Here is a 136076-nt window from a genome sequence, read left to right on the forward strand (position 1 = left end):
TTCAATCAAAGGCCTGTGTTGATGGTAGTGATGTCTGGCATAAGTCAAACTGCCTCCAGCAGACAGTGACATAAGTAAAACCGGCCATGCAAAGCAAGTCCTAAAAGTGAAAAAAAAAAAAGCGCCTCAATTTGAAAGAGTCTACAAATGTGATTGTGTTAAATGTTGAAATTAGTGAGCCTGAATATGTCCAGGTGAAAACTACATTTGCACATTTACCGCCAAACTGCGCATTACACCTAAAGTATTTTCTTCATGCAGTGGATTCCAAGACAGTAAGTGACCATATTAGATAGACAAATCTGTGTAAAAATTCCACTCTTTTTAGGAGTCCAATACAAATATTTTCCGTGGTGGTTGTGAGTGGGACCACTGGGTGTGGTGGAGGGGCGTACAGGGGTGTAGGGTGGGGAGGTGTACAGGGGGGCTCCTTAAGTAGGAGCCGATTTTATCACTCTCCTCCTTTCCAGTAGTGGTCCTTTCTCCCACCTCTCTCTTCCCAGACCAGATGCATCAAGTCCAGTGAGCTATCCCTATCAGATGGAGGAAGAAACTCAAAGACAGAGATAAAGCCGAAAACAAATTGATTACTCTGGTAAGTTCAGGGTTGTTTTTTTTCTGGATTGTATTTATAAAATTATCATGATAACACAAATCATTTAAAAGAATTTAATTTGTATTTCACTTCAATGGCTGCTCTTCTTTCGGTTTTCAATGCCTGTATAGAAATGGGGATTTTCTGGGTTTTAAATAACAGAAGAAAGTTGCAATGTGAATTTTATTGAATTAGATCATACACAAGCGGACACATTTAGTTCTGAGTCCATGTGTAGTTGTGCCACGTTTAATTTCACTTAATGTGACACATTTTTCATTTCATCGAGATGAGATGTGGTTGTGTGATTTATACTTCATAAATAATAACTACCCATTAGGTCAGTCAAGCATTGATCAAATAATCAATGCACACTAATGCAAGATCATAAAATAGTCTCTTAATGTTGCAAAGTATCATAAGATGTTTATCTGTAGCATGGTTTTCATGTTTTTCTCCAGATTTGAAGACACTGCAGGACTTTACTTCTTTTAGTTGTTTTATGAGCTGTGGGTCCAGCAGATTATGTAACCGTCTGTATAGTGAAAGACATACAGTGTCCCCGAGATCCGTACAGTGAAGCTCTGTTAGCTCGCTGCTCGTCTCACTTGCAGACTCTTTGGATTATCCCGCTCACCTCCTTCTTCCTTCATCAGCAGGATCAGCTTTTTGTTTTTCTGCTGATTATTCTGTGCAGTTCTGAATTAATTTTATTACTTTCACCTGTAGCAAGGACTATATATATAAAATGTGTTTTTTGTGATACACTACCTGTTTTATTCTGCTTAAAAAGTGGAATATCTTAACAAGCAGTGACAAATATCAATCAGTGATATACTGTATCTCTGATCACAGGACATAATGAAATAAAACTATACCTCATAAAATTATTTTGTGTAAAATTAATGAATTCGCTTCAGAAGCTTTCACAAATCTTATAACTTTTATCTTGAAAGGTAAGCTAGATGAAGGCACGGGCATCCACGGTGAATGGGACCTCTGTGAATGTGATGTTAGAAAAAAATAAAGTATGCTCATTTAAACCCTTCATCGGGAAAATAGGGAAACTGTTCTCAAAGCGACTGCACATATTTCCTGCATTTAAACTGGGTCATAATTCACATCTTTCTCTTTTTCTATTTCCAGGAGAGACCTGGCAAAATCCTCTCAACAAACTGGTCTCAGAAATATAGAGGGAGGAGTTCATAGCTTTACAGTAACATACATACAGACCCTCCAACGGCTAAAGCATTTCTGGTCCCAGCTGCTGGATCAAAATGTTGTTTTTTCTAGGACTTCTCCTCCTTCTTTCCCCATTTCCCTCCTTTCAAACCACGACCAACGAGAAGAGAGACACCACAGGAAGCGACGTTACCAAACCCAATGCCGTTTTCACCCTTTCAAACCCAAAAACCACTGCTGCCCTTGCCAAACAGACCATTAACCCCGCCCCCAAGCCAAACACAGGCAATCAGACAGTTTTAGCCACTCCAGCTCACAACCAAAGACCTTCAACGGTAGATAACACATCAAATGCTAAAAGCAAGTCCAGTTCACTAGCTTCAAATGTTCAGTCAAATTCCACAAGGTCTACCCTGGCCACTACTGCCACAACCTCCAAAGATAAACCCCAACACTCTGTCAATCAGACTGTTTCAATAAAATCTCATTCGGGGAGTGTAGCAAAGACGGTCAAAGACAAGGCTGCCCCCTCCATAGTTCAAAATGTTCAGTCAACAGCCCCGAGATCAGTGCCTACCAGCGGCACAAAAACCATCAAAACCAAGCAAGCAGGATCCGTGAATCAAACTGTTGTTGCTAAAGCTCCCCACACCAGTGATGTAACACCAAAAGACAAGCCCACTGCAACCAAAGTGCTGCCAGGAAAGGTTTCCACAGCCACTGAGAAAGCTTCTACCAACCAGACCAACCCGATCAAAGCTCCTACCACCACCACCACCACTAAAGAAAAACCGGCCCCTTCACAGCCAATCAAGGTGGTCATCAGTGACGGCTGTGAGTCGAGTAATACCAAGGAGCAGGAGCTGAAGCTGAAGCCCGGTGCCCCTCTGGTGATGACGCATAAGATCAGCTTGATGCCTGGTGGTTGCACGGGTGGATGTGAAGCTGAGATGGCTGCGCTGAAAGGACGTGTGGCCCGCCTGGAAGAGGAGATGTCCAGTCTAAAAAACAAATGTACAATGTCCTTTTTCTCACCATATTTATTATGACTGATTATAGATTTGGTTAAATAATTGAAACTCTTTTTTGTTACTTCACAGGTCCATGTTCAGCAAACTGTTCAAATGATTGCAGTGGCAATGGAGAATGTGAGAAGGGCAAATGTGTTTGCCACCAGGGATTCATGGGTTCAGACTGCAGCAAGTGTGTACAAGGAGTTGAATGTCATAAAAGTAAGTCAGATGCTATTGCTATTGTGTGTGTGTGTGTGTGTGTGTGGGGGGGGGGGGGGGGGGGGGGGGGGTTGTTCTTTGACTGATTCCACACTCTACTCTGCAATTTCAGAGGTTTCCAAAGGAAAGGCCAAGGTAACAGTGGAGACAGTGACCCTGCACAAAAACAAGGAAAACCTGCAGGAGAAAACCACCAGAGTAGAGCAGACAGTCTTCCAGAAGAAGAAAGTTTCTGAAGCTAAAGGGACAGATGCTAAAGCCACTATTACCAAAGCAGGTGTTGCGAAAACACAAGCAAAGCAGGACACAATAGTAAAGAAAACAACTACCAAGAGTTCATCAAGCACTACAAAGTCCATTCGCCCAACAGTTGGTCAAGTTCTCCTGAAACATGATGGAAGAAAGCAAGTGGAGGCTCGTAAAGGAACGACAACGATCCTGTCTACAAGAAAAGTTGTGCAAAAAGCTGATCCCAAGCTTGTGAAGGAGGGGGAAGGCAGTAAGACAGCCTCTAAAGCTGACCAGCTGAGAGATGAACCTCAGAATAACGTAACGCAGAGCAATGTAAAGAAGATCAATGGCACATCTAAAATTGTCACCATTCTCACTAAAGTCACCGGGGCAAACAAAACGACAACAGCCAAAGGGTCCCTGGAGCAGTCCACTCTGGCAGAGAAGAACACCACTCAGTCATCTGGACAAAAACAAATTAAGATAACTAAAGTAGACACAGTAAATGTTGACAACAGAAAAACTGAGACTGGCAAGACTGGCAAAGGGAAAAATGCACAGAAGAGTCAGTACATAGTGAATACAACATATACAGCGACATCAGATGAGACTAAAGCTGTTCAGGACAAAACATCGATCCATGGCTCCGGGGTGAGCACTAGGAAGACTGGAGGGTCGGGATTAGGGTCTATTAGAGCTGTGAATATCTCTTCCTACAGCTTTACTATCACATGGTCTGCACCTCAAGGAATGTTCAAAAACTTTACCGTGATCAGAAGAGAGCCGAGGGCAGATGGTGAAGACGACGAACATGAGGTGTTCGAAGAGGAAGTTCTCGATGGAGAGAAGCTCTACACAACTAAGAATTCAACTGACGTCCTGGTACAGATCGAGAGCGCCAACACAACGGCTTTCTCTGGTAAAACTGCCGGATCAAGAGGCAAAGCTGAAACCAAGAGGATCTCTATGGTGGTGCCCGGCAGCGTGCGCAATGTGGAGTTCAGCAATCTCCGTGCAAACACACGCTATGTGCTCCATGTGTACGGCACAACAGCAGAAAGAAGATCAAAGATTCATAGAGTGATCGCAACCACAGGTAATTTATACAAAAGTCTGCCAACAGAGCCACAGTTGATTCTGGAAACAATTAATAAAATCATTTTTAAAAATCCACTTTTCTCTTGTTAGGCCCTGAGCCAGCGACAGAGATGGTTTTCAGCAATGTGACAGAGTCTTCTCTCACGGTTTCCTGGACCAAACCAAAGGCAACATTCACAAGCTTCAGGGTCACATATACCAACATTGTCACTGGTCAGTCAAATACTGCTTCTGAACGACATCTTAAGGTTGAATGTTCCCAAACAGCAAACCTCCTGCTAACTACAGTCTGTAATCATGGAATCTTTTTAACGTCATGTGGATTAAGTGTCTGATTGTGAGGCTTGTGATCATGTTGTCAGGTGAGAGCCGCTTTGTGATGGTGTCCTCTCAGCAGTCCAGTGTGACTCTCTCCAAACTGTCGGCTGGATCTTCTTACATCATCACAGTCAGTGCAACACAAGGCCGTGCTCAGAGCGACATGCTTACAGCCCTCATGACCACAGGTAAACTCCAAGACACGCTATGTATGAAGTTTTGGTTGCTTTTGTTTTGGCACGTAAACATGGAAATTGATATTTGTTATGATTTAATGTCTTTGCTGCAGTGCCTGCTCCTCCAACACATCTTCAAGTTGTCAACGTGACAGACACCAGGGCTTTGCTGCAGTGGACTCCCAGTCTGGGAAAAGTCGACCGCTTCATCATCAGCTATGAGTCCTCCAAGAGTGAGTGTGGCTGGGTTCAGCTAATCATTAGTGGCAAAGCGCTAATGACTGTGCTAAGTGTTTTCAATTTCTCACTCCGCCACAGCCCCGAATGTGACCGTGACAGTGATGCTGTCAGGAAATTCGGTGGAGCACCAGCTTAGAGGCTTGCAGAGAGGCACCCTGTACACTGTTAAAGTGCTGAGCCAAAAAGACAGTCTTCAGAGTATGGCCATCGCGACGACATTCACTACTGCAAATGGTGAGCAGAGGGAGAGGAACATTTTTCATGAAATAAAAATGTCGTTACATGCATTTGGTTCTCCAAATGCGGGAAGGGCCTTCGGAGCTGCTTAAAGTTCTGGTGGGGATCTGGTCCTCCTACACTTTGAAAACTGCTGCGTGCATGTAAGTCAAAGTGAATGAATTTCTTGTGTCTCCTAGTGGTCAAAGCCAGTGAGGTCAACGCTCGCTCTGCGGTGCTAACCTGGAGAACCACCGTAGTTTATCACAGCTACAGAGTGATCTATCAGGTAGTAGGAGAAGAGCCAAAGGTGAGTGCCAGTCTTTCCTTTGCGGCATGTCTTTACAAAACAACAACAAAAGAAAAGAGCCACTACTTGAAGAAGGTGACAAACGTTCAATTCCATGTGTTTGTTTTTTGGGTTCATTTCAGGAGTTGTTCCTGGAGCCCAGCATCACAGAGTATAAGCTCACAGGCCTATTGCCCATGTCGCGCTACATTGTTCTGGTGCAAGGCGAGATTGATGGACACTACACGTCTGTTGTTACCACAGAATTCATCACAGGTATTTTACCTGAAATTACCCAATTTTTTCAAATATTAAGATATCTCATTTTCATCTTTAAACTAAACATTTTCCTTTAATTTCCATACAGGAAAACTCCGGTTCTCGTACCCAACTGAATGCTCTCAGGAGCTTCTGAATGGAGCCTTACAGTCCGGAGAAGTTGACATCTACCCACAAGGAAAAGAGGGTGGAGCAGTGAGAGTCTACTGTGACATGGAGACTGACGGAGGCGGCTGGACGGTGAGTTACACTGCATTTACTTGAGTCAAACCTGGATGAATGAATATAACAGGTTTCGACTGATGTCTGTCTGCTCTGTAGGTCTTCCAGAGGAGGATGAATGGCAAAACGGACTTCTACAGAACCTGGAGTGAATACAGGGCGGGCTTTGGGAACCTGAGTGAAGAGTTCTGGCTGGGTACAGTTATAGCGAACGCTGATTAATATTGCATCTGGGTCAAAGTAGTTTTTGGTAAATCTGCCTAAAACCACACGCTCTCTCCCTAATCCATACAGGAAATGAGCTCCTGCATGACCTGACGAGTGTCGGCCCTGTGAGTTTGAGAGTGGACATGCAGTCAGGAAATCATACCGCTTACGCTCACTACTCCGATTTCGCCATTGATTCAGAAGAGAGGCAATATGCTCTTACAGTGTCTGGCTACACGGGGACAGCAGGTAACCTTCTGTGAAAGGTGGATATTCTTAAACATTTGACAATGTCAATCTAAATGGTAATGCATTCCTCTGCCAGGTGACTCTATGAGGTACCACAATGGACGTCCATTTTCAACCCGAGACAAGGACCCTGATCCTCTGGGGATCCACTGTGCCAGGGCCTACATGGGAGGCTGGTGGTACAAGAACTGCTACAAGACCAACCTCAATGGTTTATATGGCACCAACAGTGATAATCAGGTATTATTAATCGTTCCTGAACTTTAGATCTTATCTGAGACACCTCACGCTGGCTAAATTAAATTGATCTTCCAATTCCTCTTCTGATACAGGGTGTCGTCTGGATAGACTGGAAAGGAAAAGACTCCTCCATCCCCTTCACTGAGATGAAGTTCAGACCGTCCAGGTTCTCCCCCGCAACTCATGGCTAAGCGAGAAAACCTGATGTCTGACAGATTATGAATCCAGAAATCCAACTGACAGCAGATCTGCATGTTGGCCCTCAACTGAAATTGCATGTTTTTTGGATTTGATAGCTATAGCAACAGCTATCAGTACGTTTGATGGGATTTCTGAGCTGATCTCATGGGAAATAGAACAAAAATAAGTGGAGAAATATTTTATTGTGACCTTTTGTATAGTGTTCTGCTGTTCTGCCTGACCCATCCATCCAACCCATTTTTATTTTAATATCTTCTTGTGCACCACCACGGTATGCCACCCCACTACTACTGTAATTGAATATGCACTGTCTCACATCATTGGAATAAATGTGGCAAAAAATGGGTCTGAAGAGTCTTGTTTTCTTGTTTTTGTTCTTTGAAAGAGTCAAATAAAAATGCCCAAAACTTTTACATCAACGGGTTCTTACTTTGCTTTGAGTAGAAAAAACAGGCAAACAGACCGTCATGTCCACAGTGCCGTGTTATCATGCCCTTCGGTACGACGTCACCTCATTTATCAGCCTGCCTCTTGTTGAGTTTTACATTCATCTCATCAGATAGGTTGACCCAAATTAGATTTACACGTCCTTGAGTGGAGTTTAAAAAAAAAGAAAAAAAGCACCACAAAATTCAACTGACAAGCAACAAGCCCATGACATGACTATAAAGAGGAAGTGCAGTGTGGTGACTGATCTTCTGATGTGAACACCGGCAAGCAGACACAAAATGGTAGCTGAGGTATCAATGGTGACTGTGGGAGCTGTATTATTCCTGGTTTTGCTCTTAATGGTGCTAATCCAGAGATCTGGAAAGAAAGATGTGCTGCAAAACTCCAAGGAAAGCCAATCTAAAGGTAAATATCTGCTTAATCTTCTTAAATGTATCATATTTGACATGTACGTTATATGCAAATTGTTAAACTGGACAAATTTGAAACAGATGATTTTTTTTCTAACTGTCCTGAAGCTGAATCGAGACTCTTGCAGTATTTCTACCAGTTCCTTCCCCGCTCCTCATGTCCCTCTACAATCCCCGGCCCCACCGGCTCCTTCCTCATCGGCAACATGATGGAGCTGACACAAAACCATCTGCCGATCCACCTGACCAATCTGGCACGGCGTTACGGAAACATTTACCGCCTCAAATGTGGAAACACAAGTGATTATTTTTCCGAATGGATTTCACTCAGCTTCATTACAGCAAGTTCCGATGTGAGGTGATGCATTTTTCACTGCCTTGTCTGTTTTCTTTAAAGCCATGGTGGTGCTTAATAGCAGCGAAATCATAAAAGAAGCGCTGGTGAAGAAATGGTCTGACTTTGCTGGGAGGCCAGTTTCCTACACAGGTGAAGTTCTCAGATTTTGTTATTTTCTCCACAACGATTATTGCTTGTTGTCCTAATGACGTGTCCCTGATACACATCAGGTGATATTGTGTCTGGGGGAGGAAGCAACATCTCCCTGGGGGACTACACCCAGAGGTGGAGGGCACATCGCAGTCTGGTACACGGCGCCCTGCGGCGCTGCTGCCAGCAGTCCCTGCACGATGTGATCGAGAGACAGGCACTCAAACTCCGAAAGGTACGGAAAATCGTTGCTTCAATTTGTGAAGACCGACAGCTAAATGTTTGAGTATTTCTAAAGTAACGCCACAGGTGGATGTGACAGTTGGGCTTGTTTACCCTTTAGGTTTTGATAGACTATCAAGACAAAGCTGTAGATCTGGCAGATGACTTCACGGTGGCAGCCAGTAACGTCATCACTACTTTGGCTTTCGGGAAAGAAGTATGAATGTCTGACTTGAAATAGTGTAGAAATTGTTGAATTGTTTATTTTGTTAGTATGGCTTCCTGTATGTTTTGGGTTTTTTTTTCTAGTATGATAAGACGTCTCCAGAGCTGCAGCAGCTGCACAGCTGTCTGAATGAAATAGTTGGTCTTTGGGGCTCCGCCTGGATTTCAGCTCTGGACACTTTCCCACTGCTAAGGGTAAACATGCACCACCTACAGACTTCAAATTATATCCAAGAGCAGAAACAGGATTTGAATGCATTTTGTCATTTACTCTCTCCTAGAAATTACCCAATCCCGTGTTTGCCCGTCTGCTCAAGGAGGTGGCCAGAAGAGATGAAATCATAAGATCACACATCAACAACTACAAGGTTGGAAAAGAAAAACAATACAAACATTTGAAATAATATCTGATTTTTGGGTTTTATATATATATATAAATAGACTGAAGTAAAAACCAACATTGAAGGCTCAGATATTACATATATCTAATTATATATATCAAATATATTACAATCTAAGAGGCCAAATCTGTAATCACAGAAGTGAGTTTTTATAAAAGATGACGTAGGGTTGCAACATTCCAATCCTCACATCTCCCCACCCCTAACTCCATGGACACTTGCTTTGTTTCAAGTCATTTTTGATTGAATTTCTGACTTCAAAATTGAAAAATTTGATATGAATAGTTGTTGGGATCCATAGGCAATAAAAAAAATTAAAAATCAAGCTCAACTTTTGCCCTACATATCTTCAGATAGTATCCTTCAATGTTTTTACATGGCACTACATTTTACGCAATTTTAAATTGTCTCCGTCATACTAAAGATAAATTAAGTTCCTAAAATGCTTTTAGTGCTTAAAAGAAAGTATAATAGTTGAGGATTCCAACTTTTTTTTCCCATTTTATTGTGATTTCTGTATAAAAGTTTAAAGGAAAACTCAAACTACTACCTACTAACACCTCTGCTCTAATATAAAGCATATTGTCTTTGTGTGTGTGTGTGTTTTTAATGCACGTTTTGCAGTTAGAAGACGATAAAAATGAGGAAGTCATTACTGCATCCCTCCTTCAGGGCCTCGGCAAACATCACAGCGCAGAACAAGAGGAGGTACGGGCATTTAATGATTACGAGTATTTATTTATGAATCCTATGATCATTTCTCGGTACAATGGTGAAAGAACTGGAGTTTCAAGTTTAACCTGATGCCTGCTTGTGTCCAGGTCCTGACCGATGTTCATGTTCACATGGCCACAGTGGACCTGCTCATCGGAGGAACAGAAACCACTGCCGCCTGGCTCAACTGGACTGTGGCCTTTCTATTGCACAGACCAGAGGCACCGCATTTATAAAAAAAAAAAATTCATTAAACAAAATACGTACAAACCTTGAACTTTTATCTCACTGCCTCTCTCTCTCTCTGAGCTTCAGGTGCAGACCAGGGTGTATGAGGAGCTTTGTACGGTGCTGGAGGAACGATACCCCAAATACAGCGACAGACACAGGCTTCCCGTCCTGGACGCTCTGATCAGCGAGGTGCTCAGACTCAGGCCCGTCGCCCCTCTGGCAGTGCCACACAGAGCCATCCGAGACAGCAGGTCAGCTGAGCTACAGGGACCAAATGAAGAGTGGGAAAGAACACTTGAAGTCTTATTGCCATGACTTTTGACTTGCTTCCATAACTTTATGAGAGCCGTCTGCATTTCTTCATCTGGGCTGTTTAATTGCAGCTTCTTCTTTTGTAATTACCTCTTAAATAGTTTCTATATTTTGTCCAGAATGTAGTGAAATCTCAATCAAATATGCAAATGCAAATATTAGGAACGTTCTGACTCAAAGAGACATTTAAACAACATAGTCATGTGTAGTTTAAAAATAGAAAAGAATGTCAGTGGTTTTACAGATTGGCTTTTAACGTGTTCACAATTGACATGGAGACATTTCTTTGTGTTTACAGCTTGATAAGAATAATTGAGCATGATAACTGGAAAAACATGACACATTTGATACTGCTTTGGAATGTATTATAACATTAAACATGGCTATGAAGTAAGATTTGCTTCGAACCAATAATGTGAACCAACTATTGGAAAAAAAAGTAGTTCACAATGGATTCATGTTGATATGTTGTTACAGAAGCATGATATGAGTTGGGGCTCTCTATAGGGATGCCGGACAGTTTAAAGCTGACGCAGTGGCACAGGAAAATAAACGAGAGTAAGGGGTATGCAATTCCTAGTCATTTCTAATCATTTTTCCCATCATTTTTCTAAAAGATTTCATCATTAAAATGAATTAGAGATGGGTGGGACTAATAACTTATCAAATTAAATTCCTGTACATTCAGCCCTCCATCTTCCACAGTGTAGTACTTTACACCGCTCAGGGCACTGGAGCGGATCACAGCAGACCATCAGTGAAACGATGGACACGTCAGTAGTATTAACACACATTTTAAGAACTGAATTCATTGTGAGCGTAATACAAAACAATACCATTCAGTAAAAAAAGTGTTGACATGACCTCATGACCCATTCTGGCTTATGTAGAACTCATACTTGTGTTCAGTATCGCAGGTCACTTCATCCCTAAGGACACGGTCATCATTCCTAACCTGTTCGGCGCTCACCATGACCCTGAAGTTTGGGACGAACCATACAGCTTCAAACCAGGTCGCTGCTTGAAATATTGAAGTGAAGAGCATCTTTGTAACTTCACCTGTCTGACCTGAAATAATCATCTTTATTATAGAGCGCTTCTTGGAAGGAGGAGGAGGCTCCCCCCGTGCTCTGATCCCTTTTGGAGGGGGCGCCCGGCTGTGCTTGGGGGAGTCTGTCGCTAAAATGGAGCTGTTCCTGTTCACTGCTTACCTGCTGAGGGATTTCCAGTTCATCCCTGCTGCGGACGAGGCCGCTCTGCCTGACCTGACAGGAGTCGCCAGCGTCGTGCTCAAAGTCAAGTCCTTCAAAGTTAAAGCACGTCCCAGACCTGCCACTTACATCTGAGACTCTGAAATGTAATATATGTCTTATTTCTGTGTGCAGAGATGTTTTTTAAAGCTTTCCCGAGAAAAAAAACCAACACATTTTATATATATACACACACACACACACACACTCACACACAACTTTTTCTTCATGTATAACTTTGGGGGTTTTTTTTCAATTCTTTTTTCAATTCTTGACATTGAATTTGTCTTGGTCGTTCATTTGTATATCATACACAATTTTAAACCACCACAAAGTGTTTGTGTGAAGTTACAAATCTATATCTGGATCCACACAGACGTTACCGACACGAACTATAAATTCAAATAGATCTGACAGCGCCCCTTAGTGGACATACACGAAACAACATGCGACGCACAATGAAGCAATAGTGTCACACAGCTTAATGCCTAAGGTTATTCACTTTTACTATAAATGTTGGAACATGATTTTACAAATGAGTACATGATTGTACAAAGATGTGCACACAAAGGTTCACTTTTTGAGTTACAGCTTCATAAAAACCAGTCACAGAACACAAGACTGTAGCTTCCTGTTTGGACGATTCTTGGTGTCATTTCCTGAAGAAAGTTTCCTCAGAGGTTTGTGTTATCTGAGGATTTTGCAATAAGCAGCAAAGAGCCTTTTTGGTGGAGGATGAAACTTTTATTTTTGTTAGGACTTTGTGTTCTTTGTGGTTCACGGGCAGCAGCAGGACCTCATCCTAATGGTGATATGGAAAAATCTTTTCTATGCACACTTACTGAAATCCCCTCAGAAAATAGTTGAGTCGTCTCTTATGAGTGGTCTCACTTTTGTTTGTTTTTTGCTGATAAAAACTACTTATCTTTAACAATAATATAGATGACACCAAAATATGTGACATGTAATTGAGGTTAAACAAGTGAATTTCCATGTGTTGTTTTTTTTTTTTGCCATTTGGAGAAATGAATGCATGCGTTTGTTTTTCTTAGCAGATCCTTTGCTGGTGGTTGCCTTAGAAGGAGAAACTGTTACTCTGCCATGCGGCTCATCTCCTATTCAATCCTGCTCCTCTGTTAAGTGGAACATGGAAGAAAGGCTTGAACCTGGGGTGACGGCTGGAGATATGATGAGGGACTGCTCTTTGCAGATTAATAACCTGCGGCTGATCGACGCACAGATTTACACTTGTGACAGTGGAACGCTCAATTCAAGTGTTTCCCTTAAGATTCTTCAAGGTAGGTTTTGTTAGGGATGTATTTATAACGCATATCAAACACACAGTTGTGGGCCTTTTAAATGGTTCCTCGGATGACTTTTTACGACGTGAGAAGAAATAGGCGGATGGATTGAGTTAGAAAAAACAGAATAGGAGATGGATGGAAGTTGTATCTCGTCCAGCTGTCGTAACATTAGACTATTCCCTCAGAACTTGAATGTATGACAGCGATGTCCATAGTAAGGAAATTTCACTTTGTTCACATTAGGTTCTGTAAAAAAAGAAATCTTCAATAAATGTTGATGTTTTGAGAAAGTACTTGCAGTTTTTTTGGCACTAAGAAAATGTGGGAGTTGTCAGTACTTACAGATTATTATATATGTATTATGTATTTCAATTTAATTATGTATTTCATTTTAATGCTGTGTCCAAGTAGGATGCATATGGGTCCTTAATTAAAAAGTTTAATATGTGTTTAATATTTTCGGAAGAGGACGGAAACAGTTACTGATGGGGTTTTTTTTTTTTTTTTTTTACACAGTCACTGATAAGTCTGATCCTGAAGAGGGAACAATAGAGCTTCAGTGTGTCCTCAACAGGTATAGAGGATATGAGCCCTGCAACAACACGACAGGAGTACACATGAGGTGGAGCTCTGAGGATGGTTCACCACTAAAAGGGGACCGGTTCCAGTTTAGGAATCCTTCTGATTGCTTCTCTATTCTGAAATTCACTACAAAACCAACTGACCATCACAGGAAATGGAAATGCCATCTCACCCATAATGATGTGCTCAAAGTCACCAGCTACACGACAACATTAAAAAGTACCCTGATGTTTTCTTGCTCCAAATGAAAGTGGTGGTTTACGCTGTGTGAAGTGTAACACAAGCTCACTTTCCCTAGATGGCCTGGAGGAAGCGGTCGCTTCAGTTGGCATGTCTCTTTCGCTGCCTTGTCGCACTTCCTCTCTCGATGTGGAAAGCACCGTGAAGTGGACTTTGTGTGAAAAGCCTCTGACAGATCATGACCCTTCTGCTTGTGACCAAATAAGGTCGTCTGACATAATGAAGGACTCGTCATTGGTCATAAGTAAAGTCAAAGGTTGCCATGCTGGACACTACCAATGCTCAGAGTCCAGTGGTCAGGGACGGGTGTTCAATGAAATCGTGCTGCACACTCTTGATGGTGAGAGGAGAAAACTCTGTAAATAGCACCTAGAACTCACAGAATGTCTGATCTCTAAGACGATGCAATGCTTTCTCCAGTTACTGCAGCGTCTGGACCGGGGGGAGACAATCTCACCCTGATTTGTGTGCTCACATGTGCTGCACAATGTGGGAAAGATTTCAACTTAACTTGGTCTGAAAGGAACCACGGGGGTCGGCAGAGTGAATTGATGACTGTCAACAAGACGATTGTGAGGATGTTGTTTCTCTCTGTTGGATCAGTGAGCGACGAGACGACCTGCTCTGCTCAAAGAGAGGGGGAAGTGATGGCGTCAAAGCAGTGGAAGGGCGTTCACTGTAAGTATGTTTAATGATCAGGGAAGATTCACGGGAGGACAGCAAACATTTAAATCAACCCTTTACTTTTCTCAGCTCTTCAGACTCCTGCATGGTTATTACTTCCATTGGGCCTTTTGCTATGTGCTGCAGCCGGAGGAATCTACATATACATGAAGAAGAAGGATGCAGGTACTGAATCTGGGTAAAACTGACGCCCTTAAACCGTCACTATATCGTAATACTGATTTGAAAACCTTGATGAAAATGGTAATATTGTCCCTCATTTCTGTTTGCAGCAAAGGAGCCGTCAAGTATTGGAATGGTAAAATGAAATGCTTTGGCTTGCAAAAATCTTGGAATATTTATTTGTTTAGATCAACGTGTTAGATTTCTCATTGACGTGGCTCCGATCAAAGAACATCGTCAGATTTGCACAACACATATACGACATATGCCGGGACCATGATTCAGCGGCTGGAAGCTCAAGTTGTGCATTAAACATTTGAAACATTTCTCTTGTGAAGAAATCAAAGGCAGCAAGAGGAATTAATGGCAAACATGATGCACTAACGCCTCTATTCTTCTTTTCAAGACGCACGTTTACGATGTGGTTCAGGACACAAACCACGAGGAACAACAGCAGCCAAGACCAAGAAGAGAAGTGGCTCAAGCCACAGACGATTTCTATGATGTATTACAGCCTGTGAACTAAATGGAAACAATTATTGGCTCTTGAAATGGTCTGAAACGGCACACGCTCTCGTCACAGGAAGAAATATATGCTGATTGACATTTTCAACTTCCTTACTTGTGATCACCATCATTTCATTCAGAAAATAACACAATAAACATTTCATACTTACAACACAGACGATTACATGAAATAATACGAGACTCATGAGAGGCAGGTTACAGATCCTACAAATGTTCTCAGTCCAACGATGATCCAGATTAAACACCAAGTTGTGGAAATTCAGTAAAAAAAAAATCTTCCTTTTCCTGACTTGACCTAATAGTTGACTGTGATAAAGGAGAGAAAATGAATTTAGTCACATTTTTTCAGTCGAATATGATTTAACAGACGCGTGGTTATGACATTAGATTAACACTCACAGGTATGCAGCCTTTCATCCCCAGAGTAATAAACACTGTTGATGCGATGGTATTCAGTATCTGAGATATTAAAAAAAAAAAAGTTGTCAGTCAAGATTTAAACTAGCAAGAGTTCTGATAAGGAAGGAAAGAAGGAAAAAAAAACTGGGTTCTTTTGTGAATAATTTGAAACACGTGTAAACTCTGGTACATCTTTTCTGAGGCGGAACCCGAGTCACAGGAAAACTTAAGTTATTAATACATTCAGTAGTGTAGTTACAGTACGGTAGTATTTCTAATTTTCCCTCAATTGGAAAAGTGTGTATCTGCACAACTCGAAGACATGAGTTTAAATAAAGTGTGTGTCCTGTGATAAACTTATCCTCCATTTCGGCGATGACATTATGGCTTTCATGGGCGGTCTTTTGTTTCTGTTCCCCAAATACTGTCCTTGAGTACATTTGTACTGACCTCCTTAAAAGACTACATGAACGCGTCTTTCTATTAAGACACAAACAAGGCTGTCGTCTTCCTCACACTCAATTTAGCATCTGTAAGTTTTATTTTTGTGTTTGAGAGTCATGTGTATTTAAATGTTCAATAAGTAAAAATTAACATTTACCTATTATACATCATAGGCAAAGTCTATTACAATTTATTAAAGTCACCATTAAACCCCAGGATTAATTTCAGTTTTAATTTACTCTCATCGGGTTTTCAAACTTAAACCCACACTGACTGTCTTTCATCAGCAAAGTTACACTTTGAAAACCTCAGAAATTATTTGTTGTGCAGAAAAAACCCACGCCCTTCCATGTCGAGTTGGTGTTTTTGAGAACTGATACTATAAATGAAGTGGAAGCGTGGTTGTTGAACAATAATTCTGTGTAGAGAGTGCGTTTGCTGTGACTCTGACTATTAATGTATTTGTTTGGTAGCTGACGATGCTTGACTTTTAGATCTTACTTGTAAAATGTTCACTTACCCTCTGAATCCGATGGATTCAAATTTACATAATTGTTCACCATCATTGTAGGTGCACCTGGAAATAAACAAAAATGCTAAATTACAATATCATTTCAGTAAATTGATATGGCTGAAAGAGATACGAGTCTGATCAAACCTGCAGTCTGAAGCTGCGCTGTAACTTTCCTCCTCTGTTGTCTGCAGTAAAAGAATAATCCCAACAAGGCAGCAGCCATCAACCCAAAACTGACTGAAACTACCACTGTGATCAAAATTGCACTGCTCTCAGCTTGCTGGAGTGATCCTAGAAGAAGTGCACGTCATCTGTTACAACACAGTGCTTGAGATAATATCTGTGTAGTTTTAATAATTGTATAACAATAATAAAGCAAACTGACCTTGCAGAGTCTGTGTCGGGGTATTTGGGGCTTGTGTCGGGGTATTTGGGGCTGTTGTGGCTTCAGATGTGTCTTCTGCATCTTCAGGAAATAGAGAGATGTTATGTTTTCTGTCGGTGACAAAACCAAACGTAACATTTGATAATGGTACAAATTACCTTGGACATTCAGACGGACGTCGGCGCAGTACTTAGTTTGTCCAAGAACATAACGACATCGATACCAGCCGCTGTCGCCGTGACTCACATTCTGGATTATCAGTGATGTGTCGCCTATTTCAACCCTCTGAGAGTCAACAGATACGTGGTTCGATCCTTTCAGCATTGCCCAGGAGACAATGGGTGGCCTTCGCTCCTCTGATGTGATGATCACAGAGCACTGCAGCCTGGCGGAGGAGCCGGGCTTCACCTTCACTGCAGGAAGGATTTTGCAGTCTGACAGATAATGAAACATCTTCAGATTATATAAGATTATCATTAAACACTGAAGTAATTTAATCTTTCCACATTACCTTTTACTTTCAAAGTCGTGTTTCTCATCAGAACACGGTCCCATCCTTGCCAGATTTCACAGCTGTACATCCCTTCATCAAATTTTTGCAGGTTTTTCACATGAAAATGCATCAGTCCGTTTTCATCTGTTTCCCAGGACATTCGTTGATCTTGTTGAGCCTTTTTGGGCCACTCAAAGATGACCATCGGTTCATTATCTGTTGTGTACTTTATCACCTTGACTCTGTAGCGGCTTTGTGCATCAAATTCAGCTGAATTCACCCCAAGGAGAGCAACAGCTTCATGTGCTGTAGCAGTCTGGATCTCTGTGGAGGCAACTTCAAAGAATAACAGTGTAAGAGGTTACATCAAGACAGTAAATCATAAAGAAGTCCTTCTTAGATAGACTCACCTCTGTATTCTGAAGACATAATTATCAGGATCAACAAAAAGAAAACCTGAACATAGACTTGAGCCATGGTGCATGCAAGTGAAGAGGGAATTCATCTGCTCTAAAACTGTGTGATGAGTTTCCTCCCACTCATGACCTCAAGCTACACAAAACTCACATCAAACTACCTGCAGCTTTCACTACAGGTTTTTACAAACTTTTGATTCAGATCATCAGCACTGCCACCTCATGGCCAAATCAAACCTCTGGAAAGACTTTAATAGAAGCAGCCTTCAGGTGAAACCAACCGTTATGGTTTGGGATGCCATGACTTTTTCATTTTGACATTAAGAGTAAGCTGCCTGACATGTTAGAGCTGTGTTGCCTCTGAACTCAAACGTTTAATCCATTCTCAGACCATTTTCTGGAGCAGATGACACTCATAAATATCTTAACAGTCAAGATGTGTCATGGTTCCGGGAGGGCAGACCCAAGATGCAGAACACACGAGACCACGTTTGTTTAGAGAGGTGAAAAACTCAAAAGTTTATTAAACAAGGGGGATCCTTCAGCTCCCAGAAAAGACTGCAGAGAAGCTTCTCCACGGTGCCGGATGGGAGTGGATGGCGAGGTCCCGGAGAGCACAGGAAAACCGGAACTGTTGGGGGCTCAGGGATCATCACCAGGGGACAAAACTCTGAAGAGAGAGCTGGCACAGACGACTATTCTCAGAGGAGGTACGGACTGGCAACGACCACTGGCAGCTCCAGGCTTTTAAGGGCGGAGCCGCTGATGAGCCACAGGTGGAACGAGTTATCCTCCCCCACAGCTGCGCCTGCTCTGCTGTCACAATGCGAGGGGGAGGAAGGAACACTATACACAGAACAGAAAGACAACACTCACCAAAACAAACAGAACACAAAACATAAAACATATAACTGCCAGGACCGGACCCACCGGATCCTGACAAGATGTGGATCATCGTCAGTGCTACATGGTTGCTAACAGTTTTTAAAAAAAACAAAACAATTGAAAGCTGCAGGTAGTTTCATGATGAGAGTTTTATGTAGCTTGAGGTCATGAGCAGTGTTGCCACAGTTACCTTGAAAAAGTAATCCAATTACTGATTACTAGTTACCGCTGTAAGAGCAACTTAGTTACTTTACTGATTACTTGTTTTTGAAAGTGGCTAAGTTAGACTACAAGTTACTTTCAGCTGCTGCCTACAACACCCCCCCATCGTCTCAACACGAAAATGAAAAAACTCTGCTAATCACTGCCTCCTGCACCATGTTTGTACGTATTTTAACCTTTGACCAACATTCTTTGTTGTATTTATATCTGACTCACGCTTTTATTATCACATTTTTACTATTACTGGTATTTATTTACCCAGTGATGTAGTTGTAGTCTGTTGTTGCACTATTTATCTATTCATTTATTTGCACTGGCTGCTATTAGATACCATTTAATCCCCCCTGACAAATTAAGTATTTCATTGATTGATTGATTGATTGATTGATTGATTGATTGATTGAATAAAGCGGCTTGACAGACAAGTAACTCGTCTACAATAGTAACGCACAGTGACCTGAAGAAGTAACTTTAATCTGATTACTGGTTTAGAAAAAGTAACGCGGTAGATCGCTCGTTACTGAAAAAAAGTGGTCATATGACCGGCATCACTGGTCATGAGTGGGAGGAAACTCATCACACAGTTTTAGAGCAGATGAATTCCCTCTTCACTTGCATGCACCATGGCTCAAGTCTATGTTCAGGTTTTCTTTTTGTTGATCTTGATAATTATGTCTTCAGAATACAGAGGTGAGTCTATCTAAGAAGGACTTCTTTATGATTTACTGTCTTGATGTAACCTCTTACACTGTCATTCTTTGAACTTGCCTCCACAGAGATCCAGACTGCTTCAGCACATGAAGCTGTTGCTCTCATCGGGGTGAATTCAGATGAATTTGATGCACAAAGCCACTACAGAGTCAAGGTGATAAAGTACACAACAGATAATGAACCGATGGTCATCTTTGAGTGGCCCAAAAAGGCTCAACAAGATCAACGAATGTCCTGGGAAACAGATGAAAACGGACTGATGCATTTTCATGTGAAAAACCTGCAAAAATCTGATGAAGGGATGTACAGCTGTGAAATCTGGCAAGGATGGGACCGTGTTCTGATGAGAAACAGGACTTTGAAAGTAAAAGGTAATGTGGAAAGATTAAATTACTTCAGTGTTTAATGATAATCTTATATAATCTGAAGATGTTTCATTATCTGTCAGACTGCAAAATCCTTCCTGCAGTGAAGGTGAAGCCCGGCTCCTCCGCCAGGCTGCAGTGCTCTGTGATCATCACATCAGAGGAGCGAAGGCCACCCATTGTCTCCTGGGAAATGCTGAAAGGATCGAACCACGTATCTGTTGACTCTCAGAGGGTTGAAATAGGCGACACATCACTGATAATCCAGAATGTGAGTCACAGCGACAGCTGCTGGTATCGATGTCGTTATGTTCTTGGACAAACTAAGTACTGCGCCGACGTCCGTCTGAATGTCCAAGGTAATTTGTACCATTATCAAATGTTACGTTTGGTTTTGTCACCGACAGAAAACATAACATCTCTCTATTTCCTGAAGATGCAGAAGACACATCTGAAGCCACAACAGCCCCAAATACCCCGACACAAGCCCCTAATACCCCGACACAAGCCCCAAATACCCCGACACAAGCCCCAAATACCCCGACACAAGCCCCAAATACCCCGACACAGACTCTGAAAGGTCAGTCTGCTTTATTAGTGTTATACAATTATTAAAACTACACAGATATTATCTCAAGCACTGTGTTGTAACAGATGACGTGCACTTCTTCTAGGATCACTCCAGCAAGCTGAGAGCAGTGCAATTTTGATCGCAGTGGTAGTTTCAGTCAATTTTGGGTTGATGGCTGCTGCCTTGTTGGGATTATTCTTTTACTGCAGACAACAGAGGAGGAAAGTTACAGCACAGCTTCAGACTGCAGGTTTGATCAGACTCGTATCTCTTTCAGCCATATCAATTTACTGAAATGATATTGTAATTTAGCGTTTTGTTTATTTCCATGTGCACCTACAGTGACTGTGGACAATTATGAAATTTTGATTCCATCACATTTACAGGGTAAGTGAAAATATACAAGGAAGATGTAAAAGTCAAGCATCATCAGCCACCAAACAAATACGTTAATAGTCAGAGTCACAGGAAACAAACTCTCTACACTGAATTAATGTTCAACAACCGTGCTTCCACTTCATTTATGCTATCGGTTCTCAAAAACACGAAATCAACTCTGAGATAAATTGGGATTTGCACCCTTTACATACAGTTTAGGACTTTACTGGTTAGTATCCTATTCATGTAGTGAATTTCTTGGGCGGGGGGGGGGTTCTGCACAAACAATAATTTCGAACTGAAGTTTTTAAAGTGTAACTTTGCTGATGAAGGACAGTCAGTGTGGGTTTATATCTAAACACCTGATGAAGGTAAACTAGGTTAAAAATCATAGCTAAGATTGCAGAAATTAATCAACTTTAATAAACTGAAATAGACTTTCCCTATGATGAACAATAGCCTTGTTTAGATGACATTTGTTTGCTCAGTTTGCTCAGAGCACCGGAAGGAAATAATTAAATAGTGATGTTTCAGAAAAACTGTTTTATGTTGAAGTGAACGAGAACATAAACCACAGAAAATAAAATACTGCGCAATTTAACTTGCATGCAGACTTCACACAGGAAGAGTCCAAGTCACAAATACCACCCTGGTGTTTGTGCGAAAACTACACCGCTATAAGTATTAATAACTTGGGCTTCCTGTTTCTCGTGTCCAATCACAGAAAGGATGGCTGAATATGAGACTTTGAATGTTTCAAATCAATCGTAAGTACCCATCTTCGTTCCTTGTTAACTTCCTTTTCAAAACAAGTTTTTTTTGACAAGTATTATGTTGTTTTTTAAATATCTCAGGTCCTGCAATCCGACGCATCAATAGTGTTTATTACTCTGGGGATGAAAGGCTGCATACCTGTGAGTATTATTCTAATGTCATAACCATGCGTCTTTTAAATCATATTAGACTGAAAAAATGTGACTAAATTCATTTTCTCTCCTTTATCACAGTCAACTATTAGGTCAACTCAGGAAAAGGAAGATTTTTTTTACTAAATCTCAACAACTTGGTGTTTAATCTGGATCATCGGACTGAGAACATTTGTGTGATATGTAACCTGACTATTATGAGTCTTGTATTATTTCATGTAATCGTCTGTATTGTAAGTATAAAATGTTTATCATGTTCTTTCTGAATAAAATTATGTTGATCACAAGTAAGGAAGTTGTAAATATTGTAATCATGCGTCTTGAAAAGAAGAATAGAAGTGTTAGTACATTAAGACTTCAAGTCCAACTTTCAAACTGAATTTTTTCAATGCAGAGAAAGGTCAGAGAAAGAGAGAGTAGATATAGCAAGAAATTAATAAAAGATGGCCCAAAAAGACTGAGGAAGAGAGGAAAGACACTGCCGATGTCCACAGAATGCCACAGGGAGGAAGATGTCACAATGCTATTCTTCAAAATCAGGAAACGGTCTAGTTTAGGGGACTTTTGTTTCATTTTTTATAAAGTTCTAATTAGCACAGCAGAGTTTGGCTTCAATTTTTTTCACAAAAACATGGTACTTTACTTCATAGACACAATCCCAGTATTAGTATTTCTGGACTAAAGTCTCAGGCCACATTAAAAATACATATTGTCACAAGTGCGTCAAATGAATTTATTTCTATTTTGTTCAGCCAAATCAGAGGATCTAACTCTGGATTCTGTAGAAGGGGTAGAGGTATACAGAATGTACATATACAACTATATTAAAAGATAGTGCTATAGCGGATGGCAGTAGGAGTTCAGAAATACCCCATCACTTATTTAAGGGGGTTTGAAATGATCATTTTTAAGCATTCATAATACTGGTCTAGATTCTGACGAGACCTAACATACTCACCATAAGTGACAGGTCAAATATTCAAATTCTAAATGCCACTTACCTGAGGAACATACGATTGTGGAGCCTGTGGGTCCCAGTGCTGAGCGGCTGGGGGACTGCTTCTGGTCTTCTGATACATTTTTTTTGTGTCCTGATGTGCTTCATATCCCTACCAATCTCAAGAATGAATGAGTTTAAGTTGAATAACTTATGTTATTGCCAATAACATGCAGACTCTGTACATAAAGGCCTTCAAGCGGAAGGGATATTCTCAGTCAAGTGATGCTACACCCAGTGGTTTTAGGTAGCGAGCCGTCCAGCCTCATTCAGACAGTCAAATTTCGGAAAGGACGGCTGAAAGAATAGCGGACATGTTGCTTAAAGCCGTCTAAGATATGTGTATAATGACCATCTAATTTTGCCCAAATTCATCTTTTTTCGCCAAAACATAGTGAAAATTCGCCCAGAGTAAACAACCCGCAACTGACTTCCGGTTTATAGTTGGCCCAGGCAGTAACGAGCAACGTGATTGGTCAACTGATACCATGTGTTATATATGCTTTGAAAGAAGGTCTCTGATTGGTTTGTAATTCTGTGACTCGTTCTGGTGTGTTCAAATACCGGGGCTGTGCGGAGGAATTCAGACGGATTTTCTAAATCTAAGAAGTAAAAAAAAACTTTTAAGAAAGCAAGAAAGTATTATGAATGCATCAGCAAATATGTCAAGGAGAAAAGGAAACACATTACTGTTAAGATGCAAAATCTACATGTCACAAATTGTGGCCACTGGTCATTAGGGGCAGGTGTCTGAGAATAAAACTTCCTCCAATATAGCACATAATTATTGTGTGAGGACTGTTCTCCCTGGTGATTGGTCTCCTCTTGCTGCTTCAGGCTGTGTTTTCTCCTGATCGACACCGATGGTTGACTGAGTGCAGTGTGTATTGCATGCAGTAAAGTGTAAGTGCGCATGCTCAGGCTGTGGCTCCATTCATTCGGATCACGTGATTTTGATGCCTAGTGGGGCTTGAAGCCTGAAGCCCCACTGAGAATGTCATTTAGAAGCTCAGAGGTGAGTTGAGGAGTTTTGCAGAGGTTCTCCAGATTCCCGGGGTCACAACTCGGTGGCTAACAGTCTTTCAGCAATCTCAAGCCAATGGCGCCATTCTTCAAGGGCCAACTAAGTAGTCAATAGTTCTCAGTCTGTAATGTCATAGTTTTGCGCCATGGAGGAGAATCTCCTTGATATGAAGGCACGAGGGTTGTCGGTGATTGACCTCTGGAAGAGGACAGCTCCAATCCCAATGTCAGAAGCATGGGAGGGGCGTCAGAGTGTAAGCAAAAGAGTACAGGCATGCAGCTGAGGGTCAGAATCCAACAATAAACTTAAAGACTGGGCAGACGTGTAGTTGAACAGAAGATGGGTCAGAAACATGCCACTCGAAACTATGAATAGAACGCTGGAGTGACTGACACAGTGAACATAGACAAGCTGGCAATGAGGTGGTTGTGGTTGTTAGATCTCAAAACGTCAATAGAAGAATTGGCTCAAAGTGAAATGTCTGTAAAAGATGTCTTATAGGCAGATTATTTGTTTTAACAACTTTGAGTCCTTTTAACACAGCTCTCCTCACCTTTTCACATAAACTTCACGACAAGAAATGAAAGCAACTATTCTATGAACAAATGTTGTTGTTTTTATTACTGACAAATTCAAACTCATTTCCTGCTTTAATGGCAGTGAATGTCTTTATTTGCATCACCCAGTTGACCTCGGCGTGACACAGTCTTAAATGTAACAGAGGAACTTCACCAGGGCTAAATGAAGCTATTGCGCCACTTCCTCTTGTGGCTTGATTTACTGAAACACCATCACAACTGTTTGCTACTGGTGTCACAGTTTCTGAGCGCCTCTCACAGAGATGGACAAAAGTGTTCAAGGTTAGTCTGGTTCCTTTCTGTCATGTTGTGTTCTAGTTAAAATATTTGCTTCAGGTACAGAAACGTTGTTTCTTTTTGATTTCCGGTGGTTAATTCAAACAATTACTTGTTCTGTACAGGCGGTAAAGCATACGGTCTTCTAAAGTCTCAACAGGAAGACAATTTAAACTCCATAAATGAGGTGAGTACTGACAACTGACAAGGTTTGAGGTTTTCATCAGGTCACTTATATCTGTTTCTACACAGAATGTCAACATAAAAACACAAAACATACAACTATCCATAGTACATTGTTTGCATGTATTTCTTTAACTTGTATTTATCTTATCCAAAGGCTTTTCTGACTGATCCCAAGTATGCAGAGGAGGAAGACCTGACTTCAAAGCTTGAAATGTTTAAAAGTAAGCATTCAAGGACGGTCATGTCCAAAGATTATTGTTTTACCATTTGCTATGCAGTCTTTCAAAACGACGTTTGTTTGCTTTACAGAGAAATACATGGAGTTTGATCTCAACGACAAAGGGGAAATAGGTAAACTAGGTCAGGATGTTTTCATATAACAAACATACAAATTTCCTTATTTTCTTGTGATCAATCATTTTTACAGATATGATGGGCCTGAAACGAATGCTGGAAAAACTTGGACTAGCAAAGACCCACTTAGAGTTAAAAAAGATGATGTCTGAGGTGGCCGGAGGGGTGTCGACAGACGTCATCTGCTACAGTGACTTTCTGAATATGATGCTGGGAAAAAGAAATGCAATTCTGAAACTGTGAGTATTCAAAACGTGGCAATATAGAGAACAAGTGGAGATTTAGGTCATACTGGGGTTTATATGGGAGATTAAAACAAGTGGGTGGGGGGAAACAAACAAATACAGAAACTGTAACATGTAAGTGATTATTAGAGTGTGCTTGCTCTCTGGTTTCAGGATCTTGATGTTTGAAGGAATGGGAAAAGAGCAGGAGCTGAAAGAAACTGGACCACCTTGCCGGAAAACGTTTTCAGACCTGCCGTGAAATAGATGATCTGCAGAAGAAAAAAAAAACCACCATCGTGAATTTTACAACTCGGCCTTTTAATTGAAAAGAAAAAGTACAGTAGTTATTGGATTGATTCTGTTGTGTGTCCTGCTACAAATTTTAGTTAAATGTAAAACTATTTCCCACAATTTCTATGTTGTGGTGATTTTTATTTAAACGTCATTAAAAGTTGAAAAGTGAAAGAAATCTGTGATGTTCTTGATTAATTTAGTTTAATTAGGTTTTAATTCTTTGCTCCACATAAAGCACCACATGCGTCAGTGGTGTACGTTATTTTGAAATCTGATATACCGGAAGTGGCTCTAGTCACCAGACAGAAGGGAAACTAGAACACTTCTGTTATTGTGATTGTATTTGAACGTCAGTAAAAGTTAGAATTTAAAGAAAACCGTATTGCTCTTCATTAATTTAGTTTTATATGGGAGGTTAAAACGAGTGTTTTTGTTCTTCTTCTTTGGGCCATATAAATAAAAACACGCGTCAGGGGATAATATTATTTTGAAATCCTACTGATCGGAAGTGGCGTCAGTCACCAACAGAGAAGACAAACTAGCCAAAATTTCAGGTTAATGTTTTGATTTTTATCGAATAAAAAGGTGAGTAAAACCCAGTTAGTGTAAGCAACAATGGACAAGTGCATTTGAATACGTGTCGAGTTTGCTTTGGTTAACTACTTTACGACCTGCACTGCGCGTGTTAACGCGGAGGCGAGCTAGCGAGCTAACCCAGGAGCTAACGTTGAAGACAGGCAAAACAAACATTGCGCAAGCTTAGATTATATTTCATTTTTAAAAAGCCTCGAACGTGTCAGATTCAGTCTAATACGAACATGTTGACGTATGGTGTTGAAAGTGTAATTTTGAAGTTAGTGCAGTGAGCTAGTTGGAGGTGTGCGTGCGTGTGTGTGAGTGTGTGTTGTCGATCAAATGTGTTTGAGTGCAGCTGTGCTCGGTTTGTCAGGAGGATGAGCAGCTCAGAGGAGGTTTCCTGGATCTCATGGTTCTGTGGACTCAGAGGGAACGAGTTCTTCTGCGAGGTGCACGCGCACACACACACACACACACACACACACACACACACACACACACACACACACACACACACACTTACCTGACTTCAGGTCACCAGGAGTCAGTGACATGCTGCTTTATAGCTTTAAATAATTAGATTATGGAAGATTACCTGGTCAGGTAGGGTGCCGATTTTGACAATGGGAGAAGCATTATTACATTTAAATTGAAACCAAAAAAAAGATCATAAACATGCTTTAAAATTGAAAAGAGATGCTTCTATAAAGTCTTGGACACTATCGAAAGTGACATTTGTGGCTATAACCTTGAAAATCCTAAAAAAGAAGCAAATCGTTTGCAGTTTAGAGACTGTGCTTCTTTCCGTTAAGACATTTACTTTATTTATCAAGTTTCTTAAAACGGCCTTGACTTTCCACACGTCTGTTTCAGGACACGTTAAAGTTATCAATATCATCATTGTCAAAAGTGCTCCTCACTTGTGCAGAAGTGATGTTGGAAACTACTGATGGGGACAGAGTGCGTCTACTATACTCACTTAAAATAAACAAAGATAAATAAGAGGAACTGCCATAACAGTATAAGTGCACGAGCTTCCTCTACCAATTACCACTTCTCATTTTTGCTTTTGTCAACCTATTTATAGACAAGGCCGATTTGTTTATTGCTTACAGACTCCTGTTAGCCTGCCCAGTACCTTACCAATTGATATATTAAAGTGACGTGATTTTCAAAAAAAGATGTATATATTTTTTTTAAACCAATAAAATTCACTTCATTTAAACCCATGGCTGGCATGTCAAGGTCATGGAAGTGCATCATCCAATCTTAAATAACAACAAAGTGCTTTTCTTTACCAGCAGGGCTCCTAAATCTTCCATCCTGCTCTCTTCATAAGAGATAAACAGCTGCCGTGTGTTTATTGTTCCCCCTGCACCGCAGGGGGGCAGCACCTTCAGAGACATGTGAGGGGAAATGCAGTTGAAATAAAAATACCAGGGGATTGTGTGATCAGTGTATAACACACTGGTTTGTCTGCACGCAAACGCTCCATTGCTAATTTTATCCCCCACTCACTTTCTTCACTGGCAGCGCCCAACTAATCCCGTTAAGCTCTTACATAACGACTCCACATCAGTGTGCTGAAGCAATGTGCTGCTGCGACAGGAATTCATGCCATTAATAGCCATTGATTATCTCCTCCCGCTGTTATAGGTTGATGAGGACTACATTCAGGACAAGTTTAACCTGACGGGTCTGAACGAGCAGGTTCCTCACTACCGCCAGGCTCTGGACATGATTCTCGACCTGGAGCCGGGTGAGATTATCAAGTGGTTTCAAAGCAGTGCAGTCTAGTACGTAACGACGAGTTATTCAACACCACTGGCTTTTATCTTTAAAGATGAGGAGCTAGAAGATAACCCCAACCAGAGCGACCTGATCGAGCAGGCGGCGGAGATGCTCTACGGGCTCATACACGCACGTTACATCCTCACAAACCGAGGCATCGCACAAATGGTGAGCAGTTACTTTGTAGACATAAACTCCCGCCACCCGATAAGCGGCGGTAATTTACCAGTTTGTTCTTCACAGCTGGAAAAGTACCAACAAGGAGATTTTGGTTATTGCCCCAGAGTCTACTGTGAGAACCAGCCCATGCTTCCTATTGGTAATCCTCATTTTTCTTCTCCGTCACAATAAAGAACCCCCCTCCCCCATTTGACGTCTGTAATGAGGAAACTCTCCTCTCCGTCGTAGGTTTGTCCGACATCCCCGGTGAAGCAATGGTGAAGCTTTATTGCCCCAAGTGTATGGACGTGTACACCCCCAAGTCGTCCCGACACCACCACACAGACGGAGCCTACTTCGGCACAGGCTTCCCACACATGCTGTTCATGGTGCACCCAGAGTATCGCCCAAAGCGTCCCGCCAACCAGTTCGTGCCCAGGTTTGTACCCTTTTGTTTACGCCCCGTTTACACAATGTTTTCATGTGAGAAACGCCAAACTTCATGTCAACAATGTGCGTCTGTCGGATCTTTTGTTTTCAGGTTATATGGCTTTAAGATTCACCCCATGGCTTATCAGCTCCAGCTGCAGGCCGCTTCCACTTTCAAGAGCCCGGCCAAGACGGTTCGATAAGACCTCGGCTTTGACGTGACCTGGACTCAAAGACTGAGCTGTTTACAACCCCGTTTGAAGCACTGGTTTCACAAATTCCAAAATAAATGCCTGTACAGTTCTGCAAATTCAACTTTTTTGTTGTTGTTCAGATTTAGTTCCGTCACCCTGGAGCACGTCGAGTTCTTGTCCGCTAAAGGTTAATCTTCTAATCGATGTCAGTCCGTCTCTCCAGGTGTCGAGGTTGTTGAGGACTTTGACTCCGTGGATTTGCAGGTGATTGAATGTAACAAGAAATCTCACCACCAGCCCAAGAAAGATTTGCCTTATCGATGATCGTCAAGACTCCGGAACGGACGTTGCAACGTGCCGAGTTTAGCTTTAGCAGTACGCGATTAGGGTGCTACGTTCAAGAGTATAAAAACGCCAAATTGGACCGTCTGAGCTAATCTTCAAAGTAACCCGAGCTTGATATCAGTTGTATTGTTCAGTTCTTCTTGTCCCGATGTTACTGTATTCATAGAACATGTTTACATCATGATTAAAAATAACATGCAGAACATCCATGAAGCAAGTATTAAATATTTCCTACTGAGATCTGTCTCTTGTGTACTTCACAGATGAAAAGCCCAATGAAATGCAAAATGCTTATTTTATTGTTTTCATAAAAAGACAGGGAGAAGTCACAAAGCAACAATAGTTTTCATTTTCTAAAAGCTACTTTTTTTTTTTTTTCTTTTTAAATTATTCCCTTGACGTGAAATTCTACATTTCATTAAGGAGAGGTTGTGGTTGTTGGTCGTGTAGCTACAATAACCAATGGCTTCATTTTGGGGTTTTTAAAAAAACAAAAGTGCTAACAAACATGCTATCTAGAAAGGATTCATATATTTTCTTCTCTATGGAAAAAGTACAAGAAAACAGCGAGTGAGACAGCGACCTACTCGGACTACGTGGTTAAAAAGGCTTTACAAACTCGGTTGATAATGAAATGCAATATTTAAACATGGTGACATCTCTAGTGGAAAACCAGCTCGAGTTGAAACATCACAGTACATCAAATCACAAGAAAGTTTTTTCTTCTTTCTACTTTACAAATAAATTACTGTATAGTAGAACATGTTAAAAAAAAACAAAAAAAACATTTTTGCTCCTGTGATTAAAAAGCCACGTATAGCGGGGCAGCTGCCTTCGTCTCGTACGCGTGGTTACCGTGACAGAGAAGCTTTTTTTTTTTTCATTTTTCTCCTTTTCTATTCACTCACCTGACTGGACATGAAATGTACATTTACAATAGAGATGGATATACATACATGGGACATTCCTCATACAATCATATGGAGGTCTGTGTTGGTCTTACAAACAATATCAAAACCTGAGATTAAAAACAGACCGAAGCTTGTAAAACTTTCTTACCAACCACAAATATGTTCAAAGCGACTTTCTGAAACTTGAAGGGGGTGGGGGCACTCCACTGCCTACGCTAAACGGCGATGACATTCCTGATCGACTCGGTGGACCACAGCAGGAAACGAATAAGAACGATTCGGGGTCTGAACCAGACCTGACACCTTCAGCACGACGGTAACCTACCATTTAAATTAAAAACCTCAAATTTGTACAAATACTATAAAAAAACATGTACTTCTATAAAATAGAGAAATATTTCAAAATAGATCAATTTGTTTTAAATTACAAGTGTGTGTGTGTGTGTGTGCGTGTGCGTGCGTGTGCGTGCGTGTGCGCTACGGCTTCTTGGCTGGCTGGGGAAGTAAAACGATTTCAGTTTTGTGTTTTTTGTTGGGGTTTTTTTTGTACCTGAGCACCAAACGAAGCTAAAAACTCCAAATCTGAGCAGAAAACACCTTTGTTGACGTATCGATTTGAGAGAGGTATGTCATTACTTTTCCTTTGCACACGTAAAAACCACGTCGCTCCTGAATTCAAGTGGGCAAAGCGACGAGGAGAAGTGAAGAGTTCCCTTGAATGTAGTCTTAACGTTCCCCGAGCAGCACCAAGGGAGAAGATGCTGACAATGGCGTCTACACTACAACAGGAAACAGTACGCTTTTGTAGAAAATCAACAATGTAAAAACCACTAGGGAAAAAAAAAAGAAGCATTTTAAAAGCAAACTTAACAGAACACACAACTCAAAAATGCTGGTTTTGGAACCAACAGAATACGAACTCGCTAAGCTTTCACAACAACGGGATGATGTAAGAGTTTTGATTGGAGTCTGTGCGCAGTGCAGCCCTGCCTACTGAACTGTTTAACTGGGAAAAAAACAAACCCTAAAAGGATCTGCTACCCACTCGGTTATTGATCCATTCGGGTGCAGATTTATGAGAGATTTTCTGTGAGATATGTGTGAGAAGGGACGTGCCGAGTCGAGAGGAGGTCCTGATTCAGTTACAATGCCGATGCTCCCCCATGTTTTCCCTGCAACACACACAAGCAGATCAAAGTTACAAACTCAGAACTGTGATGACAGGAAATGTATTCGTAAAGGTGATTTATTTTTTTAGGTATTTGTAGTTTACTAGAGTATTTATTCATTCCTTACGTTCTAGTGCTTTCAGGATGATTATTCAGAGTTACATTGAAACGGTGAAAGCAAGCAGACGGTAGAAGTTTTTACTACGGAGTCCTCTTTATATTATTACAATTGATTTCTGTACTTCTAAAGTGTGAGGATTCAAGTCGCCTCGTGTTCAAGTCAACCTACAGTTTGAAGACCTGGAAGTTTATTAATTTATCTTTTCACATTTAGTGTCAATCCTTCACTTTCTGCCTGCCTTTAAAAAAAAACCAACCTTCCATTGTATTAAACTCGTTATTTTAGCTCCTGTCACCTTCCAGGAAGCGTCACTTAACAGCACCCAGCCTGCAAATATCCAACCGGGATTGCTTGTAATTGAACACCAGCCTCATTATCTTGCCTTAGAGGACACGGTCATCAGAGCAAACAAACAAGTGACCCGCAGCCTGAGCTCCCCAACACCGGGAAGAACAAAAGAGAGGGAATGTAGTTTTGTACCTTCTCTTGATCAACGTCAGAATCTGCTGTTATTACGATTCTCTTCTCCACACGAGTCTCTGAAGAGCCGCTTTTCACAACCTGTGCAAGAAAGAACATACAAAGTATTTGAAAGGCACGTAAAACGAGACGTGAAAGGAAGGGAGTGTGAATTCCACTGCCGACCTTTGAGATGTGAGTGGTGGTGGTGGTGACTGTGGTGCCGCTGATGGTCTCCGAGGTAATGGTGGACGCCGACGTGCCGTCTTTGTCCTCGTCCGTCCAGTCAACGGCTACCTGAAACATACCGGTGGGGGGCGGGGGGAGTCGACTTGAGTGACGGCTTCTAAACGACTCTATCCTGAGCACACGGGACCTACTCCCTCCCAGACCTGCTTATCGTCACCTTCTGCTGCCGCCCGAGTACCGAGAGACCGACGAGGGCTGAGCAGGTCGGAGCCCCTACCTGTGAAGACTGATAGGTGACGGTCTTGGTCGGGACGATAGGGACCTCCGTGGTGGAGATGCCACTGGGCAAGGAGTTGGAGGCAGCAGTGATGGTGACAGTCTGGGTCTGCACCAGAGGGGGCTGTGAACACGGGAGCATAGCTCCATGAGCAGCTATGTAATCAAACACTTGTGCATCTCACAGCAATCATTTTCCTTTCACGCCATGCGTTTCACTGCAACACCCCCCACCCCCACCCCCACCACCTCCTCCTTTCACCGAGAATGTTTCAATCACTATTTCTCGAAATAAGAGAGGAACCCTGTGATCTCCACCCCCACCACCAAGCACTAAGAATGAAACGCCATGCCGTTAGTGGGTTGGAAAGATGAAGTGAGGTCAATGTTTTCATTTTGTGGAGGAGGAGAAGGAGCCCGTGTTAAAAGCGACCCGTCACCAGAGTGAGAAACTTTAGCACGCCACTGTGCAAAACACCTCTGCAGCAGCTCGCGGGAAATTCTCATATTTCATGCCACCGCTACTGACTCGCAGGTTTTGATTGGTCACGGTGCTGCAAAGGAGTGAGCAAGTGCGGCGGCCGCAGGCCAAGCAGGGAAAGAATCGGCGTCGCCCCGAGGGAGTCGGGAGGCTACCTGGAAGCAGCGTGTGACCCGCGGAACGTCGCTCCCGAAATAGGAAGCCGGAGACGATCCGGCTATCCGCCCAGAGCTCTCCGACCCTCCGGGACGCCGTCCTTCGTGCTCCTGCGTCTCATCTAAAGCTTTACAGGAGGGATCGAGGGAGGGAGGCAGCTGGGCCATTTCCACTTCTACCACCGGCACCGTCTCAAACACTACAGGGTCTTCCTGACCACACGGTTGGTCGTCCACGGGAGCGCTGTGGGCTTCAGCTCTGGCAGGCTCACTCCCGTGGCTCACGGTGGGACTGGGTTCGTCTGAAAAGCCCAAATTACTGCTGGTTTCCTCGTATGTGGCCTTTGTCTCTGAACCACTGCAATGGAAACTAAAGCATGCGCTCTAAAAAAAAAAAAAAGACATAAAATAGTCACTTTGTGATCGTGGTCGTATCCTGCTGGCCATGTAGGAATATCAAGCCTGTACATGATTTAAATAACAGTAAACTCTGCACATAAGGTATATGTGACCACAAGTATGAAGTATTGACATTATTTACTACGACAGATGCCAGGGAAGCCAATGGCCCGGTAGTATTTATGGTTAAATCACCTTTGTATGAAAGGGCTACTTTAAATGATCTCATGTTGGGTTATATGAGAAGCTTTTCACCTCCATCCAAGTGTCATAGATGGAACTGGCCTGTCCTTTTATTAGGAGATGCAGATAACTGTACTGACAGAAAGCAAATACTAGTTTTTTGCAATATTTACAGAGCTGTACTCTGCTGTCTTCTCACTAGTGGAACTTCAATATTACAGAAAAAAAAGCCACCATCATTAACTGGGGAAAAATGTCACTCAAGCCATAAAGTTTACTGGCTTTGCAGCTTTATATCAGTCTAATCTGGTTTTATTTCTGCAAGTATCACTTCATCAGGAAACGAGTGCTGTTTATACAAATATAGTAAAGAAATTGGAATTTCCAGCAGCTCTACAGTGAGTCCGTCTCTCTACCACAGGAAGTCAGCCGACTTAGATTAGAATCTCAAACAACCGTACTTCATATATTCTGAACCACAGAGCAGGGCATTTGCATAATAATAACTGCCATCGATACTTTCCGCAAAACATTTAGCAGCACACTGGATATATTTTGAATATAACAACTGATACATATATATTTTCTCAAGCTTTCTTATCCCTTCCTCAGTCACTGTGCAAAAGTTTTAGGCCAGAATGCAAAGTCAGAAGTGTATTAGATCATCACTTGACAGAATGCAAAGTGAATAAACACAAGATGAATTTAGGGTAGACACTTTTTAGGGTGGAAATTCTGCACTGAGCTTTTTCAAAACACATTTCAGATCCGCTGACTCAAACTCTTCTGTCTCTTCCTTTGCTTCCCAAACAGACTGTGATATTGACCAATATGTCCAAGAGACCTAATTCACCCTTAGATAAGACTTTTAATATTAGTTCTATGATTTGGCTTATTGCACCTATAAATGTGGAAGAGTCAGAAGTTTTGCAGTAATCACACCATTCCTGTCAGACATGTTGGAAGTGTTTGCACAGTGCTGTTTTAACTTTAAGAATGTGTCCGTGCTGACAATGAAGCTTCGTATTATCTGTCTTGAACAACATCTATTTCACAAGAGAGAAAAAAAAAAAACAGTCATATGATCTGTATATGGAATGCCTTTTATTCTTTGGTCAGGCTTGATTGTCAAACTTCATGCAACAGGGAATGTCTGCAGCTGCTACACGCTGCCTGTCAAGTACCGGTGAAGGACAACGAGGTTACTAAGTATTACAATTCAGCTGCCTCATCAAGGTTTCCCACCTCAGGAACAAAAAAATACTAAACGGTGAAGAAGAACATTGACATTTTCCCCAGAGACGAGACTGATTTGTGTTCTATTGTGCAAATCACGTGGGTCACAGTGGTCAAACCATCCAAAGACGACTGATAGAAATAGTAGCTCGATGTGCGTATAAAAGTGGACTCAGAGTGATACGGTCAGACGTTAAAAACTCCCAGATAAAATTCACTTTTTAGCAAATGTTTGATGAAGTGTTAAAAGTCCAAAAAGACATCAGGGAAAATGCAAGAACAGCAGGAGGTTGATTGTCATTTTCAGTCCGAATCAGTCTCTTTGTAAAAGAAGGTCTGAGTCTGGAGACGGCGGAGAAAGGGCATCGCAGTGGGAAGAAAAAGAAAAGAATCAAAAGTTCAATAGTTCAGCGTCGCAGGTGGAGCAAAAGGATGGGATGAAGAGTGCTGGAATGATGTTGCAGAGGAGGCGAAAGAAGGAGGAGAAACAGCGAGAAGCTGATGGTTAGATGGAGTAGGCGCGGTCTCCGTGGGGTCACATTCACACCTGTGTGGGCTTGGCGCCGGGTGGAGACGGCCCCTCAGCTGCGTTTGGAGTAGAAGTCTAGCAGGGGGCCGCGCGGGAGGCGGATGACAAACTGAAGGGGAGGAGGAGGAGGAGGAGGAGGAGGAGGGAACAGAGATGAGAGAGAGGAATCCGGCAATGTCTGTAATGACCGACTGAGCTACTGAGACTGTAACATCCAGCAGGCTTCATTCCAGTAGAACTCTTTGTTATCCAGAACATGGAAACGTTAATGCCACATGCTTTTTGTTTTTCGTCCCATGTCAGACAAGTCTTTTTTTTTTTTTTTTTTTTTTTTTTTAAAAAGAGAGAAAGTCATCCACACTTGCGGCAATTCAATTAGATTGTTGTTTTGTTTTTTTTCTTTTTAATATAGCAAGGCAACTTAAAACTACTATAAATATTTACAACATGAGCAGTTTACAGAAAGACTAAGTCGGAGGTCTGGAACCTTTTCCCATCAAAAGAGACGTTTTTGTCACTTTCCACCTAATTAAAATTCTTCTGGAGCTACAAAACATGTTCATTCATAAAAGATCACGCAGCTATTAAGTTATTAATGTAGTTTTGTGAAAAATACATTCGGAATGTTTCATGACTACAATTTAGAATTTTAGCTTTTGTCGCCATTTCTTTTCTAGTCATGTTTGTCATTTTAACCCTTTGACCTGTGTTTGGTACATTCTTGACTGTTTCGAATATTTTGCTCCTTTTTCTGCACATCTTTATTTTTAAAATCATGTTTTAGTCCATCCTCTTTCTTAGTTATTTTGTCCTGTTTTTGTTTTTTTTGCCATTTTTGCCTTTTGAAACCATTTTATCGACTCTTTTTGAAAATATTCCAGGAATGCTTTTTTTTTTTTAATAAGATAATAGGATGAAAATTGTTCTACATAGAATGTTCAGAAAGCTTCAGAGAGCCAATACAGAGGAACTAAAGAGCCAAAGGTTGCAGCCCCCTGGACGAGGAGAACAAAGTGAGGCTTGTTTTTAATTAACGCCACAATTCTCACAGGGACAAATAAGCTTCATTAATGTTCACTTTTCTCAGAGTTTTCTGTCAGTACAAATGCTCTCTGACTCTGGGCTTCAACAGAAGAACAAAGTGGCTGGTAAAACTGATGTTTATGAGGCTGCTTACATCAAACACGTGTTGGTTTTCGTGCCCTCAGTGATCAGGTTATTGTGCTTCCATTACACTGCAGCTCTAATGCATCCTGACAATACGACGTGTTGGAAGGCGTTGCTTTTCCAGTCTGTAAGTGCTTTTGTGTCCGAGCAGTCACGAAAGCACTCGATGCAATAGGTATGCAAAGTGACTCTACATTTATTCATGTGACAACAGCGTAACTAATTACAATTTTGCACTTCACAGGAAAGCTTTTATGCAGTAATCTGAACTGAAACCATTACTGGCAATAATAACAGTATATTTGCTGTGCTTTGACATCTGTGTTATTGTTTACTACAGAGGGAGATTAATTGCTGATACAACCGTGAATGAGGCCTTGTCTCTTTATAGAAAATAACAACCAAATCCTTGGAGGAAGCAGCAGCCAAATAAAAAATGTGAAAGCAGCATGAAAAGAAAAGGAAGCAAAGACCAGAGGATGACAGGAAGCTCGATGATGAAGGAGGGACAGCAAAAAGGGAAATAAAATAATTTTGTTCAATCGTGCAAAACCTCATGGTGGTGGTCAGCTTGGTGTCATGCAGTAGAAAAGGAAGTCGGGTCTGTCAGTCATGCAATGCAGACAGGTCATGGCTGAGAGGCATCCAGTGCAGGTAAGACCAATCTAGTTCCTCCAATAAGATGCCTCGCACACATCAGTCTGTTGTGTCAGGGAGCGAGAGTCACTGCATGTGTGTGACTGCATTCTTCATACGCATGCGTGTGTCGCAGACCCCATGCTGCAGCTTTGGAGAAGGCTGTACATGCGTACACAATGCTCAAACTCTCAGAGAACCATCAACAACAACAACAACAGCAGAAAGAGCCTCTGTAAATCATTCCTTCTCCTTAATGTAGTATTTCAATTTATGAAGAAATCTTGTGCAATAACTACAGAACTAAATATATAACCAAAAAGAATATGGACAATCTCGTGTTTTTACATTACAAATGTCTGCACATTAAATATAATAGTGTTACTAAACCATACCAGGAATTGAAACTCTTCTGCCCTGTCCGACTGGACTAACAGTTTCCACCTGTGAGTTGTGTAGCTTTGCACACAGGTCGTTGGATTTTGAGCATCTTAAGAATGTCTGTATTCATTTTTCCTAACAAAGTTAGCTGTGACAAATATCTCAGAATCTATCCCAGTGTAGTTCAAAACATTGCGATTGCTCGACATTCTTGCCAGACAAGCAAATGAACAATTCAGTGTGATTCCAAGTGAAAACTTGTTGCTAATTTGTGTATTTTCTTGCCCGCGTGTCTCCAATTTGTCACGAGTTGTCGCAGTCCAGTGAGAGAGGACTGAAGTTGAAATGTGTCATTCACAACTCCTTCTAATTTGTACACTAGATCAACTTGAGGAGATTCGTTAGCTCCTGCGTGACACTTACCCCGTCTGCACCGGCCAGAGGCTGACCGTTGATGCCCAGGGTGCGGAAAGGCGAGTGCGTGGACAGGCGCTTGTCCCACTCGCTCGGCCTGTTCTCCGGGACGGACTCCATGAAGTTCCTCTTCAGCTCGCTGATGCTGGCGTGATGCTTGATCAGGTCCTCTTGCGGCTTGTCGAACTCCTGCACGGAGGAAAGACCGGGGGTGGGGGGGTTTGGAGGGAGGGTGGAGAGAGGAGTGCAACCAAGACAAAAGGAGCAGGGAAACAATGGAGGGGCAAAATACACAAAGTGAAAGTTTGTTGGGAGTATGAAAGGGAAGTTAAAGGATATAATAGGAGAAAGGGGAAGATTAACAAACAGGAGAGAATAAAAAAAAAAGAAAGAAGAAAAATCAGTCAGATTTTGTCACTTTTCAGCTTCCTCGGAGCAATTTGAGCCGATTAAACAAAACAAGCAGAAGCAGGATTAACAGGTGATTCTAAGGAAAACACAAATTAAAGGGGTCCTTTAGTCTAGTTGTTTACACTATGTGCTGTCTTTACGGATTATCAGCAACTCCTTTCTTTAAAAATTCAGATTCATGAGCGCTGACTGTGGTTCAACAAGGAGTCGGTGCCATGACTTCATCAAAAGTGGATCATTGAGGATTATTAAGTGGGTGGAAGCTAAAAGCTAATTAGCACAGCGTTAAGGATCTGTTTCACTGCATCGAGCCTGCAGTGAAACATGTTAAGAGAAACAGGCTGCAAATCAAAGAGCAGGAGAGGCGATGACAGCAGACATGGGTCGAGCTGTTGGAGATGAAGCCCCTGTATAGATGGAAACCTGTTCATTTAAGACAAACGAACAAAAGCAACAGTGGAAGCATTGATTTGCCAACAATTAGCACCAAGTTGATCTTTGTAGTATTGAGACGTCCTAGGAAACGTACTGCGGTTTCGCTGGTAATCACAACCCATTGTGGTGCTAAAGAACAACTTAATGATAAGTGTTTCTCCAAAATGTCACTTCTTTCAAACATAACAACACAGCAGAGCTGTACAATCAGATTGATTTTCATTTCTATAGCCAGGAGATGCATTTGCATAATTACTGAGGAAGTGCAATGTCTTGCAGACAAGTTGGAGAATGAGATGGAGGAAAATAGAGCAGAAGCAAGAACAGGAGAATACGGATGATCTAGAAGTTTAATAAAGCCGAGCTGTTAATTAATGAGCACTGGCCTGAAAAAAAAATCCCAAACACATTCGGACTGTACTTGATTGTCTTTGACCTCAGCAGCATCATTAACATGAACACCAGCATTCGCATTTTGCTCGAAGCTCAACAGCACTCTCCTGAATCAACCTGGATTAGAGTTGTGTTGCCACACGCACACACACACACACGCAAGCACATTAATCATGTGATCTACAGCCACTTATTTAAGTCGATGCAGAAAATGTGATTTGTGCCACATGCAAGCGTGATATTAAACAGCAGCCGGTGTGCCAAAGAGCAAGAAAATACAGCCGGAGAGCGACGTCTCCAGAAGGGATACAAACCTCCAACATTAAAAGGCTATGTCTGACATAAATTGAGTCACCCTCAATTTTCTTAGCTCTTTTCTGTGAAAAATAAAAAGAACAAAAAAGGTGTGGTTTGTTTCAGTTCTCTTAAAAGGCTGGCATCAAACTGCCACAGGTTGGACATGCATACTATGACCACTGTTAATACAACAGACAAATAAGACTGCATGCAACTCTTTTCGAGCTAAAGTTGCACTAAGATAAAGCAAAGAAGAAACGGCTGATTTAAGATTTCTATTCTTATAATGAAGAAAGAAACAGAATGACAGCGACAGAACAATTGATAAAACATTAGTTATCATGCCCCTTCTTAATTAAGTGCATTTATTCTATAATCATGCATTTGTGTGCATTCCAGCATTTACAACAGCAAGCAATGAGAGGAAATGAAGACCCAGAAAACTGTTAATCGACTAAGATATTGTTAAAGATATTCTGAGGCAAGCATACTCTCGTCATACTGAAGTTAGAGCGCTTTATTTACACCTTACCCAATGTTTAGACACTCTACCCATTATTACAGTCTACCTCTCAGATAAACTGTGTGCATCGAACCTGATGTAGATTTCATTTTAGACCTAGTTTTATGAAAGCACAACATGACAAGAAGGCGAGATTAGTTCCTTTTTTTTTTTTTTTTTTAAATGAGAAGCTCTGAATCGTCAGAATGAAGGTGGAGAAATGACTATGGTTAACATGTACGGCGCTACGAGTCTGACCTTTCGCAATCGCACCACCTCCACGCTCGACATCTCAGACTCGTGCTACCCGAGGGAGGAGAGAGGGACACGGGTTAGCATCCGCTGCCAGTCGGCTCGAGCGCTTCACGTCTCTCATGCAGAAGAGGCCAGTGAAACTAACCTGGATGTCCCCATTGATGGTGGATATCACTGAAGAGTCTACTTCCCTCTGGGCCCTCCAAGCTGCCGACTACAGCAGCAAGAGAGACACAGTTCATATTCAGACACGCTTTGTGTGATTTCTGCTCCCTGCTGGAGCATTTCATTTTTTTTTCTCCTTCCGACAGATTCCTACACATTCGGTTCATTAATATTTAAATAATACGACTGAATAATCTCCACATCAGCTTTTAGTCACAGTAATATTAAGTACCTTGACCTCCGCCTCGATTTTAGACGGCTCCACCGCCTCTACTGTGACCTCCAGCTTTCGCTCCTCCTGGCGGCTGGTCTTGATTGGAGTGGAGGTCTGGGGCTGGTCGAAGGGGGCCATGGGGATGCCGGCTTCCATCAGGGCAGCTTGGGAGAAGACCGGAGCACTGACGGGACGTGTGCCCCTCTGTGTGCTTACGGCAACTAGAGGAGAAAAAAAAAAAAATGGAAATGAAGAACAGGAAATATGCCTTAGTGTGCACAGTTTTGTGGAAAGATCACTCCAGAGAAAACAGCACAGTGACACACATAATCACCTCAAACAAGGCAATTCCATTATACTTTCAGCGGTTAGTCTCCGTGTTATCAGCGTATACTGTACCTGCTTCGATTCCTTGTGTTTGAAAAAGCCATGCACACGTCACGGCATGAGGTGAGCCGACAAAGCGGAATGAACAACAAGCGCTTGTTACGTCTCTCAAAATCCAGCAGCGGGTGGAGAAGCTGATGATGTTAAGAGTTAAATGAAGCCGAACTCATGAAATGTTGAGAATCCATCTCAGTCTGCAAACCGCTGTACAGTCACAGCTTCTTGAACAACGGTGAAAGCGGGGACTTGCGACAACAAGCCGGGGTATCTTAGATGTTAGTCGTGAAGCGATGAAAGAACGACGTGTGAGCTGTTCATCTGCAGGAAAAATAAACCCGGAGAAGACGAAAAATACCTGACTCCTTGAGGTCTACATCAAGCAGTGTGAACCAGTCATCATTGACATGTGTGCGAGTGAGCGGACGTCTTTCTTCCAGGAGTCGTTTCTCAAACTGCGGCCTCCTCTCAGGGATAGTGATCCTTGTTTTGGCCACAGCTGGAGCTCTGACCTCTGCTGGGTAGCGGACACGTTCGGGCACAGCAACTAATTCAAACATAACCAGGTGTTAATGCGCAAATCATCGAACATTTTTCCCACAAAAACCAATAACACTGTGTCGAATCACATTTGAATAACTGCGATAGAAAAACGAACTCAAAAATATATTCGGGCTCGACACCGTTATGGTGGATTATACCTGATTTCTTCGGGGCCACATCGAGAAGGGCAAACCAATCATCGTCCACCTCTCTGACTGCTGGGCGTGGTTTCTGCTGCACCACAGTCTTCTGCTGCCACGTCTCCTTCACTATTGTTACGCTCTGCTGCACTCTCTGCTCAGAGACTGCAAACTGCTGCCCTGCTGCCGCTGTCACTCCAGAATACGCTCTGACCGGCTCGTCCACAGCCACTGACACACAAAGAGTAGCTCCAATTAAACTTTTGAATCAACTGATAAATGTGACCTAAAATCACACAGACGCCACGTTGTTCAGCCTGGTTCCACTCAACAGTTAAACAGCAGTATACCTGATATCTTTGCTGAAACATCTAGGGGCTCAAACCAGTCATCGTCCACTCTTCGCAACTGTGGTGGTTTGATCTCCACCAGCTTCACCGGTGGCCTCACGTCCTCCATGATGAATTTGGGTTTAGCAGCGGCGTCAACAACACGCTTGATCGCAGCAACTGGTGTGATAACATGAAGGTAAATCAATCTGATACAACCGTTTCAGCAGATTTGAGCACATCGGCGGATGAAAGCTACCTGGAGGCACGACAACGGGCTCTGTCTTGATGGCGTCGAAAAGAAGGAACCAGTCATCGCCTCCCACTCGCTCTGATTTTTGGCTCGATCTAATTTCAGAGAAGCTTGTCCTGTCTTGCCTGCTCTCCTCAATAATTATCACCTTCTTCCACGTTCTAGTCTCTGTGGTTGTCACTTCAGCCGCAAATGTCCTCTTCACGTCCGGAGTAATATAAACTGGAGCAACTGGTACAAACACAAAGACCCCAAGAGGTTTACTGGTGCACCTTCGATACAACCAATCAGCAGCACGAAAACTAAAAATGCATCGTTCCCGAGTGAATTCTGACGGGCTGCAAAACCTTTTTCTATTATTATAATACCTGTTGGTGTGATCACTGCTTTCTCACGGACGACATCTAACAGCACAAACCAGTCATCCTCTCTCTCTGGCAGTGGCTGTGCAGGAATTGCTCTGATCTGTTCAACTTCAGTCTGAAGCAACTTTGGCTTCGCAACCTTCACTTCAACTGGAACATCTGGATACATTTTTGGTGGCACAGAAACTGAAAAACAATTCATAAATCAAATTTGGCTACAGATTATTGTCTTTGGGGTAATAATTTAGAATTAAAATGTCATGAAGGCTGTAGATACCTGGAGGCACATATGATGTCTCTTTGGCAACAACATCAAGAAGCAGAAACCAATCATCCTCTCGCTCCCTCACAGGCTGGAGGATTTTCTGCATCTCCCCCTCTGTCAGTATCTCAATCTCTTCAACTACAACCTCCCTTTTGGACTCTACTGCTTTTACTTCTGTCACAGTAGAAATGATCTCTTTCTGATAGACGCCAGCCTGGGAAACTACTGCGAAACACAAGGAAATAGGACTGTAATGCACTGAAAACAAACATGGACGAGTTAAGACGGACTGAAACGCAGGTTTCAGATCTGCAGTACCTGGTGGCACAAAGGATGGCTCTCTAAGAGGAACATCGAGCGGCACAAACCAGTCGTCTTCTCTGGCCGTCACACCCTGTTGCAGTGCCACTACCAACGTTTTACTTGGAAGTTCTTCCATTTCAGCACCTCCAACCAAAACTTTTTCCTTCACCGCAACTGATAAGTGGAGTCAGAATAGAAGCTTTTTCTTCATCAGAAGCAGAAAGCGAGCGAGCGCAAAAAAATGAAAGCACAAGAAGCCCAGGAATGGATTTGAACAAGAGTCGCAGTACCTGGTGGTACATGTGATGTTTCTCTGGGAAGACGCTCCAGTAACACAAACCAGTCGTCCTCTCTGTCCTTCACTGGCTGTCGGGGGATTTCTTGCGGGTACATCACTGCATGCTCTCTGACTTCTCTCTCTTCAAGTACCAATAATTCTTCTTTGACTTCTTCATGTTCTGCTTCTTCAACTCCAGAGGAGGAAGGCTCTTCATCCATCTGGACTCGATGCTCCACCGTAACTTTTAAGATAGATTTTTTGGAGGGGGCATCAGAAGCAGCAATGTGCATCTTCTTTGTAAGCAAGCAATCACAAAAAAAGCACAAGAGGACTACAAAATGAGCTGAAAAGCACTATATGGTGGTACATAAGAAGCCTCTAGGATTTCTTGTAGATAGCTTGATGCCTTTTCTATTATCTCACTCTTTTTAACTATTCCTCTCATCATAACTTCATGTTCTGCAGGTCAAAACACAAAAAGAAATCCTTCCTCAATTGTATCTTTAGACCGATATAACTGATGAGCAAATTCGGGAAAAGGTCGGCACTTCATAAGCAAGCGAGCATCAAATAAAGCCAGAGTGAGTGATAATATCTTTTGTTAAACAGAATAAGGTATCTGAGCAGTACCTGATGGTACATAAGAAGATTTTCTTGGAATCACATCCAGGAGCACAAACCAGTCATCATCCCTCTCTGTGACGCGTTGTGCCTGCGTGAACTCTGGTACACGCCATGCCTCCTCTTCTCTGATTTGCCTCTCCTCTACCTTAACCTCTGTTCTCACCACACGTTCTGTGACCTCGGTCTTTGAAGTGAGATACTGGCCTTCGTCCACCTGAGCACGTTCCACAGGGGTGACTGCTCGTGAGAAATGAGGACAGGGAAATTGCATTTGAACATGGAAAACCAAAAAAAAGCTTGTTGCAAGAGAAGCAGTCGACGATATGAGCAATAAAATATCAAAGGTATTCAACCCCACTCCCTCTGGGACACTGGCACTTTTTATTAGACTATCACAATAAAAGCAATATTACAGTTTCTATCAAATTTATTGAAAAATGTCTGAATAATACGCAGCAATTTTAAAACATTTTGAAGGAAATACAAGGATTTAATAAAAAGTGGAAGTCAGCATTCTGAAGCTGAATGACGCCATATCCACCTGCAGGTACGCATGTATTACACTCCCATGTGTTTGATGTAATGTTGTCACTGTTGTTGTTTCTATCCCTGTATGCACTCTCTCTTTCCACATGGCCTTGTCAATAAATCAATATTGAATCAATAAAGTTTGCATCAGGAAGAGTTTGTCAAATCATTCTATTGCAATGAGCAGATCTGTTTTGGCACCAGAAGGCACTCGGATCGATCTCAGAGAAGGGATAAACTACCAGACAGAAGAAAACTGTGAGGAAAGTGGATGTTTATAAGCCACTGCTTGCTAAAAATTAGTGATTGGTACGGTTTAAGGATACCTATTCCAAACGATACATCCACCTTCAAAACATGTGATCTAATTAATCTGCAAAGCATCCTGAGTGATTACTGTAGCTAAAATATGGAAAAATGTGTAATTTTAAGTATTTTTTTGGGGCCTTTGGAATAATAGATCACAATTGTCTGGAGGAACGTGGAGAAGATATTACTTGTTTTTCAAGCTTGTAAAGATATAATTCCAGGTACAAAACAAAATGTAGTTGGTTAATATGTTATTGTCATGTCAAAAAAAAAGTGGCCTTCACTTTTTTGCCTCTATAGCGATGTAAGTATATTAGAAAGATTAGTCTAATTGCACACCAAAATACTGTACCTGGTGGTATGTAAAGAGGTTTGTATGGAGGCCGGTCAAAAAGTAGGAACCACACGTCCAAATCATCCACCTGAGTCTCAGCCTGATGCAGCTTCGTGACGTCTCTCTGTGTCCTCTCCTCGAGTAATTCTGACTTTTGCTGCACGCCCTCTTCCTCCATCTTCCCCTCGGAAATGACACCATCCTGAATCTGCACACCTTGCATACTTTCACCTGTCTGTCCTTCTACAATAGTCACTCTCTTCTTAGTCTTTCTCTCCACCTTCTGGTACGTTACTACGGAAGCAGTGCCGACAACGTCTGGAGAGCCAAACTTCTCCTCCACCTCTTCTTGCCATTCTCTTTCTATCTGGCGTAATTTCTCTCTCAAATTATCATCTAGCAGAGTCTCATCTGTCACTTCTATTCTGCTCTCCTGTTTCACTGTGATTTCTTCATCTTCAGGCAACAAACCTTTGAAAAACACCTGCTTTATTTGCTCGTCCAATTCATCGTCATCAGTATCTTCTGTTTCCATTCCTTCTGTTCTTATTCTCACAGAATTCCTCACCACCTTGTCTGTGACCATCTTAGCTTGTTGTTCCTGCTGCATGGCTCTCATTTCCTCCTTCAACTTTTCCACCTCGTCTTCCCCAAGCTCTTCCTCTATCACTTTCAGGAGTCTCACTGCTTTTTCATCGACCACTTGCAGCCTTTCCTCGAGGTTCCTCACTTCCCTCAGCTTCATTTCTAAAGCCTCCCCCTCTGCCATTTTGTCTACAACGGTGATCGTTTCCTGCAACCTCTCTATGATCTCCTGGGTGCTCAGCTCCTGTTCTGTGGCAGGCAGAACAGATTCCTCCTTTTGTAAGTAGAGCTGGCCAGCAGGAGAGACTAGGGAACAACAAGGGAAGTGATACAGTGAGCCAGAACACGAACGAGGAGACTTTTTCCCTAGAAACAGTACAAGAGCATAAAACTCCAAACAAATGCACGAAGAAACTCACACAGAGGTTTTCCACCAGCCTCAAGCGAAGACATGCCGTGGATTCGATCAAAGTAGAGAAACCAATCGTCTTGCTGCATCAGTGATAGTTGCAATAGCCGGTCCATAGAGCTCTTTTTTGACAAGCTGATTTTAGCTGACAACATCAAGAGACACAATACATTTTTATACCGAACAAACACGAACAGATATCAAACCGCAAATGGCTAGCAAACCCATTGCTTTGTTTGTCATTGGTAAATGCAGCATAAATAGGTGTATATGTTGATAATAAATGATTTTTGATATCACATCAAAACCAAATATGAGTGTAGAGCTCCACTCAGAATCCCATGTTGCACACTGTTCAGTACCGTATGAGTTGAATGGAGTGAATGAAAAAAAAGGAGGAGCCGTGTAGATACCTGGTTGTTTCACAAAATCAAAAGGTGGCAGATAAGGGAAAGGAGGCTGGCGATGCAAGAGCGCAGACCACTCGTCTTTCTTCCTCAGCGGCCGCTCGTCAGTCGGCAGTTCCTCTTCCGGTTCGCCAACAGTCTGGCTAACGGTTTGAGAGACGGCGCTCTCAGACTGTGTGGCCTGCCAGGTGACTGTGACTGTTTGAGTGGATTGCCCTTCCTCCCAGGACCGAGAGAAAGTAGGCTGAGACTCCCCTCTGGCTGCGAAGACATGACGAGGTGATGGCGGTTATGCAATCATTCAGCTGCAGCGATGACGACCACTGTGAAAGCCTCACAGTGCTTCAAGCATGTTTTTAACCAAGCTGGATGCCAAGCAGACTGTTGTGAGTCCAGTAAGACAATGTTAGTACAAGAAGGAGGACGGAAGGACGGACGCCTTTCATACTGCAGGACGAGAGCAAGAGACGAACATAAAACTGTAAAAGGTCCCAGTTTAATTGTTTAGTGACAGCTACTGGTGATGAGTGAGTCTGTCAGTTAGGAGGTGAAACCAACAAACTGCAAGCAAATGAACCTTGTTGTCCAACTCGCATCAAGCGCACGCTTAGGAAATTGCCAAAAACTGATGAACAGCGGGCTCAAGCTGAGAATGGTTTTGTGTAGACGAGTCTGTGAGTCTCCAAAGATACGCTGGGATCATATCAAGGAATGCACATGGTAGGAGTGGCTCCTGAAGACTGAACTGGGTCAAAAGCAACATTTCGGAGGTTTGAAGCATGAGAAAGCAGATGACTCACAAAAACGAGTGTTAAATGGTGCCATAAGCGATTAGTGTGCAGCGTCACACACCGAGTGGTACCTGAGAGATCAGGGGAAGGCTGCGGTTTGTCAGAAGCCATCATCAGCGACCAGTCATCAACCTCAGACCTGGTTGATGCTGACAGTCTCTGCAGAAACTGGAGAGTGTCCTCTCCAGCTGCAGGAGCGAGACACATCAGAGAGCAGTTCATATAATGCGAAATGCACTTTTCCCTCACAGCTCCACACACTCGGACGTACCTCCGTCTAGGTTTCGGGACAGCCGCTTGCTTGCGGAGCGCGTGAAGCGAGGAGCCGGTCGGTCTATCATGGAGCTGGCCTGGCGGGTCTGGGCCTGAGTGCGACCGCTGTACCTGAACTTCGAGCCCAGCATCATGAAGCGGCGCGACGAGGGAGGCTCCACGGTTGAAACCCTGAGCGAGAGATATACAGTTTGACAACGTTACAAAAGATTTAAAACAAAATCAGAGTGTTGATGTTATGTAACAGACAAAATCTTCAGGGATTAATTCTAAGGTCAGGACCATGAGTGTGTAGCTTTCCCTCTGTGGTTAAACAGCCAAGGAGCCGATAAAAGGCTTAAGCTAGAGTGACCACAGAGCCAATTATCCCGGGGAGAGCAGGAACCCAAGTATGACCTCTGTTGCCAGGCAGAGAAATGTCATTCAGAATCAAGCCGTCTTTACCTGAAGAAGGTGTGATGTTCAACGCAAACTTTCCACAGCTTCTTGGAGGCTTTGTAGTTGGGCAGCTTGAAGCCGATGGTGCTTTCATACTGTTCTTGCTGGAAGGAAACAAGGTTAAAAATAAAACAATCAGATCATATTATTTGTGTGCATCTTTTATAAATATCTGAAATTGATGCATGAATGAATATAGCTCCCAGCCAAATAAGAAAAGTCAAAGAACATCTTTAATTACATGCATATAATTTACCTCCGACGGCCTGATTTTAATAAAGAAGCTGCTCCGTTTATAAGAGATCTTGAGCACTTTGGGCCAGGGGAACCGGTTGATCCTCAGCTTGTCCTTGTAAACCATCAAACCACCGGAGCAGACGCCCAGTGTGATGTCGACCCCGTCCAGATCCTTCGATGCAAAAACACAGGATGAGACAGTTACAGCATGAAACACTGACTGCACGCCACCCTGCACTTACAACAAACTGTCACTGGGAGGCAGAGTTTCTCACACATGAGACCATGTTGTTTGAGGTCATGGAGTTTGAAACATTATTAATCTCTCTGGGTTTCTGAAAGGGGGCTGACATCAATTTTTGTAATTAATCCTGGATGCCACTGATGTAACACAAGCAAGATACACTACAGCAAATATGTCAACAGCTTTAAAAATTAAAGGAAGTACATAAACTGACTTTGCTTCATTTTTTGGGGGGAGAATTTCTACAATCAAAAACGTGCAAAGTTTTCATTCAAACAAAGTTTACCTTAGCTTGGTGCAAGTCAACTCCATACATGGCAAGTTTCTTGGCGTTCTCCAGAAACAACATGTCTGCTTGGGCGGGACTCATTGACCTGGACACATACAGATAAGAGGGGCCTTTTATTTTTAGGGGTTTGAGGGTTAAAAAAAAAAAAAAAAGAAAAGCGTAAAAGATGTCATTACAGTTCATTTCAATCCGTGGTAATCACCTGTATGTGCGGTGCAACTCCATCACTTTTTCCTCCAGCTCTTTACTCTGTCCGGGGGCCAGGTTCAGATCTTTGACGTAGTCGGCTCCGTGGAGCTCTGGGTCGTACTCGCCCAGCTCAGACTGGGCGGTGTAGGAGCCCAGCAGGGACAGCGTGACGAAGGAACAGGGGAGGATGCCGCGCATGATGTCCTTCCTCAACTGGAGGCAAAGAAAGTACCTGGAGAGGAGGAGAAGAAAGGGAAAAAAAAAAAGAAGTTAAAATCAGCTTTTCATGTTAAAATATCACTCCAGAGGCAAAAACTATTTGGGTCATCCGGTGATGTGGTGTTTTTAATCTGAAAAATTGGGTGGAGTATCATCAATACGCTGTCTCAAGAGAACCAGATGAAGGAAACTGCAGTCAATGCAGTACTTGGGTATAGTTAAGATTACAGTCGTGAGGACGAGGAGCAATACTATGCTCAGTGTGAGCCACACTCTTCTTTTCTTTTTAGCTCTCATACTGTCGCTGTATGTCGTCTGTCCCATGCTGAGCTCGTCCTCAGACGCCACAGACACTCACCTGGTGAGGTCTTCAGTGAGCTGAGCAGGATCCGGAGGGTAAAACTTTGCGCTGAATGTAAACTCGTAGACAGCACCAGCAACCTGTTTCCGGATCTCTTTGGCGGGGTCCAACCACGTCTGAGGAAAATATCGGGAGGGGTAAACATACCAAAGGTTAATAATAAATTTCTTCTCGGCCTCATAGAGATGATCAGTTTGTGCCGCCAGCCCACCTTGCTGGTCGGAGTTTCCCAGTTTGCGAGGCCGAAGTAGTCTTTCTCCATCAGGTTGATGTGGTCACAGACCTTGGAGAACAGTTCTTGTCCTTTAGCATGTTTCTGAAAAGAAAACAGAGCGAGGGTTCATGAGAATTGATCTGGAGCCACACTGTTGCACAAAGAACCCGTGTAATTTGGGCTCTTACGTCAAGCTCACACTCAAACTGAGTGTCGTCCAGTAAGGTGACTTTGCATTGCATGGTTTTCTGACGTTTGGAGCCTTTGGCCTCTTCAGATTTCTGCTCGGTCTTCTTCTCTTTGGCAGGCTTCTCTTTCTTTGCCTGCTCTGTCGTCTTTTCCTCTGGTTTAGCTTCTTCCTCCTCCGGCTCTGCTGGTTTTTCCTCTTGTTTCTCGTCTGTATCTTCCTTTTTCACCTCCTCTGCATCTTCAGGGTCCTCCTTTACTGCAGTTTCTGCTTTCGCCTCCTCCTGAGGGGGCTGACAGAGGAAACAAGACAGTTTACAGAGTGTATATGAGAAAAATACAATTTCATATCATTCAAAAGGTAATTCATCAAATCAGTTATTTATTCATAGCATACATACTGGAATTTCCTCCTTTATTTTTTTTTTTACATTTTGATTGAATTAAAAAAGGAAAATCTTCTCTTTCTAAATATTCTATATTTTGAGATGTTGTATTTTTCATTGTTATGACTTCAGCTGAAAGTACAAAGAGCAAGAAACAGACAGTCTCAAATACAAATGGAACAAGATTACGTAAAAAATGTTGTTCCCCGGTATATTCTACAATGTAAAAAGCTCTTTAATCATCACTCTGAGGAAGTGTGGACATGCAGATGTCGAGAGTAGCTTTGGCTCAGACCGGCACGAGTTAGTGCTGCTTCAGCGCAGCAGAGGTGCTCCGGCTGAGGGAGGTCGCCACATGATGAAAAATTTATCAGCAGGAAAAAGAAAACACAGCTTTGTCTACGACGACACACTGAGCCACGTGATCCTGCGTGAAGGGCTTATTTTAGAAGCTTGATTTGTAGTTACGTTTAACTATAAAAGCACCGGAGATTGTGAACCGTTTCTGTTGTTTAACACTTCAGCTTGGAGTTTTGAAAATTTGTCAGATCGGTCCAATAAGATGGACGGAGGTCAGTCAGACGTTATATAATTTCTCGTCCTCGTCTCTGACGTTCCACTCACCTGCGTCTCTGCGCTGCTCACAGAGTGTTGATCAGGAGTCGCTTCGACCTCCGGCTCAGTTTTGAGCTCGGGCTCAGGAGCAGCGATCGGCGCTTTCACCTTCTCCTCGCCCCCTTTCTCCTCCTTCTTTCCTTTGTTCTTCCCTTTCTCCTTTTTCTTTCCCTTCTCCTGCTTCTCCTCTTTCTTTTCCGCCTCCTTTTCCTTCTCTTCTTTCTTCTTGGGCTCCTCTTTCCCCTTCTCCTCCTTTTTTGACTCCTCTTTTGGTTTCTCTTCTTCCTTCTTTTTTGCCTTTTCCTCCTTCACTTTGTCATCCTCCTTCTTAGTCTTTTCCTCGTCTTTCTTTTTCGTCTTTTCAGCCTCCTTGGCTTTCTCCTCTTCTTTCTTCTTTGCCTTCTCCTCCTCTCGCTTCTTTACACGCTCATCTTCTTCTGCTTTCTTTTTCGCTTTCTCCTCTTCTCTTTTCTTTGCCCTTTCCTCTTCCTCTGCTTTCCTTTTTGCCTTTTCCTCTTCCTTCTTTTTCACCTTGTCCTCCTTGTCTTTTTTCTTTGACTCTTTCTTCTTGTCTCCTTTTTCCTCCTCTTTCTTTCCAGCCTCTGCCTCTTTTCCTTTAACTTCAGCAGCGGGGGCCTCCTTCTTTTCTTCTTCCTTCTTTTCTGACTTTTCCTCCTCCTTTTCTAAACTCTGCTGGGCCTCCTCCTCCTCCTCCTTCTTTTTCGACTTTTCCTCTTCCTTTTTACTTTCGCTCACTTTTGCCTCGTTCTTTTCTTCCGCTTTCTTCTTGGCCTCTTTCTTTTTCTTTTTACTGCCTTTTTTCTCAACTTTCTCCTCCACCTTCTCCTTTTCCTCCTTTTCTTGGACTTTTTCCTCCTTCTTCTTCACTTCTTTGACCTCAGGTTTCTCCTCTGGCTTCGCCTCCTTTTCTTCAGGTTTCACCTCGTCTGTCTTCTCCTCTTCTGCCTTGTCAGCTTTCTCTTCCTTCTCCTCCCTTGCTTTCTCTGCCTCGAAGCCCTCTCCCTCGGAGCACTGCGAGCGCCGTTTGAGGAAGGACGTGAAGAGGCGAGAGAGGCCTTTGCCAGCGGAGGTCCTGGTACGAGGCTTCAGCTGCTCTTCCTCGGGGGAGGCAGCAACGTCGGCGGGCCCAGGCTCCGCCGCCGCCTCCTCCTCCTCGGGCTTCTTGCCCGACTTCTCGCCCTCCGGCTCCGCCGCCGCCGCCTCGGTCTTCTGTTTGCTCTCCGGTTCGGGTTCGGGCTCGGCACCGCTGGTCTTCTGCTTGCCCTCGGTGTCCGCCTCACTCACAGCGCTCGCCTCTGTTGTCATGGTAGCCACTGGGAAGGAGAGCAGAAGGGAGTCAGGGAGGGTGGAAAGGTCACAGCGCTGTGCAGCGTGTGACGGTGCACTTCGCGGCTACACTTGGCACACAGCAAACAAGATTTGGAGGAACGGGCCGCTCACCCGGGAGCGGGAAACCTCGCACTTCACTTTGCTGTGAACGCAAACAAAGGTCACGGACGGGCTTACCCACGATGCCTTGAAAAGTGAGAAGTCGTGCATTTCTACAGAAACATTATCTACACCAAGTTTTGACATTTTTTGTCTCGTGAGAAAGTGAATGAACAAATAAATGAATCTAATAGCTGAACAATGACTATGAATTATTAAAATATTTGGCAGCTGAATTGATGGAAGAAGAAAGAAAAAAAAAAAAAAAAGATTCCTTAGTTATAGCTCTACTAGTTAGACCCAAGATATTGAATTCTATGTTACAACTACATTTAACTGTGTTTGGCCCTAATTGTCCTCACTTCAATATTCAGATTATTCCTCAGCAAACACAACCCAGACTCATTTTCTAAAACATGAAGCCAAACCGCCACCCACAGGCTGCGTTTTAACTCAAACACACATTCTCACTCGCACATACACAAATGTCATGTCGCCGCACAATAGCCTCCCTTGTTGAACAGTGTGTCTGTGTCCACAAGGAGTTCTGAGGATGAACTCGAAACGCTGCCCATTGCAGCCTCATTAAATCTTGCTCACACAAAGGAGGCATTCTGCTCTGGATCTGCTTATTAGCACCGCCTGGATCATCCTCACCCAGGATGCCCGGCTCTCTCACACACACACACACCCACACTCATCCCACTCAGGTCACCTAAGGCACTGGGATTAGGGCGCATTACCATATAGTCCTCAAAAGTATACAGTCAATACAATGTGTTAATCACATTTTACCATTTGTCTTTTGTAATCTGCCGGTAATATGGTGGGAAAACTAAGAACAAAGGTGCCTAAAAATATCACGATGTGTTTCGCTGTGACAGTGCGCAGTTTAATAAGAACAGCTTTGTTTCACTGATGTGGCAGCAAGAGGACAGATCTGGTATATTTAGAAACTTCTAACCAGCTGATTAAATTGCACAATGTACTAAAATACACTATTATGCAATCACTCTGCACCTCTCCCAGGTGAGCTCTATTAGTTACAACGGCTCGGATCATGGCCGACTCCGAAATATTCACAAAGACAGAGAAGCGTCCCCCGTCAAGGCCTTGTCTAATTGGTGACTAATGTGGCTGTGTTTGTCTCTTCCATATGTAGTTCAAGTCCCACCCCAGTCTGTATGGAGCGAGGGGGTGGGGGGTTTCTGTCTGCCTGTCTGATGCTAGACAGGCCAATCTTCCAGATGTACAGGGCCGCCCCAAAGGGGTGCAGCCTGGCCCGCTGCTATACCATGCGCTTCTCACTGGCACTACAGGACAGCAGGGGAGGAGGAGGGGGCGCACACACACACACACACACACACACACACACACACACACACACACACACACACACACACACACACACACACACACACACACACACACACACACACACACACACACACACGGAGGACCAAATCCTCTTTAGCCCTCCCATTGTTTGTGTCCAGTGACCAATAACTGTGCTGCACAATATAACTAATCCTTGCTACCCTTCCCCCAACAAGACCCCCCATAGGCCTATTCCCTAGGTCACCACACACACACACACACGCGCGCACGCACGCACACACATACACACGCACACGTACACACTGGTATGCATCAGTGCTCTTGGGCTCCTCTGGGTCTTTTAATGCTCTGTCATCTCAATTCTGATTGTCAGGAAACAGACATGCTCCTAATGGACCAGCTGAGCTTGTGTCTGCTGCCTCCTCCATTTTGTGTTGCCTTCCTAACATCTCTGCTGTCAGCCAGCTGAGCGGCGTGAACCTTCATCAGCGCCGCAATCAAGACAGCCACAGCTGATCGGTGCAGCATCCCTTAGTGTAAAGAGTACAATGATAATTAGATGAAATATTACTGTGCAGTGAAAAGAGGAAAAAAATCTGTCCTCAATTGTGCATAATTAGTGTGCGTAATGTGAGAAATTATAGATGAAGTAGGCCACCCCGAGCTCGGAAAAGACCTGCTGGGTCAGGTGCACACACCGGGACTGAGGTTAAATAAGGATTTCATAGCGAGCTCCTCTTAATTGAATCCAATGTGCCTGCAGGAAGCCAATTTGACGTCTGAAGCCACTAGATAAGATTCAGTAAATTTCACTTAAAACTGACCACAGATCAGCCTTTAACTGTGGGAAGTTTAAATTATGTATGGTTAATGTGTTTTAATTCAAACAAACAACCAAAAAAATGTTAGGAGTGACATGAAACTAGGTGTTTTAGATCAAAACGCTTAGATATGAATCGGTTTGGATCGAAAATGACTATTCAACATTGATGTTTCAGTGCTGATGTGTGTACCTGTGAATATATTTGTGTAGCGCAGTGAGAAGACGTCCATCGATTGAGGAAGATCTTACAGAGGTTGAGGAGGTGCGTTATATAAATAGCTGCACGTTCGCAAGATGCAGGGACTCATTAGCTGGACAAGCTCATATCTATTTCTGTTCGCCGTTTCTTTACTTCACACAACACGCACATGTGCACACGCATGTTGCACATGCATCATTTACATTTCCGGCCTCGTTCTTCGGGACTGTATTTATTTTGCACGCAAAGCGCTGTTTTTGTCGCCGTCAACGCCGGGCTGCGAAGAGCACGAGACGTATGAAGACGGTTACAATGCAGGTATAGTAGGACATAAAGAAAGCATGTTTCCTGGGCACAGCTTAAGGAATTAGAAGGAGTTTAGAGTTAATCATCCCCCCGAGGGACCAAGTGAGATTATCTCCATCTACCTGCCTACAGAATCTATCTCACTGTCTCCCTCCACTCCGATTCTCCCTCTCTCAGTTTAAGTCTCTAGGATCTGTGTGTGTGTGTGTGCGTGTGTGTGAGGGGGAGAGGAAGAAGAGCTGGCAGAAGCACAGTGGCGATCTGCTGTGCTGATTCATGGTTTTATGCCGAGCCCCGCCTACCTGGCTGAAAATCAACAGAAATAAACTGAAGGCCAAGATATCAGTCCTCCGGCCACATGGTGGCTCCTATTAACCTCTCGGCGTAAACACAGACACACACATGCCAACACGCACGCCAACATGTGCCTCAATGATCTGTCCGTTCAGTTAACCTACATGTAATGATCGGCAACACTGTAAAATGAAAGCCAACGGGCAGGTGGGATCCACTTTTTTTCAAAACTTGCGGGTGGCAGCTCTCGGACAAAAGGGTGCTGGAGTTAATTTTTGTCTAGTTCTCCATGTAAACCGATCCCAAACCAAGTTCTACACTAATCAATACACACAGATGGCCCGTGAGCCCCCACGCTGTAACATGAACTGACATGGGAAAAGAATGAAGTAGCCTGATTGATTAACTGTGGTTGCCTTGAAAGCAATTTGGAACTCGTATCCAGCATCGCCTCAGACGAAGCCATCAGAAGGAGCTTTACACCTGCACCATATTGCACATTTTGCTGCGGGATTAAAAGAAATAAAAGATGGTACAATTTGTTTTATTCCTCCATTTGAATAAGAATATTTGTGTGGATCGATTTCAGAGTTTTGCTTCAAGTTTGAGGCTAACCCTAACCCCTGCTCGGCCTCGTCCACAAAGGAAAAGAGCAAACGGCCGCTGTAGGATGTGTCGTCCGTTCCCTATTTAGTAGCGCTCACACAACAGAGTAGTAGTCTAACTGCACGAATGCATCATAACTCCCAAAAGAGGATTAACACCAGCAAGCTCTTCTGGGACCAGGGTGACCTCACTCTCACACAGCAGAGCCTAAAACATCCTTCAACATCACTTCGGCAGCTCTGCGTTCACGATGCTGCTGATTCAGCAGCAGCACTCAAACCCACCCACCCAGCCCGTCTTATCTCTGTCATTTTTTAACCTCTCTATTTACTTGTGTTGCTCATGCAAAACCCTCATCAGTTCCCGTTGCATTAATACCGCCTCTCTCTCCCTCTTTCTCTCCCTCATCCTCCCTCCGTCATCTCTGCAACGCTTCATAAAAGATTATCTGACTATATATATTCAGCAGTATCATCAATGGCGCGGGGGGCTTATTGGATGAGTGCGTTATGGGTTGCACAGGCGTGCACGGCGAGAGACACACACTCGCATATTCCGCCCTCCAGCAAAGATGGGATATTTTTAACTCGTGCACACTCCTCATGGGGGTTAAATCAAGTCAAGTCAGGCAGAAAGTGAAATTCAAAGCGGCGCGATCCTGGAAGAGGATGAAATAAAACAACATCTGTACATGTGAGGCAGACTCTTGGAAAACAGCCTTGGCACAGTTCACAGAGGAGGGCATGAGAAGAAATGTACAAAATCCACCAGTGATGAGGTCAAAAATGAAACCATTGCTGCACAGAAAAATATTTGCATGAATACACTACTTTTGTTTTTACGATTATAAATGTCAGCAGCTGTTATATAACATTATAATATGTATTTAATGTGTTATGGAGGATGCAAGCTGTTCAAAGTGTGAGTTTGGTTGAAAAAAAGAAAAAACAAAAAGCATCTTCTTGAAGCAGCATCACAACTTGCACATCCATTCACTTTTCACAGAAACACATGTAGAGAAATAAACAACACGCCTCCAACGCGGAGCGCATCTGATTTATGGAGGATTTATAACGGTGTGATACGCCGCCTCTCGAATTAACTACGGCCAACAAATCATCGTTAAAATAATGCTTGGTCATAAAATAATGTTGTTGTTTTTTTTTAAAAACACACTATAATATTCCAACTTTTTTTCCACCACTTCAACAGAATTGAAGCAGAGAGCCAGAGCAGCAGCGTGCCGGGGTATTTAAACAATCTGTGTATGAAAATGGCGCCCAATGTACAACAAAACAAACAAACCCTAACTCATCAGCACCGCCCGACGCACACAAACCCAACATTTCGAGCTTACCTACTCTAGGATTTGCATCAAGGGGGGAAGCGAACGACACAAAACAAATATCCGACAAAATTCCAATATTCCGCTGGTTCAGAGGAGAAACAATGTGTCGGGGCGACACATGCTTTGTTGTGCCGGAGGTGTCCGCTGCGCGTAAAGGGGCGGAGCCAGTGAGCGAGGCTCCGGCTCGAGCGGCTCCAGGAGGAGGGCACGCTCACATCCGATCAAAACTGATCAACTGATACTAACAATAATGAATGATGATTTAAAAAAATAAAAAAATAAAAAAAATCCGCACTATCTGAAAAGATCAGGCGAGTTCAAATGATATAAATAACTGCTGGTCCCAAAAAGTAGAACGCAATCTAATTCAAATTCTAATGTGAAACTTCCAAAGGAAGAATATGATTGATTTATTCCGCAGGATTGAAGAGATTTATTCTTCATCGTTTAGTTTATACAGTATAATACTAACCCAAACTCATCATAATTACTATTACAATAAATGAGACCTAAATAAGCCTTTTTTTTTTTAACAAAAGTAAGAAAAATAAATGATGGAAGAAAAAGAGAAAGAGGAGGAATTATAAATCAGTGTTGAAAATGTGAGTTTGGAGTGATTTTTTTTAATCATGGAGATATTAGCGGATGGCTTTGGGGAGTGGTGGGCGGCGTTGGAGGTTTTTCCTAGAGGCCATAATTAATACGATTACATTTTGTCATGCTTGAAGCTCTTTATTTACACTTCATGAGTGGAGAAATATATAGTCTTGTTTTTTTGGAGGATGCATTTACTGCGAAGGATTTAAACAAAGTCCAGAAATACCAGAGTGGCAATGAAGCAGCAGCAGAAGCACCAGCAGCAGCAGGGATCCCCCACCCCCCAGCCCCCAGCCCCCACCCCCCATGCCGGGCTCTTAATACATTATTGCAGTGCGTTTATCTGCACAGTGTGAGGGTGTCATAAGGGCTTCAACCTTAAACCAACTATCTCGCCAAGAGGATATCGCTTCCAGATTACCAGAAAAGAAGTACCTGCTCAGAAACACAACGCCACCCAACGCTGCCTCAATCTGAAATTCAAAAACAAACAAACATGCATATATACGTCCAATCATACACACACACACACACACACACACACACACACACACACACACACACACACACACACACACACACACACACACACACACACACACACACACACACACACACACACACACACACACACACACACACACACACACACACACACACTCAAGCTGTCTTTCCGGACCGCGACATGGTCCCCGCCCATCTGCCTGACCCCATTAGAGACATACGTCTCCTGGGCAGAAGGGGGTAGTGAAGGGGTTGATTATTATCTTAACGACACAGAGTAAGGCACCATCATCTTTGTTTTAGGGAGGCATGTGCCATCGCTGCTTTCTCAGCTATTTGTCTGCTAACCACTAAGGAAAATGTCTTACCAGTTTAAAAAGGTAATTCCACAAATCCAACTGCTTTTTGATTCTCTGAGAGGAAATAGAGCCGAGCGACGAAAACACAAGAAAATCTCTCTCCCTCTCTTTCTCTCGCGCCGTAAAAAGAGATTTTTCTTTAGACTTTGATCCGGAGTAAAGTGACGAAAGAGCAGCCGTGCTGCGCCTCGCCAACCGGGGGGGCGTTAAACATTTACTATGGCATATTGAATTAACAGGGGCACAAACAGAAAGTAAACAAGTAGTGCACACTTTCAGGTGGAGTCTGACTGTGTTACTCCGGGACCCTCGGCTACCGGGACGGAGGGACCGTGGCGTCAAGACAGGGCGAGGGAAACAAAAGGCGATATGACACATTTGCGTCAGCGCCAGTTGCTTAGGAACCCCCTGCCCGGCCCTGTGTGCCGCCTGCAAGGAGCAGGTGTTGGGCTGGACCCTGGAGAGGGAGGAGAGGAGAGGAGGAGCGGCGCCCGCACAGTCCCCCGAGACGGTGACAGCCTGGAACCACACACTCTCCTCGCACGGCGGACACACCCAAAACACTGACGCACATGCGCCCCAATGTTACCCTTTGCCTCATTTGTTGAAAAGCGCAGGCAAACACGCACATGTGATGGAGCAGCGCATTACTCCAGCTGAGTGCATGAGGGTTATGTTTGTTTGGAACATCTTTATCCCCTCCCTGGCACCGTCACTCTGCGGTTACATAATAGCCCATACCACTTCCACCCGATTCATCTCTCTCTGACTTTCAATACTGCATCTGAACACACACACACACACACACACACACACACACACACACACACACACACACACACACACACACACACACACACACACACACACACACACACACACACACACACACACACACACACACACACAAACACACACAAACACACAGAGTCGCCTTCTTATGTAAAACAACGTGTGCCGCTTTAAAAAGTCTTGAAATATCAAATTTTGAGTGCATGTGACGGAGGCACGGCTGATGTTTTTTTTCTTCTTTTAAATTTGTGCTCAGATCTGAGCTCTGGAGAGCACTAACAGGATAGATGGTAACGGAGCATCAATATTCATAGGGCACCATTATGTTATGAAGAATTTATGAGGCAGGAATGCTCCATGTTTCCGCCCTTTTCTGCCATCAGACATGCTGCTCCTCCTGATTAAGGAGTCAAGTTTGAGCCGTCCCGCTCCAAAAAGACTTGAATTTACACAATGCGATGAGAGGAGAGCGTCATTACATTGTGTTCTGAAGTGTGTCCAACAGAGACAATATGGCAGGAAAGACAAGACTGCACAGCTGCTCAGAAAAAAAAAAAAAAATCTTCATTTGCATCCTCAGACAATGCCAAAACAATGAGTCAGACTGCTAAACATGGTGCGCCAATGAATATGCATGTGCTTGGATGTCATCAGAGATTTAAAAGAGTGTTCAGAAGATCCTGCACCAGGAACCCCGAGGCCCACGGTACACTGAACACATCGTGGCAGACATTCGAGGCCAACTAAGTGCCTGCTCCATTGTGCTTGATCATCACCTAATGCCACTGTAGATGAGCCGGTTTTGTTAGTTTACACTGCCATCTGGTGGACACAGTGTATGCTGCAGGCATGAATATTCGTTGACTTCAGTTACAAACCAGTGTGATGGCACTGGAGTTAAACAAATATATATATATATTTACACTCAGGTAAAATATAATGAACTACAGAATGACAAATATTGCAATAACTTAATTGTACTTGTTTCTACAGAATCGTCTCTCCAAATAGTGTATTTCAGGGTTTAAATAGCTGCGTTTTGTCATAACACACTGCACTGAAGATTTAATTCCTACTTCAGAGGTCAGCAAAAAGGGAATCCCCGCCACTTTTAGTCGGCATCACCTCAGCGGCACGCCGACACCATGTGTTCTCCAGAGATAAAGACGTGTTTGCGTGCAGATGCCTCTGGGCGACACAGTCACAACCACCCCTCCCAAAACATGTCAGCTCGGGGCACCAGCAGGTCAATTTAAAAAAAAAAAAAAAAAAGCTTTCAGTAATTATAGCTGCAAGCTTTAGTCAGGATTTAGAAAATTTTTTGATCTTTATAATGAGTTTGAGGTTGGATGTTAATGAGCATGTGAGTAGTGATGGACACTTTTTCTTAGAAATATATATAACGAGAAAGTATTATAATGAGGTATATTTAGGGCATGCACAAATCTATTATTAGGAGGAATCATATGGAGATTTGAACTCAGGTAAAACTCAATAATGTGCAAGATATTGAAAAACAGGTCACATATGCAATGTTTTTTTTTCCCAAGTAGTTACTGGAACAGGGGGGTGAAGCGTGTTTGATACTCACCACATATAAATGGAGAGGATCAGTACAGGAATGTCCCAGGATGGTGCAGTCAGGTCCAATAGAGAGAGAGAGAGAGAAGAGAGAGTAGTGCTTCAGTTCAGAAAACATTGGAAATATTCACATTACTGTATTCAAGAAGTACTTGTACTTGTATATTTACTCACATTACAATTTAAACCATTTAATCTACTGAGCTGCTTTAAAATCAAAAGCTCGTAAGTACCGAGTACTTCCTCAATTTGAATCAATATTCAAACCTTCTTTTTTTGTAGCCACTACCTATATCCATCAAACATAAAAACAACATTTTCTATATTTACATTTCTTTACATGATATAATCTTTTAGACTATTTTCTGTTTGTCTGATATATGTGCTTTGAATGTATTTATATAATGCTGGCATGTTGCATCAAACGCATTCATTCTACTGACAATACTGTTATAAAGTTACTTCTACTTTCAGCAGTTTTGAAAAGTGTTTATCTTTTCCTTGGCCTTAGTTATAAATAAGAAAAAAATTGAGCAAATTGTCTCATTCAAGCTCTGCATATAATAGATCATTAAAAAGATGGCAACAATTAAAAATTAAACCACGTTTTGCATTCTAAAACTAAATCATGTGAAAGTATTCTATATGTGTTTGACCTTGAGAGCATCGAGCAGAATAATAATAATGAGATTTTTAGCTCAGCCCCTGCATGACCACTGTTTATCTCAGACTGCCTGGTTTAGGTTAAGTACCTTTAAAGCACTTAGGAACCAAACAGTCATGGGGGAAACCTCCAAGACAAACCTTTTACAAAACAAACCTCGTCATTTTGTGTTGGTAATATTGCTTTATGTCGTGGGGGTGTTGACTTGTTGTGTGTCTGCTCACACGGCGGATATCCCTGACCCCGTTGCTTTTTAATCCGTCTGCGTTGCAAGTGAACTCTCAACGAACCGCGACGGCGCGTGAAAAGCCGGAGGCGCGGTTAAAACGTCGGTAAATAAGAAAACAGTAAATAATTGCGTTGCGAGGCGAGTCGTACCTGAGCGCACAGGAGTCTCCTCTTGCGGGTTTACTCCGCCCTCGGCTCTGTTGCCATAATTCCGGGTGCTTACCTGCAGGAACAGGTCTGAAAGTGTCGCTCGCGCTTCTTCCACCGCGCGGCGGTGACGCAGTCGCAATGACGCAGCACGAGGTGGAGATCAGAGGAGGGAGCCGCGCTCCGACTGAACGAGCCAAACCGCTGCACATCAACTGTGCCGTGTTTGATTCCCTTCAGTCAGACACTGAGTGTTTTACTGAAATAGCAGTACTTGTACTGGTGATTTGGTAAAAAGTTGTAGTTACCTGAATACAAAATATGTCTTTTTTTTTTTTTTTTTGATCCCTGCAGGCATCAGGGTTTAAAGTTTAGTAGAGCCAGCGTGTGAGCAGGTGTGGAAGTAGAGGAAATAAACTATTGATATTTACCTTTCAGGAAATACATGTACTGTCGTAGCTTTATTAATATCAAATGTTTTTATTGAATTCATTTAACCCTATTATATAAAAGTATAACAAGTATTTAAACAAAAACAAATATATGAACAAAAAAACAGCACATTACTATCAAATTTTAACAAAATTGTCTATATTTCACGTGTTTGAGCTCTTTTCTTGTCTTTTAACATTTATTTTGCCATTTTTCCACGAGTTGCACGTTTTTGGTGCATTTATTTCTCATAGTTTTTCAATACAATCTATTTGGCACACAAAGTAAGTGCATGTATGAGAGGCAATGCTATATAAATACATACATATATAATGAATACTGATTACAGATTCATATATTCTCCAACATGTATTGTATACCACTCTATATGTCAATTACACGGTCTCGTAGATGGGATGACAGCAGTGATTATCTCCATTATGGCATATTATTCATTTCTCCTCCATATTTGTAACATTTTAATTTAGAACAAGCAAGTCTATAAGTGAGTTTTCACTACTACCTTTGTACAAATGGGCTTATAAAGAAGACATATAAATAATTACTTAACATTATAGCATAGCTACAAACATATAGGAGTTTTATGTGACCCCCAAATATTTATACTCATTTTTAATGGTCTTCTAGCAAGTTTACGTTTGACTATTAAGTATTCTCCTTAGATTATTACATCAACAGTGAAAGGTACATAAACAAATCATAGCCATACTTCTTCTGGGATTAATAGCGTTTCTATTCTATTCTAGTCTATTCTAGTCTAGTCTAGTCTAGTCTAGTCTAGTCTAGTCTATATTTAACCTGCCTCTTTAAAGGTGTTTCAGCTTTAAATACAGCATCTGTCTCGCTTGTTCCCACATACCGACTTCATGAAATAAACAAGGGAGGACATTAGTGACTTTTCTACATTATATAGTTACACATTACTCTAATAATTGATTTAAAGAAGAACAAATGTTAAACTTCAAACTTTTATTTTTTTACATATAGGTCTATATTTGTTTGATTACAATATGTTGAAGAGTTTCCTGAAGCATTACTTCTTCAAGGATTACAAAAGAATGAAAGAAATACTGGAACTGAAATAATAAAAAAAAAGTATGTAAGTAAAGGCATAAACGTGGCCAGAATTAAACAGTAGAAAGATGTTTCTACTTCAACGCTCTTGCCATTCCAGCCTTTGCCCCCCTGTCTTATCACGGGCACTGATACATTTTGGTAACAATATGAACTCCCATTCATTTCTCTCTCTTTTTCATATTCTGGAGCTTTTGCACTGCATGCTCACACGTCTCTGTATTATCACGCAGAGCAGCCAGGATCCACCCAGTGTGATTATCCTCCAGCACTCTGGGTGTCTGCACAGAAGATAAGAGCAACTGTCAGTACAGGACCACACCAGTCCATACATGCACGCTGCATACCTGCACTCCAATGGGGCCGCTGAACACGTGTCGCCCCCTGTTGAAGGGTCTCTTATTGCATTTATCTGGTAATAAATGATGCTCTTTTATCAGATATCTGCAAACTAAAATCAAATCTCCATTCTAGAATAGATTAGTGTTTAAAAACCCAGCATAAACGACAGTTCTTTTAAAAAATATTTCATCTCTACCCCAATCTGTAATAATCCTGTAATAAAAACTTTTTTTCTATGACGCACTAACCAACTATGATACACTATTATAATTTCCTCTTATCATTAACCACGGAGTTTACGCTCAGATTATGTTCTTGTTCTGACTTTACCCAGTTAAAAGTTGTTAAAGTGAAAAAGTGGCCCAGCAACAATTCAAGGACAAGAATTAGATACAGTGAGACGTTACATTCATGCAGGTTTACACCGTATCAGTAAACGACCTACTGACTCTAAGCGCAATTTTATAAAGATAAATAAAATGTCACTCGACAAGATACTCGTTGTGGAGACCTGGAGCCAAAAATTATAGTGCAATTCAGGATATACAGCCTTGGAAAGGTCACCACAGGGCAAACACACTTGAGATACAGACCACACGCACTCATATCCACACCGACAGGCAATTTAGGATTGTCATTTAACCTCACACGCATGTTGGTAGACTGTGTGAGGAAGCTGATGTACCCAGAGAACATTCAAACTGTATGTGCCAGAGGCACTAAAATGTAAGCAGAGAGCATGTTCATTCCAACCTATGTTGATTTTTCTTCTTTTTATTCTAAAAAGAAAAACGTTAATTTAGTCAACGAAGGCAGAATAGAAAATAACTACACAATTTGAACCATTAAATGGTTTATTTCCACTCGTCTATATAATATCACTTTTACAAGTTTAATGGGCTCTACCCCCATCAAGAATGTGGATCCATCCCTGGTCTCCAGCTCCCGGTGAGCTGATGATTTGCATCAGTCCTCACTGAGAGCAGTCAGGTGAGGAAACACATTGTTCTGCGACCAGGAAGAGCGCACAGTGAGGATATAACCACCGCCGCAACTTTTCTCCGTGTGTGTACTGAGAATATGAACAACCCGGCGTCGTGAGGCAGAAGTTATGACTTTAACATGGCTGACACGGGTCCGTTTTTAACCTCATGTATTATTTTCTACCTGTCTATCGGAGCCGCGATATTTCAAATCCTCGAGGAGTCCAACTGGGTTTCTGCCAAAGACAAGTACATCCTGCAGAAGGAAAACATTCTGCGGAACTATGCCTGCCTGACCAAAGAAGGACTGGAGGAGATATTGGAGGTATGGACGCATTCAAATCACGACTTTTTAGAGGTAGTGTTTATTGTTTAGATACTTTTTTTAGGGGTCTCTTATCTTACGGAGGCGCGTTGGAGATTGGCCATGCGGGCGAGGCAAAGCGCGAAGGAGACAATTCCTTCACTTTGTTGACACACAACTCTAGTAACCAGACACACCTCTAACCTGTTATTCGAGTTTCACCACATTAACAGACAAAGCGTTTGAAAAATTCTCATTTTGCATTAGAACGGTGGCTTTATCAGTTCGCTGCGAATGAAATGTGACTGAAGGAGACATGCGCCTTTACGCACAGCACGTCTTCGCAATGTTTGCACAAGGAGCGCTCCGATGTGGAATTCAATGCTGTCACGAAAAAGACTCGGCTTGTGTTCCGAGTTTTACAAGGTCAAAATGAACGACTTTTTTTTTTTCTCTTTAAACGTGTCGAGAAACATGAAAGTCAAAGTGCGTCAGTTTGGTTTGAGGTTTTGAGGATTGATTCACTGTGTCTACTCTCCAGATTGTGTCAGAAGCCGCGGGCCAAGGTGTGACCATTACCGGGGAAAATCACCGCAACACCTGGGACTGGGCCAACTCGGTCATATTTGCTGCCTCCATTGTAACCACCATAGGTGTGTATGAAATCTCCCCCAGACTGCTTCACATACTGTTAAGTTCATTACCAATTCCGGCAAAAAAAGGACGACAGCATCAACAGTTGTTTTCCCTCTTTTAAACACAGCCTAGTTATTTACCATCGTAGTATAGCGGCTTGTCTCAAGCTTGTGGCTAAAAGTAAGTTTTCACATTTAAATCTCATTTATATTTTTTAAAATCATCATAAAAATGACTTTGTCCTGTAGCTTAAGAATGTGTTAAAAGATAGAAAAGCTCAACACAGGTAATACATATTCTTTTTAACATTTGTTTGAGATTTTTTATTTATTTATTTGTTTTTAAGGCATGTTTTATCTCTGGATAACCTGGACTCTGGTTATTATCCGAATGGAAAACGTGGGAATGAATGAAACACTTTGTGGTCGGGTATATTCCTTCACTGGCTTACCAAAATGATGCATGCTCTCCCCTCTCTTGTTCACAATACACACTAATAGGTGCTGAGAGGATATTACAAGATGCATGGAGCTTTCAGAGAACTATTTTAAAGTGTGCAGACGAGGATGTTATTATCAGCCCACTACAATACAATGAGACAAACCCAATTGTATGTAAGTTAAAAGTGTGTAAGAAAATGGAAGACGACAGCATTTGAGCACCGTAACACCAAGCTGAGTAAAAGCATATTTGTTTTGGGAAACTTCTGCCACATTTATATATTAATATTTTGTTTACATTTGCAGTTTTGATAGGACCTTTTGGGAAGACCCTTACCAATAATGTTCACCGAGTCAGCTGGGGTCACTTCCAGACCCTCGTGAGCCTGAATTGGATAAAGTAGCATCACAGATGAACGTGATAAAGGCCCCAAAGTGATCTAGCACTCTCAATACATTCGAGAATGTCTCGAGTTTGGTTGTGGATTGAGCTTGAGGAGCTTTTCTGTGACGACTTTGCATGTTTTCACCAGAGATTTTTCTCTGGGGATGGCGGTTTACACACACAGTCAAAAAAAAACCATGAATTTGAGGTTAATTGGCCGTCTTTAAATTGCACACAGGTGAGAATGGGAGTGGGAAATGTGTCGCTGGCCTGCCGAGAGAAGCAAATTTTTGTTAAAAACAACTCCCCCCCAAGACGAAGAAAGGATTTGTAAGCAAAGTAATTGTGCGATTAAACTGGATCGGAGGTTCTCTGCAAAGTAAAGCAAAATTATTTCCACCCAGGAAGCGTCTAATAAAGAATTGATTAACAATCGTTCAAACACTGCTCAAAACACTTACTGCACCTGAATAACTTCATTTCTCTTCATGTGATCTACAGGTTATGGTAACGTCGCCCCCAAGACAAAAGGGGGACGCGTTTTCTGTATCATCTACGGCCTGTGTGGGATCCCCCTGTGTCTGGTGTGGATAAGTCGGCTGGGTTCGTTCTTTGGCGACCGGGCTAAACGCCTGTCCGGGATTCTAATACGTAAAGGAGTTTCAGTGGTGAGAATCTAATACATGGAGGTAGAAGCATTTCTCTGAGTTTTGAGATAAAACATTCATGTTTTTTGCTTGCCTTCATACAGAAAAAGGTCCAATTCACCTGCACTGCCATCTTCCTTCTATGGGGCCTGTTTGTGCACCTGGTGATCCCTCCATTCGTCTTCATGTCAATGGAAGGGTGGAGCTACTTGGAGGGCATTTACTTTTCTTTCATCACACTCACAACTGTTGGATTTGGAGATTATGTGGCAGGTGGGGGTTTGAATCTTGGCGTGATTTGTAATATGTGAACTACAAAATGTTCTAACAGCGACTCTCATTTCAGGTGTAAATCCAGATATCGAGTACCCTCGCCTGTACCGAGTATTTGCAGAGTTATGGATCTACATGGGCCTGGCCTGGCTGTCTCTGTTCTTCAGCTGGAATGTCAACATGGTGGTAGAAGCTCACAAAGTGCTCCGAAAAAGGAGACTCAGGAATAGACAGTATGAGGAAGTCAACCCCGAAGAGGCAAAGCCAGAGGACGGCGTAAGACCGAACGTCATCGATATCTTTCACTTCCAGTCTGAGCCGGACGAAGACTACAGCACCATCATCAAGGGGATTGGAATGGAGGCAAAAAGAAAAAAGCCGACGGAGAAAATAAATCGGTCAAAGAGCTGCAGTGACATCTTGGCCAACAACATCCAGACGCTGGAGCGCTCTCCACGCCACAGACGTATGATCAGTATCAGCGAAGTGTTCTCCAGCGTCCAGGCAACCATGGAGAAAAGCAAACAAGAGAAGCAGCAGCCGACGATACACGAAAGCCTGAGAGACCTAGAACCCGCAAACGCGGTGAGAGGGGACGATAAGGAGAAGGCTTCTGATTCAGATGCTTCTGATTCAGACGGAGATGATATCGTCTTCACGGTGCCTGCCACAGAAGATCTGGAAGAAAAGAGCGTGCAGCACCCTGCTGGAGGAGACACTCGGTTCAAAATATCAAAGGTCGTCGAGGAGGAATTGTTAGTGGATCTGGCAGAGAAAGGGTGAAAGAACCAGTCGGGGTAGTTTGTGATAGGTAGTTATATTTAACAGAATAACAAATACTGTTACAAATCAAACAGCATGGTGTAGAGACACTGCAAAAGCGTTCAAATGATTTCCTGCATTACACAGACGATGTCTGATTGGCGCTCATTCAATTTTTTAGCTGCAAATAATGAGTCTTCAGTCGCTCAAGATCAAACCTTTGCACTGTTATTTATGCAATATGAATATCATGAAATGTAAACCCTTGTGCTCATACCTTGACGCACACTGGCGCACTATTTCAAATCACAGCACAGGGCTTTGTGGAAGGCAGAACCAATAAGCAGCTTCCCCTCATAGGTAGCGGCTATGGTGGAGCCCATAATTATACGTCCGTCGTCAATGTACTCCTGGCTCACCACGGCCCGCTCCGAGAGAACGTTCCGGATCTTGAGGATCTTGGGGAGATGCGTAAGAAAAGGAAACAAATTTAAATAAAGAATAATGTTTATGATATTGTCAGTAGACGAACGCCAACCTCAGAGCCGGGCGGATCCTCGGGGTTGAATGGCACCAGCTTTGCTGAATTCGCATGACAACCGAGGACACAAGTCGCCCGTCTTCTGGTCCACGTCGATATTATCACAGAGCGACCCAACAGCGACCGACTACAGTTTGAACGTCACACGCGGGAAAATAACACTTGATCGGCACGTTGTCCAGAATAACTGACACAAGACACTCATGTGTAATGATTGATTAGATGGAAACAGTCGAGATTAATACCGAAACATCAATCCCATGTCCTGTGAAATAGTCCACCGATTACAAGCTGACTTTGATGAAGTCGGAGCACTGTCATTTTCTAACTCAGCCTGTTAGTGTTTGTCTCTGAAGGCGAGAAAAGTCACCCCACTTGTGCACATTCTATTTCCATTAAATGGCATTTGTTTGATCAAAAATCAACTGTTCCTGGCTGTAATTTTTATATTTATAAAGCAGGCCTGAGTGTGAAAGGACAAAAAAAAAAGATTTATGCAGAACTGTTGGTTGAATTCCTCTTGCGTTTATGTTATGAAGTTCAAAGAAGCACTCTTACCTTAATAAACACCAAGTGTTCCCCTTCATGTCTCTCAAAAACGTCAACCTCATGGTCTACGATGTCTGAAACATATATGTGCCTGCAAAGACAGAATATTTTCTTGTTATTGGTTTACCTCTGCAAAACGCTGTGGAATTAAGTGTGACAATGACAGAAGTTGAGATTAACTGAGACTGACCTTTTGTCGGGAGACATGTTGATTCCGTTTCCGGACATAATGCCACCGGCGGCCGCTCGCACTTCACCCGGACTGTTGTACACCACCTGGCACCAGGGCCAGTTCAAGATGACACTCGCATAGCTTAGTGCATTATTTTCATAGTAGTAGGTGTTTGTGGCGTAGAAGCTCTCTACTCCGACTGCAACAATGTCGTTCACACTGGAAACCAAGGAGAATGAGAAAACTCTTGACAGTGCGGAACAGAGCAATAATGACCGTGGAGAACATCCCAGTTTCCTCGAGTGGGACGAACCGGTGAAATAGTGCCCGATAACCTTTCAGCTTAAACTTTAAAAGTTTTTCCTTTGTTGTGGCGTCGAGTATACGTGATAAAAATGTCTACATCTTGGGGAAAAAACAAACTATAACTACAGAATATGACTACAATCTCAACATAAATCTAATTTTAATGAAAATGTCTGGTGCAAAATGCAGTGAAATGTATGAAAAACTCTTATAGCTGTTGCATTATTCATGCCCAAAAGCAAATCCATTGTATTCTTTGAGATTTGAGAGAGGGGGGGCTTACGTTTGACACCCTTGATGTAGCACATAGAGTACCTGGAGAGTAACGGGTGGATGATGGTTTTTAGGTGCACAAGCGTGTCGTCCTCAACATATCGAAAGATCTCCACTTGGCTTTTTCCTTCAGGGCGATTGACGACAAACAGGTATACAGAGTCATCTGCAAAGCAAGAACAGTTATACGTTACTGCTTCTGCCACAGTTTGAGAAAATATATGTTTTAGTATGACAACTGAAGCTTGCAGTAACAATAAAGGAGGCATGACATAATGCCACAGCAAGCGCTCACATTGCTTCTTTCTTTTTTTTGTACACATCCAAATATTTATAATGAATTATTAATCTTAACATATATGACATATACCCAAAGGAGTATTGGAGCTCAGTCACCAGGGAGGAGCTCGGAGTAGAGCCGCTGCTCCTCCGCATCGAGAGGAGCCAGCTGAGGTGGCTCGGGCATCTGTTCCGGATGCCCCCCGGACGCCTCCCTCGGGAGGTGTTCTGGGCATGTCCCTCCGGTAGGAGGCCTCGGGGCAGACCTAGGACACGCTGGAGAGACTATGTCTTTCGGCTGGCCTGGGAACGCCTTGGGGTCCCACCGGAAGAGCTGGAGGAAGTGTCTGGGGCGAGGGAAGTCTGGGCTTCCTTGCTTAGACCGCTGCCCCCGCGACCCGGGCCCCGGATATGCGGAAGAAAATGGATGGATGGATATATGACATATACTCTTAGCATTCCTTGAAAAATAAATAAGTTTATAGCTGCAGGAAGTCATTCAACCAAAAGACTCTTCAACTGTGCATCTGCTCTCTTTGGGCCATTTTATGTTCATTTATTTGTTTATAGTTCCCAGACAGGTCTGAGGTTTACTGGTTGATGTGTTGGTTTGCATTCACATGAATCACTAAAAAGAAACTAAGTAATCTATCAAAAAGTGGAAAAATGATATTGGCTCGAATATTTTATTACACTGTTGAAAAAATTGTCTTTATTACATTTATAATGGTCAAAATAATAACAATGCTGGCAGATATTAGTTTATTTGGCTGCTGCAACCATGAAAACCAAAAATAAAAAATCTCTTTTTTTTCATAATAACTCAGATGCACAAAGCCATTTTCTTAGCATGGATCTGAGATATTGTGCACATTTTGTCTTGTACCTGTCTCGTCAGTGAACGCACTAATGCCATGAGGGTTGAATAAGCTGAGGTCCAGGTCTCCTTGGATTTGCAGCTCCACTGGCGTCGGCGTCGGATGCAACAGATCCAAAATGTACATCTTTCCCGGGTCGTCAGAGAATGATGGCAGCGCGAAGAACTTCAGCCCCTGCGTGAAAAGCAAAGAGACAGAATTTAACAAACTAATCGGTTATCACATCTAATTTGACAATATTACCGATCATTTAACAGAATGTGCTTAAACAAGAACGAAGCAAATTAAAATGTATGTGAGAATATAAAATAAGAACAAAACGTGCTGAGGAAGGCCAGTCCATTATCAAGTATAGTGATGTCCTCTGCTCCATATTCTGTGCAGAACACAACAAAAAATAATAATACCGTGCTCAGAGGTTACTGGGACCAGCTGGGAAAGTCCCATCTTTCAGTTTACAGTGTTTCCATGACAATAACCAAAGAACCTTGACGTGTATATCACCAGGATGGAGATAAGATGAAGCTGAGGAGAAACTTTTTTTTTTAAAAACTACATTTATAAGTCCATTTCTCTGAAGTGGCCAGAGGCACTATTTGTGTGTGGAGCAGGTACTCCATAAAACCCACCCTCCCAGTTGGGAATTTCCCAGTTTGACAGCAACATGAGACGTTTACTACCAACCAGGAACTCAGGAAAGCTGTGAAATTGCGTGTATTGGCACATATTAGGCGTTTGTTTTGGGGTGCGATATAAATGACCACAATCCTCACCACACGGGTAAAATAGACTTGACATTTGTAACTCAAACACTATGTGGATCACTGTATTGTGAAAATAAAGTGCACTTTCTAAACTGCCGCTATTGTTTGATTTGCATCATGAGTCTTATATTTTTTTTGTACAACCAACAGCAACAGTAAAGCAGCACTGATGAGTCATTTGTTAATATGTCACAGACGGTGCATGTTTTTGTTAGTGTTTTGTTGTCGGAACAAAACCTTTCATTCAAACCTTTCATCAAAAACCACCTGTTCAAACTTGCTTTCCCCTAATCTCTTATTTCATTGTTATTTTTGTTATATATCAGCTATATAAGTTTGATGTATTATTATTAGTAGTATTAGTAGCGGTAGTAGGATAAAATATTTTCTGTATGATTTTCAGCCATATTCTGTCCCGATTCTAACAAATTAATAAATCAAATGATAAGGCACAAGAAAAAAATTGAAATGAAATGAAAATTGATTCAGATTTGGCACTAAACTGATGTACCCACCTAAACTTCTAACCAGCGATACTGATACTGCATTTACTTGGTATCTCATAGTACAAGGGAGAAGGTTGGATTATTTGGGACGATTCTCTTCAACTCGGTTCTGATCAGTGATTTTTTCTTTCCTTGTCTATACTGTTCGTTTTCCAACATCCTGTGTGCGTGCACTCTATCAGTGATTAACGGGTGATTATCACTACATGATACTTTGTAGAGATTATTGTGTGAGGTTGACCTTAACCCTATGTGGTAAGACAATAATTTATTTTGGTTAATAACTATCAAAACAGACTAAGACCAACAGTATTCTTTCTTATTCTTTATCCCAGCTCCAGCTGTTTGCATTCAGCCAACATCATGAACAGATTACAACAACTGACGTGACAATCTTGAGTTCCCAGTCATACAGATGTATTAACATCACTAATCACACATGGAGGACTAAGAATGTAAGCCAACAGGCAGAAAATAGGTCACAGATGATCGCAAAATTATTATTGTAAAATCAGAGAATTTATCAAAAAAAGAATTAAAAAAAAAAAAAGAAGAATTTCTGACCCCTGTCCAGTAGACTTATCCAGTTATTTTTAGATCAGTGGGTGCAGCCGAACATTGACGCCGAATGTAAAATAAACACTTACCAATGTTCTCCAAGTACTGACATTTGAGATGCTTCACCGGCAGCTCTCTGGTCGCGAGCTTCACCCTCCTGCAGGAAACATCAAGACTCCAGACATTCAGAATAGGTCAGAAGCAGCATGGTCAAAGCTTCACTCACAACTTACCCTCAAATCCAAAAAGCTCCTGCTCAAGGTAAAGCACTCATGGGCTCACATGAACCTTCACTTACTTGTTGCAACAGTAACAGCTATAGGAATAGTCACAATGACCTATCTGCTGTGTATCTCAGTGCCATCTAAGATCCTGCTGAAAAAGGACTTACTGCAGTCGGAGATATGCATGGCCACGGAATATTGCGAAGGCACCGACAACAGCAAGCACTACTTTTTTCGTGACAGCCATGTCGAAATGAGTTTCGACTTTTCCGAGGTGTAGTAACACAGCTGCACCAAAGGGGGCGATAACGTCCCTGTGAATAAAACACCAGGCCGACCTCTCAGGGTTTAAGATTTGAAGATGTTTGAACAAACAGGACGTGCATAATGCTATCTTATATATCAAATACTGGATAAGTATTCCCTGGACAGATCAGCTGCGTCCATCTAGCACATTTACACCAGTGGGTAATTCAGTAATCTCAAATGCACTTAGTTTGGGTCAGTGGGAGGACAATACAAGCACAGGGAGATTCGGGAAAACTCCACACAGACAGGCCTCAACCTGGACACAAAAAACAATTTATACAAGCAAAATGTAGCAGCAGCCGAATAACCACGACGGTTCTGTTTCAAGCAGTAAAGAGGAGTAGGTCTAATAGAAACACACAATACAAAACAATACAACCTTAAGATTAACATCTGTGACCCCATTTCATTCTCAAAATGTGCATTCAAATCCACAATGACAAGAAACGTGCACCGTTACAAACGACACCGACAACAGTAAATACATCTTTTCCTATTAGACATTATTTTCCACGAGATGCACCGATATCTGGCCAGCGAAACATATTCACAGGTGTTTGAAAACAAAATCCTCTTTCCACTTGAAGGATCCTCACACACGCCTGCACCCTGAGGGTTTAGCTGCCATCAGATCCTGTTTTTCCTGCTGGACAGACTTTTCTTTTTTTCTTTTCCAAAAGTACTGTACAGGACAAGGCAGTGATCATTCAAGATTTGATTTTAAAAGAGAGAAAAAACAAACAGCTGAGGAAATGCCACCTTCTATACTTTAGGATCGGTGGAAATTCACCGCCTGTTGAATCTATTTTGTTTCCAGTGGAGCCGCTTATCCAGATTTGTGCAATATCGTTCTGTACCAAATCCCTGAGACTGAAATGCCTTTTCCTGCACTGTTGTTTATTAGTACAGGTGGCACTCGCGACCCCCCCCCCCCCCCAAACAAAACACAACTATGCTTTGGATACAGTCCTCACTTATCTGTGTGATTAATATAAAAGGGGCAGATCCAACTCTTTCTTTAATTCAATAATGTATTTCACGTATTTCTTTCTTTCAAAGAGCAGCCTGCAGTATTTATTCCAAGTCACAACACAAGGCTTTATGGAACACGGAGCCGATGAGCAGCTTTCCTCCGTAGACGGTCGCGACAGATGAGCCAATGATCACGTGACCGTCGTCCATGTACACCTGAGTCACCACCGGCTCGTCGGAGTGGATGTTCTGGACACGGATGACCTGAAGACGTGAACAAAACGGTGAGAAACTAGAAAATATACCTAGAGATACAGCATTAATAGAGGTTACCATTTTTAGTAAAATCTGGATTCTAAAAAAAGTTTTTTTTAAATAAAAGTCTAATCATAAAAACAAAATGGACAAACCTCTGATCCAGGAGGGTCTTTGGGGTCAAACACGATAAGCTTCCATGCGTTCGGGTGGCAGCCTAACCAAAGGTCGCCGGTCTCGGGGTCGACTTCGATATTGTCGCAGAGCGAGCCCACGGCCACGGCCTGGCGACATAACCGGAGGAAAACTTGTCACACGTTTACATACGAAACATTTCCATAGTGATTGAATAACGCCACAGTAACTACTCTCTCCTGTTAAGTTAACTTAGTTTTGTGGTTTCAAACTGAAGCTTGCGCCAAGATCCATGTGATGCCACTGAAGTTACTTACAAGTAATGGAATATTTTCCACAATTATTTCAAATACCAAACTATTTCCTTTATTGTACATTTAATGCCACATTCACGCTGATGTTAGGAAATTAAAGCTCACTCCTTTATTCCGAGAGACAAGAAGCTTGCTTCATATATGACAAATCTTTAATCTTGTATACAAACTAAACCATGTAATGCATTAGTTACCTTCACAGGGGCCAATGAATTGTCGTCTTTTCTTTCCAACACATGCACATTGTGGTCAATTAGATCTGCAACATATATGTGCCTACAGACAAGAAAAATAAAACAACTTATGAAATCCAGACCGAGGAGAGAGAAAACGGCTGAACTGGCATTCCTGCAGAATGGTTCTGACCTTTTGTCAGGCGAGACGTTGATCCCGTTGGCCAAGTAATAACCCTCAGACACCACTTTGACTTCCCCTGGACTGTAGTACACGACATTAGTCCAAGGCTGCGCCAGGATGGGCTCCACCACATTTTTGAGGATTTCGTGGGAGAAGTAGTGGTCGTTGGTGGCGTAGAAGCTGTCGACTCCCACTGCAACAATGTCGTTCACACTGGGAGGAAAACATCATCATCATCATCATCACGCATGTTAAATACATGAATATACACACTTTTAGACGGAAAAAATGTTTTTAAAAAACAACAACATTGCACTACATTTACCACATGTAGGAAGAATATCACCTGGTGTGTTCAGATTAAATGCGTCACTGTGGCGTACTTGTGGAGAAGCTCGTGTTTGATGGTCTTCACGTGCAGCAGAGAGAGGTCGTCTTCGAGAAATCTGAACAGCTCCACCTGGCTCTTGTGTTCAGGATGATTGACCACCAACAGATACACTGCGTCGTCTAAATGATGCGAAACAAGGAAAACGTTGGACGTTGGACATAGAAACATGGAAAGTCCTAAACTTAGTGACTTATGACATTTGATAATTAAAAAAAAAAAAAAGGAATACTGGGAAGAGTACACATCAAATCTTTTACCAAGTGGGTCAATGTAAGCACTGATGCCGTGCGGGTTGAAAGACTCCAGATCGAAGTTTCTTGGCATGCGCAGCTCCACGGGTTTCATCCGCGCATCTTGTACGTCGAGGGAGAAGATCTTTCCGGTCCCTTCTGTGGGAGGCATTCCAGGATACTTGAGGCCCTGGAAGCATAAACGTCAACAAGTTAGACAATTAAAAAGCAACAACAAAAACAGCCCATTGTGACATCACAGTGCAGAAGAAGAGTCGATTTCAAACACATGGAACCAGATTTAAAGCAAAACATCAGTATTTACCCACCCCCCCCACACGATATAAGAACCAGATCCATCACAGCCACTGGAGCTCATCGTGAAGTCGTGTTAATATAAAAAGAGACAAGTTGACCTTTGGATGACAGAAGTTCAGTTGGACTGCGACCTCGTCCGCAGTGGTGACGTGCAAAACGAGCGCACCGACAAAAAGCAGAATGATAAAAGACCCGCTTTCTTCAGGGGGATAATCCTGAAGGTCAACACACGACTGCTTCAAGAACACAGAGTTTTATGTTTTGGTGTTTTCTGAGTCTTTATACGAGTCCTACAGCACTGCACCAGTGTTTTCTCTAAGTTGGTGTTTAATAAAACAACAAAATGTTTAATGTTTTCATTCATCCAGCACTTTATTGGATAAATTTGTGCTGATTTGTGACTTAAGAGGCAACTAGAAAGCACCCAGGACCATTTTTCATTTTCAAGGCCTCACCCGCTGAACATAAACTCAGTCCACTCGCCTTTCTGGCGGCAAATCCACAAACTAGGATCTAGGAGTTTTGTGCTACGGATTAAAAATATATCGTGAGAGAATTGTTAAAAATATATTGTTATATAATATAATATATTGTAAAAAAAAAATTATTATATATATATATATATATATATCAGACGCTTCACTTTATCCTTTTGTTGGAGCATGATTATGGTAGGCAGACAGAAAAATAAATTTAAAAAAAAAAGCCAGATGAGGTCAATCTGGGCTGTAATGGAATCTTCTCTGGTATTTTCCTAGAGGAAGGATTTCCTTGTTCGTGAATTCTTTTATCATTTTCTGACTCAGTGCAGGGAAAAGGTTCAAAGTTCAACGTTTGCTGCATGCACTGCACTGGTAAAACTAATCACAGGGGGTCATGCAAAACGAGGCTCGACGTGTTTATCAAAAGTGTGTTTTAAGGATCGATCGGTGGCTGCAGGTTTGGCTGATCCGCAACACAAATACTCACAGTGCTGATAAAGGCGCGCCCGTCGCCCAGAACCGTGATGTCCTCTGACCCGAAATCTGCAAAGCACGATTGTTTGGCGTCTTATTTCCCATGCTGTTGCATGCGTGGTTTTCATGCATTTTGCTCGGTGCTTACCCAGGTTTTTCAGTGTGACACAGTTGGGTAGATGTTTATTGACCAGCTCCCTGGAGGCGAGAGCCCTTTTTCTGCAGCACAGGAGTTAAATCACACCACTGCAGGTGACCACCAACCAGCCCCCCCCAAAATTTGCAATCTTATGAAGAAAAGAGAGCAAAAAGTGTGTTTCTTTATACGTTACCTCAAGTTGAGAATCCTCTCCCCCAACAGCACCGATATCGCAGCTATTACAAGCGAGATATAGACAACTTTCCCCATGTTGGAGACAAAACTTTTCAGTCTGCGAAGGAGCGACCACCGAGTGAGAGGCGTGACAACTTGATGCGTTCACGGCTATCGGAAATACCTTAACCAAACATTTTCAGTTTTATTCTTTTGACACTTTTATCCCTTTTTCTTTTTAAATCACGTTTATTGATTTCTAGAGTAAGCTATAGCCCTTTCTATCAGACAATATGTCCTTTTTATTTATTTTTTTTAGAACATCACGATTTCTTAAAGTAAATTACGGTTTATATAATGGATTGATGTCTTTTAAAAATATAAGAATATTATTGAGCCTTCATGTATGAGAAAATGCGTCTGTACTGCTTTAATAAGAACAGAATATATGTTACATTTGCCGGAAATTACTACTTAAAAATAATTAAGCTAAAGAACCTACGGTCGTAGAATTCCCATATTTGATATGAGTACATGAATGCAGCAACGATGGCTGGAGTTGCTGTAGTTCTGTGTTGAATTCACCGTCTGGAGAAAAGTTAAGGATTTACCAGTTTTAGTTCTCCTGGAGTCCGTTCAGGCTCAGCCCAATGTTGACGCAAGAAGTTTATATAGGCTGCTTAAAAACACAAACAGATAAATCCAAAAAGAATAAAAGAAAATAAAGAAAAAGATACATGAAATGCAAAAAGTTTTCTTTTTCCATAATCAGATGCAATCAGGAAAACCTCCATATAATTTTGGATTTATTCACATCTTCTTCTTCTTCTATTCATACTATTGAGAAGGTCCTGGGTTCAAATACTGTCAAGGGCCTTTCTGTGTGGAGTTTGCATGTTCCACTCGTGTGTGTGTGTGTGTGTGTGTGTGTGTGTGTGTGTTTCCTCCAGGTCCTCTGCTTTCCTCCCACAGTTCAAAAACATGCATGTGCTGTTAATGTTTGACCCTAAAACAGAGAGACGAGGTACTCGACAGTGGAAAAGGAGTGTTTAAAATATTATCTGCTGGGGCGCCACATTGTCCTGGAGGCAGATCGCTGGGCCCTCCAGTGGTTGAATCACATGAGAGACGCCAAGACGTGGTGGTACCTTGCCTTGTGATCATGTAACCTCACAGTCAGCTACAGGTCAGGGAAATCCAACGTGTTTTCTGTTTGTCAACAATATCATTGGAGTGTGGAGGACGGCGAGAAAGATGCAAGTCGCCGCCCTGTTTGATTTAACAATGAAGCAACTCTGAATTCTTTGGTCTTTAATGGTTTTCTTCTTCTTCTTTTTCAATGGGGTTTCTATATTAAACATTACAAATGTTTGCTTTTGATTAATGTTTCAAGCAGGTGTAATCTGTAAAGTCACTGCTCACGCCAAGTCACAGTACAGCGCTTTATGGAAGGCAGTGCCAATGAGCAGCTTTCCTCCGTAGGCGGCTGCTGCAGACGAGCCCATGATCACATGACCGTCGTCCATATACACCTGAGTCACCACAGGCTGATCAGAGTGGATGTTCTGGATGCGGATGACCTGAAAAATATATCAAGATGGATCCATCAATATCAACGCAATGTGGATGCAGAGTTCATATTTCTCTGTTCTTGTCATGAAGAGCTTCTGGTTGAAGGGATAAGACAAACCTCGGCTCCAGGAGGGTCTTCGGGGTCCATCATGAAGGCTTTCCATCCATTAGGGTGGCAGCCTAACCAGAGGTCGCCGGATTCGAACTCAACATCAACATTGTCACAGAGAGAGCCCACATCCACAGTCTGGTGAGAGAAGTTGGGATTAGACCAAATTTAATAATAATAACAACAACATTTTATTTTATTTTGGACATGCAAAAAAATTAAATAAACAACCAAAATATATCTCACCAGTGAAAAAACAACAGCAGAACACTATAATCTGGTTGCATATCCAAAAATCTAACTTATTGAATCCAACCCCTTCCCCACAAATAATGCTTTTGTTTAGCTTCTACTTATTTAACAATCAATTTATTTACACATGTTAGAGCTATAGTATTATGACTAAAACTAATACTAATACTAATACTAATAAAAAGCTGATGAAGAAGAAGAATATCATGTATTTGGTTTTTCAACTGTCAAAAGAAAGCCTTATTTACCTTTACGGAGACCAAAGAGCTGTCGTGTTTTCGCTCCATCACATGCACCTTGTGGTCAAACAGATCCACCACATATATGTGCCTATGGACAGAAGGGATTCAGACTTCAGAAACATAAATGTGCGTTTGCACAGTTGTAGAAAAAAAAATCCTCCTTACCTTTCGTCTGGTGAAATGTTGATTCCATTTGCAAAGTAATAGCCCCGAGAGGCCACTCTCACTTCTTCCGGACTGTAGAACACAACGTCGCACCAAGGCTGGGCAAGGATGGGCTCCACAAACGCTTTGAGGAGTTTGTGGGAGAAGTAGTGATCATTGGTGGCGTAGAAGCTTTCGACTCCCACCGCAACGATGTCATTCACACTGGGGGTGGGTTAAAAAAACAAACAAACAAACAAACAAAACAAAAAAACACCACTCAGAATATTACATTTCAGCATGTCATCATTAATCATATACCAATATTGATTCATTACAGAGTCTTTTTCTTTGAAGTGTACCTGTGGAGAAGCTCATGTTTGATGGTTTTCACATGCACTAGAGAGACGTCTTCCTCATCAAATGTGAAGAGTTCCACTTGGCTTTTGTGTTGAGGATGATTGACCACAAACAGGTATATCGTATCGTCTAAGAAACAACCCGAAACAAAGGAGCATAAAGGATATAGTGAAGATAGACTGAAAGAGCTAAAACAGAGAGGGAGCACACGGTTCTTCTCACTGATGATATAAAGCCTCGTACTTGGTGATATTGTGAACAGGTACATTTCAATCACCCGAGGACATAAAGTCCCGTGTGCTGTGCAGACTGTAAAGTTTTCCAAGCCTATGGTGATCGCTGATATACTGGATCACGTCAATACAATCTGACTCGACTTGTTATAAAGGTTCCGGAGTCTTTCTTTTAATTGAACCGTCAGAAAACACATCGTTAGTTGCAGGTTTTCTTGAAAAAAAAATAATAATGAGGTAATGCTTATTCCTCCTGTATACTGTATATGACTTCTGTGCTTCACCACAGAGATATTCTGTACAGTTAGTGAACGATTTCTTCATTTGTATTCAGTGTCAAATGTACAGGCACACCCAAAACTGCCCTGTTTGTTGTACCCATGAGGTAACTATTGTCATTAATCACTGCCAGTGATCACAGCAGGTTTGGCCACATATTGTGCACACACACACACACACACACACATACACACACACCCAAACACACACACCCAAACACACAGCGACCAACAGCTGAATGGAAGCCGCCTTCAGTTCAAGTGAACTAAAAATTTAAGTTTTATCTAAACTGATAAACTAAATTTATCTTTGGAGCAATTATTTTTTTTCTTCAATCATATGACTTGTGAAACGTGTGTGTGTGTGTGCGCGTGTGCGTGTGATTATACTCTACCGGTTGGATCAATGTACACGCTGATGCCGTGAGGATTGAATGACTCCAGATCAAGGTTCCCACTAATGGGCAGCTCCTTCGTATTCAGATCAGGATCTTGTAAGTCGAGAAAGAAGATTTTTCCGGGTGCATCTGATGTCGGCAGTCCTGGATACTTAAGTCCCTTAAAGTTGAATAAAGATGAAAGATATTGATCAACAAATTGTGATTATGAACACACGGCTATGGTTTGTAATGTTAACACCAGCCTTCCTCTCAGTGTGTCTTCAGTTTAATACTCCCATCATTCAGCTGCAGTCCGGTTTAAACACTTACAGTGCTGATTAAGGCAACTCCATCATCAAGGATCGTTATGTCTTCGGATCCATTGACTGGGAAGAAAAGGAAAAGTTTCCCCTGTAAAATTCCATAAACATCCCACCAGTCATCCAGATGCATTTTGTTAAACACCAACCCAGATCTTTCAGTAACCTGCAGTTGGGAAGATGGTTCTGCACCAGCTCTCTGGAAGCCAGAGTCCTTTTCCTGCAGAGTTTTTCAACATGATAATAAGTTAAAAAAGAAAAAGAAAAAGTTTGGAATAAACATCCAACCGCATGATGACACTCTTGATTTCTACATTACCTCAGGTTGATGGCTCTCTCTCCCAAAAGCGCTGACAAGGCAGCTATGGCAAGCGTAATGAAGACAACCTTTCCCATAGTGAAATCATGAAGACGGCGCTTCAAACGTGCGTTAAATTGAGTGACTGTTGAGCCCAGGCGCGTCTCCAGAGGCGCGTCTGGAGGCTGCGTTCAAAGACCATCGGAAATATCCAAACACACACGTCTTCAGACGTCTACTTACTTTCCTGGCGTCTTTGCTCGACCTTTATATCACACAATGTATGCGTTGCTACTGTACAATATTAAAACTCTACAGTTAAACTTACTTTGTAACCATTTCCGTCCGCAAAAGCGGACATTAAAGACACATTTCCACTTTTTGCGCCAGTGAAACCGAAACACTGGACAGTGAAGCATGATCATAACAATCCACATTTTGTAATATTATTAATAAATATATAAAAACTAGATAATACCTATTATTTGAGATGATATCCAATGCATGTTCGCTCTGCATCATATCAGGAGTGATTACTTGTGCACAAAGGGAAAAGCTCCGATGACTCCGCCCACGCTGTGGTCTTACTAAATTCCTCTGAGGAGTAGTCTATTCCAGTAAGGCTTCGTTTACACGACAACGAATACAAGCGGGTCCAGATACACAACACTGGTGTGCGTTTCCACAAAGTTTTTTTTTTTTAACGGCTCCCAAAGTGGAAAGGTTCTTTCACGGTTGCTATTCCCGCCTGCGGAGACTGCCAGAGGCTATGGAACACTCTTACTGCGCATGAGCATCTCTCTCCCCCTCCCTTCTGCTCATGCACTCGTAAATAAACATGGCGGACCGAAGTGGTGTGACTCGCGCTCCGAATTCTAGTTTTATCATTCGTATCAGTAGTTTAATAGTTGAGACTCACCCCTGATAGCATCCGATGCATCATCAGTCCATACAGATTCTCTCCATTTTCATTACGTTCATAGCTTATTGTTCTCTGCACACGTCCATGTGGTTTCATTACAAAATCAAGCAACAGCGCCCTCCAGTGGGCCGGCATACTAACTACATCGTTGTCAGCTGCTGCAGTGAAGACGCACTTTTTTTCTTAAACAGATTAGGTGTCACGTGAAACGTGTAAAAGGGACCTAAGGCTGAGTAGGAGCTTGTGGAAAAGTGCCATTAACTGCATGAAGTCATTACAAGAGCAAGCCTGCTTGCTTCCCTGGCTCTCAAGAGTTTGGCCGACGTTTTAATCTATATCAATACTGTGGCAGTAAAACACAGAGAGCAGTACACATATGCCAACTGACATTCTCGGAGGGAGCGGGGACCCGTTCAAGGCTGCTTATAGCTTCAATTAAAAACACATTTCATATTATGCCAATATATATGAGATCTGCAGCTTCAACAGTTCAATAAGCTGCTGATATGTTATGATCAACTTGACCAGTTTTTGAGGGCAGCGTAAAGAACATACTTCTTGGTTTTACCTTTTAAACCACATTCAGCCTTGCAGGGCTCAAGAAATCTTGAGGCATTCTAATCTCAATGTCAAAGCTACCGATTAAACTCATGTATTTGAGTCTACAGGCTTTGCCCTAAGCATATGGGATTATGCATAATGGAATTAATTAGTTATGTTGGATAGTCTAACAACATTGTTGTGCCTAAAATTCACTTGTGTATTGCCAACGCAACCACTCAATAACAATGTAGTGCTTGTAAAAAAAAAAAAAAACCCTGTTTAAATTGTTTATTTTTGAAGTTGTTTTTTTTTTGTAGGTGATGACTCCTCCCAACATAAAGCAAAAAAGTTACAAAATTGTCTATGTAATCAAAATCATGTGTAAGAGACTTCATAAAAAACAAACATGAACACATACATATACGTACAGAAGTGAAAGTAACATAAAATTGGCAAACTATTGACCCTGTGAAACTCAGCATTGGGTGCATGCAACCTGACAGTAACTGTAGAATATCTACAAAGAGTCCAATTAATGAATGATAGCATCTAAACAACTTCAACACACCAACAAACTCCTGCACATTACATCGTGTGCAACCGGCGAGCGCTGTTCGGGCGGGGCGCGCCAGGCTCCTGACTCTAGTCATGTGAAGTCGTGTAAAGGTTCACAGTGTAATACAGCAGGATCCCCCATCAAACAGTTTCAAGCAAGACTGTATATTTGGAACATACAAAATAAATTTTATTATCCATTCTCTTCATGTCTACATCTTATTAGAATTTCTAGACAATGGCATTGTCAAATAACACACCCAAATTAATTCTAATAATCCTGACAGGTGCAACAATACGTTTCTGTCAAGTCCAGGTGTCAAAATATAACTGAATGTGAAAAGCAAAAAAAAAAAAAAAAAAAATCTTTTTTTTTTTTTTTTTAAATTCTTTGTTATTCTGAACATAAAAAGGGCGAGCCGTGGGCCCGAGAACTCGGCGGAACGCGGCCACAAACACACATGGACACGGGAGAGGAAGTGGCTTCAGGGCTGGGACCCGGTGGCGGCGGGGACTTGTGTGGCCAGAGTGTTGGGGGCAGAGATGACGGGGGATCCAGCGATGTTAGCCAGCGGCTGTGAGGAGGACATTGAGGTGATGCCTAGGAGAGACGGCGGGCTCGTTAACCACGTCACAAAATCACACATTTCACTCCCAATACAGGTTGGTAACACTGGAAGATTTAAGGTTTTTATTGTCACTGTAAACAAAGAAATAAGGCAGCACTGAAAGTTTTATAGATACAAAAGTAAAAAGATACATATTTTTAGAATTTAAAAAGGTTCTGTAGGATAAAATCAAACATTTTTTGGGGGGAAATTCAAAAGTTTTGATTTTTTTTTTTTAAATATCTATATTATTTGGAATTAAAAAGCTAAAATTAAAAATTACAATTGGCTGCAAAATGCATAAAAGTGTAGTTTGATTTAAATTTGTGATAAAGAGAAATGCATCTCAAATATAAATACAATACAATCACACAGTATAACTTGTTGAAATAAGTCCCTTTTTGTTATGGAAATTTTAACCTAAAAAAATAAATCAAAAAATGTGTATATTTCATAAGGTTTAACAAGACGCCATAAATATAATAAAAAAAAATGCTTGAATTTTTCTACATTAAGCATTTGTAGAAATAACTGACAAATACATAAAAAAATTATATTAGAATAATCTGAAACATTGATTAAATTCGGTAATTATCGCTCAGATGAGCTTTTTCTGAACGTTTTCTTATGATGAAAAAACATTTTAATCTTGTCTCTGAGTATACCATTCAGTTACACATTTTAAAAAAATCAAAATGTCAATGTATTAAAAGCATGAATGAACCCTTTTTTTTTTTTTTTAAAAGAAATCTCAACTTGTCATTAATAACTTTAAAACCAGCCGAGGTCGTTCAATTCCTCCATTTTGGGAAACTTCAGCTGACGCCCATGAGGCATTCCTTTAATCAATGAGTGTTTGTTTTATTATATGCAGATCACTTGCCTGAGTCGTGATAAAACATGTATCAGCGACCCTTGAACAGTGAACAGACACGACGACAACCTGCTTCTAAACAAGCTGCTTGTACTGCCGTTATATCAAAACAAGGGCATCGAACACATTTGAGTTCAGGAGCCACATAAACAAACACTTTTGGAGAATTTGCCAAAACTCAGACGAGCCATTATTAGCCATGCATCTTTGATCACATGCACACAATTCAAAATATGTGCAACCTTGTGACCAACAAACAGTCAAGTTAAGACCCAAACAGGGACGGACTTTGCTAAATAACGTGGGGTGTCCAAACTTTTTTCACTCCATACAGAGAAAGACACAAACCGCAGGGCCGAATGAGACGAATTCAAGAAGTTTGTAGTCATAGCCCATTGTATGACTCAACATCTTTAAAGGGAGCCAGCTCATTCAGGTACAGCAGTAAAATACAGGGTTTTATATATTTGGCCTGATTTTTCTAAAACTTGCTTCGTGTCAATGATGCACTGACCTCTGACTGGAGTCCTGGCCACTGATTTAGGTTTCATACTAGTCCCCATGAAAAGGAAGATTTCTATAAATCAAAATGTTTCTTGACCAGTAATACAACTACTGGGTAGCCTTTGGAAAAAAAAGAGTCACTGTTTGTGAGACGACCTACCAGCCATCATACTTGAGGAGCTGACTGGAGTGGAGCTGGCAGCCATCCCTCCAGGAGTGGCCCCTCTTCCCTGATCTTTGACGATGGGATCTGAGAAAGGGAAAAGTGTGTGTGTGTGTGTGTGTGAGCGCCTTTAAACACCCAAACGAGTAGCAGGTAAAAGAAGAGCTCAGACCAGAATGAACTCACAGAAGTAGGGATGATCCATGGCCTCTCTGGCCGTGAGGCGAGCTTGATGGTCGTAGCGCAGCAGTTTGTCGAGGAAGTCCAGGGCCTCTGTGCTGACGAGGTGCTGGTTCTCACTGTGCACAAACCGCTCCCACCTTTTGCGGGAATGTCTAGAAGAGAGAGAGAGAGAGAGAGAGAGAGAGAAAAAAAGATTCATCTGTCAAAGCCTTGTCCCAAATCTTTCATGGAGGCTTTTATTGAGGTCGAGCAGCTGCGAGGTTTCACCTTCCCAGGATGTCATTGAACCGTGGATCCAGTTCAATGTTGTACTTGTCGATGTAGTCGTACAGGTCCTCGGTGCCCAGGACTTTTGCAATTCGCACGAGCTGCAAAGTTTAAACAAAATAAAAAAAAAACATTATTTACCAGCAGAAAACTAAGCATTATGGAGTGAGTTTCAATCAGATACACTGCATTAGTCCCAAAAAGAAGACTAGTATGAGGACACAGCCATCTCATGACACACATAAATGAATACCTCCAATATGCCCATGAAATAAAAAGGATATTTCTGTTTTTTATGCGTCTGTATATTGATTAGCTTGAGACCTGTATGAAATAGTAACATAAAAAAAAAAGTTCTGTCCTTTTCTCTTCCTTAAAGCATCGTCTGATCATCCATCCTGCCATGGCAATGAAAACTGGAAACCTTCAGCATTTTACCAGAAATATGTTATGAAACATCGTTTCACGAGGATTTTCAGATATTTTAGTGGCAGAGCGATAAACATCACAATAACTTCACGATCAAGAAGGTAAAGAATAAAAAAGGCAGCGTTACATTTAAATAAAACGCAAGAGAATCCACACGAGGAACAAGAAAGTTCTTTCATTTTTCATTTGTGCACTTTGAGCACGACAATGAAAACATGCAGCTAAAGGCCAGCAGGTTTTTTATTTCAACCGAGTGAAGATTTCGTGCTCTAAAACTAAGGCCCCGTTTACATGACACCGAATCCGTAAAAGAAAAAGAAAAAGGAGTGTGTTTACGATGATGTAGTTAGTATGCCGGGCCACGGGAGGGCGCTGTTGCTTGATTTTGTAATGAAACCACACGGACATGTGTGCAGAGAACAATACGCTATAATCCATATGGACTGATGACACGTCGGATGCTATCGGGTGACTCTGAACTATAAAACTACTGATATGGACGATAAAACTAGAACACAGACTGCGAGTCGTACCACTACGGGTCTGCCATGTTTGTTTACAAGTGCATGAGCAGAAGGAGGGGGAGGGAGGGGGGTGCATGCGCAGTAAGAGCGCTCGTATCCTCCGGCAGTCTCTGCGGGGCGGAATTGCAACCGTGAAAGAATTTTTCCACCTTGGGAGCCGGAATAAAAACAACGGTGTCGTGTAAACGGACCCCCCCAGAAGTGAAGAACGTTTTTAGGATACAGTCGTATTCATTGTCGTGTAAACGGGGCCTAAACCATCAGGCATCTTCACTGAGGTGGCAGCAAATAATTGATTTATGTAGGAATGATCAGATCGGATGATCGCACTCAGAGGGGGGAAAGAAAAGTTTTTGGATTGTTTCCAGAGTATATATACATGCGACTTAGGACTCAAACATTGATATTTTCACTTCATTCAACGTTAAACTTCAACATTAAATTTGTCTCCTCCTCCCGGCCGAAGTGACTCAAACAGCTTAATCCTGCAAGTATCATTTGTCTTCCGCTCATGTTTTGACTACGTCGCTTTAGTTGAGCACAAAACAATCAGATAAACAGGTACAGGCCCACACAGACAGATTACTGAGGAGATTTCTTGGGAGTTTAAATGTGATTTCACATCATCACATTAAGCGGTTAGTCTAAAGATTTCTCAGTGTGCATGTAAAGAAGAAGTCTGTCCTCTCCAACACTCTCAAGTGTTTTGGCAGTTTTATCATTTCAGTGCATCAAGTCCAGTCAGAACCTGCTAATGTCTCAAGTTTGACAGACAACGACAAATTCAGCGGAGCCACTACTCCACCTTATGGTACAGACGTGTTTCAAGACGCCGCGGCTTCTTTATGAGCTTGCTTACTTTAACAGGTGCAAGTTTTAATAAACGTCTTAGCTAAATTTACATAATGTTCCTTTATGGGTTAACGCATGTCATTTTCTTAAATGAAATAACTAAGAAACCTAAATATACTCATAAATTAGAAGCTGTGTTATTTGGAAGAGGCAGTTTATCTATGTTGTTTATAAATCTATCGCTTGTTGGTCATGTCAGGATTAAACTGTAGTTTGAGGCAGTGATAATCAATAAGAGCTTCCTAAGTCATGATTTATAACTAGTATTACACAGAATGATTTTAGTCTGTGGGATATCAACAAGTGGTTACACATTAAACGTGAGGGAGAGAACCAATGCGGAAAGCTAAATTTTAATGATCCAATGAGCAATTCCAAAAGAATTTCAGTATGTCAAGATAATTTTAAGGTTAAAGTCAATGTAACAAAATTGTGTAATTCATTGAATACAGCATCACACACTGCTCTCTTCATTCACAGCAGATTGAATTCTTCATACCTGATCATAGTTGTCATGACCATGAAAGAAAGGCTCCTTCCTGAAGATCATGCTGGCGAGCATGCAGCCCAAACTCCACATGTCCAAGCTGTAGTCGTACATCTACACGCACAGTGAAAAGGAGAGGGGGGGGTGGGGGGTTTAAACTGGAGTCAGGTGCTTCCTGTAAATCTCTTGTTGCCCGAGGTCTATATTTGCATACTCGCATGGGCCTCACCTGGTAATCTACCAGCAGTTCAGGTCCTTTGAAGTACCTGGACGCCACTCTCACGTTGTACTCTTGGTTTGGGTGGTAGAACTCTGCCAGACCCCAATCGATTAGACGGAGCTGAAGAAACGGGAGATAAAATCCTTCAATGACGGCCGACATGACCGACGAGAGATGGAATGAACGAGGGTACAATACCTTTCTGTGTTCATGGTCGATCATTACATTGTGTGGCTTGACATCTCTGTGCATAATTCCCATACTGTGGCAGTAATCCAGGGCCTACGAGGTGATTAAAAAAAAAAGAAGTTTTTATCACCTGCAATGAGGATTAAACTACTGGAAATAGTTGGAATAACTAAAAACTCACCTTTAAGATTTCATACATGTAGAACCGTATGTCAAAGTCCGACAGAGTTTGATACAATTGCTGTAGAAAAACAAAACATCATTACTCACCAGAAAATACATGAATAAAATTAAATACAGTATTTAAAATTCATGATTCACAAACACATTATTTATCATTACCTTGAAGTCTGTGTTGTTCACATGTTCAAAGACCAGAGCGGGAGTTCGGGACTAGAATTATAGAGAGCATGTGTTCATGAGTCTTTGTACACATGTAAATCCTGAAATGTGAAGCAGCAAAAATTAGAATTAAATAAATACCACGGGATCCTTGACGATGTCTAACAGTGAGATGATATTTGGGCCGCCTCTCAGATTTTCCAGGATCTTTATTTCTCTCTTGATTTTCTTTTTCTTGACAGGCTGCAAACAGACAGTATTGTGATGCACGTGAAATCTTTACTAATTATCATTTTCAGAATAAATATCAAATTGCCGTCTCCATACCTTCAGTATTTTGACAACCACTTTTTCATTGTTTGTGATGTTTATGGCTTCGAACACTTCACTATATTTGCCTCGCCCTAGTTTTCTGACTAGCTGATAGTCGTCTTGGTTCCTAAAAAGAACATTAAATAATGTTAGAAATACTTCCAAACATGCTCATAACAAAGAAACAATTCCTCTTTGCCTTACCCCCATTCAACAACATGGGACTCATAGTCCCAGTATTCTCGAGGTCTCTGTGTGTTTACATCAGGGTAAACTCGAGAGCGGCTTGGAACAGGGCCAGACATATTCTACACAGGATCTTCTCTAAATGTCCTAAAAGACAAAGAAAGTAATTAGAAAAAAAAAGTTTCATCTGTTGTGTGATTGTCAGAAATTTACAAGTGACGGACAAGCACAATGAATAGTAATTTATCATCAAGTAATATATTTAGTATTTATAGTAATCGTCTGTCATGTAAGACACATAAATCAGCACCGTACCTGGGAGGTTTCCTCCAGGATTATGTTGACAGATGAAGTGGAGCAGAAATGTCAGAGATGCCTTTTATAGTCAGAAACCTACACGGACAACACAAATATATACAAACTGTTAAAATAATAAAGCATTTCCAGGATTTCAACTGCAGATTAATGACATGGCTTATCCTAAAATTGTCCTGCAGGATGTTGATTTACTTAATTCAAGAGTGCACACTCCTCACGTGCTTCAGATATGCAGTAATGGTTAAATGAATTAAAAAAAAACAAAGCTAAAAACGTAAAATTGTAAGTATTGTCTTCTGTGTTGAAATAAGGCAGCGTACGAAATGGAGAAACCTGGATGTTAAATGGGGGCATCCAACCAGTCTAATCAGGAGGTACAGGGTTCAATACAGTCATCACTGGGGGCTACAACAAGGCAGTGTCTCCTGTTGGAAAAGGGCAGAAAGTAGGTTGATTAAAATCAATACTGTCAATTAAAAGCAAACTGTGAGAGGCAGCGGACGGCGCCGACACACAGCTCACGTTAAGCCGGGGTTGTGCTAAATTAATGAACGCCGGGGGGAAAGCATTCAGGCCACACAAGCAGTCTCCAGGGGGGGGAACTAGTTGGTTTAGATGAGGGCCAGTTTGCCCGCTTCGCAGTCTGATGAAAAGATGAGCGCAAAACCCCGCACAAACCCGGTGTGGCCCCGCAGGCCTCCAGTGGAGCTAACAGCCAGCTAACGGCTGAGCTAACAGTTAGCCACCGGGCGAGCCGGGCTAGTTAGCATTAGCTCACGAAAAGCCGGCTGGAAAGTCACAGCCAACTTCGACCACAGTATCACACTTGACCCGTGAGAATACAGCAAATAGCGTCCCAAACAGAGAAAACCACACCTCGGACGGTCGGTATTGTAGTAAAACTGAGCGGAAAGCTTCGAAAATCACATTTCCTAAAGCTACAAAAGTGCTAAGCTAAAGGCTAAGGGAGTGAATAGCCTGCTGGCTGGCGAGGCAACTGGCTGACAACGCCTTGAAAAAACCCCAATAAACCCGCGGAGCGAGCAGCGGGGTGGCACCACGGCAGTGGGGCTTGTTTTCAGCTTTACCCCGCATCCGAAGCCCTTGGTGGTGGCTCCGAAGCAACGGCGATTCGAGATTAAATAACACGATTACCTCTCAACGTTGTTGGGACGTCAATATGGCGATGCTCGAGATGAAGAGCTTAGTGGGAACAGCCTCTCCTGCAGGGGGCGCTCTCTTTTTTTCTGTCCACACGAGGGGCTGCTGCAGCTCCCTCTGCCACCAACAGGTCTCGATCCAGCAAGAAACTTCTGTGTGCATGGATCCACTGATGATCTACGGCTTTCTCAGTTGTTTTTCCAACATGTCATGTGCACACGTGGCCGCGTCAGATCTGCTGTTTCAATAATAAACTAAACATAAACAGACTTACAGTAATGTGATTATGGTGGAGGCTACAAAAATGTCCTATTGGCCAAAATTGTAACACAATTTTTTTTAATCTTGAATGACAAGTGAAGCTGCTATTTGAAGTAAAAGTCAAGTTGAAGTGAGCTTTATTGTCAATTCAGCCACATAGAGAATTGGAATAGAAATTTAATCTTGCTTGCCGAACAACGGTGTAGACACATATCCTTTAGAATAAAGAAAATGGAAAATATAGACAAAATATATCATCCAAAAAAGAATAAAAGTAAGACAATAGAGAATATGTGCATGAAAAATAGTGCAAGGCCATTTCAAACTAGAATTTAAAAACTGAAATGTGTAATACCCAAGACAATACTCCTGAGATGTGGACTATACAATACAGTGTAGCCTCAAAATATGCCCATGGATATGACATGTGCACAAGACCTCGCTGAGGTCACATGATCGGTTGTATCTGAAGCAGTGTCCGCGGCATTAAAGTTAAAATGAATGAATGAGAACTTACTGTATTGAATCAAAAAATTCAGTTTCCCATTTGTTTAGTTTTCCCATCATTCTGATTGATACTGGGTTCAAATGTTGTTGACTTTATTCAAGATATGATCTCTTTGCCAGCACAGAATGCAAGCGGGGGACAAAAAAATAAACATGCAGGATTAACTGTAAAATTGAAATAAGTTTTGTATTTATCACAATATTGCAATATATAATAGTACCAAAGGCCTGTCAGATGCCTATTAAATCAAATACTTTAATTGTCTTCTGAAAACAACGTCTAATGACTAAAGTTGACCTTAAGAACTGAGCATTTAATTCATGCAATGTCGGTTGCTGTGTGGCCTGCACCTCAAAAAGAAGTTAATAATGAATTCACTTTAAGATGTGAAGCAAAAGAAGAAATCAATTTGCACGTAAAGACTTCATAAGGTAGAACTTAGGTGCTGACGTACCTAACGAAAGGACTGGCGTATAGAGCTTCTCTGTGTAAATGAACAATGGTGCAACAGTTATAAAAAAACAAAAAAAACAAGAAAACAATACAAGCTCTGTGGCATTGACTTCCTCTGCTCTGTACCAGAAGAGTCACTGGGGGCAGTTTAACAAAGTAACCACCTACCTGTAATCAACGCATAATGGATGGGTAGATCCGATCGCTTTCGCGAGCTTGGATGTTTCAAACAACCGCTTTGAGTTTGACCCGAAGTGAATAGGCATTTGTTTTGCTTTTCGGAAACCTGCAACGCAACTGTTGCTCCTCTGTGCGCACGTCACGCACCGATCAACACGCAGAAGTAGTCTTTTGAATGAAACTCAACCTGATACATCTTGTAAGAATCTGTAATTAACAAGAGCAAAGCCCACTGATGTATGAACACTGGCGCTACATAAAGGCCGAGCTGCTTGCTTTCAACACAAACTTGGACACTTTTGGGCCAAAATCAACAATGAAGTTGTAAGTATTTTACATTATTTTGAATTTAATCAACTTTATTTCACTAGTCACATTAACATCCATTTATGGTCAAGCTTCAAATAAATCATCGCTGTCTAATTTCATCCAAATACTTGGATTTTTATGTGATTTATTTCAGCTTCTTGTGTGGTTTGCTACTGTTTCCATTTGCAGCTGTGGTGGAAACGGCCTCAACTAGAGGTAACCAGTCACACGGGAAAATCAATGAGTGAAAGTTACATTTAATGCACACAATCTGTAAGATTTAATCAAATTATGTGGCAGGGAATAAACCAATTCTATATTTTCCTTTCTAGCCCAGGGAGAAAATGTGTTAAGCTTTCTGAATGGTGAGGTTAATTAATAAGGTATTCTGGTTGAACCTAATCTTTTCTAAGTAGGTTTAACAATGTTTGAAATGTTAAAATAACTTGTAAATTTCTATTTCTTTTTTTTTTCCAGAAGCTCTTAGCACAACTACAGAAAAGGCCACAGTAACAAAAATCACAGGTATGTAGTTCGACAGGTTGTTCTTACATAAACTTTAGTTATGAAAGAGGAAGGACGGGAGATATCTCATGCCAGATCCTCAAATGAGTTTTTAAAAAATGAAACTGAGAGCACAAAATAATAGACAGTCACACTGCATGAGTCCTGCTTGTTGTATTCTAAACAGTTATAACCATTCCACTAATCATCATCATGCATCTTATTTCTGCAGCGAGCAAGAACTCTGCGAGAACTCCTGCGAACGACAACAAATCTGAAGGTTCATTTTTGATTCTTTCTGTCGGGTCAAAATGTTGAAATAGATATTTGACAATAGGTGCGTCACACATTCCTGAGTTTATTTTCTTCTTTAAAAAAACAAAAACAAAAGCAGAATTTGCAGACAAGTCAGAGGATGAATCTGCGGGGAAGATCCACAACAGTGGCTTACCAGGTATGTGAGATCTAATGAAAAAATAAAAAATGAAGGAAATTAGATTCTACGCTAGAAATGCAACCAAAACATCCCTGTGACCGTTTTCAGTGCCAGAGGCTCCTGAGAGGACTGGAAGTGAAAGTACAGGTGCAGTATCCAAAACCTTCTCAATGTCTGCTACAGTGCACAATAAAGCTGGTGGTGAAGGAGAACCTGTCTGTCTTTCCCCGATTGCGTTCAAAGACCTCGACAGCCACGAGGTCTTCATTCCCAAGCGTCCTTCCAGGAAGACGACGACCGGGGGAGTGAACGGTGACGACGTGCAGTCGATGGATATCACAAGCAGACTGCGTCAGGACTCCCGGAGTGCCGATCACAGCGGGCCTCAGGAGGAACAGCAGGCCAGCAGAGATCACACTGATCTTAACAGCGAGGAAGAAGTCATGACGAGACCTCAGGGGGTCGGGAACCCGAGACGGGCCACATGCGGAAATGTCGGTGGGATGAAGAGAGAGTGGTCTCCAAGCCAAAGTGGAGAATGGCTGGATACAGGTAGTTTGGAGGACAGCAATGGCCGGCCGGCTGCAGTGGGTAGCACTAAAGATGCAGGCTATGACGGTAAGACGAGAATCTCCAGAATCGAAACAAATCAAACGGTAAAGAAACTTCGTTGTGAGCAATCAATGGCTGAATCATTCATGTTCCCTCAGAAACCCGAGAATACATGAGTTGTAAAATGCATCCGTTTGGTAAGTGTTTTTCTTCCGCTTGTGAATGTTGTGAATTGTGAGCTTATTACTGGTGCATGTAAAGATATCAACGCTTTCTTTTTCTTACTCCAGCACGTCCACGACACGGCACCGTCAGGACGGATTTTCCAGCACGGAGTGGAGCCTCCTGATGTTCAAACGAAGGTGTGATTCTGTATTTTAGTCTCACAGAATGACCCGCATGTGTCTTCTCCCCATCAATTTAACCACTGATGACATATCGTACATTCAAAGTTCTGCATCTTGTCATTGTTGTGTTTCGAATTAACGTTGGACATTTCTTTTTTTCTTTTCTATTCCAGATTTGATTTCTTCCTCCTAATGATTCAGGGACCTTTGTCTGTTGACTCACGAGTAGCAGACATGCCACTTCCGCAGGTTTTGGGGATTTTTCCTCTCCTATTTTTAGATTTTTACATGTACCTCCCCCCCCCTCTGCATCATGTGAAGGAGTCTTGAAAATAAAAGGATTTTGACACTCATGCGTTGCGTGGACTGATTTAACAGAGTATGCTGCTTGTTGTATGGATTACGGTTGTAAATGTGATTAAAACAGTCTGACTGTTTAAGACGCTGTTTAATTTACAATAAGTTAAAAACATAGACTCACAGGTTACAACAGAATATGATTCACAATAAAGCACACATCACATTTAAATTCAGTAGTAATGGAATACGATTAATTGCAATTATATGCAAAATACATACGTATAGTTCATATATAAGTAGCAAATCGAAAGAATGTTGATCTGGTTACATTTGGAGATTGCTGGAATTTTTGTTCTTAAATGTTCATTTCTTAAAGTGGCGAAGTTCACTGTAAACATCTGACTGGACTCCATGTAACTCCTACGAGACAATCAGATCAGTTTGAGATCATTACAACACAAATAAAGCAATATATTTTGGAATGTTTACATTAGTGGTGTTATTTTACCTGATAGGGAGATTCTGTGAGTTCCGCGGCTGTTTTCTTTGAGACGGATGATGGCGGATTTCTTTTGCCTGTTGAAGCAAATCAAAAAGTGTCAGGAGTAATTTAAAAAAAAAAAAAAAAAAAAAAAAAGAGCAGAAATGCTCTTTACAAAGTGAGCGCTGACCGTCGTGTGAATCCCAGTCACTCCTCCTTCTGTGGTGGGTGGCAAAGCAAAAGACCGAGATGGAGATGAAGAGGGTCAAGATGATATCAGAGGTAATAATGCCCAGTACTGACTCCATGTTCATCAAGTAACAGGAACCACATTCTGAGGGGTAAGAAAATATAGACTTGAGATGCAAAATGAAAACACAGAGCCTCTTATATCAACAGGTGAAGAGATGCAACATACCTTGTTGTCCTTCAGCTGATCCTGCAAGAAAAAAAAGAGCTCATAAAAACCACAAATGATGAAAAAAGCCGCTATACTACTGCTGCTATAATTGTCAAAACAGTTGTGGCTCTCACCAAACAGCGAATCCACGATGCAGAGCGAGTTGGACATCTTCTTGATGCTCGTGTCTGGTTGAAGGGGAAACGAGAGGGAGTGGCTGAAGGCCGCCGGTCCTTGTGCTCCCTACCAAAACGCAGCGCCGTGACCTCCGTAAACAAGATGTGCGTATCCAGAGGCAAGAGTACTCACAGCTCTTCAAGCTGTCAGTTCGCCACCATTCGACGAGAGGAGGAAGAGGAGGAGGAAGAGGAGGAGGATGTCCGATGTGTAAAGAGGAAGCTGGTATTTTTGTTATGTCGCTTCTATGTCACGAGCCCCGTTGGTCTCAAGAAAAGAAAAATGTCATCCGGGATTTAGGCTTTGCTCTTAATTGATTATATCGTTTCTTTCTATCAGGTTGATCATGATGAGAAGCTTCTGACTTCCGTAGGTTCTGCTCACTGACGTGCGGTTGTACCTCCCTACTGAGCATTTCCCCTTGACCTGTGGTTTGCTGTGTTTACTGCTGCTCTCTGAGGCTTCGCCAAAACCACAAGGTTTTATCCAATGATGGTGTATTGCCAGTAAAGCGAAAGTACTGCTTTACAGTTTTTATTCCTGTTTTCTTATTTTCAAATGTTCAAATAGGAACAGATATTTATAGTGTTGCCACAGACATACACATAAATGTTAATACAATGTTGGTTTTAATTTGAAATGGTTATTTCCAGACAGTGATAAACAGTTTCTATAACATGAATAAGATTATCAGAAATTTAATACTGTGGGGGACTTTTATGTAAATAATGTAGACAGATATTTGATTTCATACCTTTGAAATAAATCTGATCTGACATTTAACTTTTCAGGGAGGCCAGAAAACTAGAATCCTACTTCTGATTAATAAAGTGTGTGTAAGCGGCCAGATTGCCGAGGTTTTATTAATGAAAATGTGTAAATGAATGAGTGCATGGATATCCAATGAACAATGTAATGAATGTTCATGTTTTACAGTTGCAAGACAAATGACATTTGGACTGTTTGATTAACAGTAACAGAACAGCCTCAAATAGGTTTTGTAAAGTAAAACCAATCGCTTCATCACAGTTAACAACCATTTGATTTTTGGGCTTATACTGTATAGATTGTAAAACACTGACGACAACTTTGCGATTGTCATGATTGTGAACATTCATTTTAGCTTTCCTTCAGCTTTTTCTAAAAGGAAGCTTTATACTTCTTCTGCGCTTTTTTAGTTTGGGTGTTTCTCTTCATTTTGTCAAATAGTGTTACTTAATTTATGCAAAAGAGCTAAAAACTCATTTAACACATTTTTTTTTAACAATAATTAAATGATAGAAAATGGTTGTACTCACATTCTACTGTCTTAATTTAGGTCAAACGCGTAACTGGTATTTATTTGATAATTAATCATTCAAAATGAATTATTCTGATATTTAATGGTTAATCTTCCTTTATAATAAATACAAACTAATTAATAGCTAATGAGTGATTCACCTCCTATACCAATTTTTCAGCTTGCGATGGCTGACTGATTATTCACTATGCTACACCACTATATTCACTATAACGCTAATCACATTGACCTATTCTCACACACACTCACACACCAGTGCCGATGGCAGTGGTGCAAGATTCAATCCCCATTAGGGACAATTCATGGTTCAATGCCCTGCACTTGGACAGGGAAAGATGGAAATTGAACCTACAGCCTTGCAGTTGGAAGAGAACAAACTCACAAAGTTAAGACATAAAGTAAACATGAACAGGAAGCAGCTCTGACATATATATAGACAGTAAATAGGCTTTGGTCAACATATTTCAGCTTTGAGTCAAATGCCACAGCAGACCACAGAAACAGGTCAGTGTACGACAACTCTAATTCCAACCTCATCAGGCCTCCTGTCTCAGTAAAACGGCACAGATGTTACAGTACAGGAGAATAAACTATTAAAAATGAGGAGGGTAATGAAAAAAAATTGAGAATTAGTGAGGCCAGCAAACAGAAAACAAGGACTTATGAACCACAAACGAAATGATATAAAAACAAATTAAACTGTGAAGAGTAAAAAATACATTTTCTATTAATGATGTTTAAATATATTTAACACAAATGGTAACAGACACGTTTTTTTGTTGTTGCTGTTTTGCATTTATGAGTTGATGATTTTGAATAGAATTGAATACAATATAATATGATAAAAAAAAAGATATGTTTTATTAATCACATTGGGAAATTCTTACAAATTTCAATTAACATTGCACCACACAGAAAAAAAAATGGAAGTGAAAATATCAATAGGATATATAATCAACTAACTATATAACAGTGTTGACAATATTTTCTTGAATTGTGGGTTGTCAAAATCAACAGGTTTCATCAGATATTTTATTTTATATTTCACATCCAGGATTTGTTAACTTACAGTAAAATGTGCGGATTAACTTCAGTACCTGGAAAACAGGTTTCTAATAATGAAACTTGTTTTCCTGGTGAGGGCGCTCTCACACTTTAATGTGTGTGTGTGTGTGTGTGCGTGTGTGTGCGTGTGTGTGCGTGTGTGTGCGTGTCTGTGATTTGTGAAGTAAAGTTAAAAGTTATGGTTGACGATGAGAGTCAGGCCCTCCCTAACTTCATACTGATTTCAAAAGATGACCCTGGGTGTATTCAGGATTCTGATGTGTATTTCCAAGCTGAACACGGTTCATGTCGCGCGTGGCTCCTTCTTGAAACAGTTTTTGCAGTTGGCCCGGACATTCATGTACACTTTGTCAGCTGAAAAATAGAGACGGAAAAAGCAGGGAGGACGTCACTTCAAATGCTTTGTGGAAGAGTGACACCAATCAAAGACACTCTTGATATGAGCGGGGGAACAAACGTTCAGCATCAGTAAGGACAGAAAGAATCAAAGGAGGAAAGAAACCAGACGCTGACTCTTGACCTTTTCAACGCCAACACGTACTGAAACACGCCGCTGACACAAACACGATGAAAACATGAGTCATTTTCAGAGCAGCTTCTTTTACCCTGGTCTCTTTTCTGGCGTCTCGAGGTGGCACACCAGTAGGTGCAAAAGACAACGACGAGGGTCAGAAAAACATCTGCACAGATGATGCCGGCCACCGTCCCGGGCTCGATCCTGTAGCAGGACACGGCACCGTCTGACGAGCACAGACGGTTAAAAGATGAGTGCGAAGCAGGAAAAACACGACAGATTCGTTCACGTCTGGTCGTCTGATTCTGCATTAGTGCTACTTCCTTGATGACATTTAGGAACTCGTATGGTTGGACATACCTGGGACCGCTGCTGTCAGGCCTTGAAGAAGGAAAAGAGATTAAAAAAAAAACAAAAAAACATGTTTAGTGATTTTGCTATTTATCTCAATTGTTCTGACTGCAACAAGTTTGTCTGTTAAGTTTCCGTTGTGGTTTCATTTTCCTGTGTGAGCCCACCTTAGTGTTGAGTGTGTGTGTGCAAAACAACCTGAAGCTGTAAATACTTACTGCAAAGAAATAATAAGACAATGATGAATTCATTACGTGCCATTGCTGGGTAAGTCAGGTCAGTTATCTGAAAGACAGTCTGTTACGTACCTCGTAATATTAGTTCTTATCACACACACTTCATTTGCTTTGATTTCAACATCATCCAAAGTTTTTGGAGATTAAAAAAAAAAGTTGTTTCTCTAAACACAAGGAACAATATCATCACGTGTAACGTCCCTGTGCTTGCGTTCAACTGAAGCAAATTGACATTTTAACATATTAGGTTTAAAATATGATGATAAATATAAAGTTTTAAAAAGATATTTAGGGTCACATATGTTTTTAAATCTGGGCCTTTCTATTCAATAGACATATTTGCTGTACATGGAAACATTAAATGGTACGTGAGGAAGAGAAAGAGCTGGTGTCGCCTACCTGCTCTGCTTTCTGTGGTCCAAAAAGAAGCCGTGCCTCGCGTCTCCAAACAGTTTTCACTTTTAAAAGGTGACGTCAGAGTTTCTGACTTCCTTTTGGGGGGCTGAAAAGCCATCTTGTTGTGTGGTAGTCAACAGCAGTTTATGGAATGGTCGAGTGTAGATGATCCAGATGTGTCTTTCTATTGATTTGTTATCAAAAAACAATACAGACATTACACACACACTAGTTGTTTGGATGCTGGCATTTTGATATATAAAGCATTACTTTTCATGTGCTAATTAAATGCTTTAAATTTGAAATGTCTGCTAAGTCTTCAGTTTTTCACAAAGGGCCACATGAAAAAGTAACACTAGTGTTGAGGGCAGAGACTTAAGTTGACTTGAATTTTGCTCAACATTAATTTTTGTTTGGATAAAAGCTGTATTTTTTGTTTGTTTGTTTTTTGCACAATTTTGCAATTTGCAACTGTTGCTCTGTGACATGTTTTCTCAGAGTTCCCGTCTTTGTGTGACCATTTTTTTTCTAAATTACAAAGAAAATTCTAAAAAAACCCAATTTTTTTTCCATTAACATTCAATACCCTTGTTGCGCTACATATATTATTTGCAGTGATCACACTGATCCAAATAGTTTACAACTGTTATTTAGATTAAACCAGCCTGAGCAGCTCTATCTAGACAGTAAGATGATTTCTTAGATTAACCAGCCTGAGCAGCTCTATCTAGACAGTAAGATGATTTCTTAGATTAACCAGCCTGAGCAGCTCTGTCTCTAGAGTCTAGACAGTAAGATGATTTCTTAGATTAACCAGCCTGAGCAGCTCTGTCTAGAGTCTAGACAGTAGGATGATTTCTTAGATTAACCAGCCTGAGCAGCTCTATCTAGACAGTAGGAGGATTTCTTAGATTAACCAGCCTGAGCAGCTCTGTCTCTAGAGTCTAGACAGTAAGATGATTTCTTAGATTAACCAGCCTGAGCAGCTCTGTCTAGAGTCTAGACAGTAGGATGATTTCTTAGATTAACCAGCCTGAGCAGCTCTATCTAGACAGTAGGAGGATTTCTTAGATTAACCAGCCTGAGCAGCTCTATCTAGACAGTAAGATGATTTCTTAGATTAACCAGCCTGAGCAGCTCTATCTAGACAGTAAGATGATTTCTTAGATTAACCAGCCTGAGCAGCTCTGTCTCTAGAGTCTAGACAGTAAGATGATTTCTTAGATTAACCAGCCTGAGCAGCTCTGTCTAGAGTCTAGACAGTAGGATGATTTCTTAGATTAACCAGCCTGAGCAGCTCTATCTAGACAGTAGGAGGATTTCTTAGATTAACCAGCCTGAGCAGCTCTGTCTCTAGAGTCTAGACAGTAAGATGATTTCTTAGATTAACCAGCCTGAGCAGCTCTATCTAGACAGTAGGAGGATTTCTTAGATTAACCAGCCTGAGCAGCTCTATCTAGACAGTAAGATGAAGCAGGAACATGAATTAACAAAGAGGCAACAAAAAAAGAGGAACATGACTTTGAGAGTTTGAGCAAATGGTGACAGAGAACAAGCAACTTCAGAAGCACCTTTCGTGAGGAGTGGAAGTGTGTGTGTGTGTGTGTGTGTGTGTGTGTGTGTGTGTGTGTGTGTGTGTGTGTGTGGGGGGGGGGGGGGGGGGGGGGGGGGGGGGGGGGTGGTCGGGACCCGTAGCGACACCCCGGGGCCCGAGGCCATCGGGCCCGGACATCGCCCCAGCGAACCATCCCAGAGAGCCACGCCCCCGCCCAGAAAGCACCAGATGGAGAATGCAGAGAGGAATCCCCCCCCAGGCAAGAGGAGCCCCGGGAGAAGGATAAAGGGCACAGGGCACAGGGCACAGGGCACAGGGCACAGGGCACAGGGCCCCAGGCCCCCGAACAAAGCCGCCAAGCCGAGAAAAGGCCGGACCTTCTTGTGTAGTTTTGTAATGAATTCGAAAATCATTCAAGTAATTATTTATTCTAATCGCCAGTCGGTCAGATTTCCTTTCTCAAGGATGCAGTCAGGTTTTGTTTTCATGATTTATCAGCTTCTTTGGCCGAGCTGAATACATTATACATGTGGTTTGCTTTCAATTTTCATTGTCGGTCAGCTTCGCTCCCCCTCCTGAGATTTGAGTGATTGTAACTCTTTGCAACAGCAGAGGGCGCTGCCAAGCTGCAAAGCTGCAAAGCTGCCAGCTCAGGATCCACAAACTCTTAATGAGACTGAACAGTGGAGTTTCTGCTTTTTTCTGTTTCTGCTTTTTTTTTTTTTTCAAGGCTGAGTTTATTTTTTCCTTGGACAAAATTACTCTTAAAGGAAGTAAAAAGTTAGCAATGTCTATTTTTATCAGGAAGATTACAGTCTAAAAAGAGGACAGTTTTACTGGTAAGGATGGTATATATACATATAATTATCCACCAGTTCCTCTCGACTATTAACAGCGACGGTTTTTGCATAAATGACATGTACAGCATACTGCACACACAAGAACACGTATGCACACTTGAAATGAATGAATGAATGAATTCACGCAAGATATTATATAAGAAAATATTCCAGTACTCGACTAAAAGAAGGGCCGAGGCCATAATGTGGGTGACTGACCTTTAAATGGAACCACTTCTGCTCAATATATTGTTTCTTCATAAAAAGTGATGTGCTTACTTTCTTTACCTCATGTCCTGTTAAAAACACAATATTCTGCTTCTCTTTTTTTGTGTTTCTTTCTACACATTCATGCACATTGTATTTTATTCATAACCATTTCTCAATGACTTCATGGTAACAGATCTGATAGAGATATCACAATATGTGACTTAAATAGAAAAGAAACCAACAAACTACAATTATCCTGATCATGCTCATTGTAATATTGTCACTTATTTGTGATATTAGTGATAAGTAGGTAATGTTTATTTATAAATCACTTTTCAAAGATAAAAATCACAAAGTGCTGTACATAATATGGGAGCAATAAAAACAGAACATAAGAACATAACAAGAATTTCAAAAATACATAGCAAAAAGGGGAAAATTAATTTAACCGAAAGCTTTCTTAAGTAAAAAAAGTCTTCAAGAGACAGGTCCCCCCTTCAGGAGACTCTGGCCTGAGGATTGGAGGATGCGCCCTGAGGTGGAGGGGGGCAGCATGTCAGCAATGTATGGAGGGGTCTGACTACGCAACGCTCGGAAAGTGAGGATTAACATTATATAGTCAATTTGAAATCTGACTGGGAGCCAGTGAAGAGTTGAAGAGTTGAATCTTTTTTTTCAGGAGCAATGACCGGCGTTTCAGTGTTGTCAGCTTTTATCGGGAGGTAATTTGATGAAAGCCAAATTTATAATGCAGGTCACACAATCCCAAAACATAGATAAGAAATTAAACTCTGAGTCACCGAAGGAGCAATACAAGTGAATATCATCAGCGTATAAGTGATAAGACACATTTTTAAAAAAAACACCAAGACGACCAAGAGTCAACAGGTACAATAGAAACAAAACAGGCCCCAGGATAGAACCCTGGGCCACTCCACAAGACAGGTTGGACACCTCAGACATTATGTTGTTCATAGCAACATTAAAAGTTCTTCTTTTTATGTATGAGGAAAACTATTGAAGTACAAAACCCGGAAAACCCCAAATCAGATTTAAGTCTGTTAATCAATGTATTGTGGTCTACAGTATCGAATGCGGATGTCAAGTCCAGTAAGACTAAAACTGTGTATTTCATCCTTATTTGGACAGGAAGTGTGGCTTTTTCTGTTTGTAAGACACCAACATAACTCCTTAAAAATTAGCATAAGAATTATGCAATTTACAAAATTATATAGTTCTTCACTCAGTTGTTTGTCTTGTTGTGGTACACGCACAAGCAGCAGGTGATTTGTTTTTGTTGAGTAGGAGCTACTGAGAGAATTAATCAATACAGTGTGATTAATTAATGCATGGGACCGTTAGATTGCTGATGTTTCAGAGCTATAAGGCCATAGATTATACTTTTTATAAACATCCTCCTGATGGAGGATTTATGAGTCAGGCAGGTGAGACAAACATACCAGCCTCGTTTTTTCCCCTTATCAATGTCACTTGTTTGTGTTTGAACACTCATAGCTGTCGCACATAACATGGAAAATGTTTATAATTTTCTGAAAATGAGACGTTATTAGGAAAAAGTAAGGATGTCTTCAATGTTCATATAGTTTGGTTGTTAGACTCTCTGAGCTGTCAGCACTGTGTGGGCCAGTCTGATGACTTGATTGTGGCACACACGAAACATTCCAGTTGGTTAAAGTTCACCATTCATTATCTAAATGTTGGTATTTTGACCTCCAGGTGCTCCACTGCATGCACAACCATGAGGGGGGGGAACGCAGTTTTCCAGCCGCCATGCAGAACTGGGTCAGAGGCTTTTCAGCTTTTGGTTTCTGACAGTTGACATGAAGGATGGCCTGACCTGGAGCATCAACACCACAGACTTTACCTGTAGACTAACTGCCTCACACAGACGCTGCTTGAGAGAGAGCAAACTAACATGTTGTGTGTTTGTGTGGTTCACCAGCTGCAGAGCTGTTGAAGGGCTTCGCCGCAGGCCGCAGGAGGCCCTCCCTGGAGGACCGGTGCTCGCTCCTGCTGCCTGAGAAGGGCCACATCCTGTGGACGGTTTGAGATCGGGCCCTCAGGAAAATCTAATGACAGCTAAAAGAAAGTAAAACTCACAAACAAATTGACATGTTTTTCCAGGCACGGGTTGATCAATGAATTATTTTTTAATTTACTTAGGTAACTGGGTTGTAGATGTACTGCAATATCAAAGACATTGAATTGAATTGAATTGAATTGAATTGAATTGAATTGAATTGAATTGAATTGAATTGAATTTAATTCAACTGTATGACATCTGTTAAGGATGGAGCAGTGGTTATCACTCTCATCTTCACAGCGAGAAAGGTTCGAATACCAGCCGGGTCTTTCTGTGTGGAGTGTGCACGTTCTCCCTGTGTGTGAATGCAATGACCTGTCCTGGGTGAAACCTGATCTCGGCCTTCGTTTCATTGGGATTTGTTACAGACGTGGCACAGGATAAAGCGGTACAGAAAATGGATGGATGGATGGATGGATGGATGGATGGATGGATGGATGGATGGATGGATGGATGGATGGACATCTGTTGAAAGAAACAAACTCACGACGAGGAGAAGAAGCAGCAATTAAACAGTCATTATAAACTAACGTGAACATAACAGCACACAGGTTTTGTAAAGAAAAGTAAACGGTTGTTTAATGAATGACAGACATTTTCCATGTTTATTTGAGAACCGACAAGTCGCTGCTTCTACAGTAAACAAGAGGTATTTTATTTTAAAAAACAAACAAAAGTTAACAGTCTTGCACCGAGACAGAAAGACATCAGCCCCCACAACAGTGTTCATTGACAAAATCAACAACGAAACATTTCTATAAAACTTCAGTCATTGTAATTAATCTGTCATTAACTCTATCGTTGATATTTAAAGGCGAGTCACTGAACTCAGATAGTAGTTCCACTGCAGTAACGCCGAATGCTTCAACACTGAAGCATTCTTCACAACATTGCTGAATTACCTCCGTACTTTCTCTCTCTCTGCTGGGGGGCGTGGTCATAGAATCGGGGGGGGGGGGGGGGGGGGGGGGCGTGGTCACGCAGTCAGAGTAGGCGGCGCCAGGGAACAACGTGCTTTGTGTGTACAAGCAGCAGTGACAACAAGCCAGACGTGTAACTTCAGCCCACCTGAGCAACACGGATACCTCCAGCTCCGAGAATCCCTGCGAGCGCATCGGTGACCAAGTGAGAGAAGACTTCCAGGCAAAAACCGCTTCTGACATGCACTTTGATAAATGTGAGTATGGCAGCTTTTCTGGTGCAGTATGGCCATGTTTTAATTTAGTCGTTCACTTGACAGTCTGGATGACAAATATTTATCTTAGTAACAGTGTTACTGTCACCTGTCTTTTACATCATATGATGTTTTTATCAGGATTTTGATTTTTTTTTTACTTTAGATTTGTGAGCCTGCTACATTACATGTCTTTTCTAACTCCAGTTATGCACATTCAGTAGGTTCATGTTGTTGCGATAATGGAAAAAGCCTTTTAAATTACTTTCCCACTACTTGTTCGGCCATTTCCATGATAAATAGTTTAATGGAGATCAGATTCTATCAGTTGACTTTCAATGACATCACGACCTGGGTGAATCCAAGAGTCTGGACAGCCTTTGGGGAAACCCTGATACTCCTCCACCCTTGTTAACTTGATTTTCATTTCCCCTTTTCATTTATGCAAGACAAGCAAGCTGCTGTGTTGTGACAAAGTAACTCGTTTCGCTTGACTTTATTTGTTTGTGCCTTTTCTTTTTTTTCTTCTCTCAGGCCAAGCCTGACTGGGTGCATAGTGTATGTTATTCTGTGAGCGGGGTCTGTTAAACCACAAAATGAGGAAGCTGGCCATGCACTGCTTCTTTCTTTCTCTGAAGACGAAGCCAAACGGGAAAGGTCGTCGGAATCCCCATCCTCCCACTCACATGAGTCAATGTCCAGGGGTTTCCACAAGCCGATATTTGAATACACTTAAGCGCAGAGCAGCCTGAAACAGTGTGGGGACAGTCAGTGTGAACTCAAATTCTGTGTGTGTGCACGTTTGTGTGTCTCCATACGGCCCCACAATGACACACTGTGCTGTGTTGAACAACTCACACCGTCTGGTGATTCTCTGTGCTCTCATGTTGCAGCCTGACATCATCAGTGAAAATACCAGAGGTGGCATTTTTGGTGACTGTCTGACTCGTAGTAACACCTTCTGAACTTGAAAATGAAACTTTGTGGCACTGACATATCCAGAGAATTGTCATGTATTCTCATGAACTGACCTTTACTGGCTGCTGCTGACATATGACACATGCTACAGCACTGGGACATATTGTTAAGGCTTTCAAGTGGAAGTGAGACTGGTATTTTAGAGATGAGACAGTAAACAGATAGAAAGTGTAGCGATTTCATTTTAAAACATTTTCTGAATTGTCAGTTTCCTTCAGTTCCAAGAGCTGTGTGGCAGATAACAAAGTCCGATATTCGCAGAATAGTAAAGCGACATGATGGAGGGGGAGGAGTGTTGACAAAAGAACATGTCTCCCTTCTGTCGTGCAACACAAAACGCGAGGCAACTACACGTGTTGAGATGACATGCCCATGACACTACAGGATGTGGTTTGTGTGTATGCAGCGTAACGGAGCAGGCCAGGAAGCTGTCACAGAAAGAAAAGAGAAAAAAAAAAGCTGTGGCAATCCCATGCACAAGTTTTTCTGATGAATCTCTGGGGGTTTGCATGACCACAGGATCTGCGTTCCTAATGGAGGAGGTTCCTCCAAGCTTTAGATCTGGTCTCCTGTTCCGCAGACAAGGTGGAAACATCAATTATTTTTATCTTGTACACATGCGGTGAAGCTTTCAAGGAAACAACCTGTGTGTTCGCATCATGTCAGCTGGAAACATCAAAAATTCTGTTTTGTAATATTTTTTTCCTTCTTTTTTCATTTGCTTTACCTGTGCAATGGAAATGATTCTGTGGCATCAGAAAGGGAAAACAATAGCAAAACGGATCTGATGGGCATTTATGTGAAAAGGTGAGCAGAAAAATGCCACCATGGAGGAAGTGAACACTTTATTTCACTGTAAGGATTTACCCCGAAGAACTTTGACAGAGTCAAACATCTAAGCTTTCATTTATACTTCAGATCTTAATAATTACAGCCTACAGCATTCAAAGAGTCTTTCAACTCTATACTACAGTGCAAATATCTACAATCCGAGACTGAATCTATTCAACCTGCAAGAAAATGAAAGCAACTCTGCATTTTGGTATTGAACTTTACAGAATTGTAGCAGATATAGATTGTTAAAGGATGAAATTTCACAATTCGTCAGGTCAACTTCAGTCAGATGATATGCCCTGTGTATACACATGAATGAATGAATGAATGAATGGTTTATTTCTGTTACAGTCACAGTGCAAAAGTTGAATTTTGTGCATTCAGTTTATAGTGCTTAGGCTGAAGCCAAGGCTTATTTTTGCCTGTCCCTTTAAAATCCATAAAATTACCCAAGATACCAGCGATACAAGACAAAAAATTAAATAAATCAACAACAGAAAAAACTAAATACAACAGAAATAATACAAAAGAGAATGACAAAATGTAATAGCAGTCATTTTTCATTGTGACCATTAATTATGTTACACTTCAATGTTTTTTTGAAGCACAACAGCTTTTCCACATGAAAGGAGAGAAACCTTGTACTTGCAGTAAAGACTGGCCCATGAGCAGAATTCAGGTTTTTCATCATTGACAGAACTGTGAGATCCAAAAGTGGAAGCTGATCTGTTTTGCATTTCCATTTTCCTTTTCTTTTCTTTTTTTCAGCACCAAAAGAGAAGCCGTGTTGCACTCTGCCTACAGTGAAGAAACTTTTGGAGCAGAAGCGAAAGCGTGAGACGTCCTCTGTGCCACCTCCCTGCTCTGCAGCCAGCCTCAGTCCTGCTCCTCCAGCTACTGTCACGGTAAGCCAGCACACATGGGAAGGAATCAGAATTGCGCAAAATGTTGAGCCCCCTTAAAAAACAACATTTGTGACGGGTTTTTATCTTGTTTTTTTCTCCCCAACAGTTTTCTTCATCAGAGCCATCTACCTGTACTGGTAAGAAATGCATATTTTCTTCTGCATGCATAGGATATGTCTGGGAACCATAGGTAGAAAATAGTCAAGAAAAAGATAAATACACTGTCTGGGCCCTCACCCTCCAATTTACATATTCTGAGTCGCTTTCAGGCTGCGAAAATGACTTATTTTTTTGCTTTTTCATATTGAAAGCAACAGAAACTACAGAGTAACACCCACCTAACCTATCATGCGCACAGCTTTGAACAAACTCACTGATGAATCACCGTCTGTCCTCCACTTTCCAGGTGCAGCAAGCAGCTTCTCAGACATGGCAGTGAGCTACGAGCATTGGACCGCAGCCCAGGAGTCCACCCTCGGTTACTACACCGGTCTTCCAGGACCCAGCTACTCTCAAGCCTGCAGCCTCCCGATGACGTCTGAGTTCAGCACGCAGGCGCAGGTGCCGGGATTTGGAGATGCAATGTCTCAGGCATATGTATGAATTTCTCTTTCAGTCTGGACTTTTATTCGTTTGCTTGTGGATGTATTACTTTTACCTCAATGGCGGCGGTTCTCGTTTTCAACATTTGCACAGTGCTCGATGGCAGCCGTGGATCCCGTTCTGGCTTCTCCTTGGTCACTGTTGGCTCCGAGTCAGGCCACACAGGTGGGATATTATCCGTTGTTGGATGCCAGTAAGCTGGAGGAGGCCAGGATGCTGTTGAGTGGGATGGACTACAGCAGAACCACCTGCCAGGATGAAGACGGAGACACGTGAGTGCTGAGGAATGTCTGCTCAGAGTTGCGTTGTCCATCAGGGGCGTCAAACACATCTTAGTTCAGTCGCCACATACAGCCCAATTCCACCGTGAGTGGGTTGGACTGGTGAAATACGACCAAAGTAACCTTTAAAATTGAACTTTAGAGGTTTTCTTTGTTGAGTATATGTCATGAAAATGTCCATATTTTCACAAAACGAATAAACAGTCACCATCAAAAATGACTACTATCTCAACATAAAGCCAATTTTAATGAAACCTTCTGGTGCAAAATACAGTAAAATGTCTAAAAACTGTCTTCTATGGCTGTTGAATTATGTATGTTTTTAGAAGCTCTCCCTGACAGTATGGCTTTGAGGCTAGTTTGAGGTAGCTCTCTTTCATGACGGCATCACTGATATCTCCGCTCGGATCTCAGTGTTGTGTTGAGTCCTCTCCTTTTAAGAAAACTATGTTAAAATATACAAAATCTGTCTTTTCTTTAAAAATGTTAAACCCCTGTTGTTGTTCATCAGTCAACGAATCCCAGTAAAGACACAAACACTACAGAGTTGTCTAAACCTTTCATCATGTTTTTCGTTCTCGGTTTGGTTTAATCGCCAGTATTGATTTCACTATGCGCATTTGCGAGTACACACTTTATTTACATCCGAACAGTTCCAATTTCGGTTTGCGAGCTAAAAGTGAGAAAAACCACGTGTGCGGCTCGGTAATCCCAGAATGATTATGTAAAAACAGAAACGCGTGAGTCAGCGCTCTGCGAGTGAAACCCCAGATGAAATGAAAGTTTATCAGTGTGAATATGAGTGGAATTGATGATGGGGATTACTGTGATTTCCCCCGGTCTTCAATTAATAAATAATGTATCGTGTGCTCTCGCTCTGTCAGCATCCTGCACATCTACACCGCCAAGGGACTGAGGGAATACGCCTTTGCTGCTGCAGAGAGGCTGAGAGATATAGGAAAGCTTGATGCCAGAGAACACAAGGGAAAGGTACAATCACATAAATATATCGCTTTTAAAATTTTTTTATTACTGCATGATTCTAAGACCTACCGATCAATGTGTCTGTGCAGACCGCCTTGCTGGTAGCAGTGACAGCAAACCAGCCGGAGATTTTGCAGGATCTGCTGTCATTGGGAGCGGATATCAATGCCTGCGACGTTAAAGGACAAACCGCCCTCCATCTGGCTGCTCACTACGGATATCCTCAAGTTCTCCAGGTGAGGGAACAGAAGCTCTCAGTTAATGTGACCACTATGCAAAAGTTTCGGAGAAGCGTCCTGACCTCACCGGTTGACTTTGTTTTTTGCAGGCGATTCTGTCCAGCAGGACGGCCTTCAACCTGGAGACGCGCAATTTCGAAGGTAGTGGACGGTTTTATTAGCGGTGATAAATGTGCAGACGAGTGTACGACAGGAAGCTTCTGTTAATAAATAAATACATCCAGAATAATATAATCCCCCCCCCCCCCAAAAAAAAAGGATGACCGTGATAAATGAGATAAAGATTGTACAGTATAACCCGCCTCACGTTTTCTGCGCCGACTCTCCGTTCCAGGTATGACTCCTCTGCACTGTGCGGCCATCTCTCACAGCGTCACCGCCAAGGCCTTATCGGCCGCCGGCGTGGCTGATGTCAATCTTCAGACCAAAGCGGCCGAGAAGCTGTCCTGCGTGCAGATGTTACTCACTGCGAGGGCGTCTTTAACCAGCCAGGTACGGGAGCTGTGTAGGTCAACCATCAGGAACAAAGGGCTTTGAAGTTCAGCGTGTCAACGTCTGACCTTTTACTTAACATGCACAGTCTATATGGGAAGTGCCGAGGTTTTAACCAACATGATGTCATCGAGATGCATTCACACACTCATTGCACACACACACACACACACACACACACACACACACACACACACACACACACACACACACACACACACACACACACACACACACACACACACACACACACACACACACACACACACACACACACACACACTTTGCTGGACGCGTCTTCAAATACATTTAATCAGGTCCAGTTGACTTTGAGGATATAGCCTACTTGGACACGTGAAAACGCATAGCGAATGTGTGTGTGTGTGTGTGTGTGTGTGTGTGTGTGTGTAGTTTGTCCACCACCACTTCCTCATAATGCGCCCTAAAGGTTTCTGTTTGTTATCTAACAGAGCAGCGAAATGGAATTTCCATCTCGTATTTAAATCTCTTTGTCTGGCTGACTTAAGGTTTCATTGTTGTCGTTTTTTTTTTTTGACATCACGTGTAATTTCTCCAATTCCAGGAAATCAAAAGTAACAAGACTGTCCTACACTTGGCGGTGAAGGAAGGGAACATAGATCTGGTGCGCTATCTGCTGAGGATTCCCCTGCCGAACATGAAAAACTTTGTCAACATGAAAGTGAGTCCCACGCCGATAATGAAACTCACAAGTGGACGAGTCGTTATGTAACTGTGCCTCCGCGTCACAAATGCACGCTGTTGCTAATTCTGACTGTAAACAGTCTGACTCATGCACTTTGTGTTTTTTTTGTATGCGTGCGTGTGCGTGTGCGTGTGCGTGTGTGTGTGTGTGTGTGTGTTTTTTGTTTTTCCGTGAAGGCTCATGGTCACACAGCTTTACACATGGCCGCCGGACTCCACAACAACCCCCACCAGGAGGAGATCCTGCAGCTGCTGCTGGGCAGAGGAGCCGACCCGAGCATCCGCAACCTGGAGAACGACCAGCCGGCTCACCTGCTGCAGAGCGGCGTGCAGGGCGAGCAGGTGAGCTGAGCCGCAGCCGCACTTTTCACGACACGGAGAAAATAACGAAAATCCACTAATTTTGTTATTTCACTCGGTTGAATTTCCAGCTCAGGCTCATGCTGAAGAAGCGAAGCGCTTCCTCTCGACGACGTATCGTGTCCTTGCAGGACCAGGAATGACTTAAAAAGCACCTGTAATCCCCATTTAGAGGGAGTGAGTCTTAAAGATGGTTCCTCTGTTGACAAGGGGATTCACATATTGTTGTGATGAGACTGTGGGAGTCCCTGACATTTTTTTTTTTATTGATAGAATAACTCATTTTGGAGTGCTATTCTCTGGACACAATTCACATTATATTGGACAAATGGTATTTCAAGATGAAAGCTACTGTAAAAGCTAAGAATGCTTTATTTATTCTTCAACACTCAGGGGAAAGCTTTTATGTGTGGGTGAAACATTTTATTTCAAAATGTCAAATCCTCCCTCAAAAAAGTGTTGCTTGATGTTTTTGATCAATTTTAAATGATTTGTATATTTTTAGAAATTTTCTTTTTTTTTCATATTGAAATAGAAGGCATTACACATGCGGGTACTTTCAAAGTAAGAACACAAAGGCAATGTTGTCATTTCTCATAGTTTAATTTAAACTACATATAATCTTCTATTTTGTAAGAACAGAGTTATAGTTTCTTTTTATCACAATTAAAACCTAAAAAATGTTGGTAATTTTTAGATTATTTGTTACAGATGTAGAGGTTTCAGTCATATTATATATATATATATATATATATATATATATATATATATATTTTAAATAGACCTGTATATGCTTTGAAGCAAAGTGGAGTAATGTTCATTTTCTAGGTCGGCTTCACTCCCACTTAATGTTGATTTCTGTGAAATCGTGACACTATACGCTTGGGACCGTGTCCCAGAATCCCCCCCTGAATCTCTCGTTAAACCCCCACCTTCCCATAAGTTATCATAGTGATACACTGAGTTTTGATTTCAATCAGCATGTACGCTTATGTTAAGAATGCATGTGAGAGAAACCTCTTGCATAACTTAATGTTTTTTTTTTCTTTCTGTTAGATGAGGTGCAATTTTTCTTTGTGAAAAAAACAACAACAACCCTTTACTGTGTAAAATGACCATGTCAGTGAAACAAGATGGAGTTTTTTTTTCCCTGTCATAGAGATGTTGCATGAGTACGTGCGGTGGTAAATTGTCTGTCTGACTGTAGATTTTAGTAATGAGTCATAAGGAAAAGTACAATAACACTGGTTAAGATCACTTTAAAAAAATCTGCAATTATAAGCGTCTCATTTACTTATATATATACATATATATATATATATATATATATATATATATATATATATATATATATATATATATATATATATATATATATATATATATATATGTCGAAACTATTGTTATGGAAGTTGTACTAGAAGTCAGTTTTTACACTCACACTAAAAGAGTATTTATTCCTTAGAGCCAAGTTCCACTGAAATTTAGTAAGTAAGAAAGAAATGTAGCCACAGCTGAATAATTTAGGTGACAGATTTTCTCTCCTATGTGTCATCTTTGATATGACACATGATGTGAATTCCTGTGAATCAGAAAGAAAAGATCAATCACACCAGTAAACCACATCGTCAGAGCTCTCCCTTTACTTTGATGTAGTTTTGAACAACATAATTTATAATATAACGTCTGGATTATTGAATGTGCTTCTTAAAATCATGCTGATTCAAGAATTTTCTTTTAAAATAGTAATCTGTTTCTCTCTGTGGGAAGTTCAGTAAATATATTCTCATGCTTTAAATTTTAATTAAAAACAAAATCTACTTTTCAGTAAGTTCTCAATGTGTAAACCAGTGGATTTCAAAATGTGGGGCGGGTTTAATTAAACCTCGATTGTTACGGTTACATGAGTTGAATAGTTTATAGATTTTAACTTTTTATTAAAAGTAATATTCTATTAAGTACAACTATTGATCAAGCAAATCCCGGGACAATCGGTCCAGTCTGACTCCAGCTGTTTGGGAGTCTCGTGCTCCAACACTGTGAAATCCACTGGCGCAAAACATTTCGGTTCATTCAAGTCATTTGTGTTCGATCTGCTGTATTTATTGTTTTTATTCACATTTCTTTTGTTGAACTACATGTTTTTGTTTTCAAACAGAATTCAGAAAATAAAAAGGGACTGAGCTGAAACAACTGATCAGAACTCCATTGATACACATGAACAGATTTAGAACTTTGTTATCATGCTGTTGATTTTATTGTTTTACAGAAGTGAAATATATGGAAGAAACAAAAAACACGTGTGTCGTGACTTTTCTTTTTTGTTTGACTTTTGAAAATCATTGCAGAGACTTTGAGTCCATATAGTTGCACCATACAGAGTGACATTTTGCAGACCTTCTAGTTAATTAGGGCTCAGGATAGGCTGTGTTGTTCACACCCTGTTTATTCGAACATCCAGCTGGGTGAGGTATATTAGCCATAAAAAGGAAAAAAAGGCCACAAAACAGCTGGTGTGTGTTTGTGTGTTGCTGCTTGCGTGGATCCCATGACGAGATGCCTCTTCTCTCGGGGGGATATTTTCTACACGGCTGGAGGAGGCACTGCCAGAGAGAACAGAACGAGGAAGATTAGCGGGATAATACACAGAGGAAGCATATCGAGCTCCTTTCAGCGAAACAAACTCACCCTCTATCTTTGGAATTTGGGTACCAGATGAGCTGGAGCTGCATGTGAAGACGAGAGAGAGAGTTATGAGTAAATGCACTAATCCAACGAGCCTATTGAAAATATGGTTGTGCAGTTTGAAAACTGTGGCAACAACTTCATGAGGCTTTTACACCCATCAGCCGTAACGTCACGGACACTCGCAGGCAGCGTGAATAACACTGACCATGTCTTTATCATGGCACCTGTTGATGGGGGGGTGACATATCAGGCTGCGAGTGAACAGTTTGTCATCGAAGACGTTGTGTTGGAAGGATTCGAGGAAGTTTGATGTGACGGCTACATGTTTGCAACAGAGCATATCCAAAACTTGGAGATTTTCCTTCTCCATCACCGTCAGTGTCAATCCAAAGTGCAATTTACAAGCCATAATTATCTGCAGGTACTTCCGCTCGCCCTCAGTGGTGGAGAGGAGTCATAATGTCACGGCTGATTGGTGTAAGGTCTAACATAGTTGAAGCCACAGGATCCCGCAGAGAAACGTCACTGTGCAGCGTTTTGTCCTGTTGAAACAGCAGCTCCCGTCTTTCTACTCGTCTTGCCATTCAAGCAGCATGCGATCAGCGGAGAGGAGCCGCTGCCCGTTTCACGACCAACACCAAGAGGAGCGTGATGTTTGAACCCCCCCCCAGAAACAAGCACTGGGGGGGGGGGGGGGGGGTAGGGCAGTAAGAACAAATGATTGGCCACTCTGAACTCGTCTGTGTGTTGGAAGTGCGGTTTGGGTTTTGTGAGTGCAGAACAGGGAGGGGACATTTAGAGAATGAGGCATCCAGGGCGGGGGCAGGAAATAATATAGGGGAGCTTTTTTTTTTTTTTTCTTCCTTCAACTGAAAGAAATGTTTATTCAGAAGGGACAAATTCAAGATCATACAACATGCACAGAGAGATCATCCACTAAACCTTGCATAACTCTTACTTGGATGAGCCTTTTACACATTTTGTGAATTTTTTACCTGTTTGAAGAATGATAGATAAGTTACAAAGGTAGTAGTGATATTTATGATTTAAAAAAAAAACCTCTATGTTACAGATATTATCAAAAACTTACTGAGTGCTATTAAAATGCCAGAGACAAACATGATAACAGCAAGGACAACCCCTGTGGTCCGCAAAGTCTCATAGTCTACAAGGAACAAAACCACATATGACTTAACAGCTGCAAGATAAGAGTGCAAAAATGCAAATTTTACTGCAATGAATGGTGCACATCTTACCATAATCAAAGTCACTTTGATCGGGAAACAACGCTTCTGCAAAGAGAAGGAGATCATCACTTGTAATACGTTTAAGATAGATTACATTGAGCACAGTGTGCAGCAGTTTAAAGGGTGTTTTAATTCCCGAGAGCTGACGGCAAGATTTTCAGCTCTCCAAGATCTGCAGGGTTGGCTCTGTTACTGCTCCAGTCATTTTTTTTTCTTTCTCCCCCAGTGACAGGCGCACAATGCAGCATCTTTGCTCAGCAGAAACAAGTGGGTTACCAGCCAGCAGCAGGCTGAATTCACACACACCATCACACCAGCAAAGAACAGAAAGAGCACGAATGATGGGAAATATGTTTACAAAAAAAACATGTTTGGATATTGATTCTGTGTCAAAGAGCCACTTTAAATATTAATCTGTGCTCGTAGTTTTACTTCTACATTCAGTTTTCCCCTCCAGGTTAATGCAGTCAGTTATTCTGCCTGCAGCTGGTTCCAGATTGTGGAGATGTCTGGGTGTCAATAATGCAGCTTGCATGTTGCTGAACCTTCAGGACTCAAACAGCTGAGCTTGGATTTTTTTTTTTTAAATTCAGCTCTGCACTTTTACTGGTTCGTTTCAGAGGTACAACATGCTAAAACGTTTGAATTTTTCATTTCAGTGGAGAATAAAGTGTGGAATTCCCCCTTATTGTGACACTTCCAATGTATCAGCACCCAAACTGACTCCCACTGAAAAAAAAAAAAAAAAAACCTCCACAGATAGATGAGAAGAAAAACAACTTTTCTTAGTCAAAGACATTATAATACTAGTGAAGGTTCACATATATTAACTAAACAAGTCTTTTTCTAAAGCATGTTAAAGGTAAAATTCATGCTGCCTCCTCGAAAGAGATGAAAAAGAATCAAACCTGTGGTGGCCATGGCTGCACTGCAGAGCTGGAGCAGGGCTCACTGATTTAGCAGGTTGCTGGGTTGCAGTTTGAGACTGGATACTGAGTAAAGAGAGCTGAGCTGCAGCACAGCACAGCAGCAGCTTCCAGCGTGAACTCGGCAGGGGCCCTCTGGTGGTGATGTGAAGCATTGCAGTCCCACAGAAAAAGTGGTGCAATCCAGGGGCAATCCCAATACTCAAGAAAAAAAACAAAAAACTGTTTAAGGCTGCAGATTGCGGAGGATAGTGGGTAAGACCCAGAAAGTACATTTTTACGACAAAGTGAATAATAGAGCTGCTGCACAATCTCCAGCAGCCACTTAAATGTGGCCCAAATTCATTCAGTTATTCATTCGTAAATTTTTGTTCCTTTCATTAAAGCATTTTTCTTTTCCCACAACAGTACAAACTAAATTATCAGGAACACCTCCATGGTTGGAACTGATCAGCCACAAGAAAAACTTTCTTATATTTAGCTGCCCCTTACTTTCCGAAGCCTACACCTTTCACATAGTGATTATAGAACATACAACAAACTAACAATGAAAAACCCATGCAGTATACATTTAAAGTGATCCAGTTTAAATTATCAGTCCATAACAAAGTTTACTGCATGTGTCATTTTTTATTTTTTTGAAACTGATGAATATTTGTACAACCTTTTAAATCCTGTGCTTGGGAATTCCAGATTTGTACACCAACAACTGATATACACGTATGTTTCAAATTAGTCCAAGCAACTTGGTGTTTAAAATCTAATGTCCTCCCGTGATTGTCATTTTCTGAAGTGAACACAAATAACTTTTGCAGTTTTGCTGGTAAAATAAAATTTTTGGTTTTATGATCATGAGTAGCAGTGTCTGTAATTTGATTATTTTGTAAATTTTATTAACCCCGATTTAACCCAAAAAACTGTTGGTATGTTCTCTGAATTTGAATTACTTTGCTCCAACTAATCTTACTCTTTGTAGTAAACAGCACAACATCCAGACAAGTAGAAAATGTGAATAAGAAACACAGTTTTTAGGTCTGATGGCAGGAACGTATTTCAATAGGGTTCAAAGTTGCAAAATATGTAGGGGATTATTTGCTTTTTCTGATCACCATAAATGTAGAGAAATATTGTTTTTGTTAAGCTCAAATACTTAACTACACTCAATAATCTGATTACTTACAATGTAACTCATCACTAGAGCAGCACGAGTGCTGACGAAGAGCAGAAGACGGGAGCACATTACACCCGTTTTAAAGTCACTGCATCGGCTCCCTGTGCGTTTCAGGATTGATTTTAAGATTTTATCATTAGTTTTTAAATGTCTTAATGGTCTTGGGCCTTCTTATCTCGACCTGCTTTTATGATCTGAGCCCTCACGGCCCCTGAGGTCCTCTGGCACCGGCCTGTTAAGGGTTCCTAGTGTCAGGACCAGGACCCATGGCGAGGCCTCGTTCTGCCACTATGGCACACGTTTGTGGAACCGCCTGCCGGAGACTTTTGGTGTTATTAAAGGCAGGCTCAAACCCCATTTTTTAATTTAGCGCTCAATTAGTTGACTATTTTACTTACTTGTTATTCTTTTTCCCCCCGAATATAGTCAATGTTTTAGCTTAATCCTTTATTTCATTTATGAATTCATTTATAAGCTCTTATTTATTAAATTTATTAATCAATTATTCTTACTTTTTATTTTCTTATCTTTTATTTTCATTTATTGATTCACTCCATTAGCTCCTATTTATTTCCCCCCAGTGTCTCCTCATGGGGGAGTTGAGTGTGGTCTGCCTGTGGGGGGCCTGGCCTGGCCACTGCGGTGGGAGCTCAGCACTGTGGTTCACTGACTGTGGTGTGGGCTCCTGAGCCGGTGGGACGGGGCTGTGGCGGGGCCCCCCTATAGCTGTAGGCTATGGCTCCTCTCGATGTGGACGGCCCCCCGAGGATGGTGTTTTCTCTCCTGGATCATCAGTGCCCGGCCATTTTGTCATCACTCTTACATCAGTTTTTATAGTTTGTTACGGGCAGTTGGGTTGGCTGGGTGTGTGTGTGTGTGTGTGTGTGTGTGTGTGTGTGTGTGTGTGTGTGTGTGTGTGTGTGTGTGTGCATGCTCGTGTTTTTATTTTATTTTATTCTATTTTATTTTTCCTATTTTATGTGAAGCACTTTGAGTTGCAGTTGCCTGTATGAAAAGTGCTGTATAAATAAAGTTTGATTTGATTTGATTAGAGACAGCAGACAGGTCAGATAAGTGGATTAAAGTTTTAGGATTTGAAGAACTACATTTGAATAATTGTGGAATAAATGTGGGGAGAAATGGTTTTCCTCCATTGGTTTATTATCCAGTTTTTTTATTTCATTGGAGAATAAGACCTGATCATTGAGTGGTAAAACTTGGGAGTACAAGGAAAAAGAAAATCCTTTCACTTCAGTTTAATCCTGTGTAGTTTTCTCAGAAGCAGCAAACTGACATCGTCCTCTCCAGATCTCCTCCAGTTCTTCTGTGACTGGCTGGCTGACGGGGGCGTGGTCATCAAGTGGCAGACGAGCGAAGATCCTCAAGGGCAGCAGGGAAGAGATGCGGCCATCAAGTCCCTCAGGACCTTCTTCATCTGTCTGCGGGAGGCCGAGCCGGAGCCGGAGGACGACTGAGACGGGACCATAACCCAAAGAGCAGAAAGTCTCCGCCCGAGTCTGCTTCTGCAGGTTTCTTCCTGTTCGAAGAGACTTTTTCCTTTCTACCGTCTCTTCTTCTTGTTGGATTGCTGAATTTGTCTTTGTTAAAGTGCCTTGAAATGTTTGTTATATTTGCTGCAATATAAAAACAAAATGCGATTGACTGAATGGTGACGTGTCAATCTCATCAATGTGTTTGATTATGATAACTATAGCCACTCGACACTAAATGTGAGATTACATAATATATCCAGTATGAAATACTGGAAGACTGGCAGAGCTCCATGCAGGAAAATCACTAGTCTAAATCATTTGGCACACAATCAAAGTCCAACTCATTATATCCACGCACGAGTGTCAAGCAGCTGGAATCCATAATCCAACAAAGAAAGAAGAATCCTTCATCAAAACTCTTCGTTCTTCTCATTTCCTCTCCAACAACAAAGGCAGGCTGTTCCCTGCCTCAACTCATCTGGGCTGCACTGCTGCTGTCGTCGTCAAATTTGCCTTTCGATAAGATATTATGTCACCATTCTGTTGTGAATATAAGATTACAAGAAGTGTGAACAGTTATAGCCTATAGCACTCTGTAAAGATTCCACTCCCATTGCTGGAAATGCTCCACTTCCTCTCCCGTGGTGTCGTTTTGTGCAGTGCAGTGCAGGCTGCAACTCCAGGGAGAGAATCAAGCCTACACATGCAGCTTTTACCTGCACAGGGAGCTGCTGGACCCAGGATGTTTGAAAATCTGCCAATAAACAGCACTTAACATGGAGATACGCAAAATGAAGTGTTTTTCTTTTTTTCCAAGGGAGCTCACTGAAAGCTGCAGAATGCAGCAGATAAATCACCCTGCACCCTGGGCTGGTAGTTACTATACCGCATGTGTGACTGAACTGCCTGCAGCGTCAGCAAGAAGTGAGAGTGCAGCACTACAGAGGGCCGCCTGCTCTGCTTTACTCCCACGGTCGGAAAAACAGGGAGATATTCTTTCTTTGTTTAGTTTTTTCCAAACATTTTCTTTATTATTATAAGCATCAATCAGAAAGTCAAAAAAAAAAAAAATATATATACACTTGATAATCAAACCACTGCAAATGTATAAAGTTTGGCACAAAATCCACTGGTGATCAACACATATAAAAGAAGGAAAGAGGAAAAGAGTAGCATTAAGAAACTGAAGAAAGCTCTTGTGTTTAAGGAAAGAGGGTCTTCTTTTGTCATCATGGTATCTGCTGCCACCTACCGGCAGCTTTAGGAAACTGGAGAAAAAAAAAAAGGGCGGGGAGTTAAAAAGATCTGAAAATAATTCTGTACATACATCTAATATCTTCACTCATTCAAGCGTTTGTAAGTCACTTACCAGTTTGGCTGTCAGGCCGTTTAATCTGTGAAAAGAGTTTAATATTATGGTTTTATCATGTTGAATCTAAACTTTAATAAGTGGGTCAAAACGTTTTAGAACATCTCACTTTTTATGTAACATTGATGAAATATGCATGAAAATAATATTGTCAGTTTCTTTATTTTTCCCAATTTTATTCAGGTAAAAATTTATTTTTTGATTTTTGAAACTTCTGTGTGACCCTTCTGTAACCCGCAGCTTCCAGACTCGCTCACTGTGACGGCAGCTCTCAGGTGTAGCAAATGCTACTCATTCCCACTTTTATTCATGCAAAACCGTAAATCATGTTCTGCCAAAACACTAAACCATCGACTGGTAAAAACTTTTACTCATTTTTAAAAGTTCTTCTTTTTAATGAAACATGTTGGAATGCACCCCCCCCCCCCCAAAAAAAAACAGTGAAAGTTTAAGTGTGAGTTAAACGTTATCTGAAATTTGAAAGCATAAAAAATTCTAAAAAAAACCTTTCTAATAGCATGTCATAAGTACTTGTAATGGCTACTCGGTAAGATGCTCTGAAAAACGATTGACCCGTACAGTGTCGAGAGAGAAAGAGTATTCACCTCTTTGGACGGCAGCTTCTGCGTCCGGACTTCGGGCCTTTGACTTCTCAGGCTTGCTGCTCTTCGAGCAGGTACATTTCCGGCCTGTTTGTTGGCAGAAACACAAGAGAAGTGGTTCTAGAGTGTCTGTCGAGTTTTTGACACCAATGCAAACTTGACGTTTTGCCAATAAACAAAACGCAACGTGGGCAACAAGCCTGGAAACTCAGTATAAGCCCCCCCCCCCCCCCCCCCGGCTTATTGGCCTGTGACCAGCGCTTGAACGTATGCGTTTAAAATCACGGCACAAATCAGTGGTTTTACTAAAAATAGTAACTCGGAGAGCCGGTGCGGTGAAATGCGTCTGGCAGCGTTGTCAACTCCTAACCTTTCTCAGATTGCACTGCGGACGAGTTGATTCACTAGCGTCATAACGGCAGATCATTCCTGATTATTGTTATTACAGCCACAATAACTTGTGATTCTTTAGTCGTCTCTTATCAAACCAGCAATGAAAATGTGTGTCAAAAGAATTACAACTCGCCTGAATGACTCTGTGTTTTCAGCTCGAAGAGAATAAACAGGATTAAAGCGTAAAGTGAGGGATTTCTTCTCGGGACTCACATGATCTTCAGAGGCTTGGAAGGATTAATCAAAGAAATTCTAAATCTTATGTGCGTTTTCGACACGGCTGGTTGAACTCGACGGAAAATGTCAGAGCCAGTTTCAAGTTCCGAGTACATCCCGAACCGCTGAGTAATACTCTCAAGGTGCATCCTCATGTTCAGTGATGACGCTGCCAACTTAACTTTCATGTGAGGCAAGAGCTTGGAGTTGGCAGCACTAATGAAATATCCAGACATCCCAGACTGAGCTTGTGACCTGCATAGTGCCGGGACTAAGAATAAAACGGCGAACATCTTCCGTTCACTCGGGGAGGCACCGCCGGGAACCCGTGGCTGTTGGTTCTTTTAAAAATTTCAAAAGGCAAGATTTTGAATTGCAAAATACACCTAATGGCCGTCTTTACGTTGCTTCTCGTGCTGCGCCTCGGGGATTCCGCCCACGGGCTTCGGCGCGGCACTTTAAAAAAAGAAAAAAAAGAAAGAAAAAAAAGAGCCGATTTAAACCAGATGAGACAGACTTCACTACTAATTCGACGGTGTTTTCATCAATCAGCTGATCTGGAAATGTCAATTTTGATCAAAGACGACGGCTTCCGGCCCGTTGGCTCAGATTGCCTCCAGGGAAGACTGTGGGCTCACAGAGACGACGGCGAATCGATAAAAGAGGCTTCCCATGTCACCTACGTTTGTTTGTTTTTTAAGGTGTTTTATTATTGTTTTCTTTAAAATCTAATTTTCTCACTCCCCATTGAGGATCTCCGCCCTCGACCCAGACATCCAGGTTAGGAACCACAGATCACAGACACAACTTTTAATGAAATAACTAAGTTTTACATGTTTTGTTTTTGTTTTTTTTAAGCCAAGGTCATAACCAGGACTTTATATGATCTGGCTGTCATTTCATTAAATATATTTAATTCAGGTCCTGTGTTTTCAGGAGTAAAATGAATAAAAGTCCTTACAGAGCTCAGTCGGGAAGTCACTTTGCTTTATTACAAAACGCTGCACATGGGAGAAAGTGGCATTGTCTGAATTATTAATGGGTCTTGGTGTCGGGGGGGCTTCCCCCGGCAGCAGCTTTCAGGTAGGTGGAGGAACCTTAGAAGGACACGGAGGGGAAGGACACTGGTTCCCTGCCACACCTCTGTGGGAAAACAGCGGTTCACTTACTGACGATGAGGGCGATGCCCAGGAGGAAAAGCGCCACTGCGAAGACCAGTCCTCCGATTCTCAGCGATTCATAGTCTGCAATGGAAGAGGAAGAAAAAAAAAAATTATATCTTGAGCAATAAACTTTTTTTTTTTTTTTTTTTAAAACCTGCATTTCAATTCCAGAGTTACAATACACAAAGATATTGTGTAATCCCCAAATGGTCAAAAGAGACCCACCACAAATTCAGCAAAATTGTAAAAACACAAGCGTCAAGAATATTTAACTTATAATGGTGAACGTTTAACAATGTTATTGAAATTTTTCTTTGTTTAGTTAATCTATTTCATTCATTGTTAAAAAAAAAAAAGAACACTAAAAACTAAACAACTCACTTCAATACATTACAGAAAAAAAGTTTGGGAATTCTTGATTGAAAGAGAGAAGAAAGAAGATTAACTTATAAACTCCGCCCCTTTATTCAATTAATCCTTTTCATTGAAAACAAACAGCAAATATCAAACAAAATGATTATAAAGTTTCCACCAAAGCCAGTCACACTTGAATCTGAGTTATTTTTCTCAAATGACCAAACAACCAAAAATGAACAAATAAATGCATAAACACATTGATTCTTCTACGTCGTTTCTTTGCGTTTTATAAAAGCCTTGTTTTAATCGCTTTTTAAAATCTATCTGAAGTGCTGCAGATAATCTGACTCTTTTCAATACAAGTATAGTCGACGTAAATGTAGTGATCCTATAGAGAGAATATCCCCAGAAATGTCTAAAAAAAAAATCACTTCGACCGACATGAGAGTTTATATTTGCAGTGTAAACATGTACATCTAACTTCATCCTCTTTTCGTCCGACTCAGCATAATTAAACATGAATTGAGACAATTTGAACTTGGTCGTGACTTCAGTTTCCCGACTTCTAAGTCCCCACAGAGAGGCTGGAAATATCAAAGATCAACATGTCAGATTAATTCAGGGACGACCGACAAGATCCCACCATGGGAAACCACCATGTGATTAGTCTCCCAGGTTTTCTATTTATGTTTTGTAAGAGTTCGCAATAGTTTCTGATACAAAAAAAAATAAAACGTTTCCCCCTCTTACTTTCACCTTTGTCCATGTTTCTCCGCACCGTTTGGTGAAAGACTGATTTGTTCATGTGATAACAGCCTTTAATGTTGTTCTACTATGATGGCATGTTGATGTACTGGAGCCGATTCAAGCCGACTTCGAGCAAACACACGATCACACGCGTCAGTAGACTGGAGGAGGAAACCACAACACGAGCAGAAATCCTGACAATGCACAGAGAGAAGTTGCAAACTCCAACCAGTTGGACTCAAACCAGCGACACTCTGGCAGTAAGTGCGGAACACTCAACCACTGAGCAGCCAGTCACTTTCTCTTCACACAAAACGGAGAGATTCATGAACTGTTCTCGGTTAATATCTTTTTTATAATTTACCTTTTAGTGTCTGATGTTGGATTATTTAACTATTATGCGCAGATTTATGTACAGAAACAAACAAAACACATCCGCTGTGGAAATATCGCCACTTAAAATCACTGACCGAGTGCTTCTATGATAAGAAAAAGACAAACGCTGCAGAATTTATACTGGTTTTCAGAGAAACATGGTCATTCTGTTCATTTTTCAAACTATTGAGCGGACTCAAAATCCATCAAGGAAAAAAAACAGAAATTCAAGTATTTGCACTGAGGCTCCTCTTTCAGGTTGACCTCGGGGGTGAAAGTTTTCCCATCACGTCTGGAAAAACAAGTCAAAAATAAAATAAATAAATAAATAAAAAGTTTCCTGTGCGGCCGTTTGGCCGCGGTCTTCTACTCACCGTAACGAAAGGCGCCGTCGTAGTCTGGTAGAAGAGAGCAGGGGAGAGAAAGAAGGAGAAATGAGCAGCAGATTTACACACTGAACGGCTGCACCAGAAGCTCGTAATGCGACGGCTATTCAGCAGTCTGAAGGCTTCAGCCATTCAGCCAGACATCAGCCAAATTGGTGCCGCTACAGATTTCTATTCCAGCCACAATGAGCTTGTTGCTTGTCTGCAGTTGGATTTACTGAGTGTTTTTTTTTTTTTTTAAATCAAATAACACCCACCTCTGTCCTGATCTGCTGCTGAAGCTGTGAAAAGAAGGGAAAAAAAACAATTATTAGACTGTAAGAAATTGAGCTGGTGTAAAAACTGGTGGTAATATGAGTCGGCGTGACTCATATTTGTTGTATTCACGTAAAAGGCCCCACAAAATAACCTCGATAAGGACGTAAATACAGCAAAGTAGAAGAATATTGTTGCCTTTCTTGATAAATCCCGGTAAGGTGTTTTTGGTAAAAGTGAGGAAAAATAAACACAGTCAGATCAATCAGAATGAAATTGGAGGCACACCACAATTTATTATCACCTTCATATCCGTCACATCAGTTTAGGTGATTTCTGCTTTAATAGGGAACAACAGGAGCAAGTTCTCTTTATTGATTGGATTTTTTTTTTTTTTTTTTTTTTTTTTTAGGGGCGGGCAGTAAAATATGGAATGAGTGAGTGCTTCTACCAAAGATCTACACCAAAGTGCACGTTTGTAATCACAAAGAGATTTGATCGGTGCTTAAGGCAGAACTGGAGGAGGATTTTACTGCTCAGAACTGTAACGGCACAATGCCAGTGAATTTCTGTGGTTTTTCTCTGGACACATCTAAAGTTAGGCCGTTCACTTTCTTTGGTCAACGAGCAGGCTCCTCCGTGAGATCATGGCCTTGTCCCCAGTTGTCATTGATTCCACGTTATGTCAATTACTGTGCTTGGTTTCCACCCGCATTGTGTCATAGGAAGGAAATAAAACTCGAATCTGAAAGTAATTTGAACAGGAAGTGCAGCAAAAGATTGACGTCATCTCTGATTTCACTTTGAAGCTATTGTGTTACTGCCTGCTTGCTGAAAAGGTATTGTTCTTGTGTTTAAACTGCGTCGAAAACAGGGAAATGGTGGAAAAGGAGAAGTCAAACTTAGAACTTACTAAGACCAAAAGAGCAAACTAGAACTGAAGACAAAAGAAAACCCTTGAGCCTAATGTGAAGCATATTGCAATGGTCTGGGGTTACTTTTGATTCACATCAAAGATGACTTAAAGAAACAAAATTTTTAATATTTAAGTAGAGGAGAATAACAGTGGTAATCATTCAATAATCCACAGGGGAAAAGCTCAAGAGGAGGAAACTTGGGAGGGAAGAAATGACCATAACATTCCAAAAGCCAATCAGAGATTAGTCAATAATTATGCAAATCATGCACAAGAATGTATTTTTCTCAGAAAGTGGGGCAAAGTAAGATTCTGAGAAGGAGGCGAACACACTTCTCTGCTCAAAAAACCCCAAGAAAAAAAAGAAGAGAAACAGCTTTCCAAATAACTTCAAAGAAAATCGACATTTTGTGGTCGTGAACTCAACTTTCCCTGGTATCTGTAGGCCTTGTTTGTTTGTTTGTTTGTCCAAATGTGTGTTAAAAAAACAAAACCAAAAGAAAAAAAAACAAGCCAACAATTTTCACGGCTGCAACGAGAATAAATCATCAAATCGACGCGGGAAAGTACAGACCCTGCTGATCTGTCACATTTCTCTTCTCGCCTGTGGTTTGGAAAAGACAAAAAAAAAAAAAAAAAGGTTCTCGCCTAGAAGACTTGCTAAAAAAGCATCCGGCACTCGGCATCTAGTTAAGTCACAGTTTCTGTCTCATGCTCGCTGACACCAAGAAAAAGAGGCAGAATAATTAAGACGGTTGACTTCAACGTTGTTTACGTGAGGAGCGTTTGCAAGTGAGAACAAAGTGACCTTGGAATAGCTCTTTGGAGGTTAAACAAATACTTCAGTTGTGCCGAGGCGGCATTTCACATCATTAATGCGGTTTTTTTTTGGGGTGTTTTTTTTTTTTCACAGCTGTCATTAAAATATTCAACAGGCTGTGAATAGTGTTTTATAAATGTCACACAGTCTTTGTTGCTTGGATATCGAGTGCGAATACATTAAGGTGAATATTTACAAGCAGGAGGACACTTGTAGGAGGGAAATATTTCTGATTCCAGTACAACGATAACTCTGGATGTTTCTGGCGATTCAATAACGTGAGCGGCAAAGCACAACACAGTTTCCAACTTGACCTTGGTGAGATTTTTAATATATGTGATTTAGCGTGACGTTATCTGAGGAATACGAGTCAGAGTGCTCGGGTTAACTATGACCTCGCTATTAAAAAACAACAAAAAACAAAAATGTTCGTCTTTCTCACAGCAAAAGCCGAGAAATATTTGACTACAATGGTGTTGACAAGTCTTTTAAACTGAGGACTGACCCCGGAGTCAGACATGAGAGTCAAAGAAGATGAGGCGGGGAAGAAAAACAAAAAGTTACTGCAGCCAAATCTGCTTAACATCAAGCTCAGCTGATGGCATGCAAGAGAGCAGAGAGCGACACAAATCAAAGAACACGGCCTGCATTAACTGCACACAAAAAAAAAAACCCAACTTGGCAGCAGTTGGAAAAACGGACTATTTAAACTGCAGCAAAAGGAAATGTTTACACTACACCGCCATGGCCTTTTGTCAGAGCGAAACACAGGCATAAAGCATTTGGGATGAAACAGATTACATTTAGTGGACGTGTCAAGAGTAAAGCTCATAACAAGCGTCACTTTTTTATACAGGGCGGGCCAAAAAGAGGCAATCCCTCGAAATAAATAAGGGGAAAACAGAAATAAAAAAAAATATATATATATATATATATATATATATATATATGACGAAATCTCAAGCCCATGCATTGTCAGTGACGACTGTAATGCAAGGAACTTACCAAACACCTCCCTGCCAAACGCTGATCCTGTTATACAGACACGTTATCAGTACTTTTAGCACGGAGGAGCTCAAAACAAAACCAGAAGATCATGCTGAGGGAGTTCAATAAAGCTGCTGGACATTTAGCGAAGACGTCACCTACCAAGAGCAGGAGCCAGCCAGGAGCTGAAGGCCACCAGCACCGCAAGATCCATTCTACCTTCTTCAGGGAAAAAAAAAAAAAAAAGCCTCGTTAGGATACAGAGAAAGAATAGAAAAGTCTTATGGTCTAATATGATCTGATGAGGCGCTCATGCTGAGGCACTATTGGCTTATTAGTGCAAAGCTGCACTCAAATGACTGAAAGTTGAGAATTTTCTTGGTATGACGTCACATTTAAACTGTCACTGTGTGACTCCCTCCAGACGGGAGAAACTCTGCAGGCTTGAACGGTTTTATGAACAGAAGATGTTTTTTTTTTCTTTCTTCTTCCAGAAGCCATTTAGCGGTCAGTTCAAGCAAAAGATATTCAAGGACACTTTGAGATCTGAGTCAACTTGTTGATGTGCATTAAGCCACTGCTCAGAACCACACTGTTATACGTGTGCCCCCACTTAAAGCAACGGCCACAATCCAAACAGAACTAACATGAGTAGGGATACTTTTCATTGCACAACTTATTTTTAACGGCGTTTGATTCGACCCAGATTATATTTTTGGGCTTTACTCAATGAAGCTCTCTGCATCGTCACAAAAAAAAAAAAAAAAAAGGCACTGACTAACTCAAGTCATCCTCCTGGAATTCTAAAGGTAGTGACCTTCAGTGAGAAAATCTCTGGTCGGGACACGGCGCACCACTTGCCTCGACACTACATAACCAAAAGCACCAATGTTATTGAGATCGGGGGTCTCAATAATGTGGTCACTTGGCCCTGAGTGAGAGACGGTGATCTATTTCAGGCTGGGGGAATATGGGGCTTGGCGGTCGAGGGGTGCAAGGCAAGGTGTTGAGTTGCACTCGATATTTGGTCAGTGGGTTTGGACTGCTTTTGCTGGGTCATCCAGTTTACAGATGCCCGCCTTTCTGTCTATATATCACCTAGTGCATAACTTAGGCTACTCTTACACTCATATGTTTACAAGGGTCTCAAGACTAGGCTACTGCCGACTATTCGACACAGGAGTTACAGAAAGTAGAGCATGTATTATAGTCTCACACACAATAAATAAAAAAAAAAAAAAAAAAAAAAAAAAAAAGGACAAGGATGCATTGCAAGTACAGTAAACAGAGCTTTGCAGCTGCAGGAAATGTATGCCATTAAAAATAAAATGTTTTGCATTGCAAAGATCAAAGCCTCAGTGGGAAGAAGCAGGGGTTGCCTCCTAGGCCCCGAGTACTACTTGGAGATTCATGCATGACTAGAGTGGGGGTGTGAACATGGGGCTGGAGTGCAGAGAAATGAACATTTCAACCCTGGGAGCAGGATTAACAACAAAGGCCTGCCAATCAGCTTTAATCAAACAAACACAGTGTGAGTTATTCCAACAAGAACAATCCAATAATCGTGTTTGTTAGCCTTCTGAGTAATATAGAGAATATAATGGGGGGGGGGGGGGGGGGGGGGGGGGTGCAAAGCAACTCACACATAAAGCAACTCTTAAAATGAATTACCACGGTCTATAAAAAAATGGGATTAACATCGGCAGTTAGTAATGAGGAAAATGAGCTTTTACATCTCACTTAAACTTGCACATTCAGTGACAACCCCCACAGTGAAGCAGCACCCTCAAAATAGATACGTCATCAAGTTTGAAACTTTATTCTTGTTTGTACGATAGAAACATTTAGAGCCTTTCCGGGGTTGTTAATTGCTCCTCTGCATGTTCACACTGTGGTTGTTCTCGCCAATTAACGCGATAAGAGGAAAATGTGGCAACTGGCCGCAACGTTTCTAGCAGAGCTCAGTGAATTGAAAAAAGTTAAATAAAAAAGAAGTGACACCAAACTTTTGCAGGTCTCAGGTGGCGTAGAATGTTAAAGCTGCTGCACACCAAAGCGCACCAGCAAACACTTGCACGTGCAAATCCAGCCATTCAAATAGTCCTGGAAATATATCCAAGTCAGGCTTGTGCGTAAAGACGCACTAATGGTTTAAAGTTATTAGGTCGTCACATGCCCCCAGAAGGCATTTAGTTTGAAGGGGGGATGGAAGACCAGTGAGGAAAAACATCTGCTGCGCTCAAAGTCACATTCTTAACTTATTTTTTTCGCAGACTTTGTTTCAGACTTGCGGTTTCATGACAAACAATGCGCACAAGCAGCTATAAACAGACTTACCGCGTGTCAGCCTCCAATAACCTAAATATGTGTGAGACTTTCCAACCCAGTTGAGCCAAACTTTGCTATTCAAAACAAAATAAATTCTCCCCCCCCCCCAACTAAATTATGACTTCAAATGATAAAAGATGTGCAGGAAAGTCTCTTGTGACTTGTGAAAAATAAAACAAAAAGTCAACGTTGCAGTTGATCCCTCGGTGCGCTCTCTGGTTCCTCCAAGGTCTTCTTGTCTCAGGAATGACTGTGTGTGAGGGTAAAAAAAAGAAAGAGGGGGCGGGGTGCCACTGAAGTTACTCCCCAAATTTGCCCCGCACCGGGGTAAACAACACGAGGAGGGCTATTACTGTGCTACATTTATTCCCCGTGTATTTTTTGCACTGATAGTAAAATGTGACTTCATAATGAAGTGTAAATCATGCTCATTTCCCCCCCTGAAGCAAATAAGCAGCATCAAACAGTGGGCTTGTTGTACTGCGGTGTAATTTACAGGCTCAGTGCAGTGAAGGGAAAGCATAAACACTGGAGCACTTTCATGGCCAGAACAGTCTGTCACTGAGGTGCAGTCGTTTCTTTTCCCTCCCCTCTCAGCTATATGAAAACTCTTGACAAGGCCTCCCTCACACCAGACTGCCAAACCCCCCCTTCTGTGAGAACTAAGCTTTGATGGCAGCATGTCTTATATCTTATAAATATGATATCTGCTATTGTAGAAGGTTAGTGTTGCCTTTTTGTTATTGCTGTAACTTTTCTTCTACTTTTCCAAGGCCAGAGATCTTATCAAATGAAGCGGTTGACGTCTTGTTTCCACTAGCTTTGACAGACACTGTAAAGGCCACAATGAAGCTGTAACCATGAAATAATCTGGGCAAATGTTCTCTGTATGTTTTGTAAACAGCTTAGTTAACATATATGTGAATCAAGGACACGTAGGCACGTATTGTCATGAGAAAAGTATTTATTTAGTCATTTGAACAGAGCAAATTAAACACACAACATAATTTAATAAGGTGACAGAAAAGTATGAGACTGTTTACCCCAGACTTGCCAAATCTCAGCTTCTCTTCCACTAGATGGAGACGTTGGTCAAGATAGAGAGCTATTGGCGTCTGCAACTGGGATGAACAATAGAGGACCGAGATCACCAGGAAACAATCAAAACCCGTTTGATTAAATTAAGAAACTGAAGTGTGATGAGTAGGACTGAAACAAGCATCATTCTTCATCCTGTCCAAGAAAGGGGAAAAACATTGTAAGCTTCTTTTGTACAATTCTCACGTCAGTCCTTCTCAGAGTGAGACAAAGCAACTTTTTTTTTTCTTTCCTTTCTTTACCTGTGGCTCAGATGCTTCTGTCAACCAGCTTCAAGGCAGGCCACTACAATGAAAAAGAAGATTGCAGTCAAAAGGGGCAGTGGCGGAAAGTGAAGTCATGCTCACTGAGGCCCAACAGAGATTACAAGTAACCCCTGTTGGAAATTGTATTTTAAAAAGGCATATGCAAACACTCGGGAGCTGCTCTGCCTCTCAGGGGCGCTTTCCGTGCTGTTTAGGATCCGGTGATGAGAAAATGCCAACCAAAAGACAACCACTTTGAATAAAGAGAGAAATGGGGATGCACAAAACACCGCTCTCTAAAGGATTGACCTAAGGCTAAGGCACAGAACTAAAGACAGGGGCTCAAATTAATATTGCACCCAGATGAGTCTTAAGTGTCCTTGGATGACAAGCAGTGATTGGATTGCAAGCTTGGTAGCTTTTGATGGCCATGCCTGTCAGCCTCACCTGCTTTTTAATCAGTAATTACCATAGGGGATTCTCTGGCATTTCTTAATTAAATTGGACCAAATGCAATTAAAAACCACACTCTCATTCCTTTAAAAGGGCTCTGTGGAGTCCTTGTTTAGTTCTTGCTGTTAAGAGAATAATCGGTTGAATGGTCATAGCACCGTCCCAACTCTCGCTGATCTGTACTTGATTATTTCACTGGTCAAATTAAGTTTGCAGTTTGCATAATAAAGGGAGAGATATAGTTCAAGATTAAAACTTCCACTCCGACTGGAATTGGAGGTTAAAAGCTTAGACGAGCAGTCAGGGCCATTACGTTACGGAAACAACGATAATGTTAAGAGCACCGCGACGAGATCATGAAACAAAGGGTGATCGTCGTCAGAACACTAAACGTAGCAACGTGCCCCCCCCCAATACATTTTCACTAAAACATAATGTGACAGGACGCCTTTCAAATACTCACCATCTGGAAAAATCTTGGGCACTCCAGGATTCAACAACTCCAGCGACACCAGTTGCAGTCTTCTCATCAGCTGTCTTCAAGTCATCCTTGGCATTGCCGTTGGAGTTTCCACAGGCGCCGCACATTTTACCAGCGAGACGTTTGTGAATACTGATATAGACCTCCTGTGAGGCAGAGTAGATGACTCGCACAGCAAACTTCCTCTCAATGATCACAGAGTTGCCGAGGAATCGGATTGATATGTCATCTGCCACTTCGAAAGGATGGCACGTTTTCAAGCCATTTACCTGGATGACATAGAAAGTGGGGAATAAGAGTAAGAACAAAACGATAAAAAAATAAAAAATAAAAAAAATCAATTTCTGGAGTAAAAATGTTAATGCTTGAACAGTCCTCACCCAGACCATATGTTTGCTGTTCACTGTCACAGCACCTTCCCTGAAGAACACATACAAAGTGTCAACAGCGGGTGATGCCCCATTAATGCAGGTCCTGACGTCCACAACCACGCGGAACCAAAGTTCCGAGTCCTCGTCGCACACAGATGCTACTTCAAAGGCTCCATGTGCTCCTATCGCTCCAGACAGACCATCAAAGGTGCTCAGATGTCCAGTCGGATTGATGGTGCACTGACCCTTTGTCTCGTGGCAACCTCTGACCCCATCCACTACACTGCAAAACTCCCCACTGCCACAGGACAGCTTTCTACACTTCACCATCCCTGAGGCCTGGCACACACACTGGGATGTACATTCTTTGTCCACCACTGTTTGGCCCACCTGGAAACACACATTGTATATCATGGTAAAAGGTTCTTTATCTGTGTCTGTGATTAAAATGTCTTATTTCTCCAATTGTGTTCAAAGACCATGAAAAGGAGTTTTGAATGATTTTCATTACCGTCAAATATTGGCCTTTGTGCCCACACCCACATTTGTCGAGTGGAACACACTGGGTGCCATCAAAAGCAAATCCGTCATCGCATTGGCATCCTTCAAAGCACGTTTTCAAACAATTAACTGGGCTAATCAAGCTGGCACATGAGGCGCCACAGGTGTCAGCACAGACCTCATAGTGACTGTGTGCAGGACAGGCGAGAGCTGCAACAGAAGACATTTGTAATATATTTTAATACATTCGACAAAATCACAATTTCCGCTAAGACTGCTGAATTTCGCAACTCACGGCAGAATGAGCCGCTCCTCCACGGCAGGATTTGAACGCCTTCATTCTGGCAGGCCAAAGCGTAGGCTTGCACGCTGTTACACAGAGTATCTCTGTTGCCACCCACAGCACAGACATCAAATACGCAATCAGACACGTATGCTGCTGGGTTAACTTTACTGTGGCACGCTTTGAAAGGCCCATTAGGTTGACTGATGATCCCACAGGAGTTTAGTTTTCTATACAAAGCAGCTTTGGCTGGCTCACACACTGGGCATTTTCCTCCGCAGCCGCCACACTCATTCCCAGGCATGTCCACCACCCATGCCCGCCCAAACTGATCAACATCCTTGGTTCTCTTGCCATTCGGAAGCTTGAAATCATCTTTGTCTTTGTCGTTGTAGTTGCCACAAAGGCCACACATCTTTCGCTGGTATGTAGAAGGAACGATAACCTCAACGTAGTAGACAGTGTCATAGAGCACCGTCAGGCCAAAGTCTGTGCGAACAATTATGTTGCGGCCTTCCTGGGTGACTGTCACACGCCCATTATTCAGGGACAGGGGAAGGTTTACAAGTTCATCATCCACCTGAGGAGGAAAAAGGAAGGCAAATGCATGTTGAGAAGTTCAGTGAGAAACAAAAGACATGCATAAATAAACCAAGTGCAATGTATAAATATACTCACAATGACTTTCCAAGGCTGTCTCTGTTGGATGTAAATGATGTAATTATAGACTGACACACCAATTGACTTGGTTACAGCCATATTTCCATTTCCAAACTTCTCATTGCCCTGAGTGACAGCGAATGGTGTCAGGCGGCCGCTGCCATCGTTACAAACTTTAGCCAGTACATAGACGCAAGTGCCCTGGAAATCAAACCTTCGGCCATCAAAGGAAGTGTAATGAGGGTCACCAGAAGCCACACACTTTCCTTGCCCCTCTGGGTGGCAGCCTCTCACTCCATTTAAAAGCTTACAGACTTCCCCAAGACGGCATTTGTTCTT

The 136076-nt window shown here is 41.8% G+C and overlaps 17 protein-coding genes across 33 annotated transcripts in view; 8 read left to right on the top strand and 9 right to left on the bottom strand.

Moving 5' to 3' along the window:
- The first annotated feature begins 459 nt into the window (after positions 1 to 459).
- tnxba (tenascin XBa) lies at positions 460 to 7388 on the top strand. The gene is made up of 15 exons (XM_080471651.1): positions 460 to 595; positions 1742 to 2791; positions 2878 to 3009; positions 3122 to 4336; positions 4429 to 4551; positions 4701 to 4844; positions 4946 to 5065; positions 5151 to 5306; positions 5489 to 5598; positions 5721 to 5853; positions 5945 to 6096; positions 6178 to 6274; positions 6373 to 6534; positions 6611 to 6774; positions 6867 to 7388. Exons 2-15 carry the CDS (start codon positions 1873 to 1875, stop codon positions 6963 to 6965), a joined length of 3726 nt encoding a protein of 1241 aa, XP_080327777.1. The 5' UTR covers positions 460 to 595; positions 1742 to 1872; the 3' UTR covers positions 6966 to 7388.
- A 279-nt stretch (positions 7389 to 7667) lies between these two features.
- On the top strand, positions 7668 to 12485 carry cyp21a2 (cytochrome P450, family 21, subfamily A, polypeptide 2). The gene is made up of 12 exons (XM_080470897.1): positions 7668 to 7830; positions 7944 to 8135; positions 8233 to 8322; positions 8403 to 8557; positions 8666 to 8761; positions 8854 to 8964; positions 9051 to 9137; positions 9795 to 9878; positions 9992 to 10105; positions 10200 to 10366; positions 11337 to 11440; positions 11520 to 12485. The coding sequence occupies exons 1-12, from the start codon at positions 7704 to 7706 to the stop codon at positions 11771 to 11773; spliced, it is 1581 nt and encodes a 526-aa protein (XP_080327023.1). The 5' UTR covers positions 7668 to 7703; the 3' UTR covers positions 11774 to 12485.
- Positions 12315 to 16233, top strand: LOC308114204 (uncharacterized protein). Its single transcript, XM_080470899.1, has 7 exons — positions 12315 to 12485; positions 12733 to 12975; positions 13862 to 14143; positions 14224 to 14481; positions 14557 to 14652; positions 14760 to 14785; positions 15056 to 16233. Exons 1-7 carry the CDS (start codon positions 12413 to 12415, stop codon positions 15173 to 15175), a joined length of 1098 nt encoding a protein of 365 aa, XP_080327025.1. The 5' UTR covers positions 12315 to 12412; the 3' UTR covers positions 15176 to 16233.
- Positions 14804 to 17930, bottom strand: LOC308114203 (uncharacterized protein). Its single transcript, XM_080470898.1, has 8 exons — positions 17823 to 17930; positions 17431 to 17748; positions 17078 to 17353; positions 16920 to 17000; positions 16679 to 16825; positions 16541 to 16597; positions 15577 to 15636; positions 14804 to 15483 (listed from the first exon to the last, which is right to left on the bottom strand). Exons 1-8 carry the CDS (start codon positions 17887 to 17889, stop codon positions 15473 to 15475), a joined length of 1017 nt encoding a protein of 338 aa, XP_080327024.1. The 5' UTR covers positions 17890 to 17930; the 3' UTR covers positions 14804 to 15472.
- A 6696-nt stretch (positions 17931 to 24626) lies between these two features.
- On the top strand, positions 24627 to 26191 carry LOC308114786 (allograft inflammatory factor 1-like). Its single transcript, XM_080471966.1, has 6 exons — positions 24627 to 24767; positions 24887 to 24948; positions 25102 to 25168; positions 25257 to 25298; positions 25375 to 25540; positions 25700 to 26191. The coding sequence occupies exons 1-6, from the start codon at positions 24749 to 24751 to the stop codon at positions 25785 to 25787; spliced, it is 444 nt and encodes a 147-aa protein (XP_080328092.1). The 5' UTR covers positions 24627 to 24748; the 3' UTR covers positions 25788 to 26191.
- Positions 26104 to 29556, top strand: LOC308114785 (casein kinase II subunit beta-like). Of its 2 annotated transcripts, none has more exons than XM_080471964.1 (7): positions 26104 to 26407; positions 26772 to 26847; positions 28055 to 28157; positions 28242 to 28357; positions 28433 to 28508; positions 28598 to 28787; positions 28890 to 29556. In XM_080471964.1, the coding sequence occupies exons 2-7, from the start codon at positions 26776 to 26778 to the stop codon at positions 28978 to 28980; spliced, it is 648 nt and encodes a 215-aa protein (XP_080328090.1). In that variant the 5' UTR covers positions 26104 to 26407; positions 26772 to 26775; the 3' UTR covers positions 28981 to 29556. The 2 variants fall into 2 exon arrangements, with proteins under 2 accessions (XP_080328090.1, XP_080328091.1); XM_080471965.1 differs by having other exon boundaries at positions 26116 to 26376.
- Positions 29557 to 29594: 38 nt separating this feature from the next.
- On the bottom strand, positions 29595 to 62552 carry LOC308114784 (uncharacterized protein). 12 transcript variants are annotated; one of them, XM_080471962.1, is made up of 33 exons: positions 62433 to 62552; positions 51204 to 52510; positions 50196 to 50486; positions 50005 to 50109; positions 49791 to 49909; positions 49227 to 49445; positions 49022 to 49109; positions 48511 to 48663; positions 48261 to 48358; positions 47815 to 47987; positions 47615 to 47731; positions 46759 to 47013; positions 46356 to 46490; positions 45370 to 46242; positions 44187 to 44417; positions 43567 to 43797; positions 43292 to 43450; positions 42986 to 43198; positions 42712 to 42894; positions 42350 to 42574; positions 42112 to 42270; positions 41780 to 41992; positions 41437 to 41625; positions 40713 to 40915; positions 40461 to 40529; positions 40319 to 40363; positions 39576 to 39638; positions 38032 to 38211; positions 33078 to 33461; positions 32443 to 32565; positions 32163 to 32273; positions 31998 to 32078; positions 29595 to 31399 (listed from the first exon to the last, which is right to left on the bottom strand). In XM_080471962.1, exons 3-33 carry the CDS (start codon positions 50247 to 50249, stop codon positions 31370 to 31372), a joined length of 5481 nt encoding a protein of 1826 aa, XP_080328088.1. In that variant the 5' UTR covers positions 50250 to 50486; positions 51204 to 52510; positions 62433 to 62552; the 3' UTR covers positions 29595 to 31369. The 12 variants fall into 12 exon arrangements, with proteins under 12 accessions (XP_080328088.1, XP_080328084.1, XP_080328078.1 ...); XM_080471958.1 differs by lacking the exon at positions 62433 to 62552 and adding an exon at positions 59027 to 59146 and having other exon boundaries at positions 51204 to 52528; XM_080471952.1 differs by lacking the exon at positions 62433 to 62552 and adding an exon at positions 57571 to 57708 and having other exon boundaries at positions 51204 to 52528.
- A 2364-nt stretch (positions 62553 to 64916) lies between these two features.
- On the top strand, positions 64917 to 70862 carry LOC308114388 (potassium channel subfamily K member 5-like). 2 transcript variants are annotated; one of them, XM_080471240.1, is made up of 5 exons: positions 64917 to 65606; positions 66127 to 66238; positions 67548 to 67714; positions 67798 to 67966; positions 68040 to 70862. In XM_080471240.1, exons 1-5 carry the CDS (start codon positions 65421 to 65423, stop codon positions 68747 to 68749), a joined length of 1344 nt encoding a protein of 447 aa, XP_080327366.1. In that variant the 5' UTR covers positions 64917 to 65420; the 3' UTR covers positions 68750 to 70862. The 2 variants fall into 2 exon arrangements, with proteins under 2 accessions (XP_080327366.1, XP_080327367.1); XM_080471241.1 differs by lacking the exon at positions 64917 to 65606 and adding an exon at positions 65821 to 66011 and having other exon boundaries at positions 68040 to 70860.
- Positions 69025 to 74033, bottom strand: LOC308114389 (serum paraoxonase/arylesterase 2-like; the record flags this gene model as incomplete). Its single annotated transcript, XM_080471242.1, is given in 10 exon segments — positions 69025 to 69186; positions 69267 to 69332; positions 69334 to 69396; positions 69828 to 69909; positions 70009 to 70209; positions 70612 to 70735; positions 70966 to 71233; positions 71735 to 71900; positions 73644 to 73711; positions 73788 to 74033. Coding segments are annotated over 8 exon segments (996 nt in total). The 5' UTR covers positions 71765 to 71900; positions 73644 to 73711; positions 73788 to 74033.
- Positions 74034 to 75087: 1054 nt separating this feature from the next.
- LOC308114436 (uncharacterized protein) lies at positions 75088 to 82657 on the bottom strand. Its single transcript, XM_080471309.1, has 18 exons — positions 82538 to 82657; positions 82368 to 82438; positions 82229 to 82284; positions 81914 to 82076; positions 81010 to 81136; positions 80669 to 80872; positions 80510 to 80591; positions 80019 to 80147; positions 79749 to 79908; positions 78348 to 78483; positions 78164 to 78234; positions 78029 to 78084; positions 76769 to 76931; positions 76504 to 76630; positions 76130 to 76333; positions 75958 to 76039; positions 75470 to 75598; positions 75088 to 75323 (listed from the first exon to the last, which is right to left on the bottom strand). The coding sequence occupies exons 1-18, from the start codon at positions 82612 to 82614 to the stop codon at positions 75162 to 75164; spliced, it is 2199 nt and encodes a 732-aa protein (XP_080327435.1). The 5' UTR covers positions 82615 to 82657; the 3' UTR covers positions 75088 to 75161.
- A 1598-nt stretch (positions 82658 to 84255) lies between these two features.
- Positions 84256 to 92315, bottom strand: LOC308114160 (casein kinase II subunit alpha-like). 3 transcript variants are annotated; one of them, XM_080470839.1, is made up of 15 exons: positions 92150 to 92315; positions 91328 to 91419; positions 90992 to 91069; positions 90695 to 90823; positions 90506 to 90617; positions 90320 to 90421; positions 90179 to 90229; positions 90018 to 90077; positions 89846 to 89929; positions 89657 to 89767; positions 89440 to 89541; positions 87136 to 87236; positions 86872 to 87020; positions 86683 to 86772; positions 84256 to 85137 (listed from the first exon to the last, which is right to left on the bottom strand). In XM_080470839.1, the coding sequence occupies exons 4-15, from the start codon at positions 90793 to 90795 to the stop codon at positions 85022 to 85024; spliced, it is 1179 nt and encodes a 392-aa protein (XP_080326965.1). In that variant the 5' UTR covers positions 90796 to 90823; positions 90992 to 91069; positions 91328 to 91419; positions 92150 to 92315; the 3' UTR covers positions 84256 to 85021. The 3 variants fall into 3 exon arrangements, with proteins under 3 accessions (XP_080326965.1, XP_080326966.1, XP_080326967.1); XM_080470840.1 differs by having other exon boundaries at positions 91315 to 91419; positions 92150 to 92218; XM_080470841.1 differs by lacking the exon at positions 91328 to 91419 and having other exon boundaries at positions 92150 to 92215.
- A 1198-nt stretch (positions 92316 to 93513) lies between these two features.
- On the top strand, positions 93514 to 96057 carry LOC308114066 (uncharacterized protein). The gene is made up of 11 exons (XM_080470705.1): positions 93514 to 93881; positions 94021 to 94082; positions 94199 to 94231; positions 94344 to 94391; positions 94603 to 94650; positions 94765 to 94824; positions 94915 to 94953; positions 95050 to 95424; positions 95517 to 95555; positions 95649 to 95720; positions 95879 to 96057. Exons 1-10 carry the CDS (start codon positions 93793 to 93795, stop codon positions 95705 to 95707), a joined length of 852 nt encoding a protein of 283 aa, XP_080326831.1. The 5' UTR covers positions 93514 to 93792; the 3' UTR covers positions 95708 to 95720; positions 95879 to 96057.
- Positions 96058 to 96134: 77 nt separating this feature from the next.
- On the bottom strand, positions 96135 to 97520 carry tyrobp (transmembrane immune signaling adaptor TYROBP). The gene is made up of 5 exons (XM_080470706.1): positions 97021 to 97520; positions 96905 to 96925; positions 96677 to 96820; positions 96514 to 96581; positions 96135 to 96425 (listed from the first exon to the last, which is right to left on the bottom strand). The coding sequence occupies exons 1-5, from the start codon at positions 97055 to 97057 to the stop codon at positions 96369 to 96371; spliced, it is 327 nt and encodes a 108-aa protein (XP_080326832.1). The 5' UTR covers positions 97058 to 97520; the 3' UTR covers positions 96135 to 96368.
- A 1621-nt stretch (positions 97521 to 99141) lies between these two features.
- Positions 99142 to 100961, bottom strand: hcst (hematopoietic cell signal transducer). 2 transcript variants are annotated; one of them, XM_080470843.1, is made up of 5 exons: positions 100929 to 100961; positions 100512 to 100590; positions 100303 to 100323; positions 100034 to 100168; positions 99142 to 99782 (listed from the first exon to the last, which is right to left on the bottom strand). In XM_080470843.1, the coding sequence occupies exons 2-5, from the start codon at positions 100552 to 100554 to the stop codon at positions 99712 to 99714; spliced, it is 270 nt and encodes an 89-aa protein (XP_080326969.1). In that variant the 5' UTR covers positions 100555 to 100590; positions 100929 to 100961; the 3' UTR covers positions 99142 to 99711. The 2 variants fall into 2 exon arrangements, with proteins under 2 accessions (XP_080326969.1, XP_080326970.1); XM_080470844.1 differs by having other exon boundaries at positions 99148 to 99782; positions 100512 to 100578.
- Positions 100962 to 105370: 4409 nt separating this feature from the next.
- On the top strand, positions 105371 to 113349 carry nfkbid (nuclear factor of kappa light polypeptide gene enhancer in B-cells inhibitor, delta; the record flags this gene model as incomplete). The annotated part of the gene is made up of 14 exons (XM_080471310.1): positions 105371 to 105416; positions 105493 to 105593; positions 107701 to 107728; positions 109388 to 109524; positions 109631 to 109661; positions 109931 to 110121; positions 110221 to 110399; positions 111293 to 111398; positions 111482 to 111628; positions 111721 to 111772; positions 111966 to 112123; positions 112707 to 112823; positions 113024 to 113188; positions 113278 to 113349. The coding sequence occupies 14 exons, from the start codon at positions 105371 to 105373 to the stop codon at positions 113347 to 113349; spliced, it is 1530 nt and encodes a 509-aa protein (XP_080327436.1).
- Positions 113350 to 121746: 8397 nt separating this feature from the next.
- On the bottom strand, positions 121747 to 132082 carry LOC308114957 (FXYD domain-containing ion transport regulator 6-like). Its single transcript, XM_080472228.1, has 9 exons — positions 131655 to 132082; positions 129480 to 129539; positions 129336 to 129362; positions 126597 to 126620; positions 126328 to 126351; positions 124481 to 124555; positions 122706 to 122789; positions 122101 to 122125; positions 121747 to 121999 (listed from the first exon to the last, which is right to left on the bottom strand). The coding sequence occupies exons 2-8, from the start codon at positions 129529 to 129531 to the stop codon at positions 122121 to 122123; spliced, it is 291 nt and encodes a 96-aa protein (XP_080328354.1). The 5' UTR covers positions 129532 to 129539; positions 131655 to 132082; the 3' UTR covers positions 121747 to 121999; positions 122101 to 122120.
- A 509-nt stretch (positions 132083 to 132591) lies between these two features.
- fcgbp (Fc gamma binding protein) overlaps positions 132592 to 136076 on the bottom strand; it is a 14327-nt gene continuing 10842 nt past the window's right edge. Inside the window, exons 17-23 of the mRNA XM_080472576.1 lie at positions 135756 to 136076; positions 135090 to 135657; positions 134805 to 135004; positions 134303 to 134683; positions 133905 to 134191; positions 132986 to 133028; positions 132592 to 132878 (exon numbers count right to left, since the gene is read on the bottom strand). The exon at positions 135756 to 136076 is cut by the window's right edge and continues 275 nt beyond it. Coding sequence (XP_080328702.1) covers positions 133016 to 133028; positions 133905 to 134191; positions 134303 to 134683; positions 134805 to 135004; positions 135090 to 135657; positions 135756 to 136076 — 1770 coding nt within the window. The 3' untranslated portion in view covers positions 132592 to 132878; positions 132986 to 133015. The remainder of the gene's footprint in view (positions 132879 to 132985; positions 133029 to 133904; positions 134192 to 134302; positions 134684 to 134804; positions 135005 to 135089; positions 135658 to 135755) is intronic.

The sequence above is a fragment of the Lipophrys pholis genome (assembly GCF_963383615.2).
Source record: "Lipophrys pholis genome assembly, chromosome: 9".
NCBI classification, from domain to species: Eukaryota; Metazoa; Chordata; class Actinopteri; order Blenniiformes; family Blenniidae; genus Lipophrys; species Lipophrys pholis.

Excerpts from the sequence above, each read along its gene's own strand:
- tnxba (XM_080471651.1), top strand. The coding sequence starts at position 1,873 with ATGTTGTTTTTTCTAGGACTTCTCCTCCTTCTTTCCCCATTTCCCTCC. Across the intron at positions 3,010-3,121 it reads AGGAGTTGAATGTCATAAAA|AGGTTTCCAAAGGAAAGGCC; the intron begins GTAAGTCAGATG and ends CTGCAATTTCAG. Across the intron at positions 5,307-5,488 it reads GACATTCACTACTGCAAATG|TGGTCAAAGCCAGTGAGGTC; the intron begins GTGAGCAGAGGG and ends TGTGTCTCCTAG.
- LOC308114785 (XM_080471964.1), top strand. The coding sequence starts at position 26,776 with ATGAGCAGCTCAGAGGAGGTTTCCTGGATCTCATGGTTCTGTGGACTC. Across the intron at positions 26,848-28,054 it reads GGAACGAGTTCTTCTGCGAG|GTTGATGAGGACTACATTCA; the intron begins GTGCACGCGCAC and ends CCGCTGTTATAG. Across the intron at positions 28,509-28,597 it reads CCAGCCCATGCTTCCTATTG|GTTTGTCCGACATCCCCGGT; the intron begins GTAATCCTCATT and ends TCTCCGTCGTAG.
- LOC308114957 (XM_080472228.1), bottom strand. The coding sequence starts at position 129,531 with ATGGATCTTGCGGTGCTGGTGGCCTTCAGCTCCTGGCTGGCTCCTGCT. Across the intron at positions 126,621-129,335 it reads GTTTGGCAGGGAGGTGTTTG|CTTCAGCAGCAGATCAGGAC; the intron begins GTAAGTTCCTTG and ends TTCTTTTCACAG. Across the intron at positions 122,790-124,480 it reads GGGCATCGCCCTCATCGTCA|GCCGGAAATGTACCTGCTCG; the intron begins GTAAGTGAACCG and ends GCCAACAAACAG.
- LOC308114436 (XM_080471309.1), bottom strand. The coding sequence starts at position 82,614 with ATGGGAAAGGTTGTCTTCATTACGCTTGCCATAGCTGCCTTGTCAGCG. Across the intron at positions 80,873-81,009 it reads AAACATGAGCTTCTCCACAG|TGTGAATGACATCGTTGCGG; the intron begins GTACACTTCAAA and ends ACCCACCCCCAG. Across the intron at positions 78,235-78,347 it reads GAGAGGATTCTCAACTTGAG|AAAAAGGGCTCTCGCCTCCA; the intron begins GTAACGTATAAA and ends CCTGTGCTGCAG.
- LOC308114388 (XM_080471240.1), top strand. The coding sequence starts at position 65,421 with ATGGCTGACACGGGTCCGTTTTTAACCTCATGTATTATTTTCTACCTG. Across the intron at positions 65,607-66,126 it reads GACTGGAGGAGATATTGGAG|ATTGTGTCAGAAGCCGCGGG; the intron begins GTATGGACGCAT and ends TCTACTCTCCAG. Across the intron at positions 66,239-67,547 it reads CTCCATTGTAACCACCATAG|GTTATGGTAACGTCGCCCCC; the intron begins GTGTGTATGAAA and ends TGTGATCTACAG.
- tyrobp (XM_080470706.1), bottom strand. The coding sequence starts at position 97,057 with ATGTCCAACTCGCTCTGCATCGTGGATTCGCTGTTTG. Across the intron at positions 96,582-96,676 it reads TGACTGGGATTCACACGACG|GCAAAAGAAATCCGCCATCA; the intron begins GTCAGCGCTCAC and ends TTGCTTCAACAG. Across the intron at positions 96,426-96,513 it reads TCACAGAATCTCCCTATCAG|GAGTTACATGGAGTCCAGTC; the intron begins GTAAAATAACAC and ends ATTGTCTCGTAG.
- cyp21a2 (XM_080470897.1), top strand. The coding sequence starts at position 7,704 with ATGGTAGCTGAGGTATCAATGGTGACTGTGGGAGCTGTATTATTCCTG. Across the intron at positions 7,831-7,943 it reads CAAGGAAAGCCAATCTAAAG|CTGAATCGAGACTCTTGCAG; the intron begins GTAAATATCTGC and ends ACTGTCCTGAAG. Across the intron at positions 9,138-9,794 it reads CACACATCAACAACTACAAG|TTAGAAGACGATAAAAATGA; the intron begins GTTGGAAAAGAA and ends CACGTTTTGCAG.
- hcst (XM_080470843.1), bottom strand. The coding sequence starts at position 100,554 with ATGGCACGTAATGAATTCATCATTGTCTTATTATTTCTTTGCA. Across the intron at positions 100,169-100,302 it reads CCTGACAGCAGCGGTCCCAG|ACGGTGCCGTGTCCTGCTAC; the intron begins GTATGTCCAACC and ends TGTGCTCGTCAG. Across the intron at positions 99,783-100,033 it reads ACGCCAGAAAAGAGACCAGG|CTGACAAAGTGTACATGAAT; the intron begins GTAAAAGAAGCT and ends TCTATTTTTCAG.
- LOC308114786 (XM_080471966.1), top strand. Across the intron at positions 25,169-25,256 it reads AAAGCTTGAAATGTTTAAAA|AGAAATACATGGAGTTTGAT; the intron begins GTAAGCATTCAA and ends TTTGCTTTACAG. Across the intron at positions 25,299-25,374 it reads CAACGACAAAGGGGAAATAG|ATATGATGGGCCTGAAACGA; the intron begins GTAAACTAGGTC and ends TCATTTTTACAG.
- LOC308114160 (XM_080470839.1), bottom strand. The coding sequence starts at position 90,795 with ATGTCTGGCCCTGTTCCAAGCCGCTCTCGAGTTTACCCTGATGTAAAC. Across the intron at positions 89,542-89,656 it reads AACTGCTGGTAGATTACCAG|ATGTACGACTACAGCTTGGA; the intron begins GTGAGGCCCATG and ends CTGTGCGTGTAG. Across the intron at positions 85,138-86,682 it reads CTCCTCAAGTATGATGGCTG|GCATCACCTCAATGTCCTCC; the intron begins GTAGGTCGTCTC and ends CGTCTCTCCTAG.
- LOC308114204 (XM_080470899.1), top strand. The coding sequence starts at position 12,413 with ATGAAACTTTTATTTTTGTTAGGACTTTGTGTTCTTTGTGGTTCACGG. Across the intron at positions 12,486-12,732 it reads AGCAGGACCTCATCCTAATG|ATCCTTTGCTGGTGGTTGCC; the intron begins GTGATATGGAAA and ends TTTTCTTAGCAG. Across the intron at positions 14,482-14,556 it reads GCAGTGGAAGGGCGTTCACT|CTCTTCAGACTCCTGCATGG; the intron begins GTAAGTATGTTT and ends TACTTTTCTCAG.
- LOC308114066 (XM_080470705.1), top strand. The coding sequence starts at position 93,793 with ATGTATGAACACTGGCGCTACATAAAGGCCGAGCTGCTTGCTTTCAAC. Across the intron at positions 94,651-94,764 it reads GAACGACAACAAATCTGAAG|AATTTGCAGACAAGTCAGAG; the intron begins GTTCATTTTTGA and ends AAACAAAAGCAG. Across the intron at positions 94,954-95,049 it reads GACTGGAAGTGAAAGTACAG|ACCTCGACAGCCACGAGGTC; the intron begins GTGCAGTATCCA and ends TTGCGTTCAAAG.
- LOC308114203 (XM_080470898.1), bottom strand. The coding sequence starts at position 17,889 with ATGGCTCAAGTCTATGTTCAGGTTTTCTTTTTGTTGATCCTGATAATT. Across the intron at positions 17,749-17,822 it reads TATGTCTTCAGAATACAGAG|TTGCCTCCACAGAGATCCAG; the intron begins GTGAGTCTATCT and ends TATTCTTTGAAG. Across the intron at positions 15,637-16,540 it reads GAATCCATCGGATTCAGAGG|ATACTGAATACCATCGCATC; the intron begins GTAAGTGAACAT and ends TTAATATCTCAG.
- LOC308114784 (XM_080471952.1), bottom strand. Across the intron at positions 49,110-49,226 it reads GAGTTGCACCGCACATACAG|GTCAATGAGTCCCGCCCAAG; the intron begins GTGATTACCACG and ends GTATGTGTCCAG. Across the intron at positions 47,988-48,260 it reads GAACATCACACCTTCTTCAG|GGTTTCAACCGTGGAGCCTC; the intron begins GTAAAGACGGCT and ends TCTCTCGCTCAG.